Below are 144,179 nucleotides of genomic sequence, written 5' to 3'. Positions count from 1 at the left end.
GCCAGTACCGCGAGCGGGAGAAAAAGTACGGTGAGCTGATGCAGAACGTCATCGCCAAAATGGAGGACCGGCACCGTGAGCGGGAGGAGAGACACGACAGATTCCTCATGGGCATGCTGCAAACCCTCAGATTTCAGCAGGGGCTGACGATGGCCCTGGTGGCATTCCTGGTCTGGCTCCTCATGCAGAAGTCCAATGGATATTAAATTAAAAGAATATAGGCGCTTAATGTTGTAATTTGCCAAGTGAGAATAATAAATAAATTGTCCTATTCATGGATGATGAGTCTTACTTATTTCAATTATAACCAGTGGTGGAAAAAGTACTCAAATGTTTTACTTAAGTAAAGGTATAAATACTGCAATGTAGTGTGAAGTACTCTGTTACCAGTAAAAGTTCAGAATTCTAAATTTACTTAGTAGTACAGTAGTAGTAGTACTAAAATGTTTGAAAATAGCAGATCTACAAGCTCACAAATGCGGTTGCAGATCGGCTATTTTCAAATAGGCTAGGTATAAAATAGGGCTAAAGTGGTTAATGTCTGTTTTATAATATAATAATTGATATCTGCTAAGTAACTAAAGTTTTCAAATAATTGCTGTGGAGTAAAAGTACAATATTTGCCTCTGAGATGTAGTGGAGTAGAAGTAAAAGCATAGACAATTGGAAATACTCCAGTAAAGTAAAAGTACCTCAATTTTACTCGGAGTACAGAAATATTATTGATCTCAGCTGTTACAGTTCCAAACATGCAAACATGACCCTCTTTAATTACTTCAGTCTATAATATTAGTTTAATGACTTTTTGATGTCTAATGCATTTGTATTTAAGTTCAAAAAGTAAACGTAAGTATAACTAAATGCACTTCAAATTAAATAAAACATTTACTTTTCAGGATTCCTATTCCAAAATAGCAAAAAATAATTCAGGATTCCAATTCCAAAATAGCAAACAATAGCTGATCTACAAGCTCAAAACGCATTGCGATGCGACGAGTTTTGAGCTTGTAGATCAGCTATTTTTGCTGCTTTTGTGTGACATACTAGAATGACATTAATTTACGAATAAGTTAAAATATGTCCGACAGCAACAATATGCATTGTAGCTATATGCAGGTGTGTGCATGTTCTTTTAGAACTGGGCTCGGCAACCTTTTTGACATGAAGTGCCATGTTTTCATTATCTTGATAGTCAGCGTGCCATATCAACATTAAGTTTAATTATGACACCACACATTTAATTTAGTATTTTAATATTTAATATTTCCAAATGATTTTGATTGTCCATATGCTATAACAACTTTGTATTTTTCTCCTTTAGACATTTTTCTTTTTTACCCAAACTTACAAAAATGCATGATCAATTAAGCTCTTATGCCCTATTTCAAAAGGAGTGTACAAAAAACTACAAATATTTAAAAAATCTTTGGGGAAAATGTCTAAATTTCAATACAGCAGTGAACTGAATATTGAACAAAAATGTGCAACTGTAATGTGTACCTTTGAAAGTACTTTTCAACTTCCACTTGCACACTCTTCTGAGTTAAATGGACACTCAGGATTTTACTGTGTAGCGCATCTACAGTAATCACACATTCCAGAATCAATGTAGGCCTACAGTGGACATAAAGTTTTTAATTGCAATGTTTAAAAGTCTGTTGCTGTGGTTTCCTCTAAGTGAAGTGTGGGGCCTGGCACTCCACAGGGACCATGCACTCCCCAGGTAGCAGCTTGGGCTCGTTGCTGTCGGGCAGAAACCTTGTATCTCCATATTTCAACTTTTTTATATTTTCTTCCTAAATGAATGCCTACTTTGTCGTACAAGAGTGTTGTGCAAAGAGGCAAAAATGAAAATGAAAATTGTTAAGTGTGTATGTGGATTTTATGAACATTGAACCAATGGAAAGTATTAACAAGAGCTTGTGACTAATTAATAACTACATTTTATCCATTAGAACAGGTTATTTTATTTCCATATCCTAAAAAGTAACCGTTTTGGTCTTAAAAAGGTTTCCACCCGACACTGCCGGCAGTGACCATATTGAATATTCAGCATGCAGTGAACTAACTCTCATTTATCTTGATTAGGCCTGAACATCTGTACTGAACATCTGTACCGACCTGACCAGAATGCCCCTCGCTGAACGCTCTCCCACTGACACAGGGGGCTGGTCATTTACTCAGTTGCATTTACTTGAGTAACGTTTTGATTAAATTGTTCTTGAGTGAGTAGTTTTCACTTTTACTCAAGTATATTTGAGTAAAAGGAGTAAAATAATCAAATGATTAGGCTACATTCCGCTTGTGACATCTATCTTTATTTTCTTTCTTCTTTTGTTATTAATATTATTAAATGTATGTTTTCTCCGTCTCATTCTCTCAGAAGACGTGTGTACAGTTCTATATAAAGTGGTTCAGGCCATATCTTAATTTGCACATGGCCATTTTATTGTTTACTTCTATTGGACTTTTCAGTTATGTTTTGATAAATAGTGTCAGATCATATAAAGTAAAACTCAGTACTTGAGTACTAGTAGTCTTTTGACTAGCTACATTATTCTTACTACTTTTGCTTCACCTTGAGTCATTATTATTTCAAAGTAACAGTTTTACTTGAGTCCAGTTTTTGCCTACTCTATCCACCTCTGAGAAGTCCTTTGGTAGGTCCACACAATAAAAAACTGACGCTCATGACGTGAGTAGAAAGCGGAGACACCTGTGAGGTGACTAGGCCTCTCACAATTATTACAATTATTACATGATTACATAATCACAATTATTTGGGGTCCATTTTCTAAACCACTTAAAACCCTATATACTTTGGGGCGTATACAAAAACACACAATCTGCAAGCTCACAACGCAGCACAATATGTAATACAATTGTTACTGTGATCTGAGCAGACGTTAAACGTATCAGACCGATGACATCTCCCAAAATCATAGCATCAAAGGGGGGACACGTTCACCCCCACCCAGCGCACCAGAGATCGATACCGCGACCTCTGAACTCTGTGTGCCGCCAAAAGACGCACCCTCCAATAACTCCGCTGCTCTGTTGAGATGGCCCCCCCATGCAGTTACACAGACCTGTGCCAAAATAAAGTGACAGGGCTGTCAAAGCTCAATCATATTTAACCCATTAAGACCTGGAACTGTGTCATTTTTAGATTTGAGCTAAAAAGCTTTTTTTTACACTTTGGCTATTCAAAAATAGCAGATATACAAGCTCGTAGCGCGGCACCGAGTGCCGCGCTACGAGCTTGTAGATCTGCTATTTTTGAAAAATCGTGAAAATGTGTGCAAATCATTGAATATATATATTTTCAAAGGGAACATTTTTAACTCAAATCTTTGCTTCTGGGGGTCCCTGGAACTAAATATTTTGATGGGGGTCCGCGGCCAAATACATATAGTTTTGGGGGTCCTTGACATGAAAAAGATTGAGCACCACTGATATAGAAACATATGTTTTTCAGAAAACTGTTGAGGTTTAGGAGACATGTAGAATCGGCTTCAGGTCTCAGTGGGTTAAAGAGGGGGGGGGGGGGGGGGGGGTGGCGGGGGCAGCTGCCCCCTCTTTTATCCCTTTGACCCCCCCCCCCCCGTCTGTCTGTCTGTCTGCCTGCCTGTATCCTATCTGTATGTCTGTCTGTATTTCTGTGTGCATTTGTACTGGATGTGTAAAAGTGTGGGATTGGATGTACTGGTAAAATCCTTCATACCCAGATAAAACTGATCCTCCTCACAGCACGCAAGTACATTTACTCAAGGGCAGTGCGTAACCACTGAAACCCCATAAGGTCCCTCAGAGCTCTAGTATCTTTTCTGTTTTCTGTTATTGTGGGGAAAGCTTTCGCTGAAAACAGCCGATCGACAAGCTCACGACGCGTCGCAACATGGCGCATTGTGAGCGTTGTGCTTGTCGTTGTGAGGGTCGTGTCGATCTCCTGTTTTCAGTGAAAGCTTTCCCCACAATAGGGATGCTGGGGTCAACGTGGGGTCAAAGCTTAAGCACAATTTGTAGGTACTTTTAAGTTACCGGACTATGTCCATATGTCAATACTTTATACTTATACTCTGCTACATCTCAGAGGCAAGTGTTGCACTTTTTACTGTGCTACAATTATTTGAAAAGATTACGTACTAGTAGTTACTTAATTAGCAGATTTAGATTATTAATAAAAAAAAAAAAACCTACATGAACCCCTAAAGCCCTTATTTATAGTGTGTCTATTTAAAAATAGCCGATCTACAAGCTTGTAGATCTACTTGAAAGTGTTTTTTTTTTTTTTTTAAATAGTTTGGTACTTTTACTTTGGTACTGAAAGTAGCCTATAATTTGAATTTGAATTTAAATACAGGCCTTTTACTTATATATAGTATTTTTACATTGTGGTATTGCTACTCTTTCGGGTGGAAACCGCATATGTCCAAAACTGTCACTTTTCAGGATTCAAATCCCAAAATAGCCGCGTTTCGAGCTTGTAGATCTGCTGTTTTTGATACTTTTGTGTGACGCAGTAGCACGATCAAGTAGGGCATTCATTTACGAAAAAAACACAAAAAGTTTGAATACGGATACAGGAGGTTTCTACCCGACAGCAACAAAATATATCTGAGTGCTTCTTTCTCACCACTCCAACTTAACTTGATCTCAGATGACAATCTTGAGGCTTTGATATTCGCTGCAAAGGTTAACCCATTCAATCGGGGAACGCATCTGTGTGATTTGATAGCACAGAGTGCCGCGCTATGAGCTTGTAGATCTGCTATTTTTTTTTTATCGTGAAAATGTGTGCAAATCTTTGAATACATAGTTTTTAAAGCGAACATTTGTAAAATATTTTGTTCCAGGGACCTCCAGAAGCAAAGATTTGAGTTAAAAATGCTGTTTAAAAAAAGGAAAATGTATTCAAAGATTTGCACTTAATGTTCAAGATTTTTCTAAAATAGCAGATCTACAAGCTCATAGCGCGGCACTCGGTGCCGCGCTACGAGCTTGTAGATCTGCTATTTTTTGAATAGCCAAAGGATAAAATAATGGTTAAACCTCACATCTAAAATGACACAAACAGCATGCGTTCCCGGAATGAACGGATTAAGCTGTCGGCTGGCCTCTCTCTGGGAGTGTCACTCACAGGCACACTCAAGCCGTGGGGACACTGGCTCGGGGTACAGCCAGTCACTGCCACGGCTAACCCTGCATAAATACAGAATAAAATCTTCATACATATATTAACCCTGGCGTCCCCTGATTTGAGCATGTCATTACAGGCGAACACTTTTGAAAAGGTCTTGCCCTTTTGGTTTACGTTTTAATACTTCCTTTAACAAAGGAAATCTCGTACTTAATGTAGCAACAAACCCATGATCATGAAAAAGGTAATGGTCTGGAGTGCTCGCCTCGGAAGTCGGAATGAAAATGTAATGAAAAGTGCTCTTTGGTTGGGGAACAAAAGGTACAACGAAGGGAAAAAACAAGACACTCTTTTAGTGAAAGACTTAAAAAGCCTCTAATATTTTTTAAAAACAGTGCATGGTGACAGCACTAGAGGTGTGCATAGTAAAGCCGCCGCCTTGGGCATTTCCGGCACTCTCTGGTGGACAAGTCTACATACAGCGCGAGGCGCGTATCAGCGCTGTCAGGCAGAAACCGCTGTATCTCCATATTTCAACTGATTTCGCATTTGTTTAATTTTTTTTGTAAAATAATGCCCTACTTTGTGGTACAACAGTTTCACACAAAAGTAGTGAAAAAAGCTGATCTACAGATGACATTGTACGGTCTGCTATTTTCACTAGTTTTGCAATATTTTGAAAGCTATAGCAATAGTGTCACGACTCACGACCATGGCCTCTTCCCCTATCCTATACCATGTGTGTCCCGTCCTAGACATGTGAGCCCTGCCATGTCTAGTTATTTTTTTAAATACTTTTATTGCAAGATTTATTCATGTTTACATTTCATATTACATTTCATTCTTTATCTTCTTGCAAACATTTTCTTTTTCCTTTTTTCTATCTATACACCCAGTGTTAAAGAAATAAAATGCAATAATCAGAAAGTAATAACTATAAATAAAAATAAATAGGTAATTACACATCTGCCCTGTCTAGTTGTGTCCCTGCTCCTGTTTCTAATTGTCTTGTGTTGCTGCCGGTCGTGCATGTTATTTGCCTATAGCTCGAGTAATTGTTTGTTTGTGCTTTTCCCTCGTGTGAGGAAGATTCTTTGTTACCTGTTTGTTCCCTCTTTTAGAGGTGTGTACTTAGAGTATGCTGCTCTGGTAAAGATTTCAGTTTTCAGCCTACAACCTCGTGGTCTCTGCATTTTTGGGTCCTACACCGTTCTTCCTGAGTGAGTCTGTGACAAAGAGCTTGTCACCATATAATAACTACATTGAATGAATCCATTGGAACACAGGTTCTTTTTTTTGGTCCTAATCCTGTAAAAAGCAATGGTTTCCAAACTGGGATTTTGGGGGGGTCCCCAGATGATTAAGCTTAATGTGTATACAAGGTATCTGCACATTTCTAAAGTGACAACACTTTAAAGACCTTTTAATAACTCTAAACTGAAAGGAATACATTATACTATAATTATTACTACGGCTAAATTAACCAACAAACTATATTAAATTGACGAACATTGGCCACATTTTCTAATATTAACTAAGAAAGAGACAAACATTTTGAAAATAGCTGATCTTCAAGCTCACACCGCCTCGCAGTGCAAGGCGTTGTGAGCTTGTAGTTCGGCTACTTTCACAATATTTATCTGTGGAACCGAGTCAAACTGATCGTTACGTTCCACGTAGGTTTGTCTGGGATTTCTGTATTCCTCCCCTTGTCTATATCTCCTTTCCTCTGTCACTCACTACAGGTCTGATCAGCTGTATATCAACCTGTTACCTGGCCCCACCTTCATCCAATCACCACCATCTGCTGTCTATAAAAGGCTGGGTCCCACCTCTCTCTCTCTCAACCATTTCACCTATTTGTAGCCCTGTCTGTGTAGCCTTGTTTTGTAGCCCTCATTTATGTTCCCAGAGCAAACAATAGTTATTTATTAGGTATCTGTTCTCCTTCTTGTATTGTATATGCTGCTGCCTTGTGACAGGAAAGACTATATAGACACCACGTAGGCTAGTGCTGCACGATTCTTGCTCAAATGTGAATCACGATTTCCCTCCATATGAATTGAGATCACGATTCTCACACGATTCTCTTGTAAATATAAAAATATTAAGCCAATATATATATCAATATATTTTATATTGAAAATAAAATCGCCATAATTTAAAATCGAGATTGCATAGGTGTCTGAATCGAGATCACAATCTTTTTTTGATTAATTGTGCTGCACTAACGTAGGCAGAACCTTTGTTAAGCACACTAGGTAAGAGGTGGTTGCCACTTAGGTATTTTTGAACATTGTTTGGTTAGAGTAGTTAGGTAGACAGGCTTTTGTTTTCTATACTACTTACTTAGTTGGTTAGTCTGCCTTTTGTTTACCCTAGCTGCTTCTTTTGTTGTTTTGGCAACACCAATGTCCCATGGTAGTGGGCGTGGTTAACTTCTTTGTTTATGCCCTGTGCATATAGTAATGTAAATCTTGTAAATGAGAAACTCACTAAAATGGCCACCTTTGCACTTTGAAACCTTGTGTGGTCTCCTCTATCTGCACCTCATGCTCCACAGCCCGACAATTCCATCTTCGCATTTTTTTATGTTGCAAACTCTACCCTAGACTTTTAAAGGGGTTTCGTAACACTGATGTTAATGCCTCAACTCCTACAATTCCAAGTGATTGTCAGGGTGGGAGGGGGGGGGGGGGGGTCCCCCAGTTCAAATATGATGATTTTGGGGGGGTCACGGCCTGAAAAGTTTGGGAACCCTTGCTTGCTGTAAAGTAACAGTTTCAGACTTACACGGTCTCCAGCAGACAGCGAGGATTCGTAAACAAACTTTGTTACAATAGCTTTACGCTTGAGGCAAGAGAGCGACGCCCCCATTCATAAACCACCACAATGAAACAATAAACGTTCAATATCTAGAACTAATGAATGTTCTACTTTTAGCACTTGCGCCACACAGCACTGAAAACATGTCTGAAATGAGTGATTTGGTGTTATTGTGCCTTCATTTTTGAGTCAACAGACACCTCAGTCATGCCGCATTGACTCTGTTTATTGACTTGCCATTCACACAACACAGAATGGAAGCGGATGAGTCATCATAGAAACCTTGTATCTCCTGGTTCCAACTTTTTATGTTCTATTCACAAATTAGTGCCCTAGTTTGTTATGCAAGGCTGTCACGCAAAAGTAGTGAAAGTAGTGGCGATCTGCAAGCTCACAACGGGTCGCATCGCGATGCGTTGTGAGCTTGTAGATCATCTATTTCCGCTTTTTTCTGAAACATTTTGATAGTCAAAGTCAAAGTAGTTAAGTGTGTCTCCGGGTTTTATAAATACTAGATTATCAGGCCACTACGCAGACTTCAGATCCAGTCCTATATCGCACTGATCAGAGCAATGGTCACCGCGTTATGGCCATTTGAAATGTTAGACATTGCTGTAACACTGATGTAGTGGCCCATCTGTGTGCAACTTAGGTTTTTTGGTGTGACAATTGTCATGGCAGACCCCCTGAACAGCATTTGTGTCAAGGTTGGTGCAGATTGGAGCCACCCCGGCCCCGGGGGCCCCTAACGTGGCCCCTGGTGTGACTACTGTCATGGCAGACCCCTGAACAGTGTTTGTGCCAACAGTGCGCCTGTGGAACCCAGGCAGCGTGGCAGGGCCACTGCCACACGTGGCCCCTGATACGGTGCCATTGGTGTAACACACTTCTCATCGGGATACCGAGCAAGAGCCTTCAAAGGCTCCAATACATCCAAAACAGTGCTGCTAGGATCGTGATGAGTACTGTAGCTCTTTGAGGTTTGTTCAAATGTAAAGTGCAATACAAACAAAATATGCTATTATTATTATCAAAGACCAAGGGCGCAAATGACTACATGTAACCAGGTCTATGAAAACAAGCCCAAAATAAGCACCTATGAGGAGGTCAGTCAAACTTTATTGTCTGTTGTTTTTAGAGCAGTGGCTTACAAAAAATGTCATGTCAAGGATCCTTAATATTTACAAGCGACTTCGGTGCGAGCCACGTTAGTATGAAATGACTTTTAAAGACCCGAAATAAAATCGGGTCGGGGGCTCCTCGCGAACCGATTTTATTTCAGCTTTAAAATTGTAGAATGCATCAGCCTTAACCCTCAAAGTGCGCAAATGGAACCGAATGTAAGGGTCCATTTGGTTAAATATCTTCGCTATTTTCAGCAAAGATGTTTAACAGAGCCCTGAGGGACTCCGGTCAACCAAGTAGTATGGGTTTCATGCGGTTAAACACGGTCCACCAGATTAAGGAGAGGAGTGAGGCGAGCTCCTCCTGCCCAGTTACCAGGCTGTGAAAACAAATGTGTAATAAATGCTATTGATCTGTTTATACAATCTGCTCTACACCTTTCCCCCTGGATTGTATTAGTGCCGTCTGTCTCTCTCCTCCATCGGTCCCATGTCACGGCGGGGAGGTGGAACAATTGCCGGCCGACTGATGTCACCGCGATGGTGAGGTCCCTTCCTCTTTTGATCGTGGAAATGTTGTTTACTCTGCTGGTAGCCTATAGTCAGTGGTGTAAAGTAACTAAGTACATTTACTTAAGCACTGTACTTAAGTAATTTGTTGGGGTATTTTTTACTTTACTGGAGTAATTCCGATTTTCAGTACTTCTACTCCACTACATCTCAGAGGAAAATATTGTACTTTTACTCCATTACAATTATATGAAAACTTTAGTTACTAGTTACTTTGCAGATACACATTATTGTCTCCGCCAGGCCGAAAGGCATGGCGAGAGAGTATGTTTTACCCCCTGTCCGTCCGTCCGTGTCTCCGTCCGTGTGTCCGTGTGTCCATCTGTCTGTGAACAGCTAATCTCCGGCACCGTTGGCCCGGTCACTGCGAAACTGTGCACACACACTCCCTGGATGCCAATTCAGAATCTCTGCCCCAATTTTTTTTACATGGCCCTGTTATAGCACCACCAGGAGGCCAATTTGTGCAAAACCCATTTTTTAATATTACTCCTACAGATTGTATCCAAACATCACGCAAATCAGGACACAGTATCTCTATAGTCATGTGATCAACACGGATCTGTCTGATTTTCCATGTTCCATCCTGATTGGCTAAGGTTGGCTTCCAAAGTTTGCAGGATTGGTCCGTTTTGAACTAAATGCCTCAAATCATGAACGCAGCTTGCGATTTCCATAAAATTTCACACGCACATTCCCACTAGGCCAAGGAACAAATGCCACTAGAACATTTTCAAATCAGCCTCATGGTGGCGCTAAAAAATGTCGATTTGCGGTGGACCTTTGCACGAACATTCGCACTAGGTTTAAGAACAAACGCCACCCTTTTAACACTGCCCTATTATAGCGCCACCAGGAGGCCGATTTTTCTTTTTTATATAATTCCTACAATTTTTTTCCAAACATCATGCAAATCAGTACACATTATGTAGATGGTTCCATCCGATTTTTCATATTCCAAACTGATTGGCTAATTCCGAACATTGCGGGCCCACAATAACTGACCTGGCGGACACCTGTGCTCCGAGGAGCACTTTCTCTAGTTAACCTTGAAATGGTTAAATCACATGTTTCTTTTTTTTTTTAAAGAAAGGCCATTTGTGAATATATATTTCATTCAAATAGAGAGAATAAAGGACAGTGAGAGAACAAAAGGAATTTTAACGACTCCATGCATGGGCAAACTACCCAATTGTGTATTTCTCAGTGTGTTTTTAAATTCAATTCATTGTTTTGTTCCAAAAGTATTGAGTCAATAATAATAATCATGTGTTGTAGCTATGATTTTCAACTTTCATTTAAACAAATACAATAAATAGACAGGCTTTGTCATGTTTGGCCACAAATATTAACTTCTTCCGTGATGTGATATATTCTCTGTCAACTTCTCCAAAAGAGGTCAAAGTTACGTTTTTGCAATTTCTGTTTTGAAATTGAGTTTGCTTTTAATCATAGTCCCAAAAGGCACATTTTGCCGACATAAAAAAAAGAGACGACCAAATTGTACAGACAAAACATTCAATGAACATGACTTCAACAATAGTGTGCACTATGCATATGACGTGACAATGCTCCTGATTTATGTGTGTGTAATGCTTATCTTTTACAGACATTCACCAAATAAGCCATCGTCGTATGACGGTGTTGTTGTATGGTGAAAATAGCCGATCTGCAAGCTCACAACATGTCGCAATATGTAATGCGTTGTGAGCTTGTAGATTGGCTATTTTTGAGAATGTTTGAGAATTTATTCATGTTCATGACATGCCCAAAATAGGGATGCCAGGTTGAAAGTGATTCAGTGTTCATTGGTAATGCAAGTTGTTGTTCTTCCTCTTCATTTAATTATCTCTGTGCAGCCATTCATTGCCCAGTGATAGAAGCAAGAAACAACGTTCAAATATTTGGAGACAGCCAGGAGGCAACTTCTGGTCATGTACTCGTGTTTAGTTGCAAGTCACCTGATAAGCATCTGGATGGACCAGAACGTATCCGCTGTGGTGAAAATGGACGTTGGAGTGGCCGAGCTCCATCATGCATTGGTACGTATAGGCTATAGTTATTTAGGCCTTAGTCATTTATTAACTTCTTCTTTCCTTTCTTCTTCAACCCAGGCAACGCTGACCAAAACACATTTCCTTTTAAATAAAACTCAACTTTACTGTCATACAATTGCATACGTTGACGTGAAATATTTGTGCCTCCGCCAGGCAGAAAGACATGGCGAGACACAGTCAGACATTCTGTCTGACTGTGTACAGCTAATCTCCGGCACTGTTGGCACAGCGAAACGGTGCGCACACACACACACACTCCCTGGATGCCAATTCAGAACCTCTGCCCCAAATGTTTCACATGGGCCTGTTATAGCGCCACCACGAGGCTGCTTTTTGCAAAACACATTTTTGACAGTACTCTTACAGATTTTGTCCAAACATCACGCAAATCGCTACATAGTATCTCTATAGTCATTAAACGAAACGAGTCTTTCAGATCTTTCATGTTCCATCCTGATTGGCTAAAAATGGCTTCCAAAGTTTGCAGGAGTGCTCTGTTTTAAACAAAATGCCTCAAATCATGAACACAGCATGTAACTTCGTGACATTTCGCACGCACATTCCCACTAGGCCGAGGAAGAAATGCCACTTGAAAATGTTTTAATCAGCCTCATGGTGGCGCTATAACAGGCCGATTCGTGTTTTTACCTACAGTATAACCGCACCGATCTGTGTAAAACTTTGTATGTGCACTCCCTAGTGGCCAAGGAAAAACCTTTGCACTGCATTTTTCACATCTGCCTTTTATAGCGTCACCAGAAGGCCGACTTATGTAAAACACATTTTCTTATATTACTCCTTCCCATTTTATCCAAATTTCACGCAAATCGGTACACATGATCTCTATAGTCATGTAATTAAGACGGATGTGTTTGATTTTTCATATTCCATCCTGATTGGCTAAGATTCAAAGCTAAAGTTTGCAGTAGAGACTTGTTTTGAACAAAATGAGGCAAATCATATGCAGTGTCCGATTGCGGTCAAACTTTGCACGCACATTCACACTATGTTGAGGAACAAATGCCACCCTTTTAACATTGCCTGTTATAGCGCCACCAGCAGGTCTAATTTTGCAAAGCACACTTTTGGAACAAATCATGAATGCAGTGTCCGATTGAAAGGCTTAAGAAGAAATGGCACCCTTTTCACAATGGCCTATTATAGCACCACCAGGATCGAGGCCACAATAACATAGCTGACCTGGCGGAGACCTGTGCTCCGAGAAGCACTTTTTCTAGTATTTATACTGTATTGCACCTAGTGCAATATACTGTATTGGAGCCAGTAGGAGGTGCACCACTAGTCTGGCAGCTGCTGAGGTGGGACTTGCCCCCCCCCCCCCCCCCCCCCCCACACCCACTTGGTCCCCCCCCCCACACCCACTTTACACCAGAAAGTGATCTTTTGGTACCTACCAGAAAGTTACCTTTTCAAATGGCCTGGATTTACAGAGGACTACGTCTAAAAAATGTTTAATGCACATTTTCTCTATCACACACACACACACACACACACACACACACACACACACACACACACACACACACACACACACGCTCGCTCTCTCTCACACAACCGACATAACATTGTAATTCACATTAGCCTTCAATTCCAGAGCCACAAACCAACAGTCACTCAACAGTCACATGTTGCACTACCAGGGGTCATGCCTATGTTCCCTCAGCCCTATGTTCCCTCAGCCCTATGTTCCCTCAATCCCTAACAAATTTATTTTATCCAAATTAGTCCCTATGTTCCCTCAGCTCTATGTTCCCTCAACCCTATGTTCCCTCATCCCAAATTAGACCCTATGTTCCCTCAGCCCTATGTTCCCTCATCCCAAATTAGACCCTATGTTCCCTCAGCCCTATGTTCCCTCATCCCAAATTAGACCCTATGTTCCCTCAGCCCTATGTTCCCTCATCCCAAATTAGACCCTATGTTCCCTCAGCCCTATGTTCCCTCATCCCAAATTAGACCCTATCTTCCCTCAGCCCTATGTTCCTTCAGCGTCACATATGGCCCTTCCATAATGTGCTGTTGGGGTTCCCCCGGGCTCCCCAAGGTATCCCCCAAAGGTATAAGACTATATATAGATATATTATTAGTAAGTTATAAGTTATAAGACTTCATAAACTTTTCTTTACACCGATGATGATGGTGACCACAACATTAAATTGTGGCTACGTGGTGCAGCTCCGACGGCCCGCTGCTCCGAAAGCCCACCAGTCGTCAGTCGTCCCTGGGCGCGGAGGTGGACCGGGGACCCCCGGGGGTCCCTGGCTCCGGAGGCTTAACCCAGGCCTCTCCAGCCAGGGACCCCCGGGGATGCCCGAACCTGGGTACTCGCTCCAGTCCGGGGGGACCCCTGCCTCCGGGGGACACCCGGCTCTCCAGGCGGTCCCGTGGACCCACTCTTAAGCACCCCTCAGTGGGCGTTAAGTGAAGTGACAGACCGCGGCCCTAGCACCGCGGGGACCTGGTGGTACAAACCAGAATAGTCGCCCCTGGGACTATTCTGAACTTAACGCGTCGGGCCCGGCTTATCGGCCGGTCCCGTGTACCCACGCTTAAGCACCCCTTGGCGGGCGAAAAGTCGGGGGGGATCCCGCGGCCTACAGACCTCAGGTGGTACAAGCGGTGCCGCAATAGTTATCACGCCCATTAGCAGGGTCTTGTTTCCTCGCTGAAGATTGTCTTCTTCCCTCTATGGTCTGAGCTGATTTCATTTCTCTTGGCTATGGTTTCACTCGATAGCTGGTAAGGACAATGGGAATCTCGTTCGATTAACTCGGGCGCAGCCACTGCTGAGTTGCGGGACAACCGCGGCGCCGGGCACAACCCACATAGATACGTAGCTGCTCGCAGGTTCATGTCAAGTTCCCCCGCCCCCAACCCCATCAAGGTAACTTGCCTTGTGGGTCTACAATCGGGAACTTTGGTTTACTCAACTCCTGCGTGCGCCACCTATGTTGTCTACACCCATATCAGTTACTGTCCCGGCGTGGTCACTTGGCAGTGACTGCACGCCCAACTCAGACGAGTCTGCAGCGCCCTTTAAGACAAGCATATGCTACTGGCAGGATTAACCAGGTAGGCCTCCTGCTCCGCCACGGAGACAGCGCGCCCAGGTGAGGCGCGCACCGTGGGGTTGCCGGTCCGCGGAGACCGCCAAGGCCCCCCGTGAGAGGGGCGGCGGGAGCTCCCGGCGGCGCGCACTGCGACGGTCACCACATCTTCCTTTGCCCCCTAGCCAGGTCGACGGCATGTTACGGGGGATCGGCGCCCGTGGTACGCAGCTGTTTGGTCGGTCGCCGGAGTACGCGACGCAAGCAGGGTTTGAGAAACGGAGTCTCCGGAGCGCTTCTTTGGGCGCCTTTGAGGGGCCCTCGGGAGGTCCGTGGCAGGACATCTAGGGCAAACGGGGCGTTTCGGTGTCGATAGGCCGGGGTGGGCCGCGGAGGAGTGCGGAGGAGGCCGGGGCCTCTCTGCACGTGGTCCCTCCGCGCCTGGTTGGCAGCGTCCGCCGAGACACCAGAGGTGCACTAGAGGTGCCGGCAGGGCCCTTGCAAGAGGCGGGCTACGATTGCCAATCGGTCAGAATCAATTGTGGGTTCCACGGCTCTTGCGGGCGGCGTGGTTCCCGGAACACAGTGCTTTGACTAGAGTGGCCACCGTGGCCGACGGCGGGCCCTGCATTCGGGCAGGCCTACCGTCCGTCCCGAGCATCCGCACGCCGGATCAACATATCCGGTCTGGGAAAAGTTGCCGATTGTACCGGGAGAGAATTTCAAAAGAGGGGGCCATGGTGGACCCCAGATCCTCCTGGGCTCTCCGAGGACCTCCAGAGCGGAGGCCTCTGTCTTACCATAAGCCCGATGGCCACCGTGGCCTCCAATTTCATGGCTCTTTCCCCCGTGTCGGGGAGGGGGGGAAGGGACCCATGGCTGCTCGGCCCACCCGGGCCGCCCCAGACGGAGCCTCGTGTCGGGCATCGCCACGGCCAAGCTCCACAGGTACGTTCTAGAGCGAGTGGGCGTCCCGACCGGGAGACTTTTTCACAAGAGGGAGGCAGGGACGAGCGGGACGCCTCCTGGGCCACGGGGAGGGGACAGGGAGGTACGACGCGGAGATCCAGGGCAAGGCGGCCCGCGCCGCCGCCCAGACGAGGCTCCGTCGCCCTAGCTATCCTATGGCACCAGTCTCCACCAGGGGAGAGCCAGGGAGCCCAGGGCGACCTGAGGCTGCAACACTTCAGGCTGCAACCTCCAGGATCCATGGCCCTGCGAGGCACGGGGACGCCCCCGAATATGGTGCACCATGTCCGGTCATGTGGCCACTTTCCCCCCATGCAAAATTCCACGCATGGGAGAGGCCGCGAGCCCTAAAGCTCCTGAGCCTTCCTGAGCTTTTTTCTGGTTTTTCGTCCGCCGTTTGCCCGGGCAGCCACCCCCGCACCCGGCCCGGATCCAACGAGCCCTCCGCCCGCCTCGGGCGATCCACGGACCGGGAGGTACCGGACGTTTTAGCCCGAAAAAGCGCAGATCGACAAGCCGAAAAAAGTTGGAATTTTAGGGCGGGGGTCCTCCAGGGGGTCCCCGGGGATCTTTTTTGTCTTCCCTGTTTTGCCTAGTTTTATTTTGACCCATTTTAGTTTCGCCAAGCTGGGTCCCCTGTAACTGATTTGTGCCTATATGTAGTTTTTATGCCATGCTTTTAACCTGTAGCACTTTGAGATTCGCAAGAATGTAAAGTGCGTTATAAATAAAATGCATTATTATTATTATTATTATTATCTCTGGAGCCCATGCGGACACTTAGAAAAAAAAAACATATTTTTATTTTAAAGAACCATGATTTTGGGGGTCTTCGCCACCCCGTCGCTTGGGCATGATCCCTAGCTATCCTCTGGCACGAGTCGGCCCTTCTCCCTGGCTTCCCCCTTCCAGCAGGGGAGAGGCCAGGAGCCCTGGGCCTTCACACTCGGTTGCTCTACCCGCCCCGGGAGCCACCGTCCCTGGGCGCGGAGGTGGGCCGGGGACCCCTGGGGGGGACCATGGACCTGGGGGGGACCATGGCCAGGAGCCCTGGGCCTCCCGGCAGAATGCCGGGTTCACACTCGGTTGCTCTACCCGCCCCCGGAGGTGGGTCGGGGACCCCCAGGGGTCCCTGGCTCCATGTGGACACTTAGCCCCATCGCTTCCCCCAGGAAGGTGCCTGGGCATGTTCCCTACCTATCCGATGGCACCAGTCGGCCCTTCTCTCACAGTGCCGGGTTCACACTCGCCCGCTCTACCCGCCCGGGAGACACCGTCCCGGGCACTGAGGTGGTCCATGGACCCCTGGGGGACTATGGACCGGGAACGGCGCCACCTGTGGCCGCCGGTGGTATTGCGCCCCACGACAACAGGCTTTTACAGGCTTTTACAAGCTTGTGGATCTGCTCTTTTTCCACCCTTTTTGAGCCCGGATTTCGGCTTTCGGAGCCGCGCCACGTAACCTTAAATTGTACGTGTTGAAAGCATATGTTCTGGGGGTACGTATACGTGTACATTATGTCACAAGGAAAACTTGACCATGATGACCATGACCATGACTGACCATGATGCTGACCATGCTACTGACCATGATACTGACCATGATGCTGACCATGATGCTTGGGCAACATGATTGGCCAAACTTAATTGCTTTGACCTGGTCAGCTAAGACATATTAAACTATATGTATAGTTTCTCTCATCAATTCAAATTCAGACAGCTGTGAAACTGACTGATATTAAATTATATTGATAATTTCTCATCAATTCAAATTCAAACAGCTGTGAAACCTATAGGCACCTATAACAACAGCTGCAAATAATTACTGATCATTGCAGTGAACTATTGAACTGTTGAACTTTTATCACAGCTAATAAAGTAAAATATTGATAATAATAATAATAATAATAATAATAATACATGTCTATACTAATATAGAGCTTTTGTAGATATCCAAAACAACTATATTACCAAAAAAAAGAGTTTAAAGGTATAATAAGCTATGTAAAACTTAGCTTATTATAAAAAAAATAAAAAAATAAAGGGTGATTTAAATTAGTTCAAACAAAGTTCTGATATACAGACATGAACATTATACAGTCAAATGAATACGGGTTGGATATACTGTATATGGCGGGGGGTCCTCCCCCAGAAACCTTTTAACACAGTAGATACTGTATTAAAAAGGGAGTTTAATACTTTTATCAGTAATAGGAAAATTATGGGTAAATTATTTTATTTTATCCATTACAAACCTAAACTTATAGAAATCATTTTGATGACTGAAGCAAATAACCACTCCTGATATTGACATAATACTGACATGATACTGACCATGATACTGACATAATACTGACATAATACTGACATAATACTGACCATGATACTGGCCATGATACTGACCATGATACTGGCCATGATACTGACATGATACTGACCATGATACTGACATGATACTGACATGATACTGACCATGATACTGACATGATACTGACATGATACTGACTGACTGACTGACTGACTGACTGACTGACTGACTGACTGACTGACTGACAAGACAAGACAGACAAGACATTAGAATATTACATGGGCTGATGGAACATAAGGCTGAAGGAACATAGGGCTGAGGGAACATAGGGCTGAGGGAACATAGGGTCTATTTTGGGATGAGGGAACATAGGGCTGAGGGAACATAGGGTCTAATTTGGGATGAGGGAACATAGGGCTGAGGGAACATAAGGCTGAGGGAACATGGGGCTGAGGGAACATAGGCTGAGGGAACATAGGGTTGAGGGAACTTGAGTACGCTCCCGCACTACCACACCGGGCCCCAACATCACAGCAACATGTTTCACTGCCACACCGGGCCAACATGACAGCAACAGAGCTACTGTACATCTTGAACCACATCAGCACATGACACGAACAGCATCAAACACGGCATAAACAACGGCAAACAGCATAAACAACAAGAACATCATACAGCAGCAGCAGCAGCATCCAGCAAAGGAAAAATGAGGTATGTCACAATTATTACATAATCACCTGATCGCAAGTATTTGAGATAATCGCAATACTTTTTTTTGGATTAATCAACATAATCATTTCCATGTTGAAAAATGTTCATATGTTTGTTTTTGCAAATCTTTGAATATATATATATATTTTTAAAGCAAACATTTTTAACTCAAATCTTTGCTTCTGGGGGATTCTACAATTGTCTTCTAAATCCTAACAAAGAAGAAAAAATTTGTTGCTATAATATCAGTGGTTTTCATGTCAAGGACCACAAAATTATATGTATTTGGCCGCGGACCTAGCCTGGTTCCAGACGAATCTGCCTTTGCAAAATTGCATGCACTTTAGCCCTCGGCAGATTAGGTCTGGCCCCCCTCCATAGAGAATTTATTTCTCTCCCGCAGAGGTTGTGCGGGACCAACCAGGGCCCAGTATTCAAATGTGGGCGGGCTTATCAACAAGGAAGCACTGCTCTGATTGGTTCGTACAAGGAAGCACTGCTCTGATTGGTTTAAGTCTAACCAATAGAGTCCGTTTGGATCTTTTTGTAACCGCCCCTTGGAAAAAAATCTATCGTTGATAGGGACCAGACTAATATCCACGCAGTGTGTCGTGTGATATTGTCTGGCCACGCGAGGCTACCGCGGACCCCCATCTCAAAATATGTTGTTCCAGGGACCCCCCAGAAGCAAAGATTTGATTAAAAAAGAAAATTATTTAAAAAATGTATTCAAAGATTGGCACACAGTTTCACGATTTTTCTAAAATAGCAGATCTACAAGCTCATAGCGCGGCACTCGGTGCCGCACTATGAGCTTATATATCTGCTATTTTAGAAAAGCCAAAGAAATCTAAAAATGACACAGATGCGTTCCAGGTCTAAATGGGTGAATTAATTCGGCCTAGTTAATCACAATTATTTGAGCGACAATTAAAAAGTCAAGTAAAATGTCATAATCGTGACAGCCCTAAAAAGGTTCCTACTTTGAGTCGTCTTCATCAGCCGTCTTCAGGGGAAACCCCCGAGAAGGACAAGGTCTTCGGCCGTTCGACCGTGTCGGACCAAGTCTTCGGAGGAATCCCCCATGCAGACAAACCCATGGATAGAGAGAGATCTCCAGATCTTGATCTCTAGGGCAGGGCATCCTCGGATGAGCCTTCCGGCGGGCGTCTCCCGTCATCTTCATCCTCCATACATCAGGTTATAGCTTCACCAGTACTTTACATCTCTCTGGTTAGCTTCACCAGTACTTTACATCTCTCTGGTTAGCTTCACCAGTACTTTACATCTCTCTGGTTAGCTTCACCAGTACTTTACATCTCTCTGGTTAGCTTCACCAGTACTTTACATCTCTCTGGAGGTGAGAACCTCAGTCTTCTGGGCATTTATGATGCAGATGTCATCTGCATCGTCATATGTGTGTGTGTGTGTGTGTGTGTGTGTGTGTGTGTGTGTGTGTGTGTGTGTGTGTGTGTGTGTGTGTGTGTGTGTGTGGGTGTGTGTGTGGGGTGTGTTTGTGTGTGTGTGTGTGTTTATAAAATAAAAAAAATACTACATTAGAGAGTCATCTAGACCTCCTAGTTGTAGTAGTTAAGCCCAGTTCTTGCTCCCCTCTTCCACTGATGGCCTGTCTTCATAGTCCACGCTTAATGAAGAGGAGGGGGGAGGGGGAGGGGGGGGGGGGGGTCCCTCCAGCCTTGAGTATCAGAAAGAAAGAAAGAAAGATGAATTCAAGTAACCGAGAGCCACATATACGTATACTCTAACAACATACAGCCTAGTTATTGTCAAGCTATTTAGTATATTTGCACTTTCCCCCGCTTGAAAGGGATGGTACAGTCCATAGGAGGTTTTAACTGGGTTTCACTCATACAATGACCACAACTTTGGTGTTCCTTTTAGTTCTTCTTTACTTTAGTTGTTGTTGTTGCAGTACAGCTTATGTGTGTAGTTTTAAGGTTGTAAGGTATAGGTATAGGTAAAAAACCTTAAATGAAAAATAAGAAATAATTACTGTAAATACAATGCACATTAAATAATAAATGCAAAATATAAATGTTTTACATATATTTTTTAACACTTGTGAATATTGTTTTTACTTTCTTAGTGTCTTTTTATGAATTAGGTTTTTAGACAGTTTTTAACAAAAGCAGTCTCATATGAAATGCAAATATAATAGACTGAATTTTAGCAGCATTTAAACTGTTTCTATCAATTTACATTTCTCAATAAACAAATCACATTCGTTTTTAAAACAACAAACAATGATGTTGCTTTAACTTGAGGACATCAAACAAACAATTGACATTGAACTACAACGCACGTTCTAACGTTGTGCCACAAACGGCAAGTTTTATGACTCTTAAACAAACAAACAGTTCGTCTCTCACCGACTGCCTCTCCAGCTTTTTATGACTGCACCAGTGCTGCTTTGATGTTCTGCGCGACGTTGCTGTTGCAGGACGCACACTTGTTTGTTTGATAATAATGGCGGATTGTGGAGGATTCTCCTCCTTCTCCCTTCTCTTCCACTGTGGTTTGGTTTACAGGCTTCTTTCAGGTGTGGCGCGTTATAGTGTAGCGACGCTGATTGGTGATTGGGGAATGATTTCAGACAGCTGCCCCTCTGTCGATCAGCCCGACTTTTTAACCCTTTTGGTTCCAGTGAGGATTTCCCAAGTTGACTTCACACTAGTATAGTATGTATACTGTATCCTGTCACAACATACAGCCTAGTATACGTATACTGTATCCTGTCACAACATACAGCCTAGTATACGTAAAGCTTGTAGATCGGCTATTTTCACTATGTTTGCCTCTTTCTTACGTATAATTTGACCATTTGGCCAAAAGTCATTAAATTGTAACTTTATAAAGTTAAAAATGTGCAAATACCCTGTTTACACTTAGCCTATAGGGCATAGCAGTGGCGGCCATTTTGTGGTGCCAAAGATAGAAAACCTATTGACTTTTCCCATGGAGATTTAAGCCTGGAACGAAGCCATCCAGGATCCTGATGAATGTGTAAAGTGATTTACTACTAGGCCCAGCGATGCAAAAAGCACTCAAAATCTTTACTTGAGTAAAAATATCAATACAGCCATTTTGAAAGCCATTTCAAAGCTCACTATGCGTCGCATCGCAACACGTTGTGACACATTGATACTTTTACTTAAGTAAAACATTTGAGTACTTTTTCCACCACTGCCTATAGTGAGTGTCGTTGCTGTTGGGTGGAAACCTTGTATGTCCATAACCATTCCTTTTTCAGAGGTACGGGCCGTCACACCTGCGTCGCACCGCCGATCCGACTTATGAAGATTCTGATGTCATGACGACACGGTTTGTTTGGGTCTGATGTCATGCTGTCATAGTCGGCATACTTGAGTGTAAGCTGCAGTGGGAAATCTATGGTTATGTCTAAGTCATAGAGAACTCCATGGTTATGACCGAGTCATACAGGGCCGACTGGCCAGCTGGCCCACCCATTAGCCAATTTTAACAACGGATTATTTTTAAAACATTTTTTAAATAGCGCCACTACAAGCTCACAACGTGTTGCAATCTTGAAGAACTACCATTTTTAAATTAAATAAAAATGTTGAACTGAAAACTTTCAAAATCACATATTATTTGTATTATTTTTATTATTATTTATTATGTATTATTATTATTATTATTATTATTATTATTATTATTATTATTATTACCCTTATTATTAGTAGTATTAGTATTAGTATTATTATTAGTATAATTATTAGTATTATTAATATTATTTGTATTATTAGTATTATTATTATGTATTATTGTCTCCACCAGGCCGAAAGGCATGGCGAGAGAGTATGTTTTACCCCCTGTCCGTAGGTCCGTCTGTGTGTCCGTCCGTCCGTCACGCAAATCAGTACACAGTATCTTTATAGTCATTTGATCAACACGGATTTGTCCAATTTTCCATATTCCATTCTGATTATAAGGTTGGCTTCCAAAGTTTGCAGGATTGCTCTGTTTTCAACAAAATGCCTCAAATCATGAACGCAGCTTGCGATTTCACACGCACATTCCCACTAGGCCGAGGAATAAATGCCACTTGAACATTTTCAAATCAGCCTCATGGCGGCGCTATAAAAGGCTGATTCGCGTTTTTAACTATAACTGCACCGATCTGCATGAAACTTTGCACGCACACTCCCTAAAGGCCAAGGAAAAACATCTGCCCTGCATTTTTCACATTTGCCTTTTATAGCGCCACCAGGAGGCCGACTTATGTGAAACACATTTTTTGATATAAGCCTTCAGAATGTATCCAAATTTCACGCAAATCGGTACACATGATCTCTATAGTCAAGTGATCAAGATGGTCATTTCAAGTGATCAAGATGGACATTTTTCATATTCCATCTGACATCTAAAGTTTTCAGGAGTGGCCCGTTTTGAACAAAATGCCACAAATCATGAACGCAGCATCCAATTGCGGTGACACTTTGCAGGCACATTCGCAGAACTAATGCCACCCTTTTAACATTGCCCTATTATAGCGCCACCAGGAGGCCGATTTTTGCAAAACTTCTCTTTTTTATATACGTAACTTCTACAACTCTTGTCCAAACATCATGCAAATTGGTACCTATCTCACCACTCAAACAGAGAGCGTCTCCTTCTCAAACCCCAATGGTTCTATTGAGCCCCCCGCCCACAGGAGTGGCCCAATTCACTCACAACTTGCTACAAAAATCCCTCATGCAAAACTATATAATCTCCTACATTCCATTTTCCACCTTCACATCTGTCTCCTTCTCTAATAATCAAAAAGTGCAATATATTTCATCTCGCACTTCACTTCCGGATGGTTCGTTTGGCACCTTTTTTGCCACATCCGTCACGGGCCAGAAACAAGCCCTGCCGACCTCTATGGAAAACAGCCCAAACGCGCGCCCAAATGAGCCCAAAATCGCTTACACACAAAGCAGACCTGGCACCCCATTTCAACGTCACAGCTACATGCAGCCAATCAGCGTCGCCAGCCACGCACGGACCAACAAACTCCATTCACGTCGACAGACTCGCACACACACACACACACACACACACACACACACACAAAGATACGCACGGACCAACACACTCCATTCACTTTTCTGCAACGCAAGACACCAGTTACGATGCCTCGCAGAAAACGGACTACACACCACGGCCCATGGATGAAGCGACTGCGCATGCCAGGTGAATGTGCTTATTTAACTTCACACGTAGGCTACGTGTCTGTGTGTGTGTGTGTTGCTATACTTGTGAGGACCCAGTACAGCTGAATTTGCAGACATCTACATTGTGCGGACCATTTCTCTGGTCCTCTCAAGACAAATGGTTATATTCTACAGTACATTGACATCAGCCTTTAAAAATGATCACCGAAAACTAGCTAATCTACAAGCCCACAACGCGTCGCGCAGGTCCATGCCTCTTTCATAGTAAATTGGAATTAGCATTACAAACAATTCATACTTAGTTGCGCGCCAGTGTCATGCACCGAAAAATAGCTGATCTACAAGCTCTTGCGGCCTTGTAGATCTGCTGTTTTTCGCCGTTCCAAATGGCAACATGGCTGTCCTAAAGTGTTGGTGTCCTCACAAGTATAGTAATACACACGTGTGTGTGTGTGTGTGTGTGTGTGTGTGTGTGTGTGTGTGTGTGTGTGTGTGTGTGTGTGTGTGTGTGTGTGTGTGTGTGTGTGTGTGTGTTTTCTCCATTTCTGCTGCGCACTGCAATGCCCACTTTTACGTATGCGTGTGTTTCTGCAGCGCGCTGTTACTCACCTAACTTTGCATTTTGCATGTCCACTTTCTTCACTAACCCAACGCCTCCCGACACCCCCCCCCCCCTTCAGCGTGCGTGTGTTTCTGCAGCGCTGTTACTCACCTAACTTTGCATTTTGCATGTCCACTTTCTTCACTAACCCAACGCCTCCCGACACCCCCCCCCCCTTCAGCGTGTGTCTGTGTGTGCCTCTCACAGACCAACCCCCTGCAGCTTCACAATGTACCAACTGTGAGCCACTACTGTCCCCTTACTATTACAGCACAAATCATCATTCACCCCTCCTTCACACACACATGTACCCATGCAACATTCAGCCTCCATCCACATTCTCTTCCTCCATTCACATGTGTACATTACAACACCTACTGTGTGTGTGTGTGTGTGTGCGTGTGCGTGTGCGTGTGTGTGTCTGTCTCTCTCTCTACTTTGTTTACATAGCCCACACACTTCCTTTACTAACACTACCCTCCCCCCAAGTCAGCCTGCATGCATCTCACACACCTACCCCCTGCAGCTTCACAATGCACCACCTGTGAGCTACTACTGTTCCCTTAAAATTACAGCACAAATCATTCACCCCTCCTACACACACACACACACACACACACACACACACACACACACACACACACACACACACACACACACACACACACACACACACACACACACACACACACACACACACACACACACACACACACGTGTGCATGAAATATTCTGCTGACATCCACATGTACTTCCTCACCTCACATGTACTGTGTGTGTGTGTGTGTGTGTGTGTGTGTGTGTGTGTGTGTGTGTGTGTGTGTGTGTGTGTGTGTGTGTGTGTGTGTGTGTGTGTGTGTGTGTGTGTGTACTTTGCTTGCATACCCACCCACCTCCCCAAGTGTGTGTTTGTCTCTGGCTACAAATACTGTATGTATGCACGACTCTGACTGCATCCACATTTACTACATGTATTAACATGTGCTCATGATAACACCTACATGCCTTCTACTTCCTCAGAAGCTCACCAAGACCACACTTACATCGCCGTTACCAACACACACTCGCCTGAGATGACCCAGGCCACAGGTAATTACTGCTCACCCTCACAAATCCCATTGGTTGCACGTGTGTGTGTGTGTGTGTGTGTGCACTTCCTTCACAACCACACCCCCTCCCCACGCAAGTGTGTGTGTGTGTGTGTGTGTGTGTGTGTGTGAGAGTCAGTGTGTCTATCTCTGGGTACAAACACTGTACGGTTGCAATCTCCTGCCTGCCTACACATTCCCACCACACATTAACATGTGCCAATAATGACACCTACATGTCATCTCATTTCTCAGATGACCACCGCGAGCACACTCACGGCCACGTTGCCACCGCACACTCGGTGGAGCCGCCCCAGGCCAGATGTAATTACTGCCTAGACTCAGACATTTCATTGGCTGCAAGTACAAATGCCATTTCTTGCCCACTACATCACATACTACTGTTAACATTACATACTACTGTCTTCATTTCTCAGCTCAGCGCCTTCAGAAAGATCCTCACAGACACACAAACACCCCCTCATTGGCAACAGACAACCCCGGGGGTAAAAACGCCTCTTTTCCCATTAACCCTGGAATACATGCTAGCCACTACACTTACATATATTCCTTCACCACATCAACACACAATTGCTTTTGTGTACATCACATATTCATTGTTCCCACTCAAACAACTACATCCAACTGTCTTCCCTTCTCAGCTCCACGCCTTGAGGACAATCGGCGGACAAACAAGCAGACCAGATCATTCACAACACCACACACCTCAGGTACATACTCACATTTGCCCATTACAATCATATAAGGACACATTACTGTATCGTCATTTTCATACAGAGCCTTTCCTTACCTCCTACACAGCAGAACTGTGGTGCATCTATACTCACTGATACTGTTATGTGTTATTTTTCACTGTTGTAATTATCTAAGATCTTTGATTCCCTGTTTGATTTTATGCTGTTAAGCACTTTCTTACATTGTTTAAAAAGGTGCTACATAAATACAGTATATTATACGTTCATTAGTGCATTGTCACATACGGTCTTCCACTTTTGCTCCATATCATCACATGCCATCAAAAACACGGATCCAACTGCCTTGCCTTCTCAGCCACGTGCCATGATGACCATTCCCAGCCAATGGACCATGACACGCAGTCATTGGAGCCGCCCAACGCCACAGGTAACTACTCATGTTTTCCATTCACCCTGTTGTATGTGCCACCCACTACACTTACATATAGTCCTTTAGCACATCAACAAAAACAATATCACACCTTTGGTTCCATACATCACAGATTCATTGTTCAGACTTAAACAACTACATCCCAATGTCGTCCCTTCTCAGCTCAGCGCCTTCAGGACAATCGCCGGACAAACAAGCGCACCAGACCCTTCCACACGCCCCACACCTCAGGTAAATACTCAGCTTCCCCCATTCATATCATATTACGCCACATTACAGCATTGTCACACATACGGCCTTCCACATTTGACACATATCACATGCATCAAAAACACGCTTCCAACTGTCTTGCCATTCGCAGCTACATGCCCTGATGACCATTCCCCGCCAATGGACCATGACACTGAGTCATTACAGCCACCCAACGCCACAGGTACATACACATGTTCTCCATTCACCCTGCAATACATGCTAACCCCTACACTTCACAATATTCCTTTAGCACAACAACGCACAAATTATGTCACATATTTGCTCCATACATCACATATTCATTATTCAGACTAAAACAACAACTTCCAAATGTCTTCCCTTCACAGCTCAGCGCCTTGACGACAGTCGCCAGAGAAACAAGCGCACCCGATCATTCAATCCGCCCCCCACCTCAGGTACATACTCATGCTTTCCCATTCAGCCTGTTCAACACTCTCCCCACCACACTGACATTGGCATCAAAACAAAATATGCACAATGACCACATTATGCGAACCTTTTACCAATCCCCCCTCGCTCCATCATTCATGCATGCTGTCCAATCTCACTTTGCAGAACAATGCCATGAGGACACCCAACACAGAAGACGCGCTCCATCACAACGGAAGAAAACACAAAGGAATAACAAACACTTCAGAACAGCATGGACACCTCCACAACAACTCACAAAAACTGCTCCCTTTCCAATACCTAAAATGGACTCTGTCTGTAGTTCATGCGCTGCTGTCATGTTCCCCTGGGAGACGTCAACAACGAAAAATGGAAACAAAACATTCAGTGCCTGCTGCAGTTATGGCAAGATCCAACTCCAGCCATTCATGGACCCCCCTCCACCACTACAGGCTCTGTTCGACAGGACTTCTGCACAATCTAAACAATTCATGGACAACATCAGACAGTATAATGGCTTGGTCTCACTGGCTTCAAAGAATGTCACTGGCAAGATACTCGACTTCAAAGGACGTGGACCCCCCACATTCAAAATGAGTGGCCAGATGTACCACCTCACTCCCTCAGCAATCTTTCCTGACAACACAAAACCACCTGCATTCTCTCAAATCTTTGTCTTTGACCAAGACAATGAAATAAAGAACCGCCTTCACCACGTAAAGGGAGACACACCTATTAGGGAAGACACTTTGACCTTGCTTCAAGAGCAATTAAAAACAATAAATCCTTTAGTAAGGTCCTTCAAGAGCGAAGCACAAATCTTCAATGAACAGCCAACTCAAGACCTCCGAATGGTCTTCAAGGCCAAAAGCTCACAGGGGGCAAACAAACCTCACCTTAACCCTAATGTCACTGGCGTAGTTGTTGTGGCACCAGGAGACCAGACACAGCCCAGGGACATAGTACTGTACAGAACACCTGATCATGCACCTGACAAGAGACAGACAACAACAATTCATGAACTCCATCCCATGTATGACCCAGCCGCCTATCCCTTGATCTTGCCGCATGGAGATGCTGGCTTCAGCATCGACAATCCCATCAATAAGGTAAGGTTAATGGAAACTCAACCACCACAAAGAAAGTTACTCTTCAAGAATTCTTCAGATTCCATCTGCAACAGAGAGGGAATTCATTCAACACTTTACTCAAATCAGGGAGACTTGGTCAAGAATACTTCTGTGATCAGTACAGCAAAATTGAAAGTCGCCGTATGCACTACTACAGAAGTAAGGAACTGCAAGACAAGTACAGGGTCCACCAGTATTCAGGTCTTATTGATGCCTTGGCTACCCAGCAAAATCTGCCAGGACAAACTGAGGAAACCAGGGTTGGTCAACAGATCATTCTTCCAGCATCACACTCTGGCAGCCCCCGATTCCTCTACAAGCACTATCTGGATGCCCTCGCTATAGCAGCCAGATACAAGAACTTCGACCTCTTCATCACTATGACCGCTAACCCAAGCAGTGCAGGTGTGCTGGACAACCTCTTTCCAGGACAGCAGCCCAACGACAGACCAGACATTGTCAACAAAGTCTTCAAAAAATGTCTCGATGAGCTGCTCAAAAACATAAAGCAGGGTCTCTTCGGAACGATCAAAGCCAGAGTACATACCATTGAGGGACAGCTGAGAGGACTGAAACACGCCCACATCCTGCTACTCCTACAAGAAATCTTGACTGTTGATGATATTGACCAAATCATTCGGGCAGACATACCCGACAAACTAAAGGAGCCAGAGCTGCATGCGCTGGTATCACAATCCATGCTACATGGACCCTGTGGGACAGCTTACTCTCACAGCCCCTGCATGGTCAATGGTAGCTGCAGCAAGAACTTCCCTAAGGACTTCTGTATTGACACTCGCCTGCCTCACAATGGTCATGGCTACCCACAGTACAGAAGACCCCAGAATGCTCACACCATTGAAAAGCATGGCTTTGTGTTTGACAGCAGGTGGGTCGTGCCTTACAACCCCTGGCTCCTTCTCAAGTTCAAGTGCCACATCAATGTTGAATTTGTCGGATCCTTCCATACAATCAAATACCTCTACAAGTACATCCATAAGGGAGTTGATGTTGGGACTGTCACCATTGAAAATAGGGACGAGATCTCAAAATTCATCAATGCCAGGACCATTGACGCTTATGAGGCACACTGGAGAACAATGGAATACAAAATCCAGGACAGATACCCTGCTGTGCTCACTCTCGCTATCCACACAGAAGGCCAACAAAATATCGTCTTCACAGAAGGCCATGCACAGGACGCCTTGACTGCTGCCAAACGCACAACATTGTTGGCCTTCTTCCACCTAAACCACACTGACCCACACGCAAGGCAATATCTTTACATGGACATTCCTGAACACTACACTTGGAATAAAAAGGAACACATGTGGCACGACAGATGCACGCAACCCATGCAGGGAGAGATTCCAAGAACAATAGGCAGGATGTGCAATGTATCAGTAGTCCAAGGAGAGAGATTCTACATGAAATTGCTCCTAGCCCACATCAAAGGACCACAGAGCTATGACGACCTTAAAGTGCATGCTGGCAACAAGTATGACACTTTCAAAGACACCGCTCGAGCCATGGGCTTGCTTCAGGATGATGCAGAATGGACTGCCGCCATGCATGAAGTCTCAAGCTATGCATCCTCAAGGAAAGTCAGAGAAACCTTTGCCATCATTCTCCAGTACTGTCACCCATCAGAGCCCCAACTTCTATTTCAAAACTTCTTGGAGCAGCTTGGCGATGACTTTGTCCATGAGGAGGCCAACGCACAGAGGTGTCCTCGAGATGAAGTACACAAGGACTTAATCCACAATCTGGTGCTGCTGGCAATTGATGATGAGCTCACGCAAATGGGAAGTAGCCTATCCAACTACAAGGCCATGCCACAACCAAGAGCACTATCTGAGCTTGAAAAGGTCACTAAACTCTTCAGATCAGAACAATTCAACACAACGGAGCAACAACAAATTGTACTCTCACTTATTCCTCTGCTGAATGCTGACCAGAGGGAACTCTGTGACGCAGTCTATCAGGCAGTGCATACACCAAAGGAGCACGACATCACAAGACAGTTTGTTCTGAACTCACCTGCAGGCTATGGCAAAACCTTCACATTTAAGGTGATTGCAGCTACCATCCGATCCAACAATGGCATTGTGCTGTGCGTCGGCAGCACAGGTTTGGCTGCTCAGAACCTCGAGGGTGGCAGGACAGCTCATTCTAGATTCAAGATCCCGATCCCCATCTTTGAAGACTCTGTCTGCAGTATCAAAGTTGAGTCCTCCCTTGCTAAGCTCATTCGAGAGAGCACGTTAATAATCTGGGACGAGATCTTCAGTGTTCACCGACACAATGTCGAATGTGTCGAAAGAACACTCAGGGACCTTATGGACTCACAAAAACCTTGGGGTGGCAAAACTGTCCTGCTGGGTGGAGACCCTAGGCAGACACTCCCTATTGTCAAGAAGGGAAGCAGAGCACAAATCATTTGCGCTTGCATCCAGATGTCACACCTCTATCGTGACATCAAGCAGCACAACCTTCACATCAACATGCGCACTGATCCATCAGAAAAGGACTTCGCAAACTATCTGCTTGCCTTGGGCGAAGACAAATTACCACACGGAGACACAGACATTCAAATCCACATTCCTCCACAGCACTTGGTGCATGATCTGCACAGTCTCATTACGTACACCTTCCCTGACCTCCACAATGGATGTGGCCACAAAGACAACCTTCTACAAGGCACTATATACACTCCTCTGAACAATGACATGAGAGACATCAACAACATGTGCTTGGCTCAGTTCCCTGGAGAAGAGAAAGTATACTTCTCCGCTGATTCTATTCTAGAGGACAATCAAAAGGATTCTGTGCCCACTGAATTCCTCAATTCCCTGACACCCTCTGGAATCCCTGACCACAACCTCAAGCTAAAAGTCGGCACTCCAGTTATGCTGCTTAGGAACCTGCAAGCAGGTCCTGACCGCACTCTAAAAAATGCCACTAGAATGGTCGTGGTGCAAATGATGGACAGAATAATTGAGTGCGAGATCGCAGTAGGAGCAAACAGTAGTCAAAGAATCTTCCTCCCAAGAATCCCACACCATGACAGAGGTGAAGAGCTTCCCTTCACCTTTATCAGACGACAGTTCCCTATCAGGTTGGCTTTCTCAGTTACCATAAATAAAGGTCAGGGCCAAGAGAATGACAGAGTTGGCATCTACCTGCCTCAGCCTGTGTTCGCTCATGGTCAACTGTACACAGCCTTCTCCAGGGGAAAGAAAGCCAACGCTGTGAAAGCTTTCATTGTTGACAATGACGAGGGCAAAACCAACAACATTGTATACACAGAACTTATTTGAATGATTGACTTGATGTTACAATAACATAGCTGCCTTCATCATAACATACTAGCCTGTCGCCAAGTGCTGCTGAACACATTCACGCAATATTGTACATTTATTTCCTTTCTTTCAATTTCACACTGTATTAATAACACACCGTACGCTTCCAACCATTCCGTGCTGTAAAAAAAACCCTAATAAAAACACCTATTCAACACTACCATTGCACGCTTTATGGTCACATATGTTTCACTTCACCTTTCCTTCTCCAATACACATTAGGGGAGCCGTCGGCGGGAGGGCTAGATGTGAGGGCCGCGAAGCGGCCCGAACTTCTAGTTATCTCTATAGTCAAGTGATCAAGATGGTTCCGTCCGATTTCTCATATTCCATCCTGATTGGCGAATTCCGAACATTGCTACCCCACAATAACCTACCTGACCTGGCGGAGACACTTTTTCTAGTTGTGGGATCGCTTTATCACACTAATGTTATCTTCACTATTTATTATTATCATTATTGTCTCCGCCAGGAGACTATGTTTTCACTTTCCCCCCCCCCCCCCCCCCCCCCGTCCCCCCCGGCCAAGCTAACCTTGGTCAAGCCTCACGTGACACGTGACAATACGTTGAAAGAGTGTGCTCTGATTGGCTAGTGAGACGCATGACGTATAGCGGCCTATAAATAGATGTGTCACTTTGAAAGAGTCTGTGTCTCTTTCAAAGTGAGGTAAGACAGGAATAATCACGAAATGGCTGAGAAATGGCGGAGCAATACATTATGTAGACACACTGGTGTCATCACAATACGTAATATAAATAGCTTAGACAGGACTAATCAATATTTGCTGGCGGAGACTTGTGCTCCGAGGAGCACATTTTCTAATTATTATTGTTATTCCCCCCGTTTTTTGGGTCATTTCAATGGAGAAATGCCATTTAGTGACGTCATAATGCATAATGCCATTCTAAGGAATGGTAATGCCATTCTAGTGAATGGTAATGCCATTCTAGTTCTCTCCGCCAGGAGAGTTTGTTTTCACTTTCTAAATATGACACACCGATTGGTCAAGCCTCACGTGACACGTGACAATACGGTGAAATACTGTGATCTGATTGGCTAGTGACGCATAGCGGTCTATAAATACATGGCGTCATTTTGAAAGTGTCTGCGCCACTTTCAAAATGAGGTAAGACAGGAACCATCACGAAATGGCTGAGAAATGGTGGATACTGTAACAATTAGATAGGATACATAATTGGACAGATAGGACAGATAGGACACTTATATAGACAGGAGGGATATGACACTTACACAGACAGGACGGATAGGACACTTATACAGACAGGAGGGATAGGACACTTATACAGACAGGACGGATAGGACACTTATACAGACAGGACGGATAGAACACTTACACAGACAGGACGGATAGGACACTTACATAGACAGGACGGATAGGACACTTATACAGACAGGAGGGATAGGACACTTACACAGACAGGACGGAAGAGGACACTTACACAGACAGGACGGATAGGACACTTACATAGACAGGACGGATAGCGGCCTATAAATACATGTGTCACTTGGAAAGAGTCATAAGCCAGATTCCAATACCGAAAATCCGGCCACTCGCTCACTCCCACTCGGTCCATACGGTGACCGAGTGGGAGACACGTGACAATACTGTGAAATACTGTGATCTGATTGGCTAGTGACGCATAGCGGCCTATAAATACATGGCGTCACTTTGAAAGTGTCTGCGCCACTTTCAAAGTGAGGTAAGACAGGAACCATGACGAAATGGCTGAGAAATGGTGGATACTGTAACAATTACATAGGATACATAATTGGACAGATGGACAGAATTGGATAGGACAGATAGGACACTTATATAGACAGGAGGGATATGACACTTACACAGACAGGACGGATAGGACACTTATACAAACAGGACGGATAGGACACTTATACAGACAGGAGGGATAGGACACTTATACAGACAGGACGGATAGGACACTTATACAGATAGAACATTCCCAACATTCCCAACACAAGTCTTCTGGCGGAGAGTTGTGCTCCGAGGAGCACTTTTTCAAGTTATTATTATTCCCCCCGTTTTTTGGGTCATTTCAATGGAGAGATACCATTTAGTGACGTCATAATGCATAATTCCATTCTAGTGAATGGTAATGCCATTCTAGTTATTATTATTCGCCCCGTTTTTTGGGTCATTTCAATGGAGAAGTGCCATTTAGTGACGTCGTAATGCATAATGCCATTCTAGTGAATGGTAATGCCATTCTAGTGACGTCATAATACTGATGTCATTGTATTATGACCCTACTATAACACTACTAACACTATCAATACTCAATACCAGCTCTAGTTAGTATTGTTATTGTATAGGCGGTTGTCCAGAACCGCCGATTTAACCAGTATGCCCATATATAGGCATATATGGAAATCCGCTTGCCTAGAACTGCCGATCTGACTGATATGGCCATACATGGCTATGCCCATATATGGGCACATACCAATGACATCAGGGATCTCCATGTAAAGCACACGGGACCAGTTTGCTAAGGTGATCAGTTGCCATATTAGGGGGATCAACCAGCATCATCTTCCCTAAATGGTTAACCCAATCAATTGGCTGCAGGGATTGGCCAAACTTTGTGTGATGTGAGTGCATCTGTATGATGTAGAAAACATTCATATGGAGATCCCCATACTGTAGATGGAGACAATCGACCGGCTAGTCGTCATAGAGACCTAAAATGTGCCATATGTACGGAGTCTGACATCATCAGCAACCTTGGCCCAGACCTCCATATATAGAGATAACCGTCACGTCCAGGACTGACAGCATAGTCCCATATTCGGGCATAACCGACGTGGGCCGACTAGAGTTCTCAACGGGCCTGAAAATTAAGGCTCGGCCCTAACTGGGCCCGACTGGGCTGGCCCGAGGCTCGGCCCGAACCCGACTATTACCATCATGTTCAGGCCCGAAAGCCTGAAAAAACCTGAGGGGGGAAAAAATAAGATTTTTTTTTCTGTTCTGAATGTGTATTTATCTATTATTATTATTATTATTATTTAAAAAAATCATTAAAAAATATATATATATATTTATTTATTTTTCATGGAGCCCGAGGCTCGGCTCGACCCGACCAATTAGCATACTTTTGAGGCCCGGCTCGGCCCGAAAATGTCGGGTCGGGTCGGGCCCGGTCGGGTTCGGGTAGAATTTGAGAACTCTAGGGCCGACCCATAAACGGAGATGTCTGACACTACCTGACATCATCATAGGGACACTAGGGACACCGCTAAAACAGTATAAAGGCTCGGAATGCCTAGGTTCAGTTCAGTTCCAGCAGTAACCCGAGCTACCTTAACTACCAGAGAGAGGAGCATCGAAGAGATTCCAGCAATAGGCGATTGCCAGAGCCTAAAGCATATTCTCATACTGGACTTGGATCTGGTTAACGAATCAGCCGATATCAGTTTCTATAAGTGTGCACCCATTGATATTTTTTTATATTTTACAGATCAAGGCTTCTAGCATAATATTCTGTAAACAGAACATCATCTCCTGTGTGAAATGCAATGCTGGACGGTGAATCTAAAAGGAGCACCGGTGTCCCACAGAATCTGCAGTGGTCCCACTGCAATAGCGATGGGACACAAGGTGTACGCCTTTGAGGCAGAGACCAGTTACATCAACAACATGGATCTTAAAGTGCTTTGTGTGAGTGTCTTCGACACAGTGTCTCTGCAATGGACGAAGTTGCCTCCGATGACAACCGGAAGAGAAGGAAGTCCCCTTGAAGTACCCTCCAAGCGAATTTTCAACACAACTGTGCTGATAGAGGGTGTCATATACATATGGGGAGGGGTCAAAGATGGGGCCAAAGATGGGGGCAAAGATGAGTTCTGCAACGTGCTTTATGCGTTTGATGTCGACACCCACAGATGGTTCGATCCAAAGGTTTCTGGGCCTGTTCCGGAGGCGAGGTGCTTCCACTCAGCATGCGTCTTGGGGAAGGCCATGTATATCTTTGGAGGAACCAGAATCATGACAATGCAGGGTAAATTCTACAAGAACATCCTCAAGTTGGACACAACCACAATGGTCTGGTCTTTAATTAGCAACAAAGGCACTCTGGTACGTACTTCAGCATATCACTCTGCCACAATGATCGGGACAAAGATGTTTGTATTTGGGGGCTGTGGGGACCAGGACGACGAGGACTACTTCAACAACGTCAGAGTGTTTGACACAGAGACCAACTGCTGGCTGAGCACGCCTTCTGCACAGGTTCCTCTAGAAGGACGCTCGGGTCATTCAACCTTTGCCTACAATGGAGAGCTGTACATATTTGGTGGTAGCAACTACCAACTGGACCAGACCTTCAATGATCTGTGGAAATTCAACCCAGGGACCTTCTCCTGGAAGAGGGTTGAGCCCAAGGGGAAAGGCCCGTGTCCATGGATGTCCGAAATGTGCTGCTGCATGGTGGGAGATCGTATCATCATCTTTGGAGGACACAGATTGACAATGGCTCCGATGGATGTTGATGATGAAGCTGATGACAAGAGGCCTGACCTGCTGTATATCTTAGACTTAAGTCCTGGTCTGAAGACGTTATGTAAGCTAGCAGTTATTCAGTATGGCCTGAAGCAGTCAGAACTCCCACACAACATCAGGTGGGAACTGTCAGCCATGATTACCACCACCAGCGCCACCTCCCAACGGTGGCGCAGTCAGCGCAAATAAATCTAAGAAAATAAAAAGAAAGAACAACATATTACTATGAATACACAAAATGTGTAGTCTAGTTTAAATAAATAAAAGTTCAAGGCTACATTTATTGACATTTAAACTTTACACTGGAGTGCACAGCAGAATGAAAGTGTTGCACCCGTCTCATGAATGTAATTCAAAAAATCACACCCAGTGTGAAGTGGGCGGTGTGGTCATCACAGTGGTCATCAGAGTGATGGAGGCTCAAAATATACAAGTTCACTTCAAAAAAAAATATGATTTTTTTGAAGTGCATAGTCCTATTTATGGGTTCTTAATTTCTCGCTAGCCAATCACAGTACGTCGCAGCCAATCAGCCAATCACAGCACAGCAAAAGACACATTTTCGTGACGGAAGACAAACTTTTGCTACGGATGAGTCCCAAACCCACTTATAGGGGCGGCTACACCGCCCAAAAACGAACAAAGAACAATGTTGCTGTTGGGTAAACCTCTTTTACTGAACCTAACAGTTCTTCACCATGGGTAGGCTTCGTTTGATCTAGGTGTACCATTTATACACTGTGTCCCCTAGGATGACGTGGTTACAGCAGTGAATATGAAAGAAATGTCATGCTGGCTCTGTGGACTGCCTCCAGACAAAACGCTGTGTATATGGCCAAGGCTTCTATATTTGTATGCAAGATTATTATCGAGATGGACCTTCCAAATGTTTTGTTTTTTTCACAGACGTTTCCTTGGACATTCCAATTAATGATTAGGTTATGTTTTATGTAGGCTATAACGTTTATGTTCCATCGCACAGCGGTGTTGCATGCTTGACAAAAACGAAAACAAATCTATAACGTATCAACATGTTGCATTGCAACGTGATTGTAACTTGTAAATCTGTCCTTTTTGGGAGACGTCGCAGTCTATAATATGGAGTGAAGTTGCAGAACTTTCTAGCCTTTTGAGCTGAGGAGTTTGCAATAACATCAGATGTCTATCGGTTTCAAAACTTTTCAGCTCGAGACCTAAAGGATAATGTGGTGTCTCTCACCCGGACCCAAACTTACAAAATAATACATAATTTATGAATCAATCACTTAAAGGGCAAGACCACTTTGTTAGAGGTTTGGGTTGTGTGGTTACCTTGCCATGATGTAACTCCAAAGGTGGACAAGAAATCAAAAATAATTGCTCCATTGATTAGAAATTGATAATTCAAAATATGCTCCTCATTGACTTACATTGTACGGTAAAACAGCTCTCAAAGTCACTCTTTTACCACGTAAACGAACGCAAACAAAGTTGATTCAGACAATATAGAACATCGCCAAACCCAGTACTGTTTTTTTTTTTTTTTTTTTTAATGTTAACTTCCTGTTGATTTCGCTATGTTTATTAAGAAGAAAACCCGGACTGGATTTGCGGATCCGGATCTTGAAATAGTAAAATCAGCAGGAAGTTAACATTTTTATTAAAAAAACAAACAGTACTGGGTTTGGTGATGTTCTATATTGTCTGAATCAGCTTTGTTCGTGTTCATTTACGTGCTAAAAGAGTGACTTTGAGAGCTGTTTTACCATACAATGTAAGTCAATGAGAAGCAAATTTAGAATTATCAATTTCTAATCAATGGAGCAATTATTTTTGATTTCTTGTCCACCTTTCGCGTTACATCATGGCAAGCTAACTACACAACCCAAACCTCTACCAAAGTGGTCTTGCCCTTTAAGCTCTGTCTCAAAAGCCCTCAAAAATACTGAAAATATAGCTCTAAATAGCTCTAAATAGCTCCATAAGCTCAGTGCGTTGTCAGCTTGTGGATCAGCTGACAACGCATACAGTATAAGTTATATAAGCCATATAAGTATTTCTTAAAATTTGGAAAAATTACTATTAAAAAAAATACAATTAAAATTGTATAGGAAACATTAAAAAACGTAATATTTACTTGTGAGTGACCCATAAAAATGGGTCCGTGACCCAAAAAGGAGTGAAAAAAAAAAGAATTGGTCTAGATGAATGTTTAATTAGGGTACTACCGTTGTGGTATTGATATTTACTCAGCCTTTAACAGCGCTCTGTTTGCGACTTCACTTGGCCAAAGTTATTGCCGTTTAATCCTCATGCAGCCTTAACCCATTCAAAAATAGCAGATCTACAAGCTCATAGCGCGGCACCGAAGCTCATAGTGCGGCACTCGGTGCCGCGCTATGAGCTTGTATATCTGCTATTTTTGAATAGCCAAAGATATCTAAAGATGACACAGACATGTTCCCGGTTTGAATGGCTTAACAAACAGTGAGAGTTGGTTGCTGTTAAGAGTATCGCCGTTTAATCCTCAACCCTGACAAACAGCGAGGGCTGGTGCTGTTGAAAGTATCGCTGTTTATAATGCTCAACCTTGGCAAACAGTGAGGGCAGGAGTTGTTATAGAGAGAGTCTTTGTTGGATGCTTTAACGTGTGGAAGACACACTGGCCCTCATTTATCAACGCAGCGTATAAACCGCCGTATATTTTTCCATATATTCGGCCGTACACCAACGTCGACGTCACATTTATCAACGCATCCTACACAGCTGATCCGAGCGTACACTTGGTCCCAGCGTTGATAAATGTCACGGCTGAAACGAGCGTCATTTAAATAACACGCCCTTAAATATTCTCAAAAACGCCCCGATTTTACGATATGAAGACGAACCAGAATACGACCAAAGACATGGTCGTACACGTTTGTTTACTTGGTCTGCTCTTTCTTCCCTCTACACCTATACCTCTTTGCCAAAAATAGCCGATCTACACGCTCACAATGCCTCGCAGCGCGAGGCCTTGTGAGCTTGTAGATCGGCTATTTTGCCCTACTTGATCATCCCACAGCGTCACACAAAAGCACCAAAAGCAGCAGATCGACAAGCTTGAAGCTTTGGGCTTGTCGATCTGCTACTTTTGCTATTTTTGAACTTGAATCCTGAACGGTAACAGTTTTGGACATGTGACATGTTTCCACCCGACGGAGTGTTGCTCAGTTGTTTTGATAGTGTCTGTTTGTGCCTACAAATGGGACATTAGTTTGTGACGCCCGCCCACATCACAATTTGAATATTATCGTTGCTGTCGGGCAGAAACCTCATATCTCCATATTTCAGCTTCTTTTGTGTCACATGAAAGCGACACGTAGTGAACTTGTAGATTGGCTAATTTCACTATTTTGTCTTTTTTAAATAATAAAAACATAACATGGACATACAAGGTTTTCGCCCGACGGCGACAATATAGAATAGGATGGACTGTGGTCTATGGTGTTGTTTATGTTTCTCTCGATAGGGAAAGCACTTCTGTTTTTTTGGGGTATTCTGTTTTTCTTTTTACCCCTTTTCCCCCCAAAGTCATTATGGCAATAGGCTCTATGCACAGCAGCCATATTGGACAGAAATTGGGCCCCTTCCTTGCTTCCTTCACAGGTGTTACCAATGACACTAATGAAGGCTCTGTTCCATTTAGTGTAGCACAGTGGTTCTCAAACTTTTTAATTTCAAGGACCCCCATAACTCTGAGAGTGTACAAATGGAACCAAATGGACCCGGGAGGGTCCATTTGGTTCCATTTGTACACTCTCAAGAGTTACACCCTCTCAAGGAACCATGAGGGTCCCTGGACCACACTTTGAGACCCACTAGTATTTCTAGTGAGCCAACATGCACAATATCAGCACCCTGACTCTGTTTGAACAGAATGGAACAGAGCCAGTGTTGTGTTCTAGTTTTTTTCGTAAGGTATACGCTTTGATACGATGCGCGTGGTCGTGGGTATACGCTCTCGCGTTTTCAATGGATGAAACAGTTTTTGAAGGTATACGTAGCGACGAAAAAAAATCTCAAGGTATACGCCGTACACAGCATCTGACGGTAGAAGACACCACTGAACAGAGCCTTCATTAGTATCATTGGTAACACCTGCGAAGGCAGTAAGAAGAGGCCCAATTTTTCTCCAAAATGGCTGCTGTGCATAGAGCCAATTGATTCCTCCCCGCACACATGTCTGTGTTTTGGCACTGCTGTTGTGCATACTGGCTCAACTGCCAGTGAGGAACCCCCACCAGGAAGATCTCCATTCTAATCCTCTCGCCCAACACTCCCTGCTGACAGGTGTCGCCCCCAGCCCGTAGGGGCATACGTGCAGTGACGGATATCACCATCTCCACCCGGCTTGCCCGAACACGGGCCAAATGGGTTCGAATAGACACTCAGCAAAGCCAGATGCACCACGATGGATTTGAACCCACAGACTCTGCGGTTGTGGGCAGGCACTTTACCAGTGTGCCATTTAAGTGCCCTGACTTGCCTTACTTGACTTGACTTGACCCGATAAAGACAGCAATAGCCTATCAACTTGTAGTTGAAGCTGTGTGAGGCCTGAATAGTGACACAGTTTAGAGAAGGGAAGAAGGAGGACAGCAAGCCAATACGTTTGACTTTGAAGGGCATTTGCCGGACGGAGTATATTTGGAATATGTGTGTTAAAGAGTCAGGCCATTTGAGAAAACTCCGATCAGGTGATTTTTGCTGTCAGGAATACGGGCATGTTGCTGCGGAGGTCTGTGGAAGAGACGGGAGACGTGGAAAGGTAGACGGCATGTGAAGACAAGCAAGTACAAGCTAAGTGTCTGCGTTGTGAGGGGAACCATTGTGCAGGATAATGCCAGCACAATGTCCTCAAAGAATTAAGGAAGTGAAGGTGAACAGAATTTGACAAGAAAAGAGAAGGTCACACGCTGAAGCTTTCAAGAGACTGGAGGGGAATGAAAGGGTGGCAGAGCAAAAAAAAATTACCAGAGGATAAAATGGAATGGAGCTGGAAAAACCGTCTGCTTGGACAAAAAAGTGATTTTTGGCGTTCATAAACGGTGCTGAGGACATCCAAGGGAGGTCAGGCAGAATAAAGATTGTCCCTGATGCAACCGGGAGGTTCTTGAATGTGTTGTGGATATAAGATCCGGGGGACGATACACTGACGGAAGGATTTGCACCAACTAAGAAGACATTGGTGTGTGGGTTATAGGATGGACAATGTGGTGCAAAGGGATCTGTTTGGTCAAACGTTTATAATTTGCACTGAGAAGCTGATAAAACCCAGTGGTCATCCTTTGGTACAGTAGGTGGCGGTATGCACCTCAATGGTTGCAACCCACCATAAATCCAAAACGAGAGGAAGAAGAAGAAGAAGAAGAGCAGCGGTGGGTAATCATTAGGCTAAGACTAAGTAACATTTAACTGTGAATAAATTGAACTTGTAAGAGTGATTTTAAGGTAACATACTTTTCACTTTTTATTAAGTATATCTTTTTTTAAGAAAAATGTTTATCTTTGCTACTTTTACATTTTGACCAAATACTAAGGAGTAAAAGTTTTTAGTTTTTTTTAAATCAGACGATTTGGTAGCCTGGAATCCAGACGCAGGCCCTCGTTTAGGCTTTTTTTTGTTGTTGTCGCTCTGCTTCCCCGTCTGGCTATCATCCTGTTTGAGTTTCAGTTTGAGCTGGATTTCCAAACGTTACCAATTACGTAGGCAATTCAGGAAGTGACTCGTTTTATAGTGGAAGCCACTGGTCCCTCTCCCCCACAGACCAATCAGAAGCCACGGCACCTGGTTGCCCATTCAGGCGGTCCCGCCCCTTGGAGATAGCAGCATTACCAGACTGAGAAGAGAAGTGAAAAAAAGATCCCCCTAACTTTTCAGTACACGAAAGGCTGTAGTTTCTGCACGATTCGATTTGTAATCGAATCGTGACCCCAAGAATTGGAATTGAATTGTGAGATAGCTGAAGATTCACAGCCCTACCAATGAGACACATAATGAATAGACAAAAAACTATAATATGAAGATATGGTTGAAATTGGGTGAAGTGCTACTTTAAATCTACACTGAGCTGTGCTGAATAACAGTCATTGGAATGAATTTAGGCCTAAATACCACTTAAACCCAGTTAGTTTAAGTTCCAACTGTACTTGGACCGCTTTTTTCCGTCTACACCAAATCTTTTCACCAAAAATAACAGATCTACAAGCTCACACCATTGTGAGCATGTAGATCTGCCATTCGTTTGGCTAATTCTCCCCCAGAATATGGATGCTGGTGAAACAAATATAGATATCGTAGATGACTTGTGTCTTTTAGGCATGACCTCAAGCATGCCCATGACTGATTGAAGCAGAATCATGGGGCTATTCTTACTGACTATACTATGCCGAATACATTACAATCACTAGATGGCACATTACATGCAAGGTTTCATTTGTAAAAAAAAAAAAAAAAAAAAAGAGGAAGAAAAAAAACCCTCATATTTTCTTACATTATTATCATTACATTTCGTGTTGTGTAAAGTAACTAAGTACATTTACTCAATTTTCAGTACTTTTACTTCTACTCCACCACATCTCAGAGGCAAATGTTGTACTTTTACTCCACTGCAATTATTTGAAAGCTTTAGTTACTAGTTACTTTGCAGATATAAATTATTACATTATAAAACATACATTAACCACTTTAGCCTTATTTCATACCTAGGCTATTTGAAAATAGCCGATATATCACAATGCGGTGCATGATTGCGACGCGCGTTGTGAGCTTGTAGATCTGCTATTTTCAAACATTTTAGTACTTTTGGTACTTGAAGTACATTTTGATACCAACACTTTTGTACCTTTTACTCAAGTAAATGTTTTATTCCAGACTTTCTGGATACTTCTATATTGCAGTATTGATGCTTTTACTTCAAGTAAAACATTTGAGTGCTTTTTCCACCACTGAGCATTTCACAAGTCATCAGGGTTGAGCTCTAGGGGGTACGGGCGGGTACGGCGTACCCTTAGTTCTGAGACTGTGGGGGCTGGGGGCTCGCGCGTGCTCCACATGCACTCACCGTCAGCGGCGGTCGTTAACACCTTAAAGTTTAAACAATAGCCTCTGAAGGTTCGCGCCGTCAGTGGCGAGACATTCTCAATAGCGTCTACCTGGCTGCTTTGCATAACATTAGGCTACTGGAGAAAAGCCATGGACTTGAATTGAATGTGCACTGCAGAGTGTGAGGGGGATTGCTTAGCAGAGCACCCAGTTCTCTGAGACAAGACAAAGACAAGGTGTCTGATTATTTTAACTGCTTATGTGTGGGTGAGTCTATGTAAAGGGCTTTTATATAAAACTAAAAGGAAAATAAAATAATTGATTAATTGAAACAAAAATAAAAACAAAAAATGAACAATGCAACAAAATAATAAGAAATATCAATACATTAATAATCACATGTTGAATACAGTATTAGTAAGTGGCTATGTGCACATGCCTGCGCACGTGCGCGCGCACGTGACGTCATAAAATACAGTACCCTTAGTTCAAAAATCCACAGCTCACCACTGCAAGTCATACAGCACTGAAACGTGGCCATGCATGCGGCAAGGCACAGGGACGTACTGCCCTCTGCTGGGCTCATCCATCTATTGCACACATTGACGTGTTCATGCCACACAGGGTGCTATCGTGATATGGGTGCTTCTTAACCTGTTCTGTGCCAGGAGTGGCAATAGGCTATATGCACAGCAGCCATAATGGAAGGAAATTGGGCCTTCACAGGTGTTACCAATGATACTAATGAAGGCTCTGTTCCATTTAGTGTAGCACAGTGGTTCTCAAACGTTTTAATTTCAAGGACTCCCATAACTCTGAGTGTGTACACATGGAACCAAATGGACCCTTACGGGTCCATTTGGTTCCATTTGTACACTCCCAGAGTTACACACCCGCAAGGGGCCATTTAGAACCCCCTCAAGGAACCATGAGGGTCCCTGGACCACACTTTGAGACCAGAATGGAACAGAGCCTTCATTAGTATTATTGGTAACACCTGTGAAGGAAGTAAGAAGAGGCCCAATTTGTTTCCAATATGGCTGCTGTGCGTAGAGCCTATGTGCAAGTGCTTCGCTTTGAGGACAAGTATAGAGCTCAGTTATCTATACAAGCCGTATACGCTTAGCCAGGGACCGACAAAGGGACACATGCATGGACATATAGGGTGGAACATCATTTTGAGCATAGACGGTTACATTTGAGACAGATGACAGTGGCAATCTAATAATGACGAGTGCTTGCTAAGTAGTAATCCTAATAAGCCATTTCCCTGCGAAGCAGCTGTCTGTACATTTTAAGTTGATTAAAGTGAGGGATCGCGTTTCCGATCAATGGCCACAATCTAGAACAACTGTTCCGAGGCAAAACGACCGATGGCAAGAGAAGTGGTGCAAAGAAACTAAGCACGTTTACTCAAGTACTGTACTTCAGTGCACTTTTGAGGAATTCTTACTTTACTTGAGTGTTTCCAATTTTCAATACTTTTACTCCTACTCCACTATACATCTCAGAGGCAAATATTATGGTTTTACTCCAATACAATTATTTGAAAACTTTAGTTACTAGTTACTTTGTAGATTGCTATTATTACAAAACATACATTAGCCACTTCAGCCCTCTATACTTACAATAGGTTATTTGAAAATAGCAGATCTACAAGCTCACAACGCGTCCCAAAGTGACGCATTGTGAGCTTGTAGATCTGCTATTTCCAAAGCATTCGTATTGAACTCTTGTGAAATGGGACATTCTGCTTAATGAGTATGTTTACTTTCAGTACTATGTATATTTTAATGCGAATACTTTTGTACTTTTAGTACATTTTGAATTTTGAATACCAGCCTTTTAGTATTTCTACATTGTGGTACTATTGGTACTTTTACTTAAGTACAAAATGTGAGTACTTCTTCCACCACTGGGCAAAAGTTTCATGGAGAAGACGGTTTACTGGAAACGAGTGTGGAACGGTATCATGTTTCATATAGCATTTCCCCTCGAGTCTGAGGCAGGGAAATACATCCACACACACACACACACACACACACACACACACACACACACACACACACACACACACACACACACACACACACACACACACACACACACACACACACACAGTCAGAAATGAGACAAGAATTCTCTGTTTACGGCCAGGAACGCACAATTCTATATGTGCTTCTCTCCGCATTGTCTGAGGCCTGGTGCACTGCCACACACATCTCATTGATCTCACAATGCACAGAACAATACCACAACTTGCGGGTAATAGCTCCGGGGGTATTTTGAGATCAATACGGTACCAACATGTGAGGCCATATTGGAAAGCCCCCGTATGTATGTACGGGTGATTGCTTGCTCACGTCAATCCGGCCGGGGCACAGAGATCCATTTGCTTTCCACTTTTCCCTGCCCCAGCTCTTCATTGTGTGGAAAGTCTGTCCGCCTGTCGTGCTCAAGACCGGTTATCTTCCCTTGATTGTCCAATTTGTGGAGGAACTCGCCAGGTTTCATCCTAAAAGGGAACGTCCGAGCCATTCAGAGAAGTTTAGAAAATATACTATATTGAATGGATCAATAGAGACGCCATGCCATTGAGGTTTTGAGGTGTGAGCTCACTGCAGTGGGGTTTTCAATGGATATCCCACAGGGACCTATGGAGGCGAGCCCCTTGCCCTGGATGCAGCATCAGGACTAAGTGCCTGCGCTGGTAGATGATGGTAAGGGATGGGAGTTCACTGTTCAGAGCGTGCTGTTGAGGAGGTGGAGAGAAAAAGGGTGGGTTTAGTTTGTCCAAATGCATTTACTTGTTGTTTCTGGCTGAACGTCAGCCTGCATGCGGGGGGGAGTCCATGACAGCTTGTCCATGCCTCTGTGTTTCCTGGATAAAGGGGTTCAAACCTATAGTGTCACTTCCTCAGAAATAGAGCCCAAAAGCAACTTGCTTCAGATTTGAAAGGTAGGTGTTTGTCTACACTCTCCTGTATTGCTTTGGAGCTAGAATGGACACAGGCAGATATTGTTGAAATAATGATGTGCATTTACAATACAGTTTTCAGTCAATGTGATGGAGTTAATAGTAATGCACATGTCAGCCAGCAATTAATTACATTATTAATGTTCATGTTGTTGACATTGATAAGTGCCCCTGAGATTACATTACATTACGGTCATTTAGCAGACGCTTTTATCCAAAGCGACTTACAATAAGTGCATTCAACATAGGTAGGCAAGGAAACTACTAATCACCGAAAGTCTTCTAAAACAAGCAACTAAGAGTATACCTAGCGCTAAGGTAAAAGTGGAATATATCAGCTACCTACTTTCTTAAACAGATGAGACAAATAGGAAAATCAAATGAGCAAAAGCTAAAACCAATAAGTGTATCAAAATAACCAAGATCCAATAAAACAAGAGCTTGTGCAAATAATTGACAACAAGTAGGCAATGTCAGTTTTTTTTTAATTGATTGAACCAACCCTTGATTTAGCCCTGTCACAGAACTTCATAAGCCAATCGGTAAAGTAGACCAAATTGAAAGGATTGGACACCTGTGTTATTCCCACAGGGGAGGGGGTTCCGTTTCAGCTTCACCCAGCTGATGGCATGCTCAGATACGACACGATACAATATGACTTTATTATCAGCTCTCACTGAAATGTGTCTTGCGACCCAGCAGCCACGTATGCAACACATAATACACACATTTGACGTAACACAGAAACAAAACAAATTACAAACAAAAGACAAAAGACTTCTTCAGTCTGACCTTATTGTATGTTGGAACTGATGGTCCTGAGGAGTGCTCTGGGGGGCTTAAGTGTTTTGCTCGGGGACACTTCAACACATAGCAGGGGCCAAGACACAAACCGGAGATCTGTATCTCTGATGGCCTCTCTTCAAGAGACGTCATTTCATAACATGTTTTTTTCTTTTTTCTTTTTTTTAACTAGATGGGTATGAAAGCCTATAGGCTGATTTTGCAGTTTGTTTTCCACTTCAGGTTAAAAACTACAGCAGGGTAAAAACATGGCAAGCTGCACAAGACCTTATAGTACACAATAATGTAAGCAACACAGCTGCAGCTAATCAAATTAATAATGGACGTGTTAACATTTTTTGCAGTGGTGGAAAAAGTACTCAAATGTTTTACTTAAGTAAAAGCATCAATACTTCAATATAGAAGTACTCTGTAAGTAAGTAAAAGTCTGGAGTTAAACATTTACTTGAGTAAAAGTACAAAAGTTATGCACTTAAAGTACCAAAAGTAAAAGTACTAAAATGTTTGAAAATAGCAGATCTACATCGCGACGCGTTGTGAGCTTGTAGATCGGCTATTTTCAAATAGCCTATAGAATAGGGCTACAGTGGTTAGTAAGTAAGTAACTAGTAAAAGTAAAAGTACAATATTTGCCTCTGAGATGTAGTGGAGTAAAGTAAAAGTATAGACAATTGGAATGACTCCAGTAAAGTAAAAGTACCTCACAATTGTACTTAAGTACAGTACTTGAGTACATTTTAGGTGTGTAAGTACTGTCTATCAGACTTGCACATTGGCATGCATGCCCTTGGCTCTGGACAACTATGGAAATATAGCACACTCATTAAAATAGGGAGGCCAGTTTTAAAGTGATTAATGAGTGTACGGCTGCAGGAAGAAAACAAAGTGTCTATATGTGTCGATCTAAAATCTGATTAATCTGCAAAAAAAAACATGGAGAAGAGGTGGAAGAGGAAAGTTGAATAAAATACCTGCATTTTGAGGTCAAATGCGAAAGCTAAGGGGGTGGCAATTGCCATCCCCCGGAACCCCCAAATGACACCCCTGTAGCCACATATGTATCAATTTGGGCATGGAAAAAGTTTGGAAACCACTGCTCTACACCATATAGCGATGGCCTGCTGCTGTGGCAGCCATGGCCGTCTCTCTCTCTGTGTCTCCCTGCATCTCCCCTCCAGAGAGATGGAGGCAGAGGCGTTGCGGCTGATGCTCATCTGTCTGTTTAACCCATTAAGACCGGAAACGCATCTGTGTCATTTTTTAGATATTCTTTTGGCTATTCAAAAATAGCAGATGTACAAACCGAGTGCCGCGCTATGAGCTTGTAGATCTGCTATTTTTGGGGAAAAACTAGAAAATGTGTGAAAATCCTTATAAAGTGGACATTTTTAACTCAAATCTTTGCTTCTGGGGGATTCTACAAATGTCTTCTAAATCCTAACAGGATTTTCTGAAAAAAACGTATGTTTCTATATCAGTGGTTCTCAAACTTTTTCATGTCAAGGCCCACCCACAATTATATGTATTTGTCCGCCGACCTCCATTTAAAAATGTGTTGTTCGAGGGACCCCCCAGAAGCAAAGATTTGAGTTACAAATGTTCGCTTTAGAAAATATATATATATATATATTCAAAGATTTGCACAAATGTTCACGATTTTGCAAAAGAATAGCAGATCTACAAGCTCATAGTACCGCGCTATGAGCTTGTAGATCTGCTATTTTTGAATAGCCGGGGGGAAAAAAATCTCAAATGACACACTGATGCTTTCCCGGATTGAGTGGGTTAAAAAGAAAGTCATTTCTGTTCCGACCTTGCAGAGGAGAGCGGCAGCGCCAGGCGGGTTCAGGACGCGGGCAGCACCGGTGAAACCATGCCAGTCGGCGGCCCAGAGAACATCCCTCTCGGGGAGTGTACCGTCTCTCGCTCCAGGGAGCAGCTGACCCCACTAGGAAGCAGGTAAGGGGGGCTGCAAAACTCTCCGTTATCCTCTCAGCGATTACTTTCTCGATGAAGCGATCGATCGGAAAAAAATATGTATATATATACACATCAACAGCTCGATTAACCAGATTTATACTTTGTCGCACAACGGTGTCGTGCAGAAATAGTGAAAATAGCCGATATCGTCACCTTCCTAAACTAATGGCCTATTAAGTCATTTTTTAGGAAAATAATATTTTTGCCTAAGTTAGCTCTTCATGACACTGGCCAACTCTGGTAAAAATCGCCTATCGTCTAATTGAAAAGGATCATGCTGTTCACTCCCCTTTTAGTATAATGGCCTAACTCCCTAGTGTGACTTAGGCCAAAATAGTATTTTCTTTTTTTGCCTAAGTCACATGGTTTTGTGACTTAGGCCAAATAAATGGCTGGTGTAAAGTCTGGAGTAAATCAGTAAACCATTTGGCCTAAGTCAGGTTTAAACCTATGTAAACCTATTTAAATCTCTTATGTTACATAACTGACTGTGTTATTTTTATGTTAATAGTCATAATTTGTTATAAACGTTTTGGGTGAAATAATTAAGAAATATCATAAAGTTTTGGATCAGTTTTCTGAAAAACAAAATCTGAAAAACTTCTTGGGCCATTAGTTTAGGAAGGTGACGATATGCAAGCTCACAACGCGACACGTTGTGTGAACTTGGGATTTATTTACATTTTTGGAAACTTTTCACCCATTATGACATGCCATAATTAGCCATAGATCATCAATCGCTTATCGTATACAATCATCGATTTATTTGTATATCTTTATAATTGATTAAATCGATCCGTTTCAATAAAACTGTCACACCCCCCCCCCCCCCCCCTTCCCAGGACCAGTGGTGGAAAATAAGTACATGTACTCAAGTACTGTACTTAAGTACAATTTTGATGTATTTTTACTTTACTGGAGCATTTCCAATTTTCAGTTCTTTTACTTCTACTCCACTACATCTCAGAGGCAAATATTGTACTTTTACTCCTCTACAATTATTTGAAAACTTGAATTAATAGTTACTTTATAGATTTGATTATAATTACAAAACATACATTAACCACTTCAGCCCTACATACATTTCGGCCATTTGAACATAGCCGATCTACAAGCTCACAATGCGTCGCGAAACGACGCATTGTGAGCTTGTAGATCTGCTATTTTCAAAAGATTTGTATACATTTGAAAACTTGAAATGGGACATTCTGCACAATGAGCACTTTTTACTTTTGGTACTTTTAAGTACATTTTGCTACCACTCATTTTGCACTTTTACTCAAGTACATTTTGAATTGTGGACTCTCACTTGTTAACAGAGTATTTCTACATCGCAGCATTGACACGTTTACTCAAGTAAAAAAAATGCGAGTATACTTTTTTTCCCACCACTTGCCCATAGGACCGACAGCACCGTGTTCAGCCTGTCCCGGAGCGAATCCCTCTGGACCAACAACGACAACGGCGGCGGCGCCCCCGGTGGCGGCGGGCGCGGCAGCGGCGACAGCGTCTGCGACGTCTACTGGTTCCCCGTCCACCTGATGTCCACGGGCGGGAGCTTCCTGGCGTGCGGCTTCATCATCAGCGGCCTGTACTTCGCCGGCCACTGCCGGAAGGTGACCAACATCCTGGGCCCGGCGCTGGTCTCCATCGGCCTGATGGTGTTCGTGGTGGGCCTGGTGCTCGTGCCCATCACCAAGGAGGACCGGAACCGGCCGCCCGTCCTCAAGAAGCACCTCAGCTACTACAGGCCCCCGCCGCCCGCCGCGTTCGACCTGTGAGGACGGGCGGCGGGGAGGGCAAAGCGAGCGAGCGAGCCATCGGGTTTCAGTCACCCAGGCCTCGGAGGGGGAAGCTTGACCGCTGACACACCGGGATCCGTATTCTGAGGGGGAAAGCTTTAGCGGAAAATAGCAGATCTCCAAGCTATAAAAGTGCTGAGGGGCTGAGGACGACCATATAGGGTTTAAGTGGTTAAAGGAGCAGCCATTTTCAACGTATCTTCACTCATGTTCATACAGTGGCACCGTTTCCGTCTACTCTGTGTCTCAGAGGAGAAACCTGCCTACCAATGACGTCATCGGCGGGGATTCCAAGCGAGTAGAAACTGAAGCCTTTATCTTCCTGGAAAGTTAACACTCTCAAATAGAAGCCGTTGTTCTTATTAATAAAAAAAACAAAATGTAAATCTCGTTTGAAATGATCAAACTTGCCCACCGGTGATGTCACAGGTAGGAAGGTTTCTGAAATGTCCACAGCCCTCCACTGATACACACAGAGTGAGCAGAAAGAAATGGTTCCATTTTATGAACAGGCACCAATCGTACAAAGATAGGTTGAAAATGGCTGAAGTGGTCCTTTAATGTGAACCCTAAGGGAGGGGGTCTAGGATAGACCCCCGGAGGACTCCGGTCAGTGACGTATATAGGGTTTAAAATGTGCTGTAAGTGATATTATTATGTTTTGGTTGCTTTTGAGAGTTTGTTCAGTAACAGGGGTCTCCCCATCTCTCCAGCTCTTTAGTAAACAGAAAATACATTTTCAAGTGGGACACGAATTTCCTCCAATCACTAGAGAGAACACATTTATCAGCTTCCATTTCATAGTGTTCCAGTTCCAAATTTGTCTGCTATCTTTTTTTGTTTGTTTGTTTCAGTTTCATCTCTTCTAATTTCACTTGTTTATCCTGCGTCCTGTAGGGTTATCTCTCCCGATTGGATGAAATTGGTATCCTGAACTGAAAATGTATTTTCTGTTTACTAAATAGCTGGAGAAATGGGGAGACCCATTTTACTGAAAAACAAAAACAAAAAACAAAACATCTGAATATATAACTATTTAACACTTATAAAAATACAAATAAATCACTTAAAGCACCTTAAGTGACCCCCGTACTGTTCAGAACTGACAAACTTTGTATTGAGGAACTTGGCCAAAAGGCACAAAGGACGGTATATATATATAGCTCTTCACCATCGGTGCCCTTTGAACCCCCGTGATTGTTAAAATACAATGCAGTGGCTATTTGATCAGTTCGACAACAGGACTGCTGTTAAACCCCGCCCCCGCAATTACGCGCTTATCTCAACCTTAGTCAGGGTGATTCTTGTGCATGATAAGATTTACATGATGGAGGAATAAGCTCTTTGTTGGTGGCGGGCATTATCAAAATGCATTGTGAGGAGCGGGACAACAATAGGCTCTATACACAGCAGCCATATTATCACGTCCTTCACAGGTGTTACCAATGATACTGATGAAGGCTCTGTTAGAGTGGCACAGTGGTTCTCAGACTTTTTAATTTCCACAACCACCATAACTCTGAGAGTGTACAAATGGAACCAGTGTACACTCAGAGTTACACACCCGTAAGAGGCCATTTGGAACCCCCTCAAGGAACCATGAGGGTCCCTGAACCCCAATTTTAGACCCACTGGTGTTGCATAGTGTTTCCAGTGAGCCAACGTGCACAACATCAGCACCCTGACTCTGTTCGATCAGAATGGAACAGAGCCTTCATTAGTATCATTGGCAACATCCGTGAATTTCTTCACAATATGGCTGCTGTGCATAGAGCCTATCATGCTATTATGTGAAAAGGAATTATTCCATGCACGTCTCTAATGCAGCGAAAGGGAAGGCAAGCTGACGTCATCCATGAGAGAGAGAGAGAGAGGGGAGAGGAGGGAGAGAGAGGGGGGAGGCGGACGGAAAGAAAAGGTTTTATGGATGTGAGAGAAGGGAGGAAGATATTCCGTAATGTTTTGTGGCACATGTGGTTCATTAATAATTAAAGTATGTAAAAGCTTATCATTTGTCTCTGCTGACATAACAATGCCCAGCTGCACCTATTGCAGTGATTGTCAGACATTTCCATGACAATGTACTGTATATTGATCATATAATATAAAATAATATAATATAAGTGTCTTTGTATTTGGTTATAGGGAGTTTAGTTGACTTTACCAGGGTGGACGTCACAAAACCCCTCAACTGAATGTTGGGCAGTTTCTTTCAAAATAATTTGAAAAATGTTACTTTTACAAAAGTTACTTTACAGTACATTTGGCCAAAATGTAAAAGTAGTATTCTTCTTCACGAATATACTTGAGTAAAGGGTAAAAAAAAAAACATTTATACACAAGTACATATACCATTTATTCAAATTACTGAATAAGTTACTTAAGTAAATGTAACTAATTACTACTCACCTCTGCCTTCCGTGAAGGGCAACCGTATGAATAGTTTGACATGTACAAGAGGGACAATTATGTCCTTGAACAATGTTGTTGATGTTTGCCTATAGTAGCATATAATTTGACTTGGCAACTGTCGCAAATTGTGCCAAAACTGACTATTACACCATGTTTTAGATGATTTTAATTTGTTTTTTGTTGGCTGACATGTCATGTCGCTTTTAAGGCTATACAACCTGAGGCTCATTTGACAGTAAAATGATGGCATGGTAAACATCTTCAGTCAAGCGATGCTTCCAGAGCATGAGAGAGTGGAAAGTTTGTAAAGTTTAGTGGCTTCCAAACGCTGTGGCGAGAGACAAGTTCAGGTGTGCCTTGAGATGTTGTGACAACCACACATTATTATTGCAGTAGGCCTATACAACTATACAAAAAGTTATGAATTATGTGTTAATTTACTATATCAGTAGCCTACTTTGTGCACACCCATTTCCCATTAGAAGCCAATTCTTTACCCCAAAAAAACTAACACCACTGGTGTTGGGACCCACAGTGTGTGATCGTTGATAAGTTACTGTACATACATACAAAGTCAACACAAATAAATTCAATGTGACTCTATTTCTATATTCTTTTAAAACAGAAAAACACATAATTTAGAAGTGTTTTCTTTTCTAGCTCACTGTGATGTCACAGAGCACGACCAGGTGCATGCATTCAAATCAAATTCAAAGTTGTTCAAATACACATTACATTTGGTATAGCGTTATAGGCTGTGAAATCATTGTGATTTAAGCTTTCTCTGGTGAGCATAACAATAAATAAATATTGAATAAAATAAGTTAGAAAGGTAAAATATTATAAAAGATTAATAATGTAAAAAAAATAGCCATATACAAATAGTATAGCCTTTGGAATCAATGATGGTAGGTCAGGAGCATCAACTGTTACCTTATTAAGTCAGCTTGATGTACAATTACACCAGTGGATATGACACTATTTATGCCACTATAAGGCCCCCTAGTACGGCTGTATGGGGCTGAGACATGGACCCTCACAGCACAACCGGAAAGGGCCCTGTGGAGTCTACACAAGAATGCTACGAATGGCACTAATAGGTGTCACATGATGGGCGGACCACATCAGAAACGTGGTCTACTACGGCGACCTACCACGGGTCACAGATTTAAGTCAGAGAGAGAACGATGAGGCTGGTAGGGCACTTCGTCAGGCACCCGGACCTATAGTGGCAAGCAAACAGTGGGAGCCAACCCAGGGCAAAGCCAGGAAAGGCACCACCTACATAGATGCAGTGAGCCGCGAAAGCTAGGCTAACAACACTGTAGAGCTCAAGACCCTGAGCTGGTGAAAATCAGCCATACAAATTGGCAATATCAACAATTGGCTGCTGTACAGGCTGCAACGCGTAATGTGTTGAGAGCTTGCATAGACTGTTTTCACTATTTGTCGTAGGCCTACAAGGAAGAATTTAAGTTGTTTGTTAAGTAAATGTCCCACGATAATTGTCCCTGGTGTTCACCTGTGCGCTCATAGGGTGGAGTCAAGCCCTGTCTTCTGTTGGACAGTTGGCCGGATCAGTGGTTCCCAAACGTTTTAGCTCGAGGTACAAAAGAAAGATTTGATGTCTCCCCAGGACCCAAACTAGTGAAAATAGCAGATCTATATTGTAAATCGGCTATTTTCAGCACTGTCACTACTGGAATTTCTTTGATTATTGTCTCCGCCAGGAGACATTGTTTTCACTTTCCACATGTCAAGCTAACATTGGTCAAGCCTCACGTGACACGTGACAATACGGTGAAATAGTGTGATCTGATTGGCTAGTGACGTATAGCGGCCTATAAATACATGTGTCACTTTGAAAGAGTCTTAGCCTCTTTCAAAGTGAGGTAAGACAGGAATAATCACGAAATGGCTGAGAAATGGCGGATACTGTAACAATTGGATAGGACACTTACACAGACAGGACAGATAGGACACTTACACAGACAGGACGGATAGGACACTTACAGGACGGATAGGACACTTATACAGACAGGACGGATAGGACACAACACAAGTCTGCTGGCGGAGACTTGTGCTCCGAGGAGCACTTTTTCTAGTTTCAAATGTATTCATCAAATGTATTCATCAAATTATTTTAGAAAAATCATTGAGTTTATTTTTAATTCATTGTTGCTGTTTTTTTTTCTATTTTCTTTAAATGATAAATAATAATAAAAAAGAAAATGTAGGAAACAAAAAGAAATAAGGGCTATTTACCCGCGACCGATAAAAATGTGTCTGCGACCAACGCAACCCCGACCCAGTGTTTGTGAACGAGTTGGCTGGATCAACAGTGAGTTAAGAGCTCTACATTCTGAGCCTGGCTGCTGAGTCATTCTCACAGCTGTCAGTCTGTGTGTGTGTTCCTGTCTGCCATTATTGACTTAGTGAAGTGTGTTTTTACATAATACATTCTGCACTCTACCGTAAATGGTGTGCATTTCTATAGCACCTTTAGCCTACTCAGAGTGCTTTACCGAAGTGTTTCCTAAGCCTTTCCACGCCAAGGACGACCCCCAAACATATAGTACAGTCCCCTGGGGGACAAAGTATAGGGTTTAAATGGTTAAGATTATGGTTCTAATAAATCAAAACAGGTTCCGTATATTATTACGAGCCAAAGAGGCCATGTTAGAGCCATTTAGCACCATTTGTTTTGACGTAGGCTACTGTATGTGTGTAGATGTGGGCAAATAATGGCATGCCGCTTTTGATGTGCGTAGCCTAGCCATCACATGAGTGGTAATTTGACAGTCAAATAGCATGGTAAACGTCCTCCACAGCCAGCTCATTTGCATCCTGCAAAGAGGTGAAATGAAAGGCTGCTACAGTACAGAGGACCCTGCTGACGTGAAACAAGACCTACACCAATTATCGCTAAATATAGGCTAACGCTAATAAAATGTGATCGACGGCTCTGTATCTATATTCCTTCTTAAAACAAACCGCAGCGAAAAGCATGCAACTCCTCAGTTTGATCCGGTTTTAACTCTGGGATTGTATACAACAGAGTAAAATACATAGCCTAACTAAGTAGCCTACATTTACTCAAGTACAGTTCTTAACCACTTAAACCCCATATGGTTGGGTGGAGTCCCTGAGGGTTCTATACTAGCGTATATTCTGTTTTCTGTTATTTTGGGGAAAGCTTTTGCTGAAAATAGCCGATCGACAAGCTTGTCGATCGCAATTTTAAGCAAAAGCTTTCCCCACAATACGAATGCTGGGGTTTAATTGGTTAAGTAATGTGGTAACACTTGCTATGCATACCATGTCTATAATGCCTTATCTACTTTACTTGAGTTTGCATTCCTCGATACTTTTCACTTCTACTCCACTACATCGTTGCAGGCAAACATTGTAGCCATATTATGTTTGGTTACTTAGGAGATTTTGTTTATTAATACAAAACTAAGTGATAAATGATCATGTATTTTAGGTTAATCTACCCAGCAGCACATACAACTATTAAAAGCAGTCCCGCCTTTAGCTGCAACATTAAAGTGATAAAAACGTAATGTTTTACTAATTACAATCCAGTAATATACTATAAGCCATACATTTTGGAGACAATACTTGTCCACTAATTTAACATTTTGAACGCAGGAATTTTACTTGTAACATAGATAGTAGGCTTAGCTATTTCTCAGTGGTGGAAAGTAACTAAGTACATTTACTCAAGTACTGTACTTAAGTACAGTTTTGAGGTATTTTTTTTACTTTACTGGAGTACTTCCAATTTTCAATACTTTTACTTCAACTCCACTACATCTCAGAAGCAAATATTGTACTTTTACTAATTTGAAAACTTACTGGTTACTAGTTACTTTGTATATTTTGATTATTATTACAACATCATTTCATATATACATACTGTAAATAAACCTATACATATACTTTGGCAATTTGAAAATAGCCTGCTATTTTCAAAGGAGTTGTATACATTTGAAAACTTGTGTAATGGGACCTTCTGCATAAGGAGTACTTTATTTTTGTTGGTTGTAACAGACTATTTCTACAATATGGTATTGATACTTTTACTTATAGGTAAACAACTAAAAATGTGAGTAGGCTACTTCTTCCATCACTGCTACATAAATTGTCTTCCATGTTATTTAAAAAATAAAATAATAAATAGGCTACCAAGAGTGTAGACAATGTAACCAAATGGAAGGGAAGGGTCCATTTGGTTACACATTGTACACTCCCACAGTTACATCATAAACAGAGGATGTTTGCAGTGTATGTAAATACACTATGTTGTATCCACGCATATAGTGACGTCAGAGCAGGGCGTCTCCAGGACAGGTGCGCGTTTGCTCTCTCTCTCTCTCTCTCTCTCTCTCTCTCTCTCTCTCTCTCTCCGCCCAGGTAAAAAGAGGTGTGTGTGTGTGTGTGTATGTGTCACTGTGATGATGAAGCAGCAGCATCATCCTCCCGTTACACGGGCGCAATACCATGCTCCGCAGCGGGGATGATGGGGGACCACCATCTGAACACGGGGGACCACCGGCGTCTGAGACGCATCGGCGGCTGCGCGTCGCTGTTCTTCGCGGCCATCGTGAGTGACCTCCTCGGCCTGGTGATCCTGTTCGTGGGCATCTTCGCCAACCTGACCCTGGACGGCCGCTTCTATGGAGACTTCTTGATCTACAGCGGCGCGCTGGTCATCTTCTGCAGGTATAGGCTACAACCGGCCAGAGTGATGATGGCTGATGGGCACCTGTCAGTGGTGGACAAAGTACTCTTTTTACTTGAGTAAAAGTATCAATACCGAAATACTCTGTTACAGGTAAAAGTCCGTATTTCTAATTGTACTTTAAAGTACCAAAAGTAGAACGTAGCCTATAGGCTACTCTCATTATGCAGAATGTCTCACTTCACAAGCTTTCTAATGTATTTTATAAAAACGTATTTTTAAAAAATTACAAAAGTTTGGGAACCACAGATTCAGCCAAAAATCTTTTGAAAATAGCAGATCTACAAGCTGACAATGTGTTGCATCGTGACGCATTGTGAGCTTGTAGATCTGCTATTTTCTAATGGTCGAAATGTAAATAGGCCTGAAGTGGTTTTGTAATAATAATCACAATCTTTGTAATAAATAAATAATAACAAATAACTGTAGTGGAGTAAAAGTACAATATTTGCCTCTGAGATGTAGTGGAGTAGAAGTAAAAAGTACTGAAAATTGGAAATATTCCAGTAAAGTAAAAAATACCTCAAAATTGTAGTTAAGTACAGTACTTGAGTACATGCACTCAGTTACTTTACTGTTACACCACTGGCACCTGTTAAGCAGTGTGTGCACCGCAGCTAATCAGACTGCAGTGCACTAATCTATAATCAACTGTATTGTTGTCACATCACAGAAGTGTGTGAGGAAGTGTGGGTGAAATTCGTTTTTGTGTAAGTTCCATTGTTGTTTTCAGAAAGGGAAAAGAAAACAGGGAGGGGCGAGCAAGGAGAAAAAGATAGATCAAACAAAATATATATACATAGATGGCTAAACATAATATACTGTAGCTACACATCTAGCCATTATTCACATGACGCTCGTCTGTCACAAGCGTCATGGTACCACTTGTTCCTGGTATTTGAATAGTCTCTATTTACAACCCGTACGTCTACATAAACGTTCAGATTTCAAACATAAAGAGCTTATCCCAAAGCCATGGATGTAACCAGTTAAAGCGCCTGGGTCTAAGTACCCGTATCTTCCATATTGTTCAATAAAAAGCATTTTAATCTGATTGGTGGCCATTTTCTTAAAATGTCCTTCATATGCTTTCAACTATGCGACCCTATTGGTTGGGAGGTGTATTGCACTCTGATAGATTATAACTCTGTGATAAAATGGCCGTCTATTGGATTAAAGTGCTTTTTATTTAACAATACGGAAGATACGGGTATAATACCTTGGCGATTTAACTTGACACATCAATGGCTTTAGGGTAAAGCACTTTATATTTGAAATTTGAACGTTTATGTAGATGTAAGAGTTGTAAATGGAGATCATTCAAAAATCAAGAACAAGTGGTTCCATGACTGTCGTGATATGACAGTCATGTTTCAGGGCTACTACACATCCAGCTGCTACAGTAGAGCATCTACTTGAGGACATAATGCACATGAACATAGCAGCAGGTAGTCTACATAGCAGTAGACTACTCTGTTACAAGTAAAAGTACGGAATATAAAATGTACTTGAGTAAAAGTACAAAGGTATTGGTATAGAAATGTACTTAAAGTACCAAAAGTAAAAGTAGGTCTACTCATTGTGCAGAACGTCCCGTTTCACAAGTTATCATATGTCTACAATGTATCTACATTTTAAGATTAACTTTGAAGATATAAATGATTATATTATACAACATACATCAACCCCTTTAGCCCTGTTTTACACATAGGCTATTTGAAAATAGCCGATCTACAAGCTCAGAACGCATTGCGATGCGACGCGTTGTGAGCTTGTAGTTTTTCAAACAGTTTAGTACTTTTACTTTTGGTATTTTTTTTAAATTTTGATGCCAATACTTTTGTACTTTTACTCAAGCACCATTTTGAACACAGGCCTTTGTTATAGAGTATTGTTATATTGTGGTATTGCTACTTTTACTTAAGTAAAATATCTGAGTACTTCTTCCACCACTGCCGGAAACACATGTTTTGGTTGTGGTGATGTCATGATGATTCAGCCTATCCCCCGCTCCGCAGCCTGGCCCTGTGGCTCATGTGGTACGTGGGGAACATCCAGGTCGCCGACGACGAGGACCTCGACCCGTCCTCCAAGAAGAGGAGCAGCTTTGCGCTGCTGGCGAGGAAGCTGTCGGAGAGGCTGAACGCCAACCCGTCGCAAAGGCGTCCGAAATTCGCCTTCGATGAGGATGACGACGGCGAAAGCGGCGGCGATCGAGGGAGAGACGCGGACCTCGTGCCCGCTCACAAGCCCTCCAAGGTGACGTGGGGGAAGTCGTCTTCCTTCGACGGGTTCGTGAATAAGGGCTACGACGACGACGGCGCCAGCAGCACCGCCAGCTCGGACCCGTGTCCCAAAGAGCCCGCAGCGGCGGAAAGGCCTGAACTCCCCCCGAACTGCTGTGACGGGACGGCACCCGTCCAGTAACACCGCCGGAAAAAAGGCCTAAATAATGGACGCCTATTCTGACTTTGAAAGGTATAGCACAGGGGTTTTCAACAGGGGGGTCCTCAGAGTTACTATAGGGGGTCCACCAAATCTTTGTGTGATAGGATTTTTGTTTTTACATTAACCACTTGAACCCTAGCATCCCTTTTTCTGAGGAGAACTTTAGCAAAAAATTGCAGATCTACAAGCTCACAACGCCTTGCGCTGCGAGGCGTTGTGAGCTTGTAGATCTGCTATTTTTGGTAAAGAGGTATAGGTGTAGAGGAAAAAAACAGCAGACCTAATTTAAAAAAAAAAGTTATATAGAGGGGGTCCCCGCTTCATCTCTCTCTCAGCTAGGGGGTCCCTAGCCTGAAAACGTTGAAGACCCCTGGTATAGCCGATCAGCAATTCTTTTTTCATTTCAAGGACAAAATTCATATGCCTTAGGCTACGGACCCCCATTTGATACAATGTACGTTCTCTGGGACCCCAATCTACATACTGTAAAACCCTCAGGGTTATTTTAACTAAAATACATATCAATTTGGAGGTCCTTGACATGAAAACATTTGAGGACCACGTAAAGCACTTTAAATAGGCTCTATGCACAGCAGCCATATTGGAGAGAAATTGGGCCTCTTCCTTACTTCCCTCACAGGTCTTACCAATTACGCTAATTAAGGCTCTGCTACATTTAATGTAGCACAGTGGTTCTCAAAACATTTTTATTCAAGGACCACCATAACTCTTAGAGTATACAAATGGGTCCAAATGGGTCCATTTGGTTCCATTTGTACACTCTCAGAGTTACAGACCTCCTGTGACTCCTCAGGGACCCCGGACCACGCGTTGAGAACCACTGGCCTATTACTGGGCCCTTTATATAGGCCTTAACCTAAAAAATAGGTCACAGAGCTAATTGTTCACGGTCAATTGTTTGGACATAGATTGAAACTTTATTCATCAATAACTGGGCCTCTAAACAGTTCTAAATATGAACAACAATCATTATCAGTCAATTGATAGTGTAATTTAGGTTATGATGCTTATTTTTAACTGAGACTGTTTTCCTATTTGTTAAAGGGGCAGTAAGTGATTCATTTTGTTCAAATGAGTGCTAAATAGCTCTATATTTGTTATAGTAATCATTGTGTTTATTCAGTAACGAGGGTCTCCCTATCTCTCCAGCTCTTTAGTAAACAGAAACTATGTTATTCAGGTCGGGATACCAGTTTTTATCCAATCAGGAGAGGGAACCCGTGCAGGCTACAGGATAAACAAGTGTGAAATTGGAAGTGATGACACAAAGAAATGAGCAGACAACATTTGGAAATTGGCAACCCATCTGAAAATGTATTTTATTTTATTTTATTAAAGAGCAGAAGAGTCTGGGAGACCTCTGTTACTGAACAAACACTCTGTAGCAATGATTACAGTCTGAATTTAGAGCTTTAACTATTTGACAAAACAAAAACAAAAAACAATGTTTGGTTTTAACCATAAAATATCACTTACACTACCTTTAATGATGCCACCTATTAGCACATTATAGCCTTGTTATAAATTACATCAGGGGTCTTCAACAGGGGGTCCGGGACCCGTAGGGGGTCCTCAGAGTTACTATAGGGGGTCCGCCAAATCTTTGTGTGATAGGATTTTTATTTTTTTACATTAACCACTTGAACCCTAGTATCTCTATTGTGAGGAACATTAGCCGAAAATAGCAGATCTACAAGTAAAAAATAAAAGTTTAATCTGCAACACAATTGCATATGATAAAGAGGGGGTCCCTGCTTCATCTCTCCCTCTGCTAGGGGGTCCTTGGCCTGAAAAACGTTGAAGACCCCTGCATTACATTATAACAGGATATTTCCAAAACATGTTCCGACGGTATGTATTATAATAAGGTCACATAGTGTAGTCCAGTGTGTAAATAATTTAGCATTGTATTCTCTCCCAGTGATGATGTGTGTTGTTTTCATGTGGTTGGTATGCTCCAGGGATCAGGCATATTGTTGCTGTCTGCCAGGAAACCTCATATCTCCATGTTTAACATTTATTATGTATTTATTTTGTAAACTAATGCCCCTACGTCATCATACAAGAGTGTCACAGACAATGTGAAAATAGCAGATCTACAAGGTCACAACGCGTCGCCGTGCGACGCGTTGTGAGCTTGTAGATCGGCTTTTTTAACTGTTATACCTATTTTTTTTTAAAACAATAATAATTAAAAATGAATGTTTTTTTGGGGGAGATACAGCGACAACGGGTTAAATACAGTAGTAGCACAATGCAGTGGCTTGTTGACACAGACAACAAGTGATATGGAATCGCTTCTGTCTTTGTAATTTGATGTCAAAACAACAGCCGGTCAAACAGGTTTAGCCTGTGTGGACAGTGGGGGGGGGGGGGGGGGGGGGGGGGTTTACAAAAAAAAACCTGGGTTTTTGTAAACACACCCCGCCCCCACTGTACTAGTGACTTTTCTGTTTTCTGTGCACAATGCGTCGCACCGCGACACACAGTGAGCTTGTACTTCGGCTATTTTCAAATGGCCAAAATGTATAGGGCTGAAGAAGTGGTTAATGGAGGTTTTGTAATAATAAGCAAAATCTACTAAGTAACTAGTAACTAAAGTTTTCAAATAATTGTAGTGGAGTAAAAGCACATTATTTGCCTCTGAGATGTTAATTGGAAATACTCCAGTAAAGTAAAAGTACCTCAAAATTGTACCTCAAAATTATACCGAAGTACAGTACTTGAGTAAATGTACTTAGTCACTTTGCACCACTGCCTTCCAGTGACATCATCGGTAGGCAGGTTTGGTCATTTCAAACAAGATCATTTTCAACCTCAACGATGGCTTTCATTAAGCCATTGTTGAGTGGACCCATTGTCTGGACCCACTGTCGAATATATATATATATTTATATTTGGTACTTTTGACAATTTATTTGAAATGTTTTTGAATTTTTGTTTTTATTTTCACCTGGTGTTTTCGTTTCATGCAATTATTGTAGCACTTAGCATACTGCACCTTTCAGCAGAACAGATCATGATGAACGTCTATATATTATCACTCAATTCAAGTGTTGTTATTTTGACTGTGGTGAAAACTATTTGGTAGTGAATGTTGAAAACCGGGACATTTTTGTGTTTTAGAGATATTTGTCACGACTCGGGAGGACGCCCAGCTTGTCACTCTGTGGGTCAGAAGCAATTTAAAAACCTCAACGAAACAAATACCAAATTGGAGTTTGGTTTTGTGAAGAGGATGTTTTTAATGTATCCACTTCTAATAAAAAAAAATCCAGAATAAGACCTATTTCCATTGTCTTTTATTATTATTATTAATATTATTACAACAAAAAAACTAAACTGTGTACTATCACATCATGTAAACATTAGTTTTAACTTGGGAAAAACATGTACTATGCAGCCAGACAGGTCTGATAGACTGACAACATCACGCCTTGTGCAAACATCACTTCTCATTTTAAGCCAGTTGACTTCTCCCTCTGCAAATGTATCATGCCGATTCATTCACCACTTTCGACATGTTATTGTATGGGTCTATATCATACATGGGCAACTGGTGGCCCGGGGGCCACATGCGGCCCCCACCTTCACTTAATATCGGAATACTGATATATTGATTTCAGCTGTTACAATCCCAAACAAGCAATCATGACCCGTCTATATTATTAGTTTAATTACTTTTTTATGTCCAATGTATTTGTATTTAAGTTCATAAAGTTAACTTCTCCGCCAGGTCAGGTAGGTTATTGTGGCCTCCTGGTGGCACTATAATAGGCCAATGTCAAAAGGGTGCCATTTCTTCTTAGGCCTCGCACGGCAATTGGACACTGCATTCAGGATTTGAGGCACTCTGTTAAAAAAAATTGGTTTGCTAAATTAGACCTGCTGGTGGCGCTATAACAGGCCAATGTTAAAAGGGTGGCATTTGTTCCTCAACATAGTGTGAATGTGCGTGCAAAGTTTGACTGCAATAGGACGCTGCGTTCATGATTTGCGGCATTTTGTTCAAAACAAGCCATTACTGCAAACTTTAGATGTCAATCTTAGCCAATCAGGATGGAATATGAAAAATCAAACACATCCATCTTGATCACATGACTATAGAGATCATGTGTACCGATTTGCTTGAAATGTGGATAAAATCGGAAGGAGTAATATAAAAAAATGTGTTTTACATAAGTCGGCCTCCTGGTGGTGCTATAAAAGGCAGATGTGAAAAATGCAGGGCAAAGGTTTTTCCTTGACCTCTATAACAAGAGAAATGCGAGGCGTTGCTTGGTTGCTCAGTCCAAAAGAATGTTCCTCACTTTAAAGCCACCTTGTGACAAGCTTTCCTCTCTCTGTGTCACTCGTTCGCACTTGCATCATCAGTCAACATCAACCCCTTGCGTCCGCTGAGGCTCTGGGTTCGTGGCCATATGGACCGATTGGACCCCAAAGACAGAGGCCGCTGCGCCTTCTTCATGGCGGTGGCTTTGATCTTCGACGCCGTCGGCCTCATTATCTTCTTGATGGGGCTCTTTGCTCCGCTGAGTTTCTGGGACTTCTTCGTGCTGTCGGGACCCCTGCTCATATTCCTCAGCCTTGTTTTCTGGATCTTCTGGTACTTGGGGAGCATCACCGTGCCTCTGGAGGAGCTGGGCCATGGGCCTGCCAAAGTGACCGTTCTATAGGACTAAGTCAAGTAAAAGCCCCACACTATGGGTCATGTACTGGAGTGCCTTGCAGACCAGACCAACGTCAGGAGGGATTTGGCAGGACAGAAGGAGCTTGACTGGACTTTCTTCTTTTTTTCCCCTTTTGTTTTCTTTTTTTTAATGATGTATAGCAAAAATAGCCGATCTACAAGATACAAATTTAAATAAAAAATGTGAATAAGTACAACATTTAAACAATGTGAATAAGTACAACATTTAAACTAAAACATGAACAAGTTACCAGGACAGAAATGAGCATGTTGTGACCTTGTATATCGGCTATCTTATAAAACATACTCAACAAGAAATGTTGAGTATTTTTGACATTTTTTGGCCAGTATAATGATGACTGTCCAAAATTGAGATGATTTTGTGCAACAATTCTTTTGGACCACCTCCAAAGACACTGGGACTCTGTGATCTTTGGCGCAGGTTGGGAAACACTGCTTTATTTGACAGACGCGGTGCAGAGAGACGGCAAACAGTGTGGCAAACGGTCCGGCCAGCCAGGAATCTAACCGGGGACTCGCTGTCAGGCAGTTGAGCGAGCCCATGGTGATATACGTCCGCACGGTGCGCTACCAGGTGTATCAGAGAAGATAGCAGTCAGGAGGATGAGACTAGCCGGGCGGTCACTGCCATCGACACAGAGAACTCCCTGCCTAAAAGCTTATACTGTGTGAACAAACACACTGGCATCGATCAAGAGGACGTCCCGCCTAACTACGTGGATGTGCTAAACTAAAGAAAGATGCTGGTGCGGGGAACGCAGATGACTGGTGATACCAAAAAATAATCCGGATTTCCAATTCCAAAAGTAGTAAAAATAGCAGTCCTACAAGCTCAAAACGTGTCATTTTTACTACTTTTGTGTGACATACAAGAATGACCAAGTATGGCATAAATTTACGAAAAAAGTTAAAATATGGAGAGAAGAGGTTTCTGCCCAACAGCAACAATATTATGCAACGTGGCCCTCTGGAGTGAGTGTGGAAACATAGTGGTCCTCTCCATCATCAAAGGTGGTCTATATAGATCTTTTAGCAAATAGCAAAAATAGCATAGAAAGATATTGTGGACCCTCCTATACTTGTTCCAGCGTGGCTGATAAGATACTGCTGTCAAATTAACAACCCATTAAGACCTGGAATGCATCTGTGTGATTTTTTGAGTTGAGGTATAAAAAGCATCATTTTACACTTTGGCTATTCAAAAATTGTGAAAATGTGCGCAAATCTTTGAATATATGTATTATTTTAAAGCGAACATTTTTAACTCCAATCTTTGCTTCTGGGGGTCCCTGGAACATAATATTTTGAGATGGCGGGTCCGCGGCTAAATACATATAATTTTAGGGGTCCTTGGCAATTATGAAAAAGCTTGAGAACCACTGATATAGAAACATACGTTTTTCAGAAAACTGTTAGGATTTAGAAGACATTTGTTTAGAATCGGCTTCACGTCTTCATGGGTTAAAATGGGAACGCTGATGTCACAAGCAATGACATACTGTGTACTCGATTTGTTCTGTTGACTCATGTTATGCGCTCCACCTCTGCCTGTGTGTGGTTACACAGGCTGGGCTGGGTGCTGCCATATAAGCGGAACCTTCGCAAAACGGCTTAACTGGTCAAACAAGGTGCTCAGAGAGACATTTCCATGACATAATTGCTATGCATGATGACACCATCAATCATGTATATATGTCAAACGGCTGCCAAGCTAAATATGAAGGATTGGCCAAAAACTTGTGAACTTGTAGATCCTCTATCTATTTATGTCATTGGTTCTCAAAGTGGGGTCCGGGGACCCCCAGGGGTCCTTGGGGGGGTTCCAGGGGGTCCCCAGCAAAAGTATTTAATATAGGATCACAGTCATTTTAACCACTTTATGCATGTATATGTTGGCTATTGAAAAATAGCAGAGCTATTAGGAGAGCTATTGAAACATAGCAGATACAAATTTGAAAAATATCGAAAATGCTTCGAACATTTTGAATCAATTTGGAGGTCCATGACTTGAAAAAGTTTGAGAACCACTGATCTATATTTTGGTGCTTATGCATCTCCGACTCACAATTAGATATTGTTTTATGTGACTGACATTGTATTTAGCAGCCTACTGTTGACATCCTCTAGGATGTATTAATAACTGAAAGATGAAGTCAAAACTGTTGGCTTGGATAATCAGGGTTGGGTTTTCTAGGGGCTATAGGTTCATAGGTTCGAGGTTCGGGATTTGTTAGTGCGTCTCCCATCCAGTTATTACACTGGCCCGGGGCGCAGTCCGAAGAAAGATAAAAGAAAGAGACAAGAGAAAAACATAGGACAGGACAAAGAAGACTAGACAAGGACGACAATAACTCACTGTCAGTCAGTCAGTCAGTCAGTCACAACAGGAGGGAGAAACTAAGCACACACACACACACACACACACACACACACACACACACACACACACACACACACACACACACACACACACACACACACACACACACACACACACACACACACACACACACACACAAAACAAGTGATGGTGGGTGGGGGAGAAATCAATGACTCTGCTTTTGATATCATCAACCCCTCTGGTCATTCAGTTTTGGTGGGGATATGTTTCATCCCGGCTCAGACTGTATTAAATACATGATATGTTTGACGTTTATTTTTGATATTATCACAATTTTACAATTTGATTAACAAGGTATGTTAAACACATAGACCTGGCTTCCCTATTTTGTGTTATTTTGGGTTGTCGTATACGACAAAATAAATAAGGATTAATTGGTCAAGAAAAAAACACAATTTCTTGTGGTATATAATCGCATCATTGTCATACTGACATTTACCCTAAATGATTTCCTATCTCAACAAACCCAACTGTGGAAAATCGGTTTATTTTGATATGCTACAGTTTCATACGTAAACAGTAGGCTTTGAGGCAGCCGATTGTAAACTCCATGCGCATCAATCTCAACATCCATTCCATGCACTGACAATGACATGAAAAGGTGTCGGCTTTGTGAAGGAATGAGGTTTTGTCAGCCCGACACCCAGAAGGCAATGGTTGCCACATAGCTTGCGGTTGTGGATACCAGTCCTACCACTGTGTTCGTATAACAAGAGAAATGCGAGGCGTTGCTTGGCTGCTCAGTCCAAAAGAATGTTCCCCACTTTAAAGCCACCTTGTGACAAGCTTTCCTCTCTCTGTGTCACTCGTTCGCACTTGCATCATCAGTCAACATCAACCCCTTGCGTCCGCTGAGGTTCTGGGTTCGTGGCCATATGGACCGATTGGACCCCAAAGACAGAGGCCGCTGCGCCTTCTTCATGGCGGTGGCTTTGATCTTCGACGCGGTCGGCCTCATCATCTTCTTGATGGGGATCTTTGCTCCGCTGAGTTTCTGGGACTTCTTCGTGCTGTCGGGACCCCTGCTCATATTCCTCAGCACATTTTTCTGGATCTTCTGGTACATGGGGAGCATCACCGTGCCTCTGGAGGAGCTGGGCCATGGGCCTGCCAAAGTGACCGTTCTATAGGACTAAGTCAAGTAAAAACCCCACACTATGGGTCATGTACTGGAGTGCCTTGCAGACCAGACCAACGTCAGGAGGGATTTGGCAGGACAGAAGGAGCTTGACTGGACTTTCTTCTTTTTTCCCCTTTTGTTTTCTTTTTTTAATGATGTATAGCAACAATAGCCAATCTACAAACTAAAAAAAAAGAAAAATGTGAATAAGTACAACATTTAAACTAAAACATGAACAAGTAACTAGGACAGAAATGAGCATGTTGTGACCTTGTAGATCGGCTATCTTCGCAATCTGTTAAACTAAAAAAAACAACTTTAAAAGAAATGTTGAGTATTTTTGACAATTTTTGGACAGTATAATGATGACTGCTCAAAATTGAGATGATTTTGTGCAACAATTCTTTTGGACCACCTCCAAAGAGACTGGGCCTCTGTGATCTTTGGCGCAGGTTGGGAAACACTGCTTTTTATTTGACAGATGCGGTGCAGAGAGACGGCAAACAGTGTGGCAAACGGTCCGGCCAGCCAGGAATCGAACCAGGGACTCGCTGTCAGACAGTTGAGCCCATGGTGATATACGTCTGTACAGTGCGCTACCAAGTGTATCAGAGAAGATAGCAGTCAGGAGGATGAGAATAGCCGGGCGGTCACTGCCATCGACACAGAGAACTCCCTGCCTAAAAGCTTGTACTGTGGGAACAAACACACTGGCATCGATCAAGAGGACGTCCCACACCTACCTACGTGGATGTGCTAAACTAAAGAAAGATGCTGGTGCGGAGAATGGAGATGACTGGAGACGCCGTTGGAGGGCTCGTCTGAGGACGACGTCGTTTGCCCTGCCCGGACTTTTTTTTCTACCCAACCATCTTTCTGATTTTTTTTAAAGATTTTAATTACTACTATAACATGAATATAAATGAAAGTGGAAATAAATGCCATGGCATTTTTTCTTTAAAAAAGAAGCTTGATCCGACCTGGAACACAATCAATTGATTGATCATTAAACTGAACGCTCTGAAAATGCACATGGCCGCGGACGCTTTCGAGATTTTCAACTGGGCCTTGATCCAGGAAAGGTTGAGAACCGCTCCGCTAGGAAACTCTGAAGATGAAAAAAGTGACTTTATTCCAGCATTTGATTGATGCTGAGGACACCGACAAGAGGCGATGTGATGACATTGTGTTACGTACATAGCAGCAGTGGCCAATTCATCAGCACCACGCTGCTGGGGTGGGGAAAGCATTTCTGTCTCCGAGCATTTTTACAGGGATAAAGAGTTTAAAAGCTACAGTATGCCATGTTTAATTTATTTCATTGGATCGTCTCTTTGTGGAAGGCCAATAAATATTCATCGTTCATCCTGTGCTTTGCCCCCGAGGAGTGCGTTTATAGTGTCTAGAATGTATGGTGACGAATTTGAATGCACTTGAAAAGTGTCTCGAGGGCCTCTTGTGAGATTTGCTCTTCTTGGGAACCGGCCAAACAGGCAGGGAGGCGGTGTTCACTTTGCTAAGGGATATTTGTGTGAGATCCGCCCACTCAAAGTGTCGGTAAATAAACATCTCTCCCATTTTTACTGAAAGGGAAAAAACAACAATGACGGGCGGAATTCACACATGAGTGCCGTGCCAAACCAGTCTAGCCGGGGACATATTTGTTTCCCTATACCAGAACTCCATCATGGCTAATAGTAGAGACAGCTGATTACGAACGTTACGAGCGTTTTTGGATGATGAGCTGTTCGGCTTGCTGTGCTCAGTTCAAATCCTCAGTGTTGGTTCATCCACGTGTAACTCCCACAGCATACAAATGGGACTAAAGTTTGAGTTAGACATGACTCAGGAAAATTAACCCATGAAGACCTGAGGCCGATTCTACAAATGCCTTCTAAACCAGTGGTGCCAAGGACACCGCCCCCCTCATCTGAACATGTTTTGTGCCAGGGACCCCCCAAGAGCACTTTCAAGATTTTTCCAAAAATGTTCAAAAATAGCAGAGGTACAAGCTTGCTTCGTGCCGCACAGTGAGCTTGTATATCTGCTATTTTTGAGAACCACTGTTCTAAATCCAAAGAGTTTTCTGAAAAACTTATGTTGCTATATATATATATATATATATAGCTAAAATCTAAAATGACACAGATGCTTTCCCAGTTTTAATGGGTTTTAAGGTAAATAATCAGACATGACTCAATAACTATGGTATATATGGTAAATAACTCTGTAAACACCCAGAACAGTGGGCCCCTGAGAACACTGGGCACCATTTTTTCAGTTCATATTTTATGTTGGATTTTATATCTATATGTATTTTACAAATGAGGGGCCAAATAGGCCTACATAAAATATATGTTTTTAAATTACATTTAAGACCTAATAATTCTAAAAGATTCTACAAATTGCGACAAAACCTGTGATATCCAGTCATTTTGGGGATAAACAAGAAATTGAAGGGTAAATGTAGGTCTGATAATGATGTTCACCACCACCATGTTAAAATCATATATACTTTACATTATTTCTGACCATTTTCCAAAGCATACATTTCTTCTTCTTTTTTTTCTTCTTTACGGGGCCAGAGCTCTGCTCTGGACACGTTCATTATTCTGTCACTTCTTCTTCTTCTTCTTCTTCTTCTTCTTCTTCTTCTGCCACTTTTCGCAGTTCTGGCTGAACCGTGCAGTCGGTTTTTACGAAACTCGGCCATATGGTAGATGGTCATGAAAAACGATCAAAAAATAATTCTCACAATCTTTCGTCCAAAGGTGGCGCTATAGCACTCAATTGAAAATGCCAACTTTGACCAGGTACAACTCATGCCCTGTTTGACCTACAGCCATGAAACTTGGATACACATATGCGTCTCCTCATGCTGAACAACTTTCACACTCTGACTTTTGACCTCTGACCTTTAGATCTCCCACCATTTTGAATTATATGAAAAACAGTCATTGGCTCCTAACTTCTGCATTTTTTCACTTATGGAAAATCCGTTGGAAATTTTTGTAGAAAGTGTTCCAAAGTTCAAGTGTGAAACGTTTCGTGCAGATTGCTCAAAAATCCCAGGAGGAGATAGATTTTAACTATTACAGTTTTATGAAAATTATTCATCTGTGCCTAAAACATACATGCAGACTCACATTTCTTTGAAACTTTGCAGAAATGTAGAGGGTCATTCCAAATATCACTGAAACCAATCTTACTCCAATTGGCCAAAAGGGGGCGCTATAGCAATTTTTTGAAAAGGCAGACTTTAAACAGGCATAAGTCATGCCTCGTTTGGCCGAAAGTCGTGAAACTTGCTTACACATGTGCCTTGACTCATGAGGAACACACGTATCCATTTGACCATTAAGCTCCGCCCTTAGATTTTCCGCAATTTTGAGCAGTTTGAAAAATACTTGTTTTTGCCAGTTCTGGCTTAACCGTGCATACGCTTTTTACGAAACGCGGCCATATGGTAGATGCTCATGAAAAACTACCAAGAAATAATTCTCACACTCATTCGTCAAAGGGTGGCGCTATAGCACTCAATTGAAAGTGCCAACTTTGAACAGGTACAACTCATGCCCTGTTTGACCTACAACCATGAAACTTCGATACACACATGCGTCTCTTCATGCCCGACAACTTTCGTGGTCTGACTTTTGACCTCTGACCTTTAGATCGCCCACCATTTTGAATTATATGAAAAACAGTCATTGGCTCCTAACTTCTGCATTTTTTCACTTATGGAAAATCCGTTGGAAAATTTTGTAGGCAGTGGTCCAAAGTTCATGTGTAAAATGTTTCGTGCAGATTGCTCAAAACTCCCAGGAGGAGATAGATTTTAACTATTACAGTTTTATGAAAATTATTCATCTGTGCCTAAAACATTCATGCAGACTCACATTTCTTTGAAACTTGGCAGAAATGTACAGGGTCATTCCAAATATCACTGAAACCAATCTCACTCCAATTGGCCAAAAGGGGGCGCTATAGCAATTTTTTGAAAAGGCAGACTTTAAACAGGCATAAGTCATGCCTCGTTTGGCCGAAAGTCGTGAAACTTGCTTACACATGTGCCTTGACTCACGAGGAACACACGTATCGATTTGACCATTAAGTTCCGCCCTTAGATTGTCCGCAATTTTGAGCAGTTTGAAAAACACTTAAACCCAGGATTTTTCAGCTATTTGTGTGAAACTGTATCATCTGTCTGATCTCCTTTTTCACAGTTACTTGTCTGTTGGGCCAATGGCGTCTCCCTTAAATGAATGCCTCACAATCTCAAGGTCGCCAGTTCAAGCTTCACTTGATGCAGACTTAATTTAAGTTGAATTGCAAACAACATGACTGTATCAATGAATACATGTGCAAATGGTAAAGATAACCTGAAATGCTTATTTGAGAGTACGTTTTTTCAACGTATGACATACTTTATCTGAAAATAGCTGATCTACAATCTCACAACTTTTCATGGTTTGTGAGCTTGTAGATCGGCTACTTTCATTAGTTTTGGTTCTGAGGAGATGTACAATTTCTTCATTGGTAAATGGTTTGTGAACGAGTGATCTTAGTGTTAGTGAAACAGGGGCTTGGTTCATGAAAGAAGGCAAGAGTTTATGATCTTCAACAGACAATATCAGCCTGGACAAAGCTATAGCACTATAGGTAGTGTTGCAGCCTATTAGTCTGAAGGTTGAGAGTTCGAATCCTGTTAATGGCAGTAGGTTGAGATGTCCAATCAAACCATTATGTTTCCATCTCTCTCTCTCATCAATCTATTGTTTCCATGTCACTCTCTCTTTCTTCAATCTATTCCGTTTCCATGTCTCTCTCTCTCTCTATTCACTGGCCCCGTATTATCGCTGCTTGCAGCTATATTACGAATTGTTTTTCGCTCCCTCTCAATTCAAGGCTAATCTTAGTTCTGGCTGAACTGTGCTGTCGCTTTTTACGAAACTCGGCCATATGGTAGATAGTCATAAAAAACGATCAAGAAATAATTCTCATAATCTTTCGTCAGAAGGTGGCGCTATAGCACTCAATTGAAAATGCCAACTTTGAACAGGTACAACTCATGCCCTGTTTGACATACAGCCATAAAACTTCAATTCACACATGCGTCTACTCATGATGAACAACTTTCACACTCTGACTTTTGACCTCTGACCTTTAGATCTCCCACGATTTTGAATTATATGAAAAACAGTCATTGGCTCTTAACTTCTGCATTTTTTCACTTATGGAAAATCCGTTGGAATTTTTTGTAGGCAGAGGTCCAAAGTTCAAGTGTTAAACGTTTCGTGCAGATTGCTCAAAAATCCCAGGAGGAGATAGATTTTAACTATTACAGTTTTATGAAAATTATTCATCTGTGCCTAAAACATACATGCAGACTCACATTTCTTTGAAACGTTGCAGTAATGTAGAGAGTCATTCCAAATATCACTGAAACCAATCTCACTCCAATTGGCCAAAGGGGGGCGCTATAGCAATTTTTTGAAAATGCAAACTTTAAACAGGCAAAAGTCATGCCTCGTTTGGCCGAAAGTCGTGAAACTTGCTTACACTTGTGCCTTGACTCATGAGGAACACATCTATCGCTTTGACTAGTAAGCTCCGCCCTTAGATTGTCCACAATTTTGAGCAGTTTGAAAAACACTTAAACCCAGGATTTTTCAGCTATTTGCGTGAAACTGTATCATCTGTGTGATCTCCTTTTTCACAGTTAGTTGTCTATTGGGCCAATGGCGTCTCCCTTAAATGAATGCCTCACAATCTCAAGGTCGCCAGTTCAAGCCTCACTTGATGCAGACTTAATTTAAGTTGAATTGCAAACAACATGACTGTATCAATGAATACATGTGCAAATGGTAAAGATAACCTGAAATGCTTATTTGAGAGTACGTTTTTTCAACGTAAGACATACTTCATTCTGAAAATAGCTGATCTACAATCTCACAACTTTTCATGGTTTGTGAGCTTGTAGATCGGCTACTTTCACTAGTTTTGGTTCTGAGGAGATGTACAATTTCTTCATTGGTAAATGGTTTGTGAACGAGTGATCTTAGTGTTAGTGAAACAGGGGCTTGGTTCATGAAAGAAGGCAAGAGTTTATGATCTTCAACAGACAATATCAGCCTGGACAAAGCTATAGCACTATAGGTAGTGTTGCAGCCTATTAGTCTGAAGGTTGAGAGTTCGAATCCTGTTAATGGTAGTAGGTTGAGATGTCCAATCAAACCATTATGTTTCCATCTCTCTCTCTCATCAATCTATTGTTTCCATGTCACTCTCTCTCTCTTCAATCTATTCCGTTTCCATGTCTCTCTCTCTCTCTATTCACTGGCCCCGTATTATCGCTGCTTGCAGCTATATTTTTCTTTTATATTTTGGAAAACCAACAGACAAACAAACAAACAAACGGCACATCAACAACAACACAACTCGACGGGAAATAAGGGAAATAACTGCTGAGGTGTACATATGGAACAGGTACACTCTCAGAGCTAACCCATTGAAACTGGGAAAGCGTGTCATTTTAGATATTTCAATCGCTATTCAAAAATAGTTTTTGAACATTTTTCAAAAAATCTTGAAAGTGTGCGAACTAGCTGGTTTATAGGGCCTTTGTAGAATCAGCCTCAGGCCTTAATGGGTTACATTAGCACGCAAGATTTGACTGTGTAATAGTCAGGGGTGGGAAAAGTACCAAAAGTAAAAGTACTAAAATGTTTTAAAATAGCAGATCTACAAGCTCACAACACGTCGCATTGCGACGCGTTGTGAGCTTGTAGATCTATTTTCAAATAACCTAGGTTTAAAATAGGGCCTAGAGTGGTTAATGTATGATTTATAAGATAAAGTAGAAGTACCTCAAAATTATACTTATAAGTTCAGTACTTGAGTAAATATACTTAGTTACTTTACACCACTGTGTAATAGTGCAGGAAGGGTGGTGGATGAGGCTACAGGCTCCACACCCATTTCTTCAGTGCCTTAATCAGCACTCAGGGCAGCATTAGCTCCCGCAGACGTTGGAGAGTGTTATTAATGTCTATCCATTTAGTTCCTGCCCCTGAGAGCGGAAATGGAGGAGAGGCATAATGGAGAGGGAGGGAGAGAGAGAGAGAGAGAGAGAGAGAGAGAGAGAGAGAGAGAGAGAGAGAGAGAGAGAGAGAGAGAGAGGTGGAAGAAGTACTCAGATGGTGTTTTTTTTTTAATGTAAAAACCACAATATAGAAACACTCTGTTACAAGTAAATGACCTGTATTCTAAATGTTACTTGAGTGAAGGTACAAAGGTATTGACATCAAAATATACTTATACGGTACCAAGGTAAAAGTACCAAGTAAGTACTTAATTCTTTCCAAAATGTGCCAAACCTTTTCGAAAATAGCTGATCTACCAGCAAACGTGTCGCGATGCAGTATGTTGAGCTTGCAGGTTAGCTATTTTCAAATAGATTAAGTATAAAATAGGGCTTGATTGGTTAATACATGTTTTATAATAATAATAATCTAAATCTACAAAGTAACTTAACCCTACTACCCTAGCCCATATGGGATTTACTGTCGTCCCTGTTATGATGATGGCCCCAAGTCGTCATGGAGAGGTATTTGTGTCTCTACGAGACGCAGCCTAATCACGGCTGCGCTCTTCACTCTCACACATCATCAGAAAGAAAGGGGGGACAGAGAGAGAGGGAGAGAGAGAGAGAGAGAGAGAGAGGGAGAGGGGGGGGGGGGGGGGGGAGAGGGAGAGCCAGGACAAAACAAAAACAACAAAAGAAACATGTCAAAGAAAAGAAAATCAAAAGATATCTAGAGTAGAGTGCAGAGAGAACAAAATGTAACCTAGTGCCTCAGAGGAACTAGAATACCAGGTAAAGCATATGTCTAAACAACATACCTAAATAAACGGACTTTATTGTCACATCACAGGTTTACAGGTGTAAAGAATTGGGTGAAATGTGTTGTCTTGTGCAAGCTGGATCGTTTTTGTTGTTTTCAGAAAGAGAATAGAAAAGAAAGGGGGCAGGAAGAGCAAAGGACATGGCATATACAGCTGGTACAGTATTTACATGAGGTTAGACAAACAGTGCATGCTATTAGGCATTAAAGTGCAAAGGGAGTATTCAGCACATTGTCAGGTTTAACCACATCCACAAAGGGCTGTAACTAAGTATAAAAGGTCAAATCACAGGTGAAGGTCCACGAGGAACAGTGACGTCCAAGGACAGCCTGGTGACAGGCGGCGGTCTCATGCAGTGTTTCCCAAACGGTGGGTCAGGACCCATGTTTGGGTCGCGGACCAATTTTTATGGGTCACGATATTATTATTTTTTCAAGTATATAGTGTCTTATTTCAATAGATTTTTTTTTAATGTTTAAGAAAATCACAACTTTTCATCGATTAAAACAATTCCAATTTTCTTTTCAAGCATTTCATAAATAAAATGAAAAAATCTAAGACTTTCCATAAATAATAATAAAAAATAAAAAGAACGTTTAAGAAGTAGTGAAAATAGCAGATCCACAAGTTTGCAACGCGGCGCGAAACGGCACATTGTGAGTTTGTAGATCTGCTATGTTCACTATTTTGGGTCCCAGGCAAAGTCTAATTTAACACGCATGGTGTCTGCATGCAAGCCTGGTCCTGTAGCAGTATAGATACAATAGGACATCAGCTTTTAAATGTGATATGAGTCCCATATACCAGATGTTGTTTTATTGTATGGGTGAGGCCCATTAGCTACTCCATACAGTCCACAAAGACTGCAGACAGACAGAACCACACTCGTACACAGTAAAATACTCAATGCATTTAACTCTGTGAAAAAAAAATCATGTTTCATGTTTTTCTTTTTCTTATTATATAGTTTTACTCCGACCTCCTATTAAATTCAGTTCAGCAAATAGGTGAACTACCCCTTTAGATATACAGATTTTGTTGCTATATTCACTCATTTTGCTGGGGACCCCTTGGAACCCCCCCAAGGGCCTCTGGGAGTCCCCGGACCTTATTTTCAGAACCAGTGATATCATTAAATCATTACCCTATAATTATGTCCCAGTGTGATTAGGCAGTTTTTAGGAAGTCAGCAACTACTCAGAATATGTCAACTCAATCAGAAGAAGAATTAGGCCACAGATACATATAGCCATCATCCAAATGCTGCTATATTTTGGCTGTGGCAGTAACTAAGTACATTTACTTGAGTACTGTACTTAAGTAGAGTTTGGTGTATCTGTAGGCTACTTTACTTGAGTATTTATTGAAACAAAAATAAATCTTATAGGCCTACTTATGACTTTTGATCCACTTAATTTCAAAGACAAATATTGATATTTTGACTCGACTACATTTAAGGGGAAAAAGTAAATTAAACTCTATTTAAGACTTAAAAGCTCTATTTAAGAAAATGTGAAAATAGACGATCTACAAGCTCAAGTCACGTGTCATGATGTGATGAGCTTGTAGATGTCCCATTTTCACAATTTTTAAAGTTTATTTGAATTAGTTTTTGTATTTGTATTCTTATTTATTATTTTTTTTGGGGGGGGGGGGGGGTTCTACATTTCAATATCAATGATATCAAAAACAAAATGGTCTTTGTAATGTGTACTTTTGAAGACTACAATATCTTTAAAAGCAAGTAGCCTACTCCAGTAGCCTACTTTAACTCGAGTACAAATCTGACCGGGCAACTTACACTCGTAGTTATTTGTAATATTTGAACAGGAGTATCTATACTTTGACTGAAGTGCTGGGGGTGTTGGTCTATCTACCGTAATTTGGCTAAATGCTTATTTCCTAGTGACATAGTGAGTGACTGATATGGAAAGGTTTATAAAGGTGTATGTCTCCCTCCAGTGGTTAAGAGTAGCAACCAATGTTCAGTGTTTCAACTCAACTCAACTTCATTGGAACATCACCGGCAGGGCCGGTGCGGTGCTAGGCAATTTGGCGCCCTAGGCAATATTTTTCCGGGCGCCATAGCATCCCTCCCTATTCTGTTTTGAACAATTATGTGTGTGTTGAGCTGCTATTTTGGCCTTAGATATTTGGTGTGTGTGTGTGTGTGTGTGTGTGTGTGTGTGTGTGTGTGTGTGTGTGTGTGTGTGTGTGTGTGTGTGTGTGTGTGTGTGTGTGTGTGTGTGTGTATGTGTACTTTGCAGATATAAATGATTGCATTATAAAACATACATTAACCACTTCAGCCCTATACATAGACTATTTGAAAATAGCCATAGACTATTTGAATCTACAAGCTCACAACGTGTTGCATCCCGACGCGTTTTTTTAAAATGTTCTAACATTTTAGTACTTTTACATTTGATAGTGGGGGGGGGCAATGATGACGTCATGGTGGGCGTGGCCAAGTGGTGACGTCATGACTCTCACATTCCGTTTTGGTGTAGCTCCAAATAACGCACACATGTCGACACACCCAGTGTCATGGTACGTAATTATTATTCGTTTCATAATTTTCCCTAAGGGGAGCATGTAAGTGTTGAATAGAAGAGGCCCAAGTAGTGAACCTCGGAGAACTCCAAAATGTCTCGATATTTTGCTCGGATACATAGTTGCCAATGGAGATTATATAGTCCCCTGTTTTGGAGTTAAGATTTGAACCACCTAAAAATGGTTCCAAAAGTCCAACCCAATGTTCTAGTCTGTTGAACTTTATTGTATAGTGTCGAATGTAGCACTAAAATACACACTGGGATGGCAGAATACGTTATGCCACATGGTACACAATGACCATCTGAATAGACTGCTGTGCCCGTTGGATTTCCTGAACCTGCCAGTGCTGGGGTTGCCACAGCGATCAGGCTGCCAAGCTTTGCGTGATGTTTGTGCTGCTGTACCTATATAAGAGGCAGCGGGCACATTAAGACTCCATTCTTGTGAAGAGCAGATGTTGTTAAATGTTAGTTTATCAGTAGTGTTGCTGATTTGTCAAAATGATGCGCTGGACTTTGCAGCTGACAGGAGCACCAAAGAGAAGCTATCATAATGCTTCTGTTGCAGTGGGACACAAAGTGTACTCATTTGGAGGATACTGTAGTATTGAGGCTGGGATGCACAACATGGACCAGATTGAGTACGACATGGACCAGATTGAGGTTCATGTCTTCCACACAGTGTCACTGCGCTGGAGGAAGTTGCCAACAGTGACAACTGGAAGAGGAGAACGTCCCGCTGAAGTACCCTCCCTACGCCAGGGACATACGACTATACTGGTGGAAGATATTATCTACATGTGGGGGGGACGTAGGCCTACTTACACGAACAAGTGGTGCAACGTGCTTTATGCATTTGATGTCGACGCCCACAGGTGGTGCAAGCCCAAGGTTTCCGGGACTGTTCCGAAAGGGAGGTGGGGCCACTCAGCCTGTGTCTTGGAGAAGGTCATGTATATCTATGGAGGATTCAACTCGCCGACTGGGTACTATAATGACATGTACAAGTTGGACACCACCACACGAGTATGGTCTTTGATTAACACCGTAGGCATTCCAGCATCTTGGCATTCTGCCACCATCATCGGGACAAATATGTTTGTATTTGGGTTCCAAGGGGGAGATAACAACCCCCTCAGGGTGTTTGACACAAAGACTAACTGCTGGCTGAGCACACCGTCTGCGCAACTTCCAGAAGGACGCTGGGGTCATTCAGCCTTTGCCTACAATGGAGAACTGTACATATTTGGTGGCCATAACTCACCAGGTCTGGCACTCAAGGATCTCTGGAAATTTAATCCAGGGACCTTCTCCTGGAGGAAGATTGAGCCCATGGGGAAAGACCCGTGTGAATGGAAGTGTATGATGTGCTGTTGCGTGGTGGGTGATCGTATCATCCTCTTTGGAGGATACAGATATGCATCTCTTCCAGGTGTAAATGACGATGACAACAGGATGTCTGAGCAGCTGTACATCTTAGACTTAGGTCCTAGCCTGAAGACTTTATGCAAGCTAGCGGTTATTCAGTATGGGGTGGAGCGATCTGGGCTTCCACACGACATCGGGTGGGAACTGGCAGCCATGACTACCAACAGAGATTAAGTTTCAAACTAAACACGTATTCTGGGCCGTGTTAATGTCAGAATGCTCCCTAGGCAACGGACAGTTGCCCCCCCAGGACACATGCACGCGTGAAAAAAAGTTTGAAACAGCAAAATTTTGCGGTTAATGCGCGGATTGTGGCCGTTTTTGGGCGTTTCTTTGTTACTTTAATTCGGTTTTAGGGTTAGGCTTATGTTATTTAATAAAAAAAAAAAAGAAAAAAATCATGGGTGCATTTTTACACTTGGTTGCATGCTGAAAATAGCCGATCTACAAGCTCGCAGCGTGACGCGTTGTGAGCTTGTAGATCTGCTATTTTCACAGCGCAACACCCGAGCGCAACCAAACATACAATGACTTGTCTTTTAGATCTACTGGATCTCTTATCCACTCGTCCCTCACTAACAGATTCCTACTTCTCGGTCCAAAGCCCATGACGCACCTAATTCCAAGTAGAAGACAGGGTTAAGCAATTACAAATGAGATTGGTTTTCAAGATGGTCAAAGGGGCTCTGCCCTCATTAGACTCTATGCGCAGCAGCCATATTGGAAAGAAATTGGGCCTCTTCCTTACCAATTGTACTAACTAGAAGCTCGGCCCTGCTACGCAGGGCCTCGCGTCTAGCCCGCCGCCACGCCCACGTAGCGCCCGCGGCCACTTGGCAGCGCATATAAGTGGCATAGCGTCATGAGGGCCAGTGGGGCCGTGGCTCGGTCAGTGAAGACCCTGTAGCGCGGATGATATGTGGCATAGAGGGGCAGATTTGAAATCTCCAGAGGAAATGTCCGTGGGCTACCATTGGTTCAGCGATGTGTGCGGGCGCCCTGCGGGCCCTCCTCCTCCACCAATGTGCAGTATTGAGAGCCCTGACGTCACAACATTTGGAGCGATGGGCACTGCACTCTGGTTGGTTAGGGTCCACCTAGGGCCCAGGTAGAAGCCAGTTAAAGCCTGCATGGGCAAACCCAGTTAGGACCCGCCTTGGTCCCACATAAACGTGGCTAGTTGGGGCCCACCTAAGGGCCAGGTAGAAGCGACTTATAGCCCGCATGGGCATAACAGTTAAGACCCACCTCGGCCCCACATAGAATTGCCTAGGTGGGGCCCACCTAAGGGCCAGGTAGAGTCGGTGGGGACCCCCCACAGGCCAATGTTAAAATGGTAGCACAGCACTTGTTCCTCAACATAGTGTGAATGTGCGTGCAAAGTTGACCACAATCGGACGGTGCATTCATGATTTGCGGCATTTTGTGCAAACTTTAGATGTGAATCTTAGCCAATCGGGATGGAATATGAAAGATTAAACAGATCCGTCTTGATCACATGACTATAGAGATCATGTGTACCGATTTGCGTGAAATGTAGATATAATCGGAAGGAGTAATGTAAAGAAATATGTTGTACATAAGGCGGCCTCCTGGTGGAGCTATAAAAGGTAGATGTGAGAAATGTAGGGGAAAGGTTTTTCCTTGACCTCTAGAGAGTGCACATACAAAGTTTTACACAGATTGGTGCAGGTATAGGTAAAAACACAAATCGGACTGTTATAGCGCCAGCATGAGGCCGATTAGAAAAATATCAAGTGGAATTTCTTGCTCGGCATAGTGGGAATGTGGGTGCAAAGTTGCACGGAAAGTGCATGCTGTGTTCATAATTTGAGGCATTTTGGTCAAAACGGAGCAGTCCTGGAAACTGTGGAAGCCATTTTTAGTCAAGCAGGATGGAAAATGAAAAATCTGAAAGAGCGTGTTTTTGTTAATGACTATAGAGATACTGTGTATCGATGTGCGTGATGTTAGGACAAAATATGTAGCAGTACTGTGAGAAAATGTGTTTTGCAAAAAGCGGCCTCCTGGTGGCACTATAACAGGGCCATGTGAAAGAAATGGGGCAGAGGTTCTGAATTGGCATCCAGGGAGTGTGTGCACAGTTGCGCTGCGATCAAGCCAACGATGCGGGAGATTAGCTATCCACAGACCGTCGGACGGACAGGGGGTAAAACATACTCTCGCGCCATCCCTTTCGGCCTGGCGGAGACAATAAAAAAGCTAAAGTGAAGGAAAAGAGCATTACTGCAGCAAAAGTAGTCAACAAACTATACTATAAAACATTGGCCACATTGTCAAATAAATTAAGAAAGAGGCAAACATGTTGAAAATAGCCGATCTACAAGCTTACAACGCCTCTCAACGTGAGGCGTTGTGAGCTTGTAGATCGGCTATTTTCACAATATTGACTTGTGGAACGGAGTCAAACAAAATTGGGGGGGTCCCCAGTTCAAATATGATGGGGGGGGGGTAGCCACTGCCCTAATCGGACCGAAATTATCTGAAATTACTACATGACCATAATGCAGCCTAAACGTGCGTTGCACGGGGCGGTCCTGCCATTACGTTAGTTACTGGAGTTTCTGTGGAGCTACACCAGAAGACACACACAACATACACCATCTACAATGGACTAACGGAGCAGCAATAATAACAGTTACCGCACGAACGTGCATTGTTGACAAAGTGATTGCACAGCCGCTGCAGGCATGACAGCCACGTTAGCGTTAGCTACATGGCAACTATCACAGCGTCCTGTCCGTCGTCGCTGCGACTGACTCTGATGGCTACAGCCATAGATAAACACAACAGCAAGCTCTCTGAGATGCCATTGTCTGGGAACTGCTCTTAGCGTGACACGACCAATGAGAGTGAGCGCTTTCGTTGTTGCTAAGATACGGTGCATGGCACACGGCGTCTCTGCCCCATAGCTTGTAGATCTCTCACACATGATTGGCGTAGGCTGCGTTGCCGTCGACGCTGATTGGCTGCATGTTGCTGTGACGTTGAAATGGGGTGCCAGGTCTGCTTTGTGTGTAAGCGATTTTGGGCTCATTTGGGAGCGCTTTTGGGCTGTTTTCCGTAGAGCACGGCAGGGCTTGTTTCTGTCCCGTGACGGATGTGGCAAAGAAGGTGCAAAACGAACCATCCGGAAGTAAAGTGCGAGATGAAATATATAGCACTTTATGATTATTAGAGAAGGAGACAGATGTGAAGGTGGAAAATGGAATGTAGGAGGTTATATAGTTTTTCATGAGCGATTTTTGTAGCAAGTTGTGAGTGAATTGGGCCACTCCTGTGGGCGGGGGGCTGAATAGAACCATTGGGGTTTGGGAAGGAGACGCTCTCTGTTTGAGTGGTGAGATTAAGGCTCTGTTCCATTCTGGTCAGAGTCAGAGTGCTGATATTTTGCATGTTGGCTCACTGGAAACACTCTGCTACACGAGTGGGTCTCAAAGTGGGGTCCATGCAGGGACCCTAGTCGATCCTTGAGGGGGTTCCAAATGGCCTCTTGCGGGTGTGTAGCTCTGAGAGTGTACAAATGGAACCAAATGGACCCTTACCGGTCCATTTGGTTCCATTTGTACACTCTCAGAGTTAGAGGGGTCCTTGAAATTTAAATGTTTGGGAACCACTGTGCTACACTAAATGGAACAGAGCCTTAATTAGTGACATTGGTAACACCTGTAAAGGAAGTAAGGAAGAGGCCCAATTTCTTTCCAATATGGCTGCTGTGCATTCGGGGCGAGGCTTCCCAACCACCGTGCACTCACATAGTTAGCGAGCCCCATACCCTCATACCTGACTAAATACTTCACCAAAGTGAGTGACACCCACAGCCACTAGAGGGAGCCACAACAACGATCTGGTACCACCCTCCTATGGAACAAGCATGGGAAATGTCTCTTTCTCTGCTACTCTGCCACCAAAATGTGGAATGCCCTGCACCATCCCTTCAAAAATGGGATTCCTTGGCTTCAAAACAGGCCTCAAAATCCATTGTTCAGGAGACCAAAAGGGAAGGTAAACTCACTTCTCCCATAGAAAGGTGAAGGCTTTCACTGCTGACATTTTTTCTATTTGTTCCTCTACTTTGTAGGCTACATATAGTGTTTTATAAATATGTGTTGATGATATTGTATTTTGGTGTTATTTTTTTATGCTATGTTGATTAATTGAATACAGGGGACCACAATGCAAACAAGTCCACAGGACTTATCCTTTATAGCCCAAATATTTGACTGTACCTCGACTTGTGCTGTTTACATGTCTGACTAATAAAGTATTCAATCAGTAAATCAAATGTCTGACTGTACCTCGTGCTGTTTACATGTCTGACTAATAAAGTATTCAATCAATCAATAAATCAAAGTCAGCCCCCCATTCTTCCCCATCCTCCTCTACTGTTTACAAACAAGTGGCCCCCAGCGGGGAGCCGGGGTCATTCAACCCCGTTCAACCCACGGTGACGTCATCGTTTGCGGTAGGTAAGCCGACCTACAACCTACAGCCGACCTACAACCAGCGTTGCCATGTCGGCTTATTATAAGCGACTTTTTTTTCTGTAAAGTTGTTTGGTAGTTGCAGGTTGCGGTTTTTTGGGCTTGTTTCTAAAGTGCAGTTGCTTATTTGGGCTTGCTTCCAATTATTTAAACGAGTGGTTCTCAAATATTTGCATGACATTTTTTTGTGCTAGGGAACATTTGTCTTAGAATGTTTAAATATTCCAAATATTCCATTATTGCAAGAGTTTTTGAAAATAGCAGATCTACAAGCTCACAACACGTCACTGTGAGCTTGTAGATTGGCTATTTCTAAAGTGCTTATGTGGCCCAAGTTTCCTCTTTTGAGCCTGTTTTCATAGACCTGGTTGCTTATTTCTCTCACAAAATATGGCAACACTGCTTACTACTAACTAACGACTAGAAAACACACACCAATAATTCAAACAGTTTATGGCACGCAGCATCAGGGAACATGTGTCACATGTTTTGTAGACATCAGAATCATATGGAGAAAACTGACAATAACAGTGTCTTCTTTGCAAAGTTTACTGTGGAATAGTAACTAGGCTACATGCTGCAAAGGGAGGGATGATCAAAGACCCGCCATGGAATTCGTAGTGGACGAGTCACAGGGAGTGTGTGCTGTAATTGGCTCTATTCACAGCAGCCACATTATTATCACTTCCTTCACTGTGTTAGTTACCAATGATACTAATGAAGGCTCCTGTCCATTTACTGTAGCACAAGCACAGTCAGACTTCTTAATTTCCACGACCACCATAACTCTGAGAGTGTACAAATGGAACCATTTGTACACTCTCAGAGTTACGGACCCGTCAAGGGGCCATTTGGAGCCCCCTCAGAGTGTTTCCAGTGAGCCAACATGCACAATATCAGCACCCTGACTCTGTTTGACCAGAATGGAACAGAGCCTTCATTAGTAGCAATGACAACACCTGTGAATTTCTCCACAATAAGGCTGCTGTGCATAGAGCATATTCGATTGTCAACCAGTGGTGGGAAAAAGTACTCAATTTCTTGACTTAAGTAAAAGTATCAATACTGCAATGTAGAAATACTTTGTTTCAAGTAAAAGTCTAGTAATCAAAATGTACTTGAGTAAAAGTGCAAAAGTATTGGCATCAAAATATACTTAAAGTACCACAAGTAAAAGTACTAATTATGCAGAATGTCCCGTTTCACAAGTTTTCAAATGTATACAAATCTTTTGAAAATAGCAGATCTACAAGCTCACAATGGGCCACATTGTGAGCTTGTGGATCTGCTATTTTCAAATGGCCGACATGTATGGTGGTGTTAGGTGTATATTTTGTAATCAAGATCTACAAAGTAACTAGTAGCTAAAGTTTTCAAATAGGAGTAAAAAGTACAATATTTACCTCTGAGATGTAGTGGAGTAGAAGTAAAAGTACTGAAACGTGGGAAATATTCCAGTAAAGTTAAAAAAAAAAAAAAAAGAGCTCAAAATTGTACTTGTACAGTGAGTTGAGTAAATGTACTTAGTTGCGTTTGACAGCCGGGGGATGAACAGCTCAGCTACGTGTAAACTCACGAGTCCATTCCAGTGTTTTTATGACCAAAAAAAAGCCATGTCTTGCGTCTCACCACCACCAACTATACCGGCCAACCGACCTTGATGAGTCGAGCCTGATTTCTTATTTGATTTGTTTATTTATACTTCATCGTGCGACGGTGTTGCGAGACAAAAATAGCAGATCTACACCCTCGCAACCAGTCACGAAAGCGACCCGTTGTGAGCTTTGTAAATCTGCTAGTTTACTGACGGTACTGTTAAGAGGAAAAGCCTGGGTTTCTATTCACTGCTCGCCGCTCAGATCCGGTCTAAAGCCCGCCCTCCTGTATCCGGTAATCTGCAAGCACACATATAACAAACACACAGAGGCTGTTTCCGTATCCGATCTAGACCGGATATGAAAAACTTGCGAAGTGAACTGATGAGAGATATATTTATATATACGTATATTATGCATGTATTTATTTTTTGATGCGTTTTTTTTACACTGTAACACTTTGAGATTTAAGTCAAATGTAGAGTTAATTAAAAAAAAAGATATAAAATAAAATAAAAAGTGCTATTATTATTGTTATCAAAAAACAAAACAAGAAACGCTCGCATTAATACGATTGGCCGGTTCGTTGTCTCGCTCGTGTCTCACAGGCCGTTGCATCGTCCACGCCCCGCCCCTCGCGGCGCCTGAGTGGACGATAGGCGTGTTAGGTTGTCCGGGTACTACGATAGTGTAGGTTGGGGCTGTGTGCCGTGTGTGTGTAGCGTGTGTGCGTGTGCCCGTGCTGCTGTCCGTGTGGCCTCGCCGCTCGCGCACCACGCACGTTCCTTCCGTTCCCCCCGCCGGAACCGCACCGCACGAGCTTGTTTTGAATTTTTTTCCCCGGATGCTTTTTATAATTTAACACACTTTTTACACCCCCAACGGGTTGAACCACCGCACGGGACGGGACGGCACGGGACGGGGGGGCCAACAGCTTTAACATTTTTGTATTTATTCACCCCCTCACCCCTCCTCCTCCACCCCACACACACACACACCCATAACAACACGCAACATTCGTTTGTTTCATTGAATTAGAAACCTCCCCACAGCGTTAAAAAGGAGAGGAGGAAAAACATGGCAGCCGCGGCGGTGGTGGTGAAGGTGGTGAGCAGCAGCGGGTCCAATAACAACAACGTGGTGGTGGTGGGGGGCTCGTCGTCCGTCGGCGGCGGCTCCTCTTCCTCCTCCTCCGGCGGGGGTTCAGCCTCCGGGGGGCCGCCGCCGCCGGTGATGGCCCGGCTCGGGGGCGGCGGCGGCGGGGGCTCGGGTTCAGCCTCCGGAGGAGGGGGTCCGGTGGCCCGGCTCGAGGGCCGGGAGTTCGAGTACATGATGAAGAAGCGCTCGGTGACGGTGGGCCGCAACTCGTCGCAGGGCTCCGTGGACGTCAGCATGGGCCACTCGAGCTTCATCTCCCGGCGGCACCTGGAGGTGTTCACCGCCGGGGGAGGAGGAGGTGGAGGCTGGGGCGGCGGAGGGGTCGTCGGGGGAGACGACGGGGACTTCTACCTGCGGTGTCTGGGGAAGAACGGGGTGTTCGTGGACGGCGTGTTCCTCCGCCGGGGGGCGCCCCCACTGCAGCTCCCCAGAATGTGAGTTCTTCTTTTAATGTCATTATTTTAATATTGGGTGGTGGAGGAGAGGACAGGACCACCGGGGACCGGCGGATGGGGTCCTCTACACCCCCGGGGTGTCTTGGGGTCCTTGGTGGACGGTGTGTTCCTGCAGCTGACCCCTAGGATGCGAGTCCACATAAACCCCCATATGGGTTAACCAATAACCGCAGCCAGTGCTCAATACTACTGTCTTTTCTGTTAATGTGTGGGGAAATCTTTTGCTGAAAATAGCAGATCGACAAGCTCACACTGCAGCACGCTACTGTGAGCTTGTCGATCTGCTATTCTCAGCGAAAGCTTAGCCCGCAATACCGATGCTGGGGTTTAAGTGGTTAATATCGTTATTATTATTGTTGATGTTGTTGTTATTAGAGCTACGCTACAACATGTGGATGCTAATGATGCTAATGCTAAATTACCGACATTGTTTTGAATCTGCACTGCTAGGTTTGAGCAGAGCACGTGTTTTTTTTGGTGTGTTTTTTTCCTCCCTTGCTAGCCCAGCAGGACAGTGTACACGGTCACATTTTTCGGTGTTAATTTAACTCTGTGTGTAACACATGTAACCAAATGGACCCTATAGCAGGGTCCTTTTGGTTCCATGTGTTAACCACTCTGAGGTACAGAGAGACCCTATAATTGACGCAAAAGGGTGCATTTGGTTCCACTATCTTCCATTTGTACACTCTCTCCCACTCACCGACCAATCCTCTCTAGTCTTTGCTCCATTTTCGTTGTGAAAATAAATTGATACAATCAAATGATCAATCGGGCTAAACAATGATTTCTCAATGGCAGTTATCATTTAATATGCCTGTTTAAAGTGTGAATCCATAACGTCATATTGGATGTCATGGCCTAGCTTAATGTTAGCCAGATCAGAGGTGTTGTCTAATCAATTACACAACAATACAAATGTAATGGGGGATGGTTCCTGACATGGTTTGTGTGTCCTCCTATCCTATGGTTGTGTGTGGAGACTTCCCAAACGTAAACAAACCAAATGTCCCCGCCCTGAACCTGCATGCAGCAAGGGGGCATGCATGACATGACTGGGCCTCTGTGCTGCTTAGACCTTTTTTGGAGGTGATCCTCAAACAGGACGTGTCATTAAACAGCGTTGTGTCTTCAATGTTAAAGGCTTAGAGAAGCCGCCATCCGGCATATTTGTAAAATGAGAGTGGTAGTATATTTGTCTATTCTAATAAATGGATTAGCATTAGATTACAATATATAGGGTGTGCATGCCGGCATGGTTGCCAGATCTGCTTATTATAATTTCCCCGCAAGATTTTGTTTGAAAATAGCCGATCTACAAGCTCACACCCGCGACGCGTTGTGAGCTTGTAGATCTGCTATTTTCAAATAGCTGATGTATATGTTAAAGTGCTCTTGTGGCTCATAGTCGCTTCTTTTGGGCTGGTTTTCCTAGACCTGGTTGCTTGTTTCTCTCACAGAATCTGGCAACACTGCATACCAGTGTTGGCTTGACCTTAATGGTTTACAATGTGCAGAATGTTGTGAAAAGCCTAAACATTTTTGTCTTTTTTAGTGTTTGGGCCTCCTAGCAATACTGAGGAGAATGCTGTTAGTGCAAAACAAGTTAGTGCACGTCTTTAACAACATACCCGGTTGATACTTTTACCAGAACACTTCTGGTCTACATCTCTCTACCAGAGAAATGTATCTAACTACGCCGCGATAACATAATGTGCCTGGCTATGTTTTGGGTGGTGTCGGGTTAGTGTATTGAAGTGTTTGTGGTTCATAAAACGTACCGCCCACGCCCAACATTTCCCACATGATAATTAAAGTCACATTCATTGTTTTATCCTAATTTTGATCTTCAATCAGATGGTTAAGAACTCGTGTTCTGTGATACTAGTGAACATTAGTCAAAAACAGGCGAACCTTTGTTGAAAATGGCTGATCTACCAGCTTGCAATGTGACACCTTGTGAGCTTGTAAATCGGATATTATCAGCAGAGAGATTTGGTGTAGAGGGAAGAAAGGATGGGGCCAAGTAAAGTACAGACCCCGTAGGCACCCCGGCCATCAAAGTAATACATGTAGGATTTAAGTGTCATAGAAGTCAAGTTTAAAGTCTACAATGGTTGCCAAATAAAGTCATATTTTGTAGGGAATTTCAATATCCTACGTGGAGATCCATATGGAGATCTCAAATATTAGATCTCAAATTGCTATTTTATTAGCACCTGTATATTACTAAACCAGTATGTATGTGATGATATGATTACTACCATTGTTATTTGGCCTGGCTCAGGTTAAACCCTTTGTTATACATTAACAAATGCATACAGAGAATGGCATTTTGCTTGCTAACTTTACTCTCTTCATCAGCGCTGCACACATTGCCGTTTGCCTAATGCCTATGTAGTGTAAATGAGCTATCATTGCCATGTGTGATACATTACACAATATCAGACGCATAAGCTTACACACTCGCCAATGCACCATCTAGCCTTTCAGCTGTATCAGAGGTATTTTTCGATGCTTCTGTCGAAACAACTCTAATCTAAAAAAAAAACCCCGCTGGATAATATTGCTGTGCTGTTGCCCAAATGCCAGTTCCCATTGAAAGGATCACCGAGTGGTTTCAGGTTTACGCTATTGATCAGGCCCGTCTGCCGCTAAAGAGCTTTTAATCAACGGCACTGCTAATGTACTTACATTTACTCCCACTAGGAACATGCTGCCCATCATGGCGGCCGCAGCCCTCTTTAAAGGTGCTGTGCAAGTGATATCTCTTTGGTTGAAACAAAACAGTTTTTGTTAAAACGTTTAAGCTCTATATTCTGATTCATTATGGGTCTCTCCAGCTCTTTAGTAAACAGAAAACACATTCCAGGCAGGTGGGTCAATCATGCCATTTATCAGCTACAATTGTATAGTGTTCCTCCACCTCCAATTTTCCTTTTTTTATCCTGTGTCTCCTCATTGAACGAAACGGGTATCCCGACCTGAAAATGTACTTTCTGTTTATTAAATAGACGGGGATACTCCTCTTACTGAACATTAACAATTAACCCTATAGCAATGATTACTATTGGAATACAGATCTATTTAATACAAATTTTAACCCCCCAAAAATATCACTTTATCATCTGTGCCATGCTCCTAAAAATCAGTTCAGAGTCATGCTGCTTTACAGGAACATATTGTGACTAGCTGGTGCAGTCATATACTGTAAGCAAAGAAGAAGGGTACCAGGAAGCGTTCTGACAGCATGGGGGTGTCGGCTGAGCTCTGGCAGTGTTGCCAGGTTTTGCGAGAGAAACAAGCAACCAGGTCTGTGGAAAACGAGGCCAAAAGAAGCGACAAGGCTACATGAGCCCTTTAAACCTATATACATCATACATCGGTTAGCCAATCTACAAGATCTTCTATTTTCCAAAAATTCTTAAAGATAATAGTTTATGTCTCTGGCATGAGCTAGATGGGGGGTCTGTAAACAAATACATATTAATTTGGGAGGTCCTTGACAAATGTTTGAGAACCACTGGTTTAAACAACATTACACAGCAAGCCCAAAATAAGCAACTACACTTTAGAAACGAGCCCAAAAAAACACACAACCCGCAACCACCAATATTTACAAGCGACTTCACAGGAGAAAAAAAAAACAAGCCCAAAAGTCGCTTATAATAAGCGGACATGGCAACACTGAGCTCTGGCCCAGGGGACTGGTTGGTTGTGTTCCAGGGATTCCACTATGGTGATGTAAACACAGATTGAAACAGCCACCCACCCCCCCCCCCCCTCCCTGCCCCTCCCCCCTCTGTTTTTCCCAGCCCTCTCCCACCCCCACCCCCCACAGGAGTTCTTCAAGTTGTTATCATGGCTGTGTGACTCCTTTTGGTTTGTTTACATTCTGCAACAACAACGACAAAAAGATGCTGGTTAACCACCTAATATGCTTTGTCGTTTGACAAATGGCGTCCGCTGCAAGCTTTAATATCATGGACGTTAGACCATGATATAAAGTTGCAATCTAAAGCTTGCAGTCTTATGCAACTAGTGTCTTATGCATTTAACGTATTAACGCATCTGTGTCATTTTAAGATGTCTTGGGCTATTCAAAAATAGCAGATGTACAAGCTCATGGCGCGGCACAGAGTGCCGATCAGATCTATGAGCTATGTAGAGTTTTTGAAAAATCATGAAAATGTGTGAAAATCTTTGAATGTATATATATTTTTAAAGCGAGCATTTGTAACTCAAATCTTTGCTTCTGGGGGTCCCTGGAACAACACATTTGACACATGTTTGCTTTAAAAAATATATATTCAAAGGTTTTCACAAATGTTCATGATTTACTCGGTGCCGTGCTATGAGCTTTTATATCCGCTATTTTTGAATAGCCAAAGAAATCTAAAATGACAAGAGATGTATTTGTGTTTTCAAAGTTAGGGCCTCATTGAGTGGGGGAAGAAGAAGATTGGCAATGTGCCTCATTGATTGTATTGAGGCTGTGGGGGAAAAAAGAGTACTCTATACAAGCTTTCCATTCCGTGTGCAACTCGGTACATTAGTTATTCAATTGAAGTTTTGGATATTAACACATTGATTTGTTCCCAAAACCCTTTATTCTACGTGGTTTGTTGTGTCATGATTTATGACTTCATCTGCTTGACCCAGCACACACATGTGCATCTACGTAAGCATATTGATATCCGTGATACGATGACCATCAAGTACTTTTAAGTACTTTATCAGAGAGACTGACGTCAGTCTCTAGTCAGACCCCTAGTCTGGAGGCCTGAGGTTCCGATTCTGCAAAATGTCTTCTAAATCCTAAACGGTTTTCTGAAAAACTTATGTTTCTATATCAGTGGCTTTTTCATGTCAAGGACCTCCAAAATGATATGAATTTGGCCGCGGACCCCCATCTCAATATATTTTGTTCCAGGCAGGGACCCCCCAGAAGCAAAGATTTGAGTTAATGTTTGCTTTAAACTAATATATACATTCAAAGATTTGCACACATTTTCTCGATTTTTCAAAAAAACGCAGATCTACGAGCTCGTAGCGCGGCACTCGGTGCTGTGCTATGAGCTTATAGATCTGCTATTTTTGAGTAGCCAAAGTGTAAAATAATGCTTTTTAGCTCAAATGAAAAAGTGACACCGATGCGTTCCAGGTCTTAATGGGTTAAAGCATATGTTGGGGCCACACTATATTCTATTCTATCAAGTACGTTGTCGAATAATCAGGAAGCCCTTTCCCCCCTTTTTTTTCGGGCAGTGTGTAGGGGGCTTAATCTGTACTTCCAGTGCTGTGGAAGCACAACGACATTGTGCGGCCTTTTTTTACAATCACACAATGTGCTCCATGTTGAACATGACATCTCGTATAACCACTTAAACCCCTTTGGCCCCCGTTTACAAGGAAACTATCCATACAGAAAACGGGGCGGAAACGAATCATCAGATGTGCCTTCCGTTTTGGACGCCGACTGTGTTTTTCGGGGGTTGAAAACGCAATAAAAGTGAAACCACCTCCCAGAGTGGAAGTCTTTTAAAAGCTCTCCACCTCGCATTTCTGTGTAAACACTTATATTAGAAACGGGGTAACACTCAAAACGTGTGAGGAAACGGACAGGGGTCAGGTCGACTCATGTAGCCTGACCGGCTCTCCTAGGGCTCTATACTAGGTCTGCTAGTATTTTCCTCTACACCAAATGTCACTGCCGATCTACAAGCTTGTTGATCGGCTACTTTCTGCAAATGTTTCCCCCCGGAATAGGGAAGCTAGGGACTCATGTGGTTAAATCTAGGCATTCTTTTGCCAAAGATAGTGGGTGCCAGGCGAGAGTGTTGGCAATCAGCAAGGAGCGCAGTGTACCTTTTTTTTTTTAAATGGATTGCTTTAGGGTCACTAAATTACTGGTAGAGCCATAACTTGTGTGAATTTATTTGTATTGATTCAGCCAACAACAGCAAAAACGGAAATGATTAAACTGACAGTCTTTGAAATCTTGTTGATTAACCCATTTTCAACCGGGCGTCCTTATTTTTGGCATTTCGTTATAGGTGGGGGAAAAATAGTTGAAAAGTATAAATAATTGTGTGTGCTTATTTGTAAAAGTGCTTATTCCTACTTTTAGAAGCATTCTTTGACCGCGTTCTGTTCTTTTTTTGATTGCTGGACTTTTCTAAGTTCCTGATTTATAATTTGTAGCGTGTAACTCTAAGGGCATGGTCACACATGCGCGTCAAAAGCATCAGTGTTCACGTCCATTCAATGGGAGCGAAGGGGGGGGGGCCCGAACTTCCAGCTGAGTTCAACGTTGTAGTGATGGGTCGTTCGTGATCGATTAGTTCAAAAGAACTAGTTCATTGCCGCGAACGAGCTCGCTCACTTCCTGAAATTGTTACGTTCACGCTATCGGTCACGCCACCCCATCCCCTCCCCCCCGTACGCAGGACGGGAGGGCGGGCTGTACGTGCGCGACGTTATAAGAACGCTCCTGCCATAGAGTTTCTCACTAGAAAATAGCGATACTGAACGAGAACGTGAACGAATGATTGTTCGTTCACTGAAACGAACGTTTTTTCCCCCCACCACTACACCATTGGTGAACTTTGGCCCGGGGCGTCAACCAATAGCTACGAAGCGTGTGGTTGAACCCACCTTGGCAGGCATTTTGCTTGTAGTTTTCTCTCAATGAGCCAAACAGCTTGTGAGCTTGTAGATTTGCTATTTTCAAACATTTTATCACTTTTACTTGTGGTACTTCAAGTATATGTTGATGCCAAAACCTTTGTGCTTTTACTCAAGTAACATTTTGAACAGAGGCCTTTTACTTGTAACGGAGTATTGATACATTGCACTATTGATACTGTTACTTGAGTAGAAAATGTGAGTACTTTTCCCACCACTGGTTAAATCTGTGTTGGGCTTGAAAGTGTCCTGGTTTAATTATCAACTTTCTTTGATTGTATTGGAAGCGGGAAATGTGTCGCGTACACTGTGGATAACATAGGACTGATACCATAGACTAAAAACAATAGACTTAAACAGTCGGAGAGCGACCAATGCACACTCTATACTTTCCTCATGTTTCCCCGAACCAGTCTGGCTCCCTACATTTCTTTCCACTCTTTCTTCCTCTTTCACTCTCTCTCTCTCTGAGTGGCAAAGCTAATTTGAGACTTAGGTATCAGGGACATAGTTCTCTCAGCTCATGCCAGCTCCGTTAGGGCTTGGCAGTGAGAGTGCTTCGCCTGGCACTCTTTTAAGCAAAGAGAAATCAGGGCATTGGCAAAACAATCTGGGCCTTCTCCCGTCTCTGGGGTTCGAGGCGGCCTGATCTTAAGACATGTAGAATCGTTCGATCTCTTCAATGGTATTTGTCAAACTTGCGGGCTCATCATGCAGATTGCCTGTCCTCATTCTTGGCCTGGTTTCCCCTTAAGACACACGGTGGTGCCTTTTCTGGCAGAAATGAACAGATTCTTTTCTTAAGCCCTGTATATACTTTGCCGTAGGACGAATGGCAGAAACTGGGGAGATCTACAAGCTCACGTGTTGAACCGTGAGCTTGCAGATGGGCTATCTTTTGCTGTTTTTGTAAAATGTGTGAACATTCTAGCTTATTGTCCCTTGTCAGGTGTCCAAAACTATTACTTATCAGGATTCAAATTAAAAAATAGCAAAAAAATAGCCGATCGACAAGCTCAAAACGAGTCGCTTTGCACCGCGTTTCGAGCTTGTAGATCTGCTATGTTTGCTACTTTTGTGTGACGCTGTAGTGTGATCAAGTAGGGCGTTACTAAAGTTAAAATATGGAGAGGCTTTCTGCCCGACAGCAACGCTATAATGACCAGTGATGGAAAAAGTACTCCAATGTTTTACTTAAGTAAAAGTATCTATAAAGCAATGTTAGAAGTCCGGAATTAAAAAATATTGTGCCAAATAAACTTAAAGTACCGAAAATAAAAGTACTAAAATGTTTGAAAATAGCCTAGGTATAAAATAGGGATAACGTGGTTAATGTATTGTTTTATAATCTAATCATTTATATCTGCAAAGTAACTCGTAACTAAAGTTTTAATTCAAATAATTGTAGTGGAGTAAAAGTACAATATTTGCCTCTGAGATGTAGTGGAGTAGAAGTAAAAGTATAGACAATTGGAAAAACGCTCCAGTAAAGTCAAAGTACCTCACAATTGTACTTGAGTACAGTACTTGAGTAAATGTACATAGTTACTTTAAACCACTGATAATGCCATGCCCCATAATAGGGACGCCGCCGGGTTGACAGAGGCTAAAATGGAAGACTCTCTCCTCCTTTTTAGTTGTAAACGAGCGTGGAGAGTGAGTGCTTCTCCTGCCTCCTCCAGCCCTCAGGCGGGCTAAACGCTGGTGTTTACATGCAGCCGCTGAGGGTGAGCGTGCTGCTGCTCGCAGCATGTGTTTGTGTTTACCACAGAGCCTAAATTTAGCCAGATCCTCCAAGCAAGGCTCTCTGTTCCCCCCTAGAGGTGGCCACGCTGTGCTCCACTCTGCCATCACTCCAGAGTCAGACCTGACAGACAAACACGTAGACGGGGGTCTTTAACGTTCATTTTGCAGGCAAAGGACCCCTTAGCTTAGAGAGAGAGATGAAGCAGGGACCCCCCCCCCCCCCCCCCCCCCAACTACATTGTATAACATTTTTCATAGCTTCATAGACTTGTTTGACAGCACTATCACAGTGTTGTGTAAATTCATGTTTTTCTTTGTTTATGTGGTTTATTCACACACTTTTTTTTACATTTTGGATTCATGTTGATGTTCTATCTCACATAGATTTGGCGGACCCCCCCCCCCCCCGTAGTAACTCTGAGGACCCCCTAGGGGTCCCCCTTTTGAAGACCCCTGCAGCTGCGTAGATCAGCGCGTCTCAGTCCAGGTCATGGCCAGGCCCACTAGTCCAGTGTTTCCCAAACAATGGGTCGGGACCCATTTCTTGGGCCGCGGGCCCCATTTCTATGGGTCGCGAGTAAATATCCGTTTCCCACTTCTATTTTTTATTCAAAAAGGAAAAGAAAAGAAATCTAACTTTTAAAAAAATCACATTTAAAATAGTGAAACTAGCAGATCTACAAGCTTACAACGCGTCCCATCACAATGCGTTGTGATCTTGTAGATTGGTTATTGTCATTATTAAATGGGGATTTCGTGGTAATGTATTTTTGTACGTTTGGGTCCCGGGGGAGACTTGCAGTATCATAACTACATCTTTGGTGTTTACAACACACCAAACCGTTTGAAAATCGGATGAGAAATTGAGCACGCTATGGTTATTTCAATAGTACATGCACCATAGACATAATGTTATGAACGACTGTCGCAAGATGGCGGCGGTTGAACTACGCTTACGACGCCCCCTTGAGCCATCTAGCCTTTCTTATATATATCTATGGTTTTAACGGTATTGAAGGTATGGATTTGACCTACAGTATGGGGTTTGACCTTAGCATGCCGACAGGTAGAGCTTTTTATTCGGGCATTTTGTTTGTGCTGTAATTGAAGTCAGTTTTTATTTTCACATCCCGCAGCTTGATTTTATCATGATGTGAATCGGTATTGCATTTTACACAACATGTTTATAATAGGGAAGAGTAGGACTCGCTGGGTACTGAAAGTCATACCTTTTTTCTTTTGGCATCGGCTGAACCGAGTGGTTGGGTTGACGCTGTTTCACCCATTAAAACCGGGAACGCACCTGTGTCATTTTAGCAAATATTTTCAACATAAGTTTTTCCGAAAACTCTTAGGATTTAGAACAGTTAATAAGAACAGTGGTTCACAAAAATAGCAGATATACAAGATATGCTATTTTTTGGACATTTTTGAAAAACCTTGAAATATGTTGTTTGAAAAATCTTCTTCTGGGGGTCCCTGGTACAAAACATTTTCAGATGGGTGGTCCGCTGCCAAATATCAATTTGTGGGTTCTTAACCCATTGAGACCTGAAGCCTATTCTACATGTCTCCTAAATCCCAACAGTTTTCTGAAAAACGTATGTTTCTATATACTGATATAGAAACATACGTTTCTATATCAGTATAACCCTAACCCATAATGCTTTTTAGCTCAAATCTAAAAATGACACAGTTCTAGGTCTTAATGGGTTAAAAGATGTTTGAGAACTAACTGATTTAGGAGGACTTTGTAGAACCGGCCTCGGGTCTTAACTCATACACTGCCAGAGTTTTCTTTCCTACCCCGGATTGGCACCAGACCCCAAACAATACTCTGGCATTGGTCGGCCTCTCTAGTCAAGAACTGCTGTACTTTAACGTTGGACCTTAAATGTCGTCTTGTTGTCTTGTCGTTGCCAGGTGCACTTTCAGGTTCCCGAGCACCAACATCAAGATCACGTTCACGGCCCTGTCCAGCGGCAAGAAGGTGAAGCGCGAGGCTCCGGAGTCGCCGGTGAAGCAGGTCCGGCCCCAGATCGCTCCCCTCACCATCAACATTCCAGACAACATCGCTCACCTCATGAGCCCCTTGCCCTCGCCCACGGGAACCATCAGGTACTCGCTCTGTTCTGTGAAAGACATAAGCAACCAGGTCTATGACGACCAAAAAGCCCAAAAGGAGCGACTAGGAGGCCACATGAGCACTTTAAACCTATATGCATCGGATATTTGAAAATAGATGATCGACAAGCTCACAACGCGTCGCACACATTGAGAGCTTGTAGATCTGCTATTTTCTATTTTCCCCCCAAAAAAATGTAATAACACAAATCTGGTACGGGGGTCCCTGGCACAAAATATTTTCAGATGGGGGGGGGTCCGTGGACAAATGCATATTCATTTGGGGCGTCCTAGACATGAAAATGTTTGAGAACCACTGGGTTAAACAACATTAGGAAACAAGCCAAAATAAGCAACTACACCACCAATATTTACAAGCAACTCTACATTAAAACAAGCCCAAAGTCTCTTATAATAGGCAGACAAGGCAACACTGTCTGGGACCCACTGAAGTGGTACACTGTAAAATCCTCAGTTAAACATATTGTGTGTGTATATATATATATATCTCTATCAGTACTTCTTTGCTCACTCATTACCCACTACAGAGGGAAATTCTCTACCCAAAACTTTTTATTTCATTAGTAATTCAAAGTAAATGTTTACAGAGTGATAACATGTCATAAGGAAATGATGACTATAGATATGCCTTGTGATTTTTACTTCCCCCTCGATGTGCCTTGGGCATAAAAGGTTTGAAAGCCAATTATTTACATCATTTTACAACCTCTTATTTACATAATTATTTTTGTAAATGAAGGCCCTACTTGGATCATAGTACCGCGTCACTCAAAAGTAGCAGATCCGCAAGCGACACGTTTTGAGCTTGCGGATCGGCGACTTTTGCATTTAAAAAAATGTTTGAATCCTGAACAGTTTTGGACATATGAGGTTTCCACCCGACAGAGACGAGTACATTGGTCAAGTGCATTCTGGGAATTCACCGGAGATCTCTCTAGAGGTGAAAGAAATGGACAGTCATCCTTTTTTTTACGTCGTAACATATACTCTTGAAAATGACCCAATGTCTCCGCTGGGACATACTGGGTTTGGTAGTCTGCCAAAGTGGCCGCTTAAGCAGCCAAAACATACCACTGTTTGACCGAGGGGCTGCTATGAAACGCTCCATTCTTGTCTTGGGTCAGCTTCAACCACTTAACCCATTCAGACCGGGAACGCATCTGTGTAATTTTTAGATTTCTTTGGCTAATCAAAAATAGCAGATCTACAAGCTCGTAGCGCGGAGCTTGTAGATCTGCTATTTTTGAAAAAACGTGCAAATCTTTGAATATATATATTTTTAAAGTGAACATTTGTAACTCCAATATTTGCTTCTGGGGGTCCTTGGAACAAAACCTTTTGAGACGGGGGTCCGCGGGCAAATACATATCTTTTTGGGGGTCCTTGACATGAAAAAGTTTGAGAACATACATACGTTTTCTTTTAAACTGTTAGGATTTAGAAGATATTTGTAGAATCCCCCCAGAAGCAAAGATTTGAGTTACAAATGTTCGCTTTATAAATATATATTCAAAGATTTGCACACATTTTCATGATTTTTCAAAAAATAGCGGATCTACAAGCTCATAGCGCGGCACCGAGTGCTGTGCCATGAGCTTGTAGATCTGCTATTTTTGAATAGCCAAAGAAAACTTAAAATGACACAGATGCGTTCCCGGTCTTAATGGTTTAACCCTGGCATCACTATTTTGGGCCAGTACATTACAGGTCAAAACATGCAAAAATCTTAATAGCAGATCTACAAGCTCACAACGCATCACAATGCGACTCGTTGTGAGCTTTCAGATATGCTATTTTCCCTGTGCGACACGGCTTTACAGCAAAGTATGAAATGGTGATCGCTGTAAGAGGTTACGGTTGATGTTTTCATCCTCTATAAAGACTAGCATGTGTCCCTAATCTGTGCTCAAAGGCCAAACTGGGTCACATGACACCCTTTAAATATAATGCATTGAAAAAAAAAGCTGCGGTATAGGAGATTGCGCACCTCGACGGCTAACGGTAACCTTGAGATACGCGTCGACCTTTGACACGGCCTGCCCTGTTGGGGATCAGCTCTGCCCACAGCTTAGGCTTTAGTTTACCGAGGACAGAGCTAAGAGAGAGAGGCGTTTCTGTTGTAGATCCTCTCGACCTTATAACCCGGACAGATGGTTCATAATTGCAGACACACACACACACACACACACACGCCCGTGGGTAGCACGTTTCCTATGGGCGATTTTAATGTCACAGGTGACAACTGACAAACCCTCTATACCAGGCAATGGTGATAAAAGTGCAAACAATGTTTACTTAAGTGAAAATATCAATATTGCAATATCGAAATACTACCAAATGATTTAGAGTGAAATTGGACCCATATCAAGCAGCTCAGTGGCCTTGCGAGAGTTAGCAGAAGTAGAGTTATCCGCCCTGATATTGGGAGGTCAGGGTTCGATCCCCGGCCAGGTCGTACCAAAGACACAAAAAATGGGGATCAAGGGTTGGATTGGGGGGGGGAAGTCCCTGTGACATACTTGGGCTTACTTACTTACTTAGACCCAGATTCTGCAGCTAACTTGACATGTTCTACGTTTCCCTTCCACAGTGCTGCTAACTCCTGCCCCTCCAGTCCGCGAGGCGCCGGCTTGTCCGGATACCGGATGGGCGGTCGCATGGTGAGCTCTGCCGAGCTGCAGCTCATCAACGACAACTCGCAGCCCGACAACGACAAAGACGCCTCCGGGGGCGACAGTCCCAAGGTGAGGCTGGGCAGGCTTTTAAGTTCCCAGGGCGGAGCGATCTCCAACTAGGGCTACGGGCAATTAACCCGAAAATATATCGAAACTCAGTTTTTTTTTTGTTGTGATAATGTTTGATGAATGACTTGTATGTCAACAAATCGACACAAAAAAAATCCCCCCAAAAAATGTCTCAACTCTTTGACTGTAATGGTGTCACCCCACTACCAGAGAAAAAGAGCGATTTTTTTTTCTGTACCTTTTGAAAAATCATGGAATATTCTGCGTGACCTCCGTCCTCACGGTGATTGGCTGGTTACACGCACGGGGTTCCCGTCACAGCTGTGGCCATTTCAATCAGGCTGTTTGCCATAAAGCAAGAGGAACGGAGATATGGCCACTTGAGGAAATAAACAGGAAGCAAACAAGCTTTTATTTTGTAATACGACGTCATTTCTGCTTCTCTCATTCACTCGCTGTGAAGGGACCATCCATAGGCTAGGTAAAAGCGCCATCTGGTGAAATATATTAAAAACAAAGAAGAAAAATAAAAGGCAGAATTCGATGGCAGTAAAAGCGTTAAGAAACTTACAAAATGTTCCTTGAGAAAGACACTGAACCCCTAACTGCTCCCCATGAGCAGGTTTGTGCCTTGTATGGTTTCCACCATGCGTGTGAGAATGTAATGCACGTAGTGAAGCACTTTTGATAAAGGTGCTTTTTGATATAAATGCACTATTAGCAGTGTACAAATGGAACCAAATGGACCCGTGTTCCATTTGTACACGCTCAGAGTTATGGGGGTCGTGGAAACCACTGTGCTACACTAAATGGAACGGAGCCTTCATTAGTATCATTGGTAACACCTGTGAAGTGATAATATGGCTGCTGTGCATAGAGCCTATTGCCCTGTTGTTGAAACTAATGCTAACACAAATCAACGTGCCTCTCTCCCGCCACAGGACGACTCCAAGCCTCCGTACTCCTATGCACAGCTCATAGTCCAGGCCATCACCCTCGCTCAGGACAAGCAGCTCACGCTGAACGGGATCTACACGCACATCACAAAGAACTACCCTTACTACAGGACCGCAGACAAGGGCTGGCAGGTGAGTTCGGCTGGCTTCGGGGTGGGGTGGGTGGGTAGGTGGAGGGCAGTGGTGGAAAAAGTACTCAAATGTGACATTTCCAATGTACTCAAATGTGACATTGCCAATGTTGCCAGGTCTGCTTATTACAAGCGACTTTTGACTTTTTTTCCTGTAAAGTCGCTTGTAAATATTCAGTTGCTGGTTGCTTTTAGCTTGGGCTTGTTTCTGAAGTGTAGTTGCTTATTTGGGCTTGTTTTCAAGATTATTTTTGAAAATAGCTGATGAAATAGGGCTCAAGTGGTGTAACTGGTCACTTCTTTTGGGCTTGTTTTCATAGACCTCTCACTGAATCTGGCAACAGCGAAGCATTCTCCACCAGCCCAGGGCTGAGGACGGGCTCTAGTCTAGTCGGGACCAACCGAACATGCTCTGTTTATCATCGTTGCGTCGATAGAGGTCCCGACGGACCTCTACCCGACGGAGCGACGATATCCGACAACAATTTGTCGGCAGCAGACTCTTTCCAACGCAGAGTCTGCCCAAAACCGGTGCGGTGGAGTCTGAGCTGCCTTTAACACGGCAGCCGAATGGGGACCGCTGCACCACTTTCAATGACATAATGTCAGTGCAGTCCTGCAACAGATGACATGACACCGTTACACAGGAAACCTAGGCACACACAGACACACACACACCGCCGCTGTCGAAATACCTCGGAAACCTAAATGCATAGTTGACATAGCTGGGCAGAGCACTTTTCCTCGAAGCCAAGCCACACACATGCGGTCTGCTCGCTGACACCGAGGTACGCACACACGGCGAGAGAAGTTGCAACATGCCCTGTTATATTTCAAGTTCCGAATACCAGCTGTGACATGTACAACACCCGTAGTGCGTCATGTTAACCAGATCTGACATTTTGTGAATGGATCCACTTAACACATTGACTGCCTAGATCGAGTTAACTCGATATTAGCTTTTCATCACTTGCCTGCCAAGATCGAGTTAACTCGATTTAAGCAAAAAAATAAATTTTCAATTTTTTTTTTCTTTTCTTTTTTTGACCCAAAGACCAAGGAGATATGAATTTTCGAAGATCTTTACTCTCATCCACTTCCTTGTTAACTTAAAACTTTAAAATGTTGTATCTCGGCTCCTGAGTACTTTTTTTTTTTCATTGAAAAATCTCTGGCATGAATAACAATAGGCAGTGAAAATAATTCAGGCAGTCAATGTGTTAAAGGGTAAGACCACTTTAGTAGAGGTTTGGGTTGTGTAGTTACCTTGCCATGATGTAACTCCAAAGGTGGGCAAGAAATCAAAAATAATTGCTCCATTGATTAGAAATTGATAATTCAAAATATGCTCCTCATTGACTTACATTGTACGGTAAAACAGCGCTCAAAGTCACTCTTTTAGCACATAAATGAACCCAAACATAGCTGATTCAGACAATATAGAACATCACCAAACCCAGTACAGTTTGTTTTTTTAATAAAAATGTCAACTTCCTGTTGATTTTACTATTTGAAGATCTGGATCCGGATCCGCCGATCCAGTCCGGGTTTTCTACTTATTAAAAATGGCAAAATCAACAGGAAGTTGACATTTTTATTTAAAAAAAAAAACAGTACTGGGTTTGGTGATGCTCTATATTGTCTGAATCAACTTTGTTTGCGTTCGTTTTTGTGCTAAAAGAGTGACTTTGAGAGCAGTTTTACCGTACAATGTAAGTCAATGAGGAGCATATTTTGAATTATCAATTTCTAATCAATGGAGGAATTATTTTTTATTTCTTGCCCACCTTTGGAGTTACATCATGGCAAGGTAACTACACAACCCAAACCTGTATCAAAGTGGTCTTGCCCTTTAACCTTCCAAATTCATCCTTTTTGTTTTAAAGTTCTCTGCTGAATTTGTATTGTAAAGCCTGATATACTTCAGTATACAAGTTCCATCTCTCTACTTCTCTGCACATTTTTTTGGCGAGTTGGCTAGCTTGTAGATCTGCTATTTCGGCAAGGAGGTTTGGTGTTGAGGGGAAAAAGAGCCAAACCAAGTTTACTAAGTATTGAGTGTTTAAGTGGTTAAATGTCTGAAAATACACATTAACATGAATCAAACACTGATGATAGTGCTGTCTAAGCACTATCATCAGGGGGGGGGGGTCCCTGCTACATCTGTCTTTCAGCTAGGGCAGTGGTTCTCAACATGTGTACCCCCACAATATATTTGGGGGGTCCCCAGATGACAGTAAAGCGACAATTTAAGGACTTTTAAGACCTTTTAAATACCAAACTATATATACAAACTGGTCAAACATTGGCCACATTGTGAAAATAGCCGATCTTGTACATATTTTGGGTGGGGGGGTCCCCAGTTCAAATAAGATTATTTTGGGTGGTCCCCAGTTCAAATAGGATTATTCCGGGTGGTCCCCAGTTCAAATAAGATTATTCCGGGTGGTCCCCATTTCAAATAAGATTATTCCGGGTGGTCCCCAGTTCAAATAGGATTATTTTGGGGGGGTCCCCAGTTCAAACAGGATTATTTTGGGGGGTCCCCAGTTCAAATAAGATTATTCCGGGTGGTCCCCAGTTCAAATAGGGTTATTTTGGGTGGTCCCCAGTTCAAACAGGATTATTTGGGGGGTCCCCAGTTCAAATAGGATTATTTTAGGTGGTCCCCAGTTCAAACAGGATTATTTGGGGGGTCCCCAGTTCAAATAGGATTATTTTAGGTGGTCCCCAGTTCAAATATGATTATTTTGAGGGGTTCACGGCCTGAAAAGGTTGAGAACCACTGAGCTGGGGGGGGGGGGGTCCTTGGGCTGAAAAACGTTGGACCCCCCGATCTAAAAAAAAAAAAACTCTTCCTTTTCCCCTCTCTCCTCTTTGTTGTCGTAAACAGAACTCGATCCGCCACAACCTGTCGCTGAACCGCTACTTCATCAAAGTGGCCCGCTCACAGGAGGAGCCGGGCAAGGGGTCCTTCTGGAGGATAGACCCCTCCTCGGAGGGCAAGCTCATCGAGCAGGCCTTCAGGAAACGAAGGCCCCGGGGCGTGCCCTGCTTCCGGACCCCCCACGGACCCCTGTCCTCCAGGTATGGATACCGCCCCGCCCACCCACCACCAGCTTAGCTATTGGCTCTTGTCTGTTATAAGAACTTTTACCCGTTACGAACATCTCATTTTTTTGATTTATTTTGCTGTTAAAAAAATAGCAGATCTACAAGCTCATAGTGCGGCACCGAATGCCGCGCTATGAGCTTATAGATCTGCTTTTTTTTTTTAATGTGGAAGAAGCGTGCAAATCTTTGAATATATGTTTTAAAGCGAACATTTGTAACTCAAATGTTTTCTTCTGGGGATTCTACCAATGTAACTTAACATTTTTTTGTTTTTTTTAAACGTATGTTGCCATAATATCAGTGGTGTTAAAACTTTTTCATGTCAATGACCCCCAAAATGATATGTATTTGGCTGCGGACCCCCGTCTCAAAATATGTTGTTCCAGGAAACCCCAGAAGCAAAGATTTTAGTTATTTTGAGTTCCTAAGCATTTTTTTTTTACTTTGTAAAAATCTCTGGCACTGGGACAACACAGAAATAATTCTGGCACTCGGTGAGTTAACAGACTGTATTATACTTCATTGTATAATGGTGGCATACACACATAGTGAAAATAGCTGATCTACAAGTCCTGGTTTGCACCCTGATAATGCTGCATTGTGAACAACAACAACTCCATGTAGAAATCATAGAAATCAAAGCAAAAGAAACATTGCTGTTGACTTGACATTCCAGCGCTGTATGTGTGAACTTTAATCAGTGAGCCTGACAAGGTCAACAGCGTTCAAAGTGCCGTTAAACAGTCATCAGTCTTTCTGGTAATGTGTTTTTCCACTGCCTTGTGGTTTCCTAGAAGTCTCTTAATCAGCTACGGGTTCAGAGCGAAGGGTTTCGTTTATGTTTAAAAGCCAACCCATTAAAAATGAAAGTGAAACATAACTGGGTTTTATACGAGCAATACAAAGCCTCGTTTCCCCCCCCCCCCTCTTTTTGATGTTAACTACTTAAACCCTAGGGTGTGTACTTGATAATCAGTTGATCAGTGGTGTAAAGTAACTATTTACTCAAGTACTGTACTTAAGTACAATTTTGAGGTACTGTTACTTTACTGGAGTATTTCCAATTTTCTATACTTTTACTTCTACTCCACTACATCTCAGAGGCACATATTGTACTTTTACTCCACTAAAATGATTTGAAAACTTTTGTTACTTTGAAGATTTAACCACTTCAACCCTATATTCATGTCGGCCATTTGAAAATAGGCGATCTGCAAGCTCACAATGCGTCACGATAGCTTGGCTTGGTATAAACTTTTGAAAGTTTGAAACTCTCTCTCTCTTTATATCTCTAAACGTGTGAAATGGGACATTCTGCATAACAAGTACTTTCTACTTTTGGTACTTCAAATACATTTTGATACCAATACTTTCGTACTTTTACTCAAGTCAATTTCGAATTCCGGACTTAAACTTGCAACGGAGTATCTCTGCATTGCAGTATTGATACTTTTAGTAAAAAAAACTTGAGTACTTTTTCCACCACTGCAGTCGACCGGGGTCCCCCAGGGCTACATACTAGGTCCGCTACTATTTCCCTTGTTTTAGTCGTCACTATAGAAATGCTCATAGTGCAGCTGTCAGCCATTGTCTGCAGTTTGATAAGCTTGTGGTAAGGCTGCGCCTTAACCAAACCACATCCTAAGACACGGTGAGGGAGGGCACCAACACATCAGGGGAAATGAACTCAAGACCATTTAACCCTTCAAGACCGGGAACGCACCTGTGTAACCACTTTAACCATTATTTCATACTTTGGGCTATTCAAAAATCGTGAACATTTGTGCAAATCTTTGAATATATATTGTTTAAAGCGAACATTTTTTACTCAAATCTTTGCTTGTGGGGGGCCTCTGGAACAGCACATTTTTAGATGGGGGTCCACGGCCAAATACATATAATTTTGGGGGTCCTTGACATGAAACAGCTTGAGAACCACCGATTATAGCAACGTTTAAAAAAAAAACTGTTAGGATTTTAGAAGACATTATGTATAATCCCCATAGAAGCAACGATTTGAGTTACAAACGTTCGCTTTGAAAAATATATATTCAAAGATTTGCACACGTTTTCATGATTTTTCAAAAAAATAGCAGATCTACAAGCTAAAGCGAGAATTGACAGATGCTTTCCCGGTCTTAATGGGTTAAAGTCAACTGATGTGATTGAGTGTATGGAAACCCAGTGGAAACAGAAATGTACTCGTCGCAAGAGCTCAGAAAACGGTGACGTGCCTAACTGCACCATACCATGACCATACCAGCACTGTGTTGAGCAACCTACCAAATCAAATGACAAGCTAACAACATCAACATAAAAAAACAAGCACATTATCTACATATTTACACTTAGTACCTTATGTCTTACCTCAGGTACTATGCGTAAATATGTAGATACATTATTATTATTTTATTTTTATTCTCTCTTTCCCCAAATGTCGGCTGTTTATTAGAGTTTTTGGGTTCGCTGGCTCCCGGGTTGCCAAATCATGTGCGTGAAACAAGCGTGGGTGCTCATATTTCCCCCCCCCCCCCCCCCCCCCCCCCCCACGGGTATGGTCTAGTGGAAATGACGAAAACGATGGAGCTTGCACAGAAACAAATTTCACCCACTGTTTTACACCTGTAAACCTGTGACGTGTCAATAGAGTTGATTGTTGATCGACACCCATCTGTTTGTGCCCGGGACCCCCAGAAGAGAAGATTTATGTAAAAAAATAAAAGATAAAAAAAATAGCAGATGTACAAGCTCACAGCACGTTTTTTTTTAAATTATTATTATTATTATTTTTTTTAATTATCACAGTGTGGAACAAAGTGATGCGCTGTGAGCTTGTAGATCTGCTATTTTTGAGTAGCGAACATGTAAATGGGTAAAAGTAGTAAAAATGATTGTGGCGCTGTATCAACTACTTCGGCTGGGGGACCTCCTGGGACACCCCACACGGACCCCACTTTGAGACATTTTCGTGTCAAGGACCCGCAACATTATATGTATTTGGCCGCGGACCCCCATGTTAAAATATTTTGTTCCAGGGACCCCCCCCCCCCAGAAGCAAAACATTGAGTTACAAATGTTCGCTTTAAAAAATATCATATTTTAAGATTTGCAAAAATGGTCACGATTTCTCAAAATAGCAGATCTACAAGCTCATAGCGCGGCACTCTATGAGCTTGTAGATCTGCTATTTTTGTATAGCCAAAGTGTAAAAGGTTAAAGTGGTTAAAATTATTGTGATGCTATATTTACACATTTTGCTGGGGACCCCCTGGATTCAATTTTCTTAACATGAAGTGTGTGTGTGTGTGTGTGTGTGTGTGTGTGTGTGTGACCCCCATTATAGGAGCGCCCCGGCCTCTCCCAATCACGCCGGGGTTCTCTCCGCCCACTCCAGCGGAGTCCAGACCCCGGACAGCCTGTCCCGAGAGGGCTCTCCCGTCCCCTTGGAGCTGGACACCTCCCCCCCGCCGGCCGCCGCCGCCCCCGTGCCCCCCCCACCACCCCCCTCCGTGGTCACGGTGCAGCCCAAACTGGCTGTCATCCAGGAGGCACGTTTTGCACAGAACACGTCAGGTACGAAAAGTAAATAAGATAACCTGCACCGGCACACCCTGGGCAAGACCTGGGATGTTGGTTGTCTAGGAAGTTGACAACCGGAAATGGTTGAATTTGGCGGAAGTACCGCCCAAGGAAATGACGTTGATGCTTTACAAATCTGTTAACATTCTCTGTGAATGAAACGAGTGTTGTGATTGGTCAAAAAAAAACGTTTCCAGGGGAAACGGAAATCCTGTCCACTCAGGACTTCCTAGACACTCGCTGCTTTAGGTCGTGACCAGGCTCTTCTTTTCGCAGATGAGTGAGGCTGGGACCGAGGTTAGCACCGGCACAGCGGTTTTTATACGTCAGTGTTTTTGTTTTTTTTACCTTTTTTTTATACATTTTGGCCGTGGACCCCCATCTGAAATCTCGTCTAGCGAGACTTGCGGTGGGGCGCATTCAAGACAATCACGTTGCATAGTGTCATAATCCAACTGTTGAGTGCCAAAAACGACATGTGTGAAAAAAAATCTAAAAATGTTCTCTAATTTTTGGTTTCTTTCTTTTTTTCGTTATTCACAAAGAACTAGGAGATAACGCGATCCAAAGATTTGCTGCTCCATTCACTTCAATGTTAAAAAATAAACAGAGAAAAAAAATCACATATTTCCTATGTTTTACCATTGAAAAAATGTGAAACATGCTATTTTCAAACATCAAAACACAAATGTCAACGAGGTCACAATGACCTCGTTGACTGATTTTGATTTGAGAAACCACACCTGAAAACCCTCAGTGATTAGCAACCATCGAAGGATCAATCATACTGGAGAAAAACATTCTGTGAATATTCTGTGACTACTTGAAAAGGTCAAAAATCGTTAAAAAAAACGCTGGCACTGGCTGTGTACCCTGTTTTAAAAAAAAAAAACTCTGGCACTCTGTGTTAATCCATGAGGTATAACGTCTTGTGTCTCCAGGTTCAGCTGTCGGCCACAGCCCGGTCCTCATAGCGGTGCAGCGGCAGCTACCTCAGAGCATCGTCAAGCCCGTGACGTACGCCATGGCCTCTCCGGTGACAACCACCGGCGGCTCCCAGCCGGCCGCCATGCAGGCCGTCCACGTGCTCCAGCAGATCCCGGCGGGCTCCGTCGTCGTCGCCGCCGCCGCGCAGCCGGCCGCCATCATCGTTCCAAAGAGCGAGCCGCAGGAGAACGGAGGGCACGCGGACGTTAAAGGTGAGGAGGCGCCGTGTACAGAGAGTGTTTTTTTTTTTTGTGTGTGTGTGAATGATTATTTTGTCCAATATGTATGGTAGAGCAGGGGTGATGCAACTTTGATGATGGAGAGGGCCACTATATTTCCACACTCACTCCAGAGGGCCACATCACATATACTGTCGGGCCATTCTATGTCAGACAAAAGTAGCCGATCTGAGACGCGTTTTGAGCTTGTAGATCGGCTATTTTTGCTCTTTTGGAATTGGAATCCATTTATTTTGCAATATTTTTTTAATTGGAATCCTGAAAAGTAACATTTTTATTTAATTTCAAATGCTTTTAGTTATACTTATGTTAGCTTTATGAACTTGAATACAAATACATTGGACATAAAAAAGACAATAGAATTTTAACACTAGTCATTAAGCTACTAATATAGACTGAAGTAATTAAAGCGGGTCATGTTTGGAATTGTAACAGCTGAAATCAATAATATATCAGTATTCCCATAAGTGAAGGTGGGGGCCATGTATGTGGTAGAGTATGTTAACCCATTTAGACTGGGAAAAAATCTAAACATTTAAAAAATATTTGCACAAATGTTCAATATTTAAAAAAAATAGCAGATCTACAAGCTCATAGCGTGGCGCTCGGTGCCACGCTATGAGCGCTATGAAATCTAAAAATGACACCGATGCGTTCTCCCGGATTGACTGGGTTCGTACTCTACAAATCGGAGTGGTTGTGTTTGGTCTCCCGGTGGCGTAACCGTCTGGGCCACCTAGGCTTGCGCGTCACGGGTTCGACTCCCAATCCCCGACGACCGTTGCCGTGTGTCACTCCCCCATCTCTCTCCCCCCATTTCCCGTCAGCCTACTTTCCTAAAGTAAAGGCAGAAAAAGAATATAAATGTCACGCTCTTGCGCAGGAGAACCCAGGTTCAAGTCTGTGGTAGAAAAGGAAAGATACACATAAGCGTTAGCTGCTAGCCGCGTTATGTCCAGTTATACTAACGCAGATCAACTTTTGTTGGAAATTAACATTGTGCAAATCACTCGTCATTTTGCGTTAATTGGACACGTATCTAAATGTTAATCACACTGTCAGCTCATGGAATAAAGCCATAAAAAGTGTCATACGTCTTTCAAAGCAAAGTGTTCTGGGTCGTATGCAGGATCCCAGAAGTATGCATTTTTCATCATTTTTTGTGCACGTAGAAATGTGTGTTCATGTAACACCGTTAATAATGCAAACACGTCTCTTTTGACAAATGAAATTATGCATGTGTTGACTGTTTCCCACAGGAAACTCTGTCTTCAAGGTCACTTGGTTCATTTTTTGCACAATGCAATTCATAGTCAATGAGCTAAAACGTATGAAGACACCAGCATGGGCCTTTCACAGTCGAAGTATTGCTCATTTATTGACTAAGCCACTGAAGTCTGATTGAACATTTTTCAAATTAACCCTTAAAGCCCGGGAACACATTTTTATCATTTTGCTAGGCCTCCTCCGTTTTCCCCTCTACTCTAAATATTGTAGAGGGAAGAACTCATACAGGATATACAGAATAAGCACATGAAATTGGAAGTGATGAAATAAATAATAAACAAATAAAACAGTCAGACAAAATTGGAACACTACAAAATCAAACCTTTTAAATTTGTGGGGTTCTCTCCAATTTGATATACCGACCGAAAAATATATTTTCTGTTTACTAAAGGGCTGGATTGACGGGGAAAGCCCCTGTTACTGAACAAACACTATAGCAATGATTACTATGGAAATGGAGAGCTACTCTCATAATACTTTCATAATAAATATATATCACTTACTTACAGTACCAAACCGTTAAAAGCATCTGCGTCATTTCATATTTTAGCGTTGGCTATTCAGAAATAGCAGATATACAAGCTCATAGCGCGGCACTCGGTGCCGCGCTATGAGCTTGTATATCTGCTATTTTTGAATAGCCAAACAAATCTAAAAATGACAGAGATGTGTCCCCCGTATCGAATGGGTCGTTAATGGGTTTAACACTTTGTATTGCGGCGGAAAATGAACCGTTTTGCTCCCGTCTCTCCTCCAGTGAAAGTGGAGGCCGTTCCGACCATCAGCCACCACCACCACGCCTCTATAATAGGCGGCTCCAGCCGGGTCATCCAGAGCAGCCAGTCGTCGGCCACCGCCACCGCGGGCCTGCAGACGTTCACCATCGTGCAGCAGCAGCAGCAGGCCCCTCCTCCGCTGGGCCAGCACCAGCTGCCCATCAAGGCCTTGATCACACAGAACGGCACCCACTGCCTCACCACTGCCATCCAGCAGGCACCGGCCCATTCAGGTGAGACGCCGGCCTAAAAAGCACTGCTTCTCAAAGTGGGAACCAATAGGCTCTATTCACAGCAGCCATATTATGAAGACATTCACAGGTGTTACCAATGATACTAATGAAGGCTCTGTTCCATTATGGTCAAACAGAGTCGGGGTGCTGATATTGTGCATGTTGGCCCACTGGAAACACCAGTGGGTCTACAGTTGGGGTCCAGGGACCCTCATGGGCTTCCAAATGGCCCCTTACAGGTGTGTAACTCTGAGAGTGTACAAATGGAACCAAATGGACCCTTACGGGTCCATTTGGTTCCATTTGTACACTCACAGAGTTGTGGGGGTCGTGGAAACCACTGTGCTACACTAAATGGAACAGAGCCTTCATTAGTATCATTGGTAACACCTGTGAATGTCTTCATAATATGGCTGCTGTGAATAGAGCCCATAGGGGGGGGTCGGGGGGCATGCTCCAGGGGAGTCCCCAGTAGTTAACATGGCGTCATCATTTTAACCACTTTCTTTCTATTTATATGTTGGCTATTGGGGAAAATAGCAGATCTACATGCTCACAGAGCCTGTATAATTTTTGGAGAACAGTATTGCAAATGTTTGGATTTCTTTTTTTTTTTTTTACATAAACCTTCTCTTCTGGGGGTCCCTGGCTGGCACCAAACCTTTTCAGATGGGGGTCTGTGGCTAAATTCATATCATTTTGGGGGTCCTTGACTTGAAAGAGTTTTGAGAACCGCTGATCTAAAGCAGCCATTCTCAACCTCCACCCCTTCTTTTTCCTTTTTTTTAATACCGGTTCCCACCAGTTTGATATCCATTAGTACCACAGACTCCTTTGTGTGTGTGTGTGTGTGTGTGTGTGTGTGTGTGTGTGTGTGTGTGCGCGCGTGCGTGCGTATCTCTGCGACCCCTATCTACATAATAAAAGTCTCAGTGATAATTTAACTCTGAAAGTGTACGAATGTAACCAAATGGACCCGTAAGGGGTACATTTGTACACTCTCTTAGCAGACCCATAATAGGGTCAATTTGGACCCCATGGTGGTCCCCGAAGCCTAGGCCTGTCTCGGTTATTACATAATCGCCCCAATTACAATTATTTAAGCTGTTATCGCAGTTATTTTGCACAATCGTAAGAATCGAAGGAGTTAAATTGTTGGCCTGTTTTGGCTGTGTTGTAAGACTCTGCGACTCGCTCGTCTAAAATAGCCAATCTCCAAGCGTTTTTTTTCCCATCTTTTCGGTGATTGATGCCATTGTATGAAACTCAACATATTCCAGTTTATCTCTTGCTGACTGTTAGTCTGCGTCTTGCTCAGCTCATACTGCCCTCTGGTGGCGCATGCCGTGCACTACAACGACAATACTAAGTAGCCTACTCCTTTCATGCTGTTTCATGAATCACATATAGGCTCTATGCACAGCAGCCATATTATCACCTCCTTCACAGGTGTTACCAATGATACTAATGCCAGTGAGCCAACGTGCACAGCATCAGCACCCTGACTCTGTTTGACCAGAATGGAACAGAGCCTTCATTAGTATCATTGGCAACACCTGTGAATTTCTTGACAATATGGCTGCTGTGCATAGAGCCTATTGGGCCTAGTCTCATGTAGCCAGACAACTATACAACAATATCATATAGAGTCTGAAACTACACCCCCTGAAAGGAAGCTGTCATCTGTTAATCATTTCCGTTCACACGTTGTATGTGCACCAAGTGCAATTGAAGTGCAAGTGAAAATTTGTGCAAATCTTTGAATATATATATATTTTAAGCAATTTTTTTTACTCAAATCTTTGCTTGTTATGGGTCCCTGGAACAAAATATTTTGAGATGGGAGTCCACAGCCAAATACATATTTGCGGCAGTGGCTCAGGGGTACAGTGCCCGGATGGGAACCGAAAGGTTCCCAGTTCGATCCCGGGCTCCCCCAGAGTTAGTGTTGAAGTGTCCTTGAGCAAGATGCTGAACCCCTAATTGCCTTGAGTGCCTTGCATGGTTTCCTCCGCCATCGGTGTGTGAATGTGTGAGAATGGGTGAATGTAATGCACAATCTATGTAAAGCGCTTTGGATAAAAGCGCTATATAAATACACCATTTACCATTTTATTTACATATAATGTTGGGGGTCTTGACATGAAAAAAGTTTGAGAATAACTGATATTACAGCAACATATGCGTTTCAGAAAACTGTCAGGATTTAGAAGACATTTGTAGAATCCCCCAGAAGCAAAGATTTGAGTTACAAATGTTTGCTTTAAAAATATATAATATATATTCAAAGATTTGCACACATTTTCACGATTAAAAAAAAAATAGCAGATCTACAAGCTCAGTGCCGCGCTATGAGCTTGTAGATCTGCTATGTTTTAACCCATTGAGACCTGAAGCCGATTCTACACGTCTCCTAAAGCTCAACGGTATTCTGAAAAACGTATGTTTCTATATCAGTGGTGCTCAATCCTTTTCATGCCAAGGACCCCCCAAATGATATGTATTTGGCCGCGGACCCCCATCAAAATATGTTGTTCCAGGGACCCCCCAGAAGCAAAGATTTGCGTTTAAAAATGTTGCTTTAAAATATATATATATATTCAAAGATTTGCACACATTTTCACGAATTTTCAAAAATAGCCCAAAGTGTAAAATAATGCTTTTTAGCTCAAATCTAAAAATGGCACAGTTCCAGGTCTTAATGGTAGCCATAGAAAAAATAAATGACACCGATTCTTAAAGGTTTAATGTTCGAAATAAACTTTCATTCAATCTATAGCCCTAACGTGACAATAACCCCACCTCCCCTCTCTCTCTGTCCTCTCCTGTGTGTATAAACATTAGCCACCGCCGTGGCGAGCCCCCTCCACCTGCTGGCGGCCCACGCCTCTGCGTCGGCCTCCCTCCCGACCAAGCGTCAGAACGGCGACCAGCAGCAGCCGTCCTCCTCCTCCACCGGAGCCCCCGACGCCAAGCGCATCAAGGTGGAGGAAGGGGAGGCGGCGGCTCCTCCAGCGGACCCCTCAGAGTCGTCAGCAGCCGCCGACCAGGGCGACCACAGCCTCAACTAGTCGCTTCCCACTTCTCTCTCTCTCACACACACACACACACACACACACACGAGACACCTCTCTCTCTCTCTATCTCTTGTCTATAAATCTCTGTTATCCTGAATCATAATGATGTAATAACAGTAAAAACAGGTAAAAGTCCGGAATTAAAAATGTACTTCAGTAAAAAGTATTGGTATCAAAATATACTTAAAGAACAAAAGTAAAAGTGCTCATTATGCAGAATGTCCCATTTCACGTTTTCAAGTGTATAAAACTCTTTTGAAAATAACAGATCTACAAGCTCACAATGTGAACAGATCAGCTGTTTTCAAATGGCCGAAATGTATATAGGGCTGAAGTGGTTAATGTATGTTTTGTAATAATAGTCCAAATCTACAAAGTAACTACTGTAGTAACTAAAGTTTTCAAATAATTGTAATGGAGTAAAAGTACAATATTTGCCTCTGAGATGTAGTGGAGTAGAAGTAAAAGTATTGAATTGGAATTGCTCCAGTAAAGTAAAAACTAAGTCACTGTACTAAAGTACAGTAGTTGAGTAAATGTACTTGTTACTTTACACCACTGGTACTAACATTGTTATAGAACACTGTTATTACATTATTATTCATCTCTGAAATGGTACAAATGTAATCAAAAGGACCCGTAAGGACGGGTCCATTTGGTTACATTTGTACCGTTTCAGAGATACAAATGGATTAAAAAAACTAGGACTCAAAATCTCTCTTTTTCTGTCCTTCCATATTGTTTAAATCAGTGGTTCTCATCGTTTTTTAATTAGGAGTGAGAGTGTACACATGGAACCATTTTGGTTCCATTTGGTTCCCCATTCGGAGCTAAAACTCCTATTTTGGTTCCTAACTATCAATCATTTCGCTGGGGGACCCCCCCTTAAAACCCCCTCCAAGGACCCCTGGGGGTCCATCCCTAGTTTGACAACCACTAGTTTAAATGTTTTTTTTATTTCGTTTTATTTTACTTCTCCTCCTTCTACCGTGTTTGACTCCCAAGGTGCCAAACGGAGAGGGAACTGTTCGTATTGTCATTTCCTTCAGTTCGGGGTTCATCTTGTTCCAGAGCGTTGACAGGAAACGGGACAAAAACGTAAAAAAAAATAAAGAAAGACTAACTAAACACATCAGACTGCCCCTTTCAGAGACCAGAAAAAAGGAAGCGGGCTGTGATTGGACAAACTGAAGGAGGGGAACGAAGTAGAAATCGGACAAAAGGAATAAACTTGTGAATATATATTAAAAAAAAAAGAGAGAATGAAAGAAAAAGGTTTGCGCCCCCCCCCCGATGACCCCCCCCTCCTCTTCTACCATGCCCCGTGAGACATTAAGCCAATGAAAATAAGGAACGGCGAGACCACAGGAACGACATCTCAGCCAATGAGAGTAAAGGAAGCAAAGACCACAGGAAGCCTTAACAACGATGAAACCTTATGTCCGATTTATGTGGCGTCGGTACGACGGTTCCGCGCGCCGGACGTAGCCAATATACGTGTATATCGTCTCTGTCGGGTGGAAACCTCACATGTCCAAGAACCAAAACTGCTACCTTTCAGGATTCAAATTCAGAAGTAGCAGATCTGCAAGCTCGAAACGCGGCGCTTTGTGTGAGGCTGTAGTATGATCAAGTAGGGCGTTAATTTACGAAAAAAACACACACAAAGTTAGAACGTGGTGATACAAGGTTTCTGCCCGACAGCAACGATATATAGGGTGCTATGTTCGTCCGTGCGACACTGTCGTGTGACGAAGTATAAACCGGCCTTTAAAAGAGCTTTTGGCCTTTTGAACCTCAACGATCTGGACCTGAAGGGGAAGTCGGTTTGGATCCGGTGCGGTTTTCCGGGTCTGTTCCGGGTTCGTTTGGGTTTGGGCGGGGCCGTCACGAGGGGGGGGGAGGCGTGTGCAAGCGTCAACTCCTCCCCTGGAGGCCACACCTCTTTTGCCTCCTCTAATACCTCAGTGCGGATTGGCTCTGGGACAAGCGTTGGCTATTCAAACATGACGAGGTAACCAGATTAACAACTTTAACCCTAGCCTCCCTGTTTCGGGCATGTGTTTTTTGTTTTTTTTTATTATTATTTTATTATATTTTTTGTTTTTCAAAACATTTTAGAAATAATTCAGAAATAGCAGATCTACAGCTTGTAGATCAGCTGTTTGAAAAAAAACATTAAACGTCTTTTTATGTTTGAGGGAAAATATTTTATTTTAACTTTTTTTATTATTATTATTTGTTTTTAATCTTTAAGGCTTAAGTGGTTAAAAACACAACACGGTTGAGGAAGAGCCCAGTGGGGGTGGGGTGGGGTGGGGGGTGGGGGGGGGTCACTTCAGAGCCAATATTCCTGAACCTTTTTCGGCAGCTACGCCTTTTTACATAAATACTGACCTTCCTTTTATCGCAGCTGTATGTAGAAATGCAGTACATTGTTGTTCATGAAACGTGGAGCATTGGAGTTTAGTTTTTATTTTACGTTCTTCCTTTTGGATGTATTTTCACTTATATAGGACAAATAATAATTTAATTATTAAAGGAAGCATAAAAGAGAACGGTGAGGTCGGCGACATTTCAAAAATGACTCAAGCAAAGTTTAAAATTCTCACCTTTTTTTCTTTTTTTAAACGTGGACTTCCTTTCCGTTCGGTGAAACCCAAGTGTAGTTTCTTAACGGAACTCTGTGAATGGACAATTTTTTCCCTCCTTGTCGCACCCATGTTCTGTCATTATCCATATGAAATTGCTTAGTTATACCTACATATTTTAATACTTGCACAGATAACCGATATGCTATAAACCTATGAATCTCTCCATGTGTAGTTTCAGATGTCTCCTTTGACCTTGCATGTATCAAGACAAGAGAAACCCTAATCCCAGTCGATAACTGTAAACTGAACAGAGGAAAAGACAGAAAAAAAGACATGCTTTATATTAAAAAAATGACAAAAAAAACAGACCTGCACTTGATTAAATGTTTGTGTTTTATTTTATACCCTCTCTCCTTTTTTATTTTCTTTGTGGTTTTTCCTACTTCCAGACTCCTTTATTTCCCTCGTTCACCTTGGCCATGTTGACTTTGTTGTGTTGACAGACCCCTTTTTGCTTAATTATTTGACTCTGTTCTGGCAACCTGACACACGTGTTGCTTAGTTTTTTTGGATTGTACACGTTCCAAAACGAATAGAAAAGAACATTTGATTGATGTATGTTCAGTGGAGAAATGATTTTTATTATCCCCCCCCTTTTTTTTTTAAATAAATTAATTTAAAACTTTTTAGTCTGTACCATTCAGTTTTGTTTCAGCCGAGTCGTGGTCTGGTTTGACAACAGCAAAGCAACCACCCGAGTTTGTGCGTTAAGCCTGATATCTGTCTGTCCGGTGGAAACCTCCAAAACTGCTACTTTCCAGGATTCAAATTCAAAAGTAGCAGATCTACAAGCTCGAAACGCGTCACATACTTTGTTGCGCGACAGCGTCGCATGCCGAAAATAGCCGATCTAAGAGTCTGTTTTGGGTCCACAACACTGTCGTTCAATGGATTATGAATTAGGTGTTGGGGTGGCGAGTGTGGCCGGCTTGGTGCGGGTCACTGCACTACCTCGCTGTCGTGACTTTTTATTTGACGATTAATTGTCACACAAATAATTGCGATCAATGATTTAACACATTACCCGCCAAGATATTAAACATCGTTTTTTATCCCCATGCCAGAGTAATCACCTTAAATAGACTATCTTTGAAACGCCGTGGAAGCCACGTTGTGTACAAAAAAATATAATAATAAGTCCCCGTGGGTTGGGGGAGGGATCCGTGTATCCACTGGAACAATAACATTCCATTTTGGCAATTTTCGGCCATTTTGGGGCTATGGCCCGTTGAAAATGGGTGGTTTTCATCACAAAGAAAAGAAACTGAGTTTGGAGTGTTTTTCTAAAAAATCCTATAGTTAGTACTGACATCATAGTCCCATGTTTGGGCATAACTGCCATAGCCCGCAGCAGCCCCCACCAGGGCCGCAGCCAATGGTATAAAAGGCAATGGAACTCCCTGGTTAATTGAGTTCCATCAGTGACCCGAGCGACATGAACTCGGTTGGTTTCACAGCCTAAAGCATTACATATCGGCTGTACCTACTTCTTGGATAATCTCATATCGGCTTTCGGATCTGGTCAAACAACCAGCCAAGTATCTGTTTAATATAATGCATATTCATTTTTTTAAGATAACATGAAATGCCTTTTTGAGAGCAGTTATTTTCAATGTATACCCTATTTCCTTATGAAAATAGCCGATCTACAAGCTCACAACTTTTTGGATAGCAACGCTTTGTGACCTTGTAGATCGGCTACTTTCACTAGTTTCGGTATCCGAGGAGACATACAATTTCTCTATCGGTAAATGGTTTGTGAACCCGATCTTGGTGTTAGTGAAACAAAGGCTTGGTTCATGACCGAAGGCAAGAGTTTATGATCTTCAACAGACACCATCCGGCTGGACGAAGCTGTAGCTCAATTGGCAGTGTGGCAGCCTGTGAGTCCTAAGGTTCGATTCCTGTCTATGGCCATGGGTTGAGGTGTCCATGAATGAGTTTCTTAACCCTGGATTGCATGTTTGCCACAATCCCTCAGCACTCTGCTCAGCTGTTGAGAATGCTCATTTGTTAGTTGCATCATGAATGGGCTGCTTCAATCTATTCTGTTTCTAGTACGTCTTATTGTGCTATTATTGCATGTTGCTTTTTGCCATTCATTCCTTGGCCTTGTTTATCACTGCTTGCAGCTATATTTTCTTTTGTCTTTAAAGTCCTTAAATTACCGTTTAAGGACCTTTAAGTTCTAGTGTTCAAGTTCTGCCTGTTGCTCACTTCATTCTGTCATCACTTCCTCAGTTTCATTTGTTTATCCTATATCATGCATTGCAGGCTATGCTTTCTTTCTCCTGATTGGATGAAATTGGCATCCTTAGCGACACTTTTGAGAGAAATGGTAGATATTGGTCTAAAATTATTGAGGTTATTGGTATGAAGTTTGTGTTAAGAGGTTTCTGCCCTGACAGCCATGACACATATATATATATATATATATAGAGCTGTTCCTGGCTTGATTTTTTTTATTTGTTTAAACCAAATATTTTTTACTTAAATCTTTGCTTCCGGGGGTCCTTGGAACAAAATATTTTGAGATGGAGGTCCCCAGCCAAATACATATTTGTTTCTGAAAACTTAGGATTTAGAAGACATTTGTAGAATCGGCCTAAGGTCTTAATGAGTTCAAACTAGTCTGTAGAGGTGGATGGCAATGAATAAGACACTTGAGAGCATGGATCCGTTTCACATTGACTATTCTTTGTTAGGTCTCAGCATTGCTTCACAGCATGGCATGCATTGTACATCACTTCCTGTCCACACCCTTCTTCATATAACCTCTTTAGGTAGGCCACCTACAGTGACCAAGTGGTGTAAGAAAGTAAATTAACATGAGACATGAACACAAAATACAGTGTTTCACAGATCTGAAATAAGATACAACTGTAGGATTATTTCATTTTTTATTTTTTTTAACACTCCATATATTGCATCACCTTCAAAATAAACTAAACAAAAAGATCTGTTGACAAGCTACTATAGGAAGACAAATAGCTAATCAGTCACACATTCTTGCATCCAGTTAGGCTTATTTCTAACTTGTGATTGCTTTGTAGAGGATGGAGAGGCAGGTGAAGCAGGAATGTTCTGTGGCCTTGCGGCTGCACAGCGATCAGGAGCTAGATGAGAGGCGTTCCATCTTCGCCCATCCTCCAGCAAGTATGTGCTTTGGGCTACCTTCTTTGTGACTCTTAGAGGAGCGCCAAACTTTGGGTGACCTTTGGGCACCTGGAGAAGTGTTTTCACCCGCACACTATCCCCTTCTTGAAAAGACGGAGTGCATGTGCCTCGTTTTCCATCAGTGTAGGACTTCATCTTGAGTTGATGGCGTGTAACTTTCTCTCGTACCTGTCCATCTGAGACAGGGTCGGCATGAGATGGCGGCAGGACAGTCAACAGTAGTTGAAAGGGAGACACACCAGTAGCTGCATGCGGTGTGGCACGGTAAGCCATCAGGAAAGCAGTAATGGCAGGTTTCCATGGTACAGACTGTGTGATAGCCATCTGCACACTCTTGTTTCAGGACACGATTGCAACGCTCTATAGCGCCATTTGCAGCAGGGTAGTACACAGAGACTCTGTGGTGTACAATGTCCCGTTCAGCTAGGAAAGCAGCAAAGTCAGCAGAAGTACACTGTCTCGCATTATCTGTCACAATGGATTCAGGGTTACCTTGTCTACTGAAGACGGAGGAGAGTAAGGTTGTAACGTCCCTTGTAGTGATACTGTTCACCAGCAGCAGTTTAACTTTCTGAAAACGTTTCTGTTTGCCCGGAACCCAGACTAGTGAAAATAGCAGATCTACAAGCTCAGAACAGATCTGCTATTTTCACTTCTTTATATATAGAAAATATGTTTATTATTTTTCATTTAAGAAATACTTAAGAAAAATGTTGGAATTGTTTTTAATTGATGACAATGTATTTTTAGTTTAAACTTTTTTTTAATCTTCTGAAATAATATATATATACTTTTTAAATGTTTTCTTGTTTTTTTTTTTCTTGTCTTGTTTTGTTGCTATAGGCCAGTGGTTCTCAAACTGTGGGTCGGGATCCCAAATATTTTTTTTGGGGTCCCCACAAAATTGGCGTAATGTGCAACATTGTTTTACTCAACAGTAAACAAACCAACATACAGTATAAGTGTATACAGGGCACCTGCACATTTATAAATGAAAATGTAAGGACCTATAATACCATTAAAAAAAAAAAAACCGAATATTATAATTATTATTAGACGGATGGGACGTTGCAATGGTACTTTTTATTCCCTAAAATCGCTAAATATAAAATGTTTTATATGGCTGTTTGCTTCCCTGGACATTTATTTAATTTTCAGTTCCTAAATTGGGGCCCAGGGAACCACAGGGGTCCTTGAGTGGGTTCCAGAGGGTCCCCGGCAAAATTAAGTTAATATAGCATCACAATCAGTTTAACCACTTTAACACAAATCGGCTATTTGAAAATAGCTGATCTACAAGCTCACAGCACGCTGCTGTGACATGTCAGTTTGTACATCTGCTATTAAATAAAAAAATAAAACAAAAAGGTAAATATTTTAACAACACACATCTTGTATGGGGGTCCCTGGCACAACATATTTTCAGATGGGGGTCAGTGGCCAAATGCACATTAACTTGGGGGAAATGTTTGAGAACCACTGAAGTAAACACAGTGAATGACAACACATTTAGGAGACTTCATTTGACCAACGTCTCATCTTTATTGAGAATGTTATGTTTTCTAAAATGACAAAAACATTACACAATAACATAACACATAACACAATATTATTGTTTGAATTCAATGGTTTGAATGAATTCAACAGACTGCTGTTGGATGAAAACTCAACATTAAGAAGCATTCAGCTCCGTGCGCTTCAACCTGTGGGTCGGGTCGGTCCCCACATGATCTGAAGATGACCCAGATCATGATGACAGTAAAGTGACAATTTAAGGATGTTCAAGACCTCTTTTAAAGGTTCTATGACATTCATTTTCCCCTTTAAAAAAATTAAAAAATTGGGGGGTTTATGACCTCAATTAGACAAAAAAAAACCTGAACATTAAGAACATACTTTCATGATAAATACTTTCAATGTGTTGTAAAACTGAATGTCATGAAACCTTTAATACAAAAATAAATGACTGCATCAAAAGTAAGCAACAAACTATATACTATTAAAAACTGGTCAAACATTGGCCAAATTGTCAAATAATATAAGAAAGAGGCAAATATTGTGAAAATAGCACAAGATCAGCTTGTAGATCAGCTATTTTCACAATATTTATCTGTGGAACCGAGTCAAACTGAATGTAATGCCTCAACTCGTACAATTCCATGTGCTTGTCGGGGGAGGGGGGGGGGGTCCCCCAGTTCAAATATGATTATTTTGGTGGGTCCCCAGTTCAAATATGATTAGGTTGTGGGGTCCCCAGTTCAAATATGATTATGTTGTGGGGTCCCCAGTTCAAATATGATTATGTTGTGGGGTCCCCAGTTCAAATATGATTATGTTGTGGGGTCCCCAGTTCAAATATGATTATGTTGTGGGGTCCCCAGTTCAAATATGATTATGTTGTGGGGTCCCCAGTTCAAATATGATTATTTTGGTGGGTCCCCAGTTCAAATATGATTATGTTGTGGGGTCCCCAGTTCAAATATGATTATGTTGTGGGGTCCCCAGTTCAAATATGATTATGTTGTGGGGTCCCCAGTTCAAATATTATGATTATTTCGTGGGGGCCTGAACAGGTTGAGAACCACTGCTTTAGAAAACACAATGGATCCTACAGGCTCGTCCAGAATGGACCAGAACATCACCACTAATGAATTTACACACTATACAACAACAGGAATACGTATGGAAATAAGAAAATACGGTAACACTTTACTTAAAGGTGGGGTCTATAATGCACCATAATCACATTTATAATGCACTTTAAGGCTTTTTAACACTTATTATAAATGTTTATAATTATGCATAAAGGTTTATGGTAAGGTTTATGATGACCTAGTCAGTTGCTGTATAAAGACACTATATAACTGACTTAAGTTATTATGGCTACATCATTAAAGGACGACTTCACCACTTTTCAACCTATCTTCATATAATAGGTCCTCACTAATGCTCATGATAAAATGATACAATTTTTTTCTACTTGGTCTGTGTCTCATAGGAGGGCTGTGGACAGTCCAGAAACCCGTCTACCAGTGACATCATCGTTAGGCAGGATTTTTTTTCCCAAAAAGATTAAAATGTTTTTATTCCGATTTTTATTAAGGCGAGAACAATGGGATCTATTATTGCATTGCAACTTTCCAGGAATACAAAGCCTGCAGTTTCTATTAGCTTGGATTCCCCATCGATGATGTCACTGGTAGACGGGTTTCTGAACTGTCTACAGCCCTCCTCTGAGACACAAACTGATTAGAAAAAAATTGTACCATTTTATCATGAGCATTAGTGAGGACCTATTATATGAAGATATGTTGAAAAGTGGTGAAGTCGTCCTTTAATGTGACTATGATAAATTACAGACCCCACCTGTAAATAAACCTGCATATTGTATAAGGCTTATTAGCCAGAGACCATATTAACACATCTCCCAGTGCTATTCTGCCAATACAAACAAATGTTGCAAGCCAACCAGAGATACAAGAGATCAAAGCACAGTGCTCAAGTACTACAGTAGGCTATAAATGTACTTAGTTACAACTGGGTTTCCATGACTCCTTCTTTGCTGGATCCTTCTCCAGCAGCTGCTTGTAGCTCTATCTCTTCATACTGGTGGTATTCTGTCTCTTCTCTGGTTCCAGTTTCATCACCTCCAGGCAGTTGTATGTCTTCATACTGGTGGTATTCTTCTTCTTCATCATCTTCTTCACTGGGTCCATCTCCAGCAGCTCCATGCAGATGGACCGCTGCCTCACCACTCGGCCCGGCTTCAGCCCCGGAACCAACCAGGTCATAATAAACACTCTCACTGTCCTCCACTGCTGCTCGCTGCCCCCTGGTGGCCTGGACAAACACAACAACAACACCTCACATGAACTTAACTTACTGCTTCAGATCTGTCTATGGGATCTATGCAAAGGCATGACACACTAAATGCATCGCACACTGCGACAGAGCAGCGCTGAATCCAGGTTATGTTACTGCACTACCTATTTCTCACCTCAAATATTTTCACATATTTATATTAGTGTACTGTTTAGCACTTTGCCCATTTTCAACCTTATCTTCATATCAAATTGGTCCTCACTAATGCTCATTATAAGATGCCATCATTTTTGTCTACTTACTCTCTGTGTCTCAGACTTTTGACTTCTATTTCAGCATGCTAACTTTCTAGGAAGAGATAGGCTGTAGTTTCTATTAGCTTGGAATCCCCATTGATGATGTCACTGGTAGGCAGGTACATATTCACTCCAGACTACTGTATGTCTCCATTATGACCACAGATATGCTCTAAATGTGCATGTGAAATGTTTCATGTCAGCTGTTTTTAAAACATAAAAACAGTGTAACTACTTCACTTACATTATAGTCTTTGAATAAAGATGTATGAATTACCTTCCAGAGACAATAGATGACTCTGTTTATCATTATATTATTATCATTATATTATTAATACAGATGTATACATTACCTTCCAGAGACAATAGATGACACTGATCATCACCATCAACAGCACCAGCACTGTGACTGTAACTTTTACGATGTTGGTTGTCAGATGAGAAGCTGTGGGAGACACAAACATGTTGTAAAATCCCTAAACATCATGTAAGGAACAGCTCTTAAAATACATCTAATTTATTTGATATCACTATATTTACTGAATTTTCAAGTGTGCTTGTTTGAGTTTCATATTGTGACTTGTCAATTCCATTCAGGTTACCTTTGAACACAGCCAAAGAGAGAGAGAGGATCTCGCTCTCAGAGAAGAAGTTCTGGTTGAAAACATAGATGTGATAAACGCAGCTGTAATTTCCTTGGTGGGTGGGGTCTACTGCAGGAAACAAGAAGTTGGCAGAGTGATTGACAGCTGTCTGGGTGTGGTTGTGTGTTGTGTTGGATGCTGTGAAGGTGAGGAGGAAGGAGCCTCCAGGGTACTGTGGCTGAATGGAGCAGCTAATAGTGAAGTTGGGACCCTTCAGCGGCTGTAACAACTGCTGCTGCACCTCAAAAACACCGTTTATGTAGGGGAAGATGGTGATGTTTGGCTTCAACAGCAGATCTGTAGCAAGACAGAGGTGACTGGCTTAAACAACACCTTTATAAACAAAGCGAGTCGTTGAGATAATAAAAACAATTATAAATATAGCTGCAAGCAGTGATACAGGGGCCAAGGAATGCAACAGGAAATGTGTAGGCCTAAAATGCAATATGCATAACCATAGAAACAAAATGGATTTGAACTTGAGAGAAAGGAGCCTGTACATTTAAAGAACCTACACCATGATTTTTAACTTTTCCTTATTTTTTGTGTGTTTTTGGTCTCTCCTACCCCTCTTCTATCGCAAAAAATACCCAAGTTTGAGCACTCAGTCTTTCTCAGCATATCTTGGGATTTCTGTAAATTGGTCTCACAACGGGCCAATTGATCTGCCGCCGGTGACGTCGTATGCGTTACCTACTTTGTACTGTATAATCCCTCACCCTCTTCAGTTCCAAATTAGCATTGTGTGTGCGTGTGTGCGTGCGCGTGCTTGAGAAAAACACGGTGGATAGACGAGACCGAAGACACTGTAATTCCAGATAGAATTTTTAAAGTGTACCCAAACTCCAAACCTTGGATAACCAAATCCCTCAAATCACTTCTTCAGAAAAAGAACAAAGCTTTCAGAGAGGGAAATACTCTAGAACTGCGAAATTTGCAGAAATAAATAAAGAGAGAGGTTAAAGTTGGAAAAATGCAATACAAGGAAAAGATAGAAGCTCAACTCAGAGCAAACAACATGGGCTCCGCCTGGGATGGCATGAAAACCATCACTGGCCTGAAAGCCAACGGTAGGAAGAAAGTTGCATTAGCCGACTACAGCTGTGATAAGCAACTAGCTCAGGACCTCAACGACTTTTATGGCCGATTTGATGCCCATGATTTTAGTGAAAATCACGCTGAGATCAAAAACAGACTACTGTCTGCCCCCCCTACTAGTTCCTTTTTCGAGGAACAGGATGTGATCAAGTGTTTTAAAAAATGCAACCCTAAGAAAAGTGCAGGCCCTGACCACATCGGGGGTCGCCTCTTAAAGACCTGCGCCGAACAGCTTGGTCCCATTTTCTCATTTTGATTTAATATGTCCATTAGTCAACAGACCGTACCACTCCTATGGAAACAGTCCACTGTTGTCCCTGTTGCCAAGAACAGCAACCCAAAAACGCTAAATGATTTCAGACCTGTGGCCCTTACCTCCCTTATTATGAAACAGTTTGAGAAGCTAGTCAAGCGAGAACTTGTGGCAAAAACTGAAAGCCTATTAGACCCTCTTCAGTTTGCTTATAGGGAAGGCAGAGGCGTCCAAGATGCAACTGCCACTCTACTCAATCTGGTGCATAAACATCTAGAGGCAAAGAAAAACCATGCCAGGTTGCTTTTTGTTGACTTTTCATCAGCGTTCAACACGATCCAGCCACATGTTCTGGTCGAGAAACTAATGAGCACTTTCAGTCTGGACCCATGCCTGGTGGGCTGGATCCTCGACTTTCTTACCAACCGATCACAAAGTGTAAGAGTCAATAATACACTGTCCAGTCTTCTATCATCCTCTACTGGCTCGCCCCAGGGGTGTGTGTTATCTGCTTTTCTATACATTCTATATACCAACGACTGCCTTAGCCATTTCCATAACAGATTCATAGTCAAGTACGCTGACGACTCGGTCATTGTCAGCCTGCTTAGCAATGAAGAAAATGGCCATGGGCAAGTGCTCGATGATTTTCTGTCATGGTGTGACAATGCTTTCTTACAGCTGAATGTCTCAAAAACTAAGGAGCTTTGCATTGACTTTAGACTGTCCCCACAATCTCCCCGGAAGAGCCTGGCCAACGGAGAGACAGTAGATATTGTAAAAAATTACAAATATCTGGGCACAATAATCGATGACAAACTGAAATTTGACCTCAACACGGACATGATGTATAAAAAAGGCCAGCAACGCCTATACTGTCTGAGAAAATTGTCTAAGTTCAATATCGACAAAACTCTGATGAAACTGTTTTACAGTGCCTACATAGAGTCTGTCATTTCCTTTTCCATTATCTGTTGGTACGGTAATCTCTGTGTCAAGGACAAGAATTCCCTTGGTAGAATTGTGAAAGTTGCCTCCAAGGTAATTGGTACAAATATGAACAGCCTTGGACTTCTCTTTAACAGACAGGTGCTCAAAAAAGCCAAGTCCATTCGTTCAGATACTGCTCACCCACTTAACACTGAGTACAAACTCCTTCCTTCGGGCCGTCGCTTGCGGACCCCCAGTGCCACAACAAACAGGCACAAACTGTCCTTTATTCCTATCTCTATCGGCAGTCTGAACTCTGTTATGGAGAAGCCAAGGAGGAGATAGCCTTTAGTTATTACGTGCACTTAGCAGTCTCCTTGTGTCCACGTATTCTTCAATAGCCATGTACACTGCACTGCATAGCACCTTACACTTTGCTTTATGATCTAATGTGAACTCTCTGTACCGGCTATGAATGTTTTACTGTTCTGTCTGTTTTTTACTGTTTTTTACTGTCTGTTTTAATGTTGTTGTACTGTACTGATGCTATATGCTGCAAACCAATTTGCCCCTCGGGGACACTAATAAACTTGAACCTTGAACCTTGAACCTTGAACCCTCCCCCCAGACAGCCTTTGTCTACATCCGTGTCCTCATTGTGGCTTCCATGGTGCTCCGTGGATCATCAAAATAAGGTAAAAAACTAATACCTTGCAGAGAATGTGTTAACCCATTGACTGCCAGAGTTTATTCATAATGTACTCACCCCTGTGCCAGCGATTTGCGTGTTTTTTTATTTTTTTATTTTGTAATTTTTCATTCAAATAAATTGTCTGATTGCGGTTTTAAACACATACGACAGTTCTACCAGTAGAGAGCAGCAAATCGAGACATTGATCACCTCGCTTGCCCCCTCCCAAACAGGCTCACGTCACGGATGTGACGTTTTCGACAATCCCTGATCCCCTGATCGGCCTTAAAACGATGTGATACACGACGACGATGACTGTTAGTCACCCGGACTAAAGAAAATAGAAGTGGAGCCCTCTGTTCATTGTTATACCGTGTGAATAAACGTGTTTTTCCCTATTCTGGCCGAAAATGACCGGGGAAAGAAAATGTGACCCGGAAATGGAATCTGCGTTATGCATCCGGCTCCGGGTGAGTGTGACGTAAGTGGAAAACGAAAGTGTTGATGAATAATAAACAGAGCAGCGCGATCACAGATTAAACAATGAAAATTCAAAAGAACGCATATACAGTATGCGATCTTTTGAATTGCGGCAAGCAAGCGATGGATTTGAAAGAACGCATCAATGCGACCTTGGCAATCAATGTGTTAAAAAGTGCATATTCTTTAACAAAGCCATGATTTGTGTTTGGACTGGATAATTACATTTGGACTGGATAAGTTACCTTCAGACTGACAAGTAGACACTTTACCGACTGAGCTATTGGATCCAGAGACTTAATTTTGAGAGAAAGGAGCCCATGGAGTTTTTTTTTCTTATTTTTGTATGAAGCAAGCCCTCTACAATATCCATTGGCTCATGGAGGCTTCATGTTTGTCTCCGCCAGGCCGAAAGTTATGGCGAGAGAGTATGTTTTGCACCCTGTCCGTCCGTCTGTGTGTGTGTGTGTGTGTGTCCGTCCGTGTGTCCGTCCGTGTCTGTGTGTGTGTGTGTGTGTGTGTGTGTGTGTGTGTGTGTGTGTGTGTGTGTGTGTCCGTGTGTCCAATTGTGAATAGCTAATCTCCAACACTGTTGGCTTGATTGCAGCCAAACTGTGCGCACACACTGCCTTGATGCCAATTCAGAACATTTGCCCCAAATTTTTCACATGGGCCTGTTATAGCGCCACCAGGAGGCCGCTTTTTCCAAAACACATTTTTTAACAGTTTTCCACAGATTTTGTCCAAACATCACGCAAATCGGTACACAGTATCTCTATAATAGTCATTAAACGAAACCAGTATTTCAGATTTTTCATATTCCATCCTGATTAGCTAAAAATGGCTTCCAAAGTTTGCAGGACTGCTCCGTTTTGAACAAAATGCCTCAAATCATGATCACAATATGCAATTTCCCTGAAATGTTGCACGTACATTCCCACTATGCCAAGGAAGAAATGCCACTTAATTTTTTTTTATATCAGCTTCATGGTGGCGCTATAACAGGCCGATTCGTATTTTTACCTTTAACTGCACCGATCTGTATACAACTTTGTATGCGCACTCCCTAGAGGCCAAAGAAAAACCTTTGCCCTACATTTTTCACATCTGCCTTTTATAGTGCCACCAAGAGGCCGACTTATGTAAAACACATTTCTTTATATTACTCCTTCCCATTTTATCTAAATTTCACGCAAATCGGTACACATGAACTCTAGTCATGTGATCAAGACGGATCTGTTTTGTAGCAAAAAAAGATGGACGATGGATGGAATGACAGACAGACATATATATATATATATATATACTATATCTATCTATGTAGCTGTAAGAGATAGATAGATAGATAGATGGGTAGTATTATATCTATCTATACTATACTATACATATCATTTAAGTCATTGCTTGTTACCTGAACAGATCACCTCCAGTCTGAAAGTGGAAATAGCTGTCTGCTTTGCTGTGACACACTCCCTTAGAGAAGATTCAGATCCTACACAGGACGATGCAACCCTCCATACAGGTTGATATGGAGAACCAGAACTTGTTTTTGTTAAAATAGTAGAGCCACAGTCCAGCTGTCTACACACCACAGATGATGAGTTCAGGTTCCAGTCAGACCATACAGTCACTGGTCTCCACTCTCCCTGGTGTTTCATCTCCAATGTACCAGTACAGTAAATGGTTCCTCCCACCAACCTGATATCAGACTCTTGACAAAGAAAATACATTAAACAGTAAAAAAAAAAAAAAAGTATTACATTTAAAGGTAGGGTAAGTGATTTTCTTTGGTCAAAATAAGTGTTAAATAGTTCGATATTCTGATAGTACTCATTTCTAGAGTGTTTATTCAGTAACAGGAGTCTCCATGTCTCTCCAGCTCTATCCAATCAGGATAGAGAACTCAGTCAGGATACAGCTTCAACTAGTGGAATTGGAAATGGCGACACAAATAAATGAGTTGAACAAATTGGAACTGGAACACCATAGAAATTAAGCTGATAAATGGGTACTCTCCTGATTGGCTGAAATGTTGTCACCTACCTGGAATGTTCTGCTTATTAAAGAGCTGGAGAGGCGGATTACTATAAGAATATAGTGCTTTAACCTTTTAATACAAAACTTTTTGTTTTAACCAAAAAATATCACTTACCCTACCTTTAAAATAATAATAATACAAACTAAAAGTTTAGTTTGTGTTTTACCTGAGCAGATGAGTCCAACAGCCATGTAAGGTGAGCTCATGTTTCTAGTTGAGTTTGAGGTTCCACAGTCGAGGAGAACAGACTCGTTGCCGTCACACTGGAATTGTTCTGTCCAGACTGGAGCCTCTGCTTCTCCATAGAGCGCCCCCTGGAGGACTGAAGGAGCCCCACAGCCAAGCTCCCTACAGACCACCTCTGCATCCTGCTGGTCAAAGTCACCTTCACACACTGAGACCCACAACTGATTAGACTTCACCTCCACTCTGCCTGAACACAAACTAGTCCCATTCACCAACCTCACAGACTCTGAAAAGAGAGAGAAGGGGGGGGGGGGGGGGGTATAAACTCTCTATTTAGTCTGTGTGTTATTGGTGGGCTGTGGACAATTCAGAGACCTGCCTGCCAGTGATATCAGTAGGCAGGCATGGTCATTTCAAGCAATATTTCAAAAATATATCTTTTATTAATGCAACAACAATGGCTTTTATTTCAGCATGCTAACTTTGCAGGAACAGCAAGGCTGGAGTTGCTATTAGCTTGGAACCCCCATCGATGATGTCACTGGTAGGCATTTCTGAACTGTCCACAGCCCACCAACTAGACACAGAGTGTGTAGACAGATACTGTGCCATCTTAAAGGCATTAGTGAGGACCAATTATATGAAGATAAGGTTGAAAATGGGTGATGTGATGTTTTAAGTGACGAACAAACTAAAACAGTGTCAACTAGAAAATGTGCTCCTCGGAGCACTGTTCCTGATTAATCCTGTCTTACCTATTTATATTACATATTGTCACGTGTCACTTGACCAATGCTGCTGGTTGACGTTTTAGTATGATCTTTTTTCCAGACTTCACGACTGATATTGCCCATTGGTAATCTTCTTGGTCGACACACGCAAGCAAGTCTTTCAGTGAGATATCCTCAGGATTGTCTTTATTAAACATGGAGGTAGCCACCTTGTTTAGAAACGTGTGGCTTGCTTCAAGGGGTCTTTGCTCCGCCATTTCTCAGCCATTTCGTGATTATTCCTGTCTTACCTCACTTTGAAAGAGGCCAAGACTCTTTCAAAGTGACATCTATTTATAGGCCGCTATACGTCATGCGTCTCACTAGCCAATCAGAGCACACTCTTTCAACGTATTGTCACGTGTCACGTGAGGCTTGACCAATGTTAGCTTGGCCGAGGGGGGGGGGACGGAAAGTGAAAACATAGTCTCCTGGCGGAGACAATCATGATCACAGACAGGTGATAGACTGACATAAAGATATAAAGATAGATAAGAGACTATAAATATTACTGTCATTGTTACCTGAACAGATCACCTCCAGTCTTAAAGTGGAAGTAGCCATCTGCTTTCCTGTGACACACTCCCTCAGTGAAGGCTTAGACTGAACACAGGAAGATGCAATCTTCCATACACGTTTATATGGATCAGACATAAATACACTTTTATATGTATGAGGACCACTTCTTTTTGTTGAAACAGCAGAGCCACAGTCCAGTTGTCTACACACTTCAGATGATGACTTAAGGTTCCAGTCCGACTCAGCGTATATGGGTCTCCACCATCCCAGGTGTTTCATCTCCAGTGTACCAGTACAGTTACTGCTTCCTCCCACCAACCTGACATCACCAGGTTCTGTACAGAGACAAGGGAGTAAACAGTAAAACTTAATATTCATTTAAATATAAAATAATAATCCAAACGAAAAGTGTAGGTTTCCTTTTACCTGAGCAGATGAGTACAACAGTCTTGTTAGTTGAGCAGGTGTTTCTAGTTAAGTTTGAGGTTCTACAGTCCAGGAGAACAGACTCGTTGCCTTCACACTGGAACTCTTTGGTCCATATTGATGCATTCACTTCTCCATAGAGCGCCCCCTGGAGGATAGAAGGAGCCCCACAGCCAAGCTCCCTACAGACCACCTCTGCATCCTGCTGGTCAAAGTCACCTTCACACACTGACACCCACGACTGATTAGACTTCACCTCCACTCTGCCTGAACACAAACTAGACCCATTCACCAACCTCACAGACTCTGAAAAGAGAGAGAAGGGGGGGGGGGGGGGGGGTATACTGTCTATTTAGTCTGTGTGTTATTGGTGGGCTGTGGACAATTCAGAGACCTGCCTACCAGTGATATTAGTAGGCAGGCTTGGTCATTTCAAGCAATATTTCAAAAATATATTTTTATTAATGCAACATCAATGGCTTTTATTTCAGCATGCTAACTTTGCAGGAACAGTAAGGTTGGAGTTGCGATTTAGCTTGGAATCCCCATCGATGATGTTACTGGTAGGTATTTCTGAACTGTCTACAGCCCACCAATGAGACACAGAGTGAGTAGACAGATACTATGCCATCTTATGGGCATTAGTGAGGACCAATTATATGAAGATAAGGTTGAAAATGGGTGACGTGATGTTTTAAGTGACGAACAAACTAAAACAGTGTTAATCATGATCACCAACATCCACAGACATGGGGGGGGGGGGGGGGGGGGGGTGATAGACTGACATAAAGATATAAAGATAGATAAGAGACTATAAATATTACTGTCATTGTTACCTGAACAGATCACCTCCAGTCTTAAAGTGGAAGTAGCCATCTGCTTTTCTGTGACACACTCCCTCAGTGAAGGCTTAGACTGAACACAGGAAGATGCAATCTTCCATACACGTTTATATGATCGATCAGACTTAAATACACCTTTATAATATGTATGAGGACCACTTATTTTTGTTGAAACAGCAGAGCCACAGTCCAGTTGTCTACACACTACAGATGATGACTTAAGGTTCCAGTCCGACTCAGCGTATATGGGTCTCCACCATCCCAGGTGTTTCATCTCCAGTGTACCAGTACAGTTACTGCTTCCTCCCACCAACCTGACATCACCAGGTTCTGTACAGAGACAAGGCAGTAAACAGTACAACTTAATATTCATTTCATTATAAAATAATAATCCAAACCAAAAGTGTAGGTTTCCTTTTACCTGAGCAGATGAGTACAACAGTCTTGTTAGTTGAGCAGGTGTTTCTAGTTAAGTTTGAGGTTCTACAGTCCAGGAGAATAGACTCGTTGCCTTCACACTGGAACTCTTTGGTCCACATTGATGCATTCACTTTTCCATAGAGCGCCCCCTGGAGGACAGAAGGAGCCCCACAGCCAAGCTCCCTACAGACCACCTCTGCATCCTGCTGGTCAAAGTCATCTTCACACACTGACACCCACGACTGAATAGACTTCACCTCCACTCTGCCTGAACACAAACTACTCCCATTCACCAACCTCACAGTCACAGACTCTGGGGAGAATAGAATTTAAACAATTATATTAATAATCCACTATAAAAGTTATGAATGAATCTACCATGGATATATAATGGAAATCTAAACACATTAGAGGCAAGTAATTTTACTTCACCCCTAAACACACAGCGAGAAAGACACATAACACAGTAAATACACTCTAAAATAAATAAGAGCATACAGGAATATATAATCCATAAATCAACAAATTCTTAATTTATCAAGTAATTAAGAACAAACTGAAAACATCATCATCATCAGATCTCCACCAGGAGCCTTTAGTAGCCTAAAAGCCTCCAGGAGTCTCTAAACACATGAAATAAGAAACTGAAAATATTTCTGTCATTGTTAAAGTCCTTGTTTGCATTACCTGAACAGATCATCTTCGGTATGTAACTATAATGATCTATCGGTTGGAAGCTATAATCAGTCTTCATTATGACACACTCCCCCAGGAAAGTCTCAGACCCAGCACAGGTAGTTCTAATTATATCAACAAAATGAAATCTATTAGCAAAACTAGAACTAATTTCTGTTGAAACAGCAGAGCCACAGTCCAGCTGTCTACACACTACAGATGATGTGTTCAGGTTCCAGTCAGACCATCTCCTGGATCTCCACTCTCCCTGGTGTTTCATCTCCAATGTACCAGTACAGTTACTGCTTCCTCCCACCAACCTGATATCATCAAACACTGCAAAGACACAAGAGTAAACAGTAAAATAATCACCATTCGTAACTTTGTGACCACTTTCTCTATATGTTGTTGTGAGAGTGGAGAGATAAATGACAGCAGATATATACGTATATGACAAATTCAACCAGAGTGTAATTTGTATTGATCATGTACATACATGTATTCAAATAAAATAAAACATATTGTGCTCAGTAATCTTGCCTACATAATATGAAATAAAAATGGTACACGTATGTGGGACAACAGAGAACTCGTTTGGATCTCTTGCAGAACGATTTTTTATGAAGGACAAAATTAAACACTGACAGGCAAAGAACATGTGGGATGCAGTCATTGTCACCCTCAGAATGACATCAGTGTCACCTTCACAATGACAGCAGTGTCACCCTCAGAACAATCTGGGAACCCATCGTCAAAGAAAAAGGAAAAACAGTGCCCTCCACTTCCGGTGGTGCGCCTACAGTATGTTTTCATTCCCACTAACAATATTTCTCCACGGAACACTAACACCATTTCTCCCAAGGTTATAAGCCCACTTGTTTCTATGATGAAAGAGCAAGTTAAAATGTTACTAACTTCCCGTGGTTTTGTCGGCTCCGAGGACGCTATCATTAAATGAGTTTGGTTTTGTTTCCAGTGGGAAGCGAACGCACAGATGTAATTGTAAATCCCGCCCACCACATTTGATCGGGTAAAGCGCGGCTTGCTTCCTGATCTGAAGGCATGCCCACTTGTAGGCCAATGCTCACACGTTCTGAACGGGGCTCCCGACAAATTCAGTAGCGCAGCTCTGAATCTGTTCTTGAGAGATTACCCTCAGATTGACATCAGTGTCATCCTGGGAATGACATCAGTGGGTTGTATTTACTAGCTGTCATTACATCAGGTATAGCCTACAATTGATTACGTCGGCTCCTTAAAATTCATAATCAGTCAGATTGTCCATATAACCTATCCTATGGCATGTGTCTTTCAGAGGGCTGGACTGGGGCAAAAATTCAGCCCTGGCATTTGATGCCTTGACCAGCCCACTTCTGAAAAAAAGTGTCACCAAACGTTGTCTTCATGCGTTCATCAACAGGGTTAACAGGCTCATCTGTAATGCACTATTGTGCACATATCCTCTCTGATGTTATCACAGCTTGCCTATCAAATGAAGTATAGTCAGGCGCCAGGGCTGCAGTTATACTGGACCCCTGGATTGTAGGTCAAATGAATGGGCTGGGCCCAAATCTGTACTACTGTAATAGCAACCCATGCGGCGTGCTCTCTCTCTCCTACATCAACACACATTTACACACACACACACACACACACACACGCACACGCACACGCACACGCACACGCACACGCACACACACACACACACACACACACACACACATTCGTTCAAAAAGCAAACACCAATTGGGCCAAAACTATTTCCTTGTCAAGCTGGAGTGACTGAGTGGGAGTGAGCGACTGGCCGAGATTTGGGGTATTGGAATTCAGCTAAGTACATGGTCACACATCCCTGTCAGAAGCATCAGTGCCGAGTCACTTCCATTCTGTGGGAGTGAAGGGGTGGAGCCTCCAGCCGTGGCATGTTAACGGTGTAAAGAAGTGGGTGAAGCCCGTCTGTGGACTGTGAGCTGATTAAAAACAACTGTTTTACATTACATGTAATACTGCATAATACTAAAGCCCTTAGCAGTTTCATGTTTTTTGTCTAGTGACCGGTAGAGCGGCCGGATGGCAACCGCGAGGTTCCCAGTTCAATCCCGGACTCCCCCAGAGTTAGTGTCGAAGTGTCCTTGAGCAAGACGCTGAACCCCTACTTGCTCCCGATGAACAGGTTGGTGCCTTGCATGGTTTCCTCCGCCATCGGTGTATGAATGTGTGTGTGAATGGGTGAATGAAATGCATCTATGTAATGCACTTTGGATAAAAGCGCTATGTAAATGCACCATTTACCATTTTACCATTTTAAACATCCGGTTGTGTTACATGCCGTCATTGACTGCAGTGATGGTAGGACAGGACATAATTGGAAAGGTAACCAATTGCGGTGCAAAAGGCCATCTACTGGTCAAAATGTCGGGCCAGAAAAGCTATAACAATTTAAACTGTTCAATATGTAAGCACATTCAAGGTGTTGAAAGCAGCTTAGAACCTAGCCAGACCAGGGAGCAATATTTGTGCCAAGTGTGCAGCCAGTTGGACGACTCGTCTGCTGTGAGACCCCTGACAACGCTGACAATTCACTCCATGGCTGGGTTCTTCAATTCTAATATAAAAAGATAATATTCCAAACTAAATATTTAGTTTGTCTTTTACCTGAGCAGGTGAGTCCAACAGTCTTGTCAGGTGAGCAGGAGTTTCTAGTTGAGTCTGAGGTTTTACAGTTCAGGAGAACAGACTCGTTGCCTTCACACTGAAACTCTTTGGTCCATATTGATGCATTCACTTTTCCATAGAGCGCCCCCTGGAGGACTGAAGGAGCCCCACAGCCAAGCTCCCTACAGACCACCTCTGCATCCTGCTGGTCAAAGTCACCTTCACACACTGAGACCCACAACTGATTCGACTTCACCTCCACTCTGCCTGAACATGAACTAGATCCATTCACCAACCTCACAGACTCTGGAGAGAGAGAGACGAAAGAGAGAGAGAGAGAGAGACGAAAGAGAGAGATAGAGAGAGAGAGAGAGAGAGAGAGAGAGAGAGAGAGAGAGAGAGAGAGAGAGAGAGAGAGAGAGAGAGAGAGAGAGAGAGAGAGAGAGAATTACAATAGAAAATATCCTTGATTGAACCACAACAGATACCTGAACCATATGGATTCATACCGTAAATCCTCTAATAGTGACCTCTATTCAATTAAAACCCGGGCTTCTATTAATGACCGGGGACCCCCTGTAACTGATACAAAATATTGATTTATTCATTCTGATCTGTTTTTAAATATAGGCCTCTCTGTTATACATGCCTCCTTTCAATAAAAGCCACTACAGTTGAAACAAATACAAGCCCGGGTCACTATTAGAGGAAATACGGTATCTCTAAACACATCAGGTGCAGTGCAATTTGTTTAACTGGAACTCTATGCACGCAGAGAGACAATTAAAATTGTAAAGTAAAACATATAGAAACATTATGGAAATAAGTTACTATGGGGGCCTAGGGTAGCGGTTAGCACACATTCTTTTGTGAGGATTGTCGTGGATTCGAACCCTACTCGGGGTTTGTAGTTTTCTTGCAGTGAACCAGCCACTCCAACGTAAACCAAACGAACTACACACCAGAAACCCACCATGTTTATAGTTTTCTTTCAGTGAGCCAACCATTCCGAGGTAAACCAAATGAACTACACTCAAGGAAACTGTCTCTGGCCGCAAGGCAAGGCAAGGCAAGGCAAGGCAAGGCAAGGCAAGGCAAGGCAAGGCAAGGCAAATGACATGTGTGACCATGTCTTAAAGCCACCATACTCCACTGTAAGACATGGGGCCTGTTTCACGAAAGCAGAATTAAATAAGCCTGGATTTAAGCCAAATCCAGTTAGACAAAGTCTGCTCTGTACAGCCTGGTTTATTCCATTCCACGAACGCCAAGCCAGGCTGAGAAGGAGCGATTTTGTCGAGCTAGACTTTGTCAAGCCAGACTGTGTCGAGCCAAGATGGTAAAGCCAGGATGCTAAATCCAATAAATAGATGCAGGTAGAAAGCATAAAAAAAATTAAATGCACAAGTCGTCCAAAAAAATAATATAATTTATATAGAAGTCCATAAATATATAATTCAGTTAGGCTTATACATGAGGAGTTTAAGTGAATATTGGAATTATCGCCTACTAATCTACAATGTTATATTATATGCACCATGCAATGTTAACATTTTATGGAATCCATCTATCTATATATCTGCAATGCCGTCCCCGTGGACCCCCGGCTGCCAAAAGTTTTTTTTTTCTGCTTTTGTGAAACGGGCCTCTGGTCCCATAACAATACTCCTGAGCAAAACGGTTACATGTCGCCTTTCCGACCCTAACCCTAACCTTAACCGCACGCGGAAGCCACTAGTCGGAGTAGTGAGATATCGGAATGCAGACATGACCCCGAGCAAAACATCACTACTCCTGTGATTGAATATGCATTTGTCTAGTAAAAAAACATCACAAGCCACACTAAACAACAGCATAACTGCACAACACGGAGTTGTACATACACAAAAGAAGAAGATGACTAAATAACAACTACTGTTATTGTTGAAGTAATTGTTTTACCTGAACAGATCACCTCCAGTGTGTAATAGGAATGACCAGTCTGTAATGTTATACACTCCATCAGTGAAGACTCAGACCCAACACATTCAGACGTGATCCTCCATAGAGCTTGATATGAACTAGAAGGTCTGTATTTTGTGGAAACAGCAGAGCCACAGTCAAGATGTCTACACACTACAGATAATGACTTCAGGGTCCAGTCAGACCAAGCATCCACTGGTCTCCATTCTCCCTGGTGTTTTATCTCCAGTATACCAGTACAGGTACTGATTCGTCCCACCAACCTGACATCATCAGACACTGTAAAGAGTCAAGAGAGTAAAACTGTCAGAAAAGTTAAATGATTCTTGAATAGAATTCTATGAAATAGTAATCTAAACCCAAAATTGTGTCTTTTACATGAGCAGATGAGTCCAACAGTCTTGTCAGGTGAGCAGGTGTTTCTAATTGAGCCTGAGGTTCTACAGTCCAGGAGAGCAGACTCATTGCCTTCACACTGGAACTCTTTGGTACACATTGGAGCCTCTGCTTCTCCATAGAGCGCCCCCTGGAGAACTGAAGGAGCCCCACAGCCAAGCTCCCTACAGACCACCTCTGCATCCTGCTGGTCAAAGTCACCTTCACACACTGACACCCACGACTGATTAGACTTCACCTCCACTCTGCCTGAACATGAACTAGATCCATTCACCAACCTCACAGACTCTGAAGAGAGAGAGAGAGAGAGAGAGAGAGAGAGAGAGAGAGAGAGAGAGAGAGAGAGAGAGAGAGAGAGAGAGAGAGAGAGAGAGAGAGAGAGAGAGAGAGAAGAGGATTCACCCTGAAGTTTGCTGCCCTTGCAACCTCACACAAAAGCCCCAGACCACCTGCCCCCCCCCCCCCCCCCCCCCCCCCCCCCCCCTGCATGGAGAGATCCTTTAGCTGGTGAGACAGGGAGAGCCCTACTGAACAAACACTCTGTAGCAATGATTACTATCACAATATAGAGCTATTTAACACTGTTATTGAACAAACAAGCAATGATTACTGTTGCAGAGGATTCCACGCTAGTAGACGCTACCAGATCAGAGTCTTTTTTCAATTACTATCACAATATAAAGCTATGTAACACTGTTACTGAACAACCACTATAGCAATGATTACTATCACAATATAAACCCTCTAGACGTATTAAACAGATTGTACTTCCACTGCTTTATCTCCCTCTACACCACATCTCTTTGAAAAGAAAGCTGATCCACAAGCTCAGAATGTTTGCAACGTGTATTTTTGGCTATTTCCCCCCCCCCCCCCCCCCCCCCCCCCCCCTTTATTATCCTATGTGGGAGGGACAATGCACATTAATGAACACGTAATACATGTATGTGCAATTAATAGAGAGAGAGAGAGAGAGAGAGAGTGAGAGAATATAAGACACAGTAAATATTACTGTCATTGTTGAAGTCATTGTTTACCTGAACAGGTCACCACTGGCATATAAGTTCTATCACCATTCACTAATGTTCCACACTCCTCAGTGAAGATTCAGACCCAACACAGAAAGATGTAAACGCCCATCCCGATCCACGTTGAGGACCCAGATGTATTTGAACAGCAGGAACAGCAGAGCCACAGTGCAGCTTTCTACACACTACAGATGATGATTTCCGGTTCCAGTTCCATTCATCAGCATACAGTGGTCTCCACTCTCCCAGGTGATTAATCTCCAGACTTCCATTACAGCGACTGGTTCCTCTCACCAACCTGACATCACCAGGCACTGTACAGAGTGTAATCAGTAAAACAGTATACATTTCATTACACTACCTTCAACATTGTAATCTATAATCAGATTTTCTTCTTTCATCTGTTGAGCCCTGCGCTGGTTTAATGTGGAGACATCTACATAAATGAGCACTGTAACACAGTATATGGATCCTCTCTACCAATACAGGTTGTTTGTCTCTTGAAATACAGGAAAAAGGTGCTTGGGTGGTGCAGTGATAAAGTCCCTGCCCACCACCACGGAGGTTGTGGGTTCGAATCCACCGTGGTGAATCTGGCTTTGCCGGGTGTCTATGCAAACACAATTGCCTATGTTCGGGGGAGGAAAGCCGGGCGGAGGACGTGATATTTGTCACTGCACATACTCCTATGGGCTGGGGCGGCTCCTGTCAGGTGAGTCAGTAGGATACAACAGCAGTGACAACACAGAGAAAAATACAAACTATGTTCAGATGGGGGTCCATGGACAAATTGACATGAAAACAATGTGGGAACCACTGGTTTAAAAGACATTAAGAAGCAAGCCAAAATAAGCAACTACACATAAGAATCAAGCCCAAAGTCACTTATTATAAGCAGACATGGCAACACTGATAAACAGGAAACCCCTTGGTATGGGGCTCCCCACCCCCCCTACTCCCCTACCTTCCTACCTACTTTCTGGGCGTGGCCAGGAATAAGATTAATATTAATAATCCATCTATGTCATCATGCAGTGTGTTTGTGTTTACAGGAAGTAATTTAACTGTACATTTTAGGGACTTTTGACATACAAATGCATAAATATGGATTTTTTATTTTTTTACAATTTATTATTACCAGAGATAAGCTCTAAAATTGTGAAAAATACGTTTTTCATTTGACCACGTTTTTAACATTTTGAGAAAATGTGAAAATGAGAAAAGGGAGGAAGAAATATGAAAATATGTCAATGAATAAACAAAGTCAATTAAATTAGATGTTCAGATGTACAAACACAGCATAACTGTGGTACAATATGTGATAATAAAACCTAAGAGGAACCATTCCAGAAAGGCAACACTGTGCTTGGCACAGTGCCCATAATCAATTGTGCCCATAATCTAAACAGGATGTTTAGAGTTATAGTGGAAAAAGTGAAAAAATTACCTCAATCTAACCAATGCAGATGAGTATCAAACCACATGTTCTGTTGAGAGCAGAGACAGATATCTCTGGTGGAGCAAGAGTTGGTGTTGGAGAGTTAGCTCCAAGGATATAAAGGACTGTATTTCTAGGCTCGCTGGCTCGTACTATTGACCGTCGCGAAGTGCCGAAGGCCCGGAAGATTTCCTGAATCACCCAACTTATATAAGTGAATAGGCCCTGCTATTTATCTAAGTATTATTACTATTATTACTATTTATTACTACTGACTCCGTCGAATCTCACGGGGTCATAGTATTTATAGGTAGGGTATGATGTTGTGCGGTCGTAAGACTACGTCACACTGGCGTTGTGTCCATAATCGGGACGGCTATCTCATCGTCGCCTTGGTAACAGTTGGCCTTATATATCAAAATGTGTTCAGTTTTGTTTCCTTCATTTTAAACTAGTCATTTCATCAATAACAACTAAAGAAAATCAT

General features: G+C 42.7%; 3 protein-coding genes across 3 annotated transcripts; all 3 read left to right on the top strand.

The window, feature by feature from the left end:
- Positions 1–46,406: 46,406 nt before the first annotated feature.
- Positions 46,407–52,892, top strand: pirt (phosphoinositide interacting regulator of transient receptor potential channels). Its single transcript, XM_084071856.1, has 3 exons — positions 46,407–46,526; positions 49,169–49,307; positions 50,731–52,892. Exons 2-3 carry the CDS (start codon positions 49,222–49,224, stop codon positions 51,107–51,109), a joined length of 465 nt encoding a protein of 154 aa, XP_083927982.1. The 5' UTR covers positions 46,407–46,526; positions 49,169–49,221; the 3' UTR covers positions 51,110–52,892.
- A 5,071-nt stretch (positions 52,893–57,963) lies between these two features.
- Positions 57,964–60,919, top strand: tmem238l (transmembrane protein 238 like). The gene is made up of 2 exons (XM_084072172.1): positions 57,964–58,270; positions 60,308–60,919. Exons 1-2 carry the CDS (start codon positions 57,990–57,992, stop codon positions 60,714–60,716), a joined length of 690 nt encoding a protein of 229 aa, XP_083928298.1. The 5' UTR covers positions 57,964–57,989; the 3' UTR covers positions 60,717–60,919.
- Positions 60,920–87,724: 26,805 nt separating this feature from the next.
- foxk2b (forkhead box K2b) lies at positions 87,725–119,571 on the top strand. The gene is made up of 9 exons (XM_084072388.1): positions 87,725–88,570; positions 98,948–99,142; positions 101,760–101,913; positions 102,855–103,001; positions 105,894–106,087; positions 109,458–109,687; positions 110,635–110,892; positions 112,964–113,215; positions 116,060–119,571. Exons 1-9 carry the CDS (start codon positions 88,056–88,058, stop codon positions 116,284–116,286), a joined length of 2,172 nt encoding a protein of 723 aa, XP_083928514.1. The 5' UTR covers positions 87,725–88,055; the 3' UTR covers positions 116,287–119,571.
- Positions 119,572–144,179: the final 24,608 nt, after the last annotated feature.

The sequence above is a fragment of the Gymnoscopelus microlampas genome, assembly GCF_963454915.1.
Source record: "Gymnoscopelus microlampas genome assembly, chromosome: 11".
Classification (NCBI taxonomy): domain Eukaryota; kingdom Metazoa; phylum Chordata; class Actinopteri; order Myctophiformes; family Myctophidae; genus Gymnoscopelus; species Gymnoscopelus microlampas.
Note: the sequence above shows the minus strand (reverse complement) of the source record. Positions and strands in the feature narration are given on the sequence as shown.

Coding starts and splice junctions, on each gene's coding strand:
- foxk2b (XM_084072388.1), top strand. CDS start 88,056: ATGGCAGCCGCGGCGGTGGTGGTGAAGGTGGTGAGCAGCAGCGGGTCC. Junction 103,002..105,893: donor CCGCAGACAAGGGCTGGCAG/GTGAGTTCGGCT, acceptor TGTCGTAAACAG/AACTCGATCCGCCACAACCT. Junction 106,088..109,457: donor CACGGACCCCTGTCCTCCAG/GTATGGATACCG, acceptor CCCCCATTATAG/GAGCGCCCCGGCCTCTCCCA.
- tmem238l (XM_084072172.1), top strand. CDS start 57,990: ATGTGTCACTGTGATGATGAAGCAGCAGCATCATCCTCCCGTTACACG. Junction 58,271..60,307: donor GCGCTGGTCATCTTCTGCAG/GTATAGGCTACA, acceptor CCCGCTCCGCAG/CCTGGCCCTGTGGCTCATGT.
- pirt (XM_084071856.1), top strand. CDS start 49,222: ATGCCAGTCGGCGGCCCAGAGAACATCCCTCTCGGGGAGTGTACCGTC. Junction 49,308..50,730: donor CTGACCCCACTAGGAAGCAG/GTAAGGGGGGCT, acceptor ACTTGCCCATAG/GACCGACAGCACCGTGTTCA.